The sequence below is a fragment of the Indicator indicator genome, chromosome 26 (genome assembly GCF_027791375.1).
Source record: "Indicator indicator isolate 239-I01 chromosome 26, UM_Iind_1.1, whole genome shotgun sequence".
NCBI classification, from domain to species: Eukaryota; Metazoa; Chordata; class Aves; order Piciformes; family Indicatoridae; genus Indicator; species Indicator indicator.
In genome coordinates this window covers 8,384,653-8,526,856 of record NC_072035.1, presented here as the reverse complement: position 1 = coordinate 8,526,856, position 142,204 = coordinate 8,384,653, and the positions used below count along the sequence as shown (strand labels likewise).

The 142,204-nt window shown below is 45.7% G+C and overlaps 6 protein-coding genes across 12 annotated transcripts in view; 3 read left to right on the top strand and 3 right to left on the bottom strand.

Moving 5' to 3' along the window:
* Positions 1 to 94, top strand: part of HIP1R (huntingtin interacting protein 1 related) — a 19,110-nt gene extending 19,016 nt beyond the window's left edge. Inside the window, exon 32 of the mRNA XM_054392912.1 lies at positions 47 to 94. Within this exon, the coding sequence (XP_054248887.1) occupies positions 47 to 94 (48 nt within the window). The remainder of the gene's footprint in view (positions 1 to 46) is intronic.
* A 9,886-nt stretch (positions 95 to 9,980) lies between these two features.
* Positions 9,981 to 21,561, bottom strand: VPS37B (VPS37B subunit of ESCRT-I). The gene is made up of 4 exons (XM_054392832.1): positions 21,457 to 21,561; positions 12,308 to 12,479; positions 11,563 to 11,645; positions 9,981 to 10,481 (listed from the first exon to the last, which is right to left on the bottom strand). Exons 1-4 carry the CDS (start codon positions 21,559 to 21,561, stop codon positions 9,981 to 9,983), a joined length of 861 nt encoding a protein of 286 aa, XP_054248807.1.
* A 7,591-nt stretch (positions 21,562 to 29,152) lies between these two features.
* Positions 29,153 to 42,853, bottom strand: ABCB9 (ATP binding cassette subfamily B member 9). The gene is made up of 11 exons (XM_054392525.1): positions 42,241 to 42,853; positions 41,815 to 41,929; positions 41,187 to 41,317; positions 39,759 to 39,964; positions 38,629 to 38,826; positions 36,391 to 36,519; positions 34,871 to 35,059; positions 34,134 to 34,307; positions 32,098 to 32,257; positions 31,108 to 31,244; positions 29,153 to 29,491 (listed from the first exon to the last, which is right to left on the bottom strand). Exons 1-11 carry the CDS (start codon positions 42,851 to 42,853, stop codon positions 29,153 to 29,155), a joined length of 2,391 nt encoding a protein of 796 aa, XP_054248500.1.
* A 10,133-nt stretch (positions 42,854 to 52,986) lies between these two features.
* On the top strand, positions 52,987 to 59,622 carry OGFOD2 (2-oxoglutarate and iron dependent oxygenase domain containing 2). Its single transcript, XM_054392779.1, has 7 exons — positions 52,987 to 53,109; positions 53,188 to 53,244; positions 55,250 to 55,360; positions 56,398 to 56,497; positions 57,594 to 57,718; positions 58,163 to 58,420; positions 59,057 to 59,622. Exons 1-7 carry the CDS (start codon positions 52,987 to 52,989, stop codon positions 59,330 to 59,332), a joined length of 1,050 nt encoding a protein of 349 aa, XP_054248754.1. The 3' UTR covers positions 59,333 to 59,622.
* Positions 59,623 to 62,672: 3,050 nt separating this feature from the next.
* On the top strand, positions 62,673 to 65,503 carry ARL6IP4 (ADP ribosylation factor like GTPase 6 interacting protein 4). Of its 3 annotated transcripts, none has more exons than XM_054392810.1 (5): positions 62,673 to 62,777; positions 63,203 to 63,548; positions 63,997 to 64,114; positions 65,118 to 65,187; positions 65,410 to 65,503. In XM_054392810.1, exons 1-5 carry the CDS (start codon positions 62,673 to 62,675, stop codon positions 65,464 to 65,466), a joined length of 696 nt encoding a protein of 231 aa, XP_054248785.1. In that variant the 3' UTR covers positions 65,467 to 65,503. The 3 variants fall into 3 exon arrangements, with proteins under 3 accessions (XP_054248785.1, XP_054248784.1, XP_054248783.1); XM_054392809.1 differs by having other exon boundaries at positions 63,167 to 63,548; XM_054392808.1 differs by having other exon boundaries at positions 62,673 to 62,862; positions 63,213 to 63,548.
* A 1,034-nt stretch (positions 65,504 to 66,537) lies between these two features.
* PITPNM2 (phosphatidylinositol transfer protein membrane associated 2) lies at positions 66,538 to 137,472 on the bottom strand. 5 transcript variants are annotated; one of them, XM_054392717.1, is made up of 25 exons: positions 137,395 to 137,472; positions 120,238 to 120,452; positions 118,422 to 118,543; positions 116,398 to 116,631; positions 109,630 to 109,953; positions 106,570 to 106,665; positions 102,471 to 102,575; positions 101,479 to 101,549; positions 97,907 to 98,151; positions 97,198 to 97,387; positions 96,018 to 96,137; positions 95,421 to 95,632; positions 90,280 to 90,455; positions 89,689 to 89,859; positions 86,917 to 87,066; positions 81,489 to 81,653; positions 79,483 to 79,686; positions 77,522 to 77,670; positions 75,175 to 75,291; positions 74,278 to 74,394; positions 73,792 to 73,940; positions 72,966 to 73,115; positions 72,704 to 72,887; positions 71,345 to 71,473; positions 66,538 to 71,070 (listed from the first exon to the last, which is right to left on the bottom strand). In XM_054392717.1, the coding sequence occupies exons 1-25, from the start codon at positions 137,470 to 137,472 to the stop codon at positions 70,726 to 70,728; spliced, it is 4,218 nt and encodes a 1,405-aa protein (XP_054248692.1). In that variant the 3' UTR covers positions 66,538 to 70,725. The 5 variants fall into 5 exon arrangements, with proteins under 5 accessions (XP_054248692.1, XP_054248693.1, XP_054248694.1 ...); XM_054392718.1 differs by lacking the exon at positions 79,483 to 79,686; XM_054392719.1 differs by lacking the exons at positions 79,483 to 79,686; positions 86,917 to 87,066.
* Positions 137,473 to 142,204: the final 4,732 nt, after the last annotated feature.

Sequence of the window (142,204 nt, the reverse complement as noted above, 5' to 3'; positions counted from 1 at the left end):
CAGCACGAGTAACTGATCGTTTGTTTTATCCCCCATCTCGTTTCAGCCTGAGCAAGACGCTGGCACATACCCACCTCACAGGGTCAACTTCTAGCAGGGGCTGGTTGGCTTTCCAGCAGCTGACGTTGCCTTGGCACTGGTGTGCCTTCATGTGCGGGGGGTCTCCCCGCCACCTCACCTGCAAAACTGGATGTTGGGGGTTTTTGTTTTGTTTTCGGTTTTGTGGGTTTTTTTTTAATATATTTTATTTTTATTTTATTTTCTTTACTTGATTCTTTTCTGTAGGGCAGAGGGCTCCTGCTTGTTCCCTAAACAGAACAGAATGCCCTTCTCCCTCTCCTTTTCTTTCTCTTCCTTCTCCTCCCAGCCTGCCACTCACCTCTCCTGATTTAAATTAATTTGGGGTTCATTTGGGTTGAATTTTTTTTTTTTTTTAACTTTCTCAGCACTAGAAGTTTTCAGTAAATGTAGCTCTCTACTGTACTGCTCAGATTTTCAAAGAACTGTGAACTGTTTTTAAAGTAGGAAACTGCTGGGCTTTTCTTGCAACCTTTTTTTAATTCCCCTTTTCCAGCCTGAGGACTAATTTGACTTTGGGCAATGGAGTAGCCCAGAGGGTGGAGAGAGACCTTCACCTTAACCGGCACAAGGATTGTGCCAAGGGAGATTTAAGTTGGAGATTAGGAAAAATACCTTTCCTGAAAGAGTGGTCAGGCATTGGAACAGGCTGCTCAGGGAGGTGGTGGACTCACCACCCCTGGGGTGTTTAAAAAATTGTGCAGAGATGGCTCTTTGTGACATGGTTTAGTTGGCCTGGTGGTGTTGGATTGATGGTTGGGCTTGATGATCTTAGAGGTCTTTTCCAACCTTAATGAGTCTATGAAAAAGCAGTTCCTGGCATACACACTGGCAATAAGGATACAAACATTATTTTATTGTTTTTTTTCCTTTTCTATTTTTTATGACTACTGCAACATCAAGGGATCAGTTGCATTATGTTTTATATTTAAGATAATTAGCAGAATTAAATCTACTCCTGGCTTTACAGGAGCTAGGGGATGGAGAATTCTGCAGCAATAAGGAATTACTGATGTGGAGAGACACAACTAGGGAGAACAAGCCTGTCAGCTGTACCTGCCCTTGGAGCTGCTGCCATGATGCAGATTATTAAAGAAGCAATATTTAAAACAAGTGTTGTGGTACTTGGTCAGCTTGTTGGTGGGGAGGGGACCAGGGACAAGACCATGGTGTGGTGCTCTGCTGGGGGAGAAGCAAAGTGGCCTTAAATGGCACGGTAGTGGGTGGCAATAAAGTGGCTCAACAATCATTAGCTAAAGCACCGTGGTGATGATGTGTGTGGGACAGCAGTGTGACATGACCCTATGCCCCTGAGGGGTGGGTGTGAAAGGAGGGAGTCTGCAAGTGATGTTGCATCTATATAAATAAGCAGATAGATTGAAAGGTAGATAGATTGTATAGGAATAGAAATCTAGATACATACAGAGCTGAGGAAGAGAAGGCTCCCAGGAGATCTTATATCTGAAGGCTACCTTCAGGAAGGCTGGAGAGGGACTGTTTAGAAGGGCATATAGCAATAAGACAAGGGGCCATGGTTTAAAACCTCAGGAGCAGGGTAGACAGAAGGAGAAAGTTCTTTACAATGAGAGTGGTAAAATACTAGAACAGGTTGCCCATGGATGTGGTCAAGGTCCCATAGCTGGAGACATTCATGATGATTAGATTCAATGTGGCCCTACACAGCCTGATCAAGTTGGAGGTGTCCCTGATCGCTGCAGGGGTTGGACAAGATGAAGTTTCAGTGTCACCTTCCAACCCAAATCTGTGAGGTGTTCAAGAAATGTTGACATGGCACTTTGGGACATGGTTTAATGTTATGGTGGTCTTGGTTGACAGCTGGACTCAATGATCTTAGAGGTCATTTCCAAGTAAAACAAATCTGTGATTTATATATAGATATGTAGGTAGCTATGCAGTTGTCTGGTGGTGGGGCTGTGTCCCTGGGGCAAGACCAGTCCAGCACGAGCAGCTCACCAGAGCCAAGTAGCACACTAATTCCTGCTCCCCACAAGGCTCTCACTGGCAGCAGCCTGACTGACAGCCTGAGGGAACGTAAATAAAAAGCACTCCAGCCGCATGGTGTGGGTGGGGGCCCCACCAGCTTCCATCCAGGGCAGCCCTTACCTGTAGCCTCTGAGCTGCTCCTCAGGACCAACCCTGCAAGAAATGTCAGTTTTGGTTATTCTCTGACTAACCATGAATATCCACAGGGCTGAGTGTCACTGCCTCCCTTGGTGCAAGTTGGATGCACCCGTGACAGGGTAAGACTGAAGCATTTGGTGCTCAGCAGAAGGTCCCTGAGGGTTAACATAGCACCCTTGTAGTTAGGAGATTTGTGAAGCCTTTTGAAAAAGTTTAGGAGCAACATTTTTATCCAGTTCTCACTACCCACCCTACACAAATTACAATCACATTTCATAGAAGCCATAAAACCCACAACTTCTCTTTCCTATGCTTAACAATAGGCTATAAAGCAGTTAACTAGAATTAGCAGTTCTGTATGAAGAAAACACATTTTAAGGCATTTATCGTTTTAGTTATATGGCAGTCTCATGCCAACTTTAGAGTTCCAAGGTTACACATCACTAAGCAGACTACAGTTTTATGAGCAACTACTACGGGCAGCAGAGCAAACAACCCTTCTCATTGCCCAGCCAACTGTATGCCTGAAGCACCTTCCACACTAAAAGGCTTTGGTGGTAATACTGGTGTTACTGGGCAAGGCAGGCAGTTGGTCTGATCCTGCAAGTTACATCAAGAGCGCCTCCAACCAAAGCTTTGCATCCTTCTCAGCTTTTCCACTAAGTTACAGGGAATCTTTTACCTATTGCAGCAGTGGAGGAGAGCTGGGAGAGGGTTACCAAGCTGTGGCCTTTAGGTGACTGTTGTTACATCGAGTGACAAAGGCTATTGAGATAAGGTGACTGTGGCCAGCTCTATACTCAGTTTCGTTTCTTTCAGAAAGCTTTTCTCTTGCTAGAAGGAAATGCGTTCCACGGTAGCTCTATTTATAGCTGGTGATAAAGATATAGTTGCTGGGAGCCTGACATCATCCCAACCACTCACACCATTACATTTCATAATGGAAATACTGATTAATCACGAATGTTAACTTCTAAAAGCTCACTACTGTGAATCTAGCCACAGCTGTAATTCAAAAATGAAGTAAAATGTGGCTTTCAGAATGATGCTGTGGCTAAATGTGACTCGTTTCCCACCACTGCTGCTTCACTGTGATTTCAATGGATACAGAGGCTGCAGGTAGGACAACCCAGACCAACATCTACAGAGTCTCAAAAATTTTCAGTACAAATAAAATTAAGCTCTGAAGGCCGTTTAAAGTATAGCCTATGTGCTAAAGTAGGTTTTTTTATACCAAAATTACTGCCTAGTCTACAGCTGCCTTAACTCATGCTTTTTTGCAGCAGAGGAAACAAATTACAAATCAGGACTGCAAACTATGTATGCAAAGGTTTATTCTGAGATTCCATCAAGACATCCTGCTGTACAGGATCCAATTTGCTAATGACTTTTAAATATCATTAGTGCATCTGTGAAAAGAGGAGGATGTGCTCCCGAGAACAAATTTTACTCAGTACCTGTAGCAAAAGCAATGGAAAATAACCAAGGGAAAGCTATGAAATATTACATTCTGCCCCTTCCACTGAGGTTAGGACGATACGATTTACTTTTCATGAAGTAGCTTTCAAACAGCCTGCTATCAAAACCTTCCTCTCCCCACCCTTTGGCTCCCTCAGCAGCCAAATCTTCAGTAAGCACAAATTAGTTTGAACAGGAGTGCACAAAGCAGCCGAAGTGTAGGAACAGCAATGCTACAGAGAGCAAAGTTCACAAAACACGAGTGTCTCAGATCAGCTGGGGAAAAAAAGCCCATTAAATCAAGCAGATGAACAGAGAACACTGCTGGTACATGCTCTAGGAAGTTAAAAAAAAATATTCTGTAAAAGTATGTCTTGAAGAGCCCTTAAAGCTGGGAGTAGCAGCCACTCACTTGCAAGGCAGGTTATTTCCCTTCAGAGCCTGACCTGCCTGCAGCAGTGACTAAGGCACCCGGTATGTACATCTGGGCAGCACTATTTTTAGTGACAGCATTTCCTGAACAGCCCCATCAGAAAAGCAATTTGAGAAATACAGAAATATTGGTTAATACAATCATGTTAGAAAGGCCTCATAGGTGTGTGTGCAAGCTTAGCTCAAAAATACCAAGGTGGTCTGTAGTCCTTACTAGCCATCTACCACAAGGCAACCATGAGAAAACGACACACCTCAGCCCAAAGGTCATTATTGCATTTCCACATTTCTCCACAATCAGCCTTTTCTACTCAACCAGGAGCTCTTGTTCCAGTGCTGAGAACTGCACTTTGTCACCTCCCATCCTCTATGCTGGCTTCTTTCAAGACTAATGACATTAATCACTCAGAAATTAGCCCACCTTGAGTAGTGATTGCTAAACTAATGTGCAACTTTTAGGACATGTAACAAGGTCTGCAATTAGTTTATGCAGTGAAAGGAAATATTTAGCTTTGAAGGAAAAATAATTCCTACTCCTCATCTACAAGAACACAAAAAAAAAAGCACCCTAAACAGGTTGGAGGTAGGTAGCACTAAAAGTCTTTGGCTTACAGCAGGATCCAAGGTTCAAGTTATGCACTGCCTAGTCCTCCAGCCTCACCAGTCTGTGATTTGTTCTGTGGGTAAGCAAGAAAAAAGGGGAGATTCCACTGCAGGTGAGGTTGAAGTCATGAAGGGCTACCCAGAGAGAGCCTGCTTTAGGAACAAGATGCCACCTGGAGCAACACAGTTTCAACAAGGCTTCTCTGAAGCTTCAGTTTAGACCAAAAAAAAAAATCTCATTTCTAGCAACAGTGTCTGAGAGAGGTGGGAAGACATCTATAATAGCCTCATATCAGGGCTGATTAATATACAACCAGAAGAGGACTCAAATTACAGCACCAAGGGCTACTGAAGCATCTATGTAGGCTTCCAAAGGGACATGTTAAGACCATCTGCAGTTCTGCCACTCACTGGCACACCACTCACCATTTCTGTTCCTTTGCTTGTTTGTTAGCCATTACACAACTGACATGTGAGTCCCCCACCTGGCAAGGTCTGTACTGGCTTACCTCTCCTTTGCACAAGGAATGATCTTCTGGTGCATGTGAGCCACAAGGAAGGGCCATCCAAACCTATTCCAGAATAGGCACTTCTTAAAAGTCTTGCAAGCACCTTCTTCAGGCTGCAAAACAGAGGCATTGCTGCCAGTTCTTAGAGGAGGCCAAGTAAAAGAAGTGCATCTTTTATGTAACACCATCCCCTGCCCTCACCCACCTGCACTGAGTCAGCACAGCAAGTTTTCCTCATCTGTAGTTCCCTATTTGTGCATGAGCAGGTTACCAAATCTCTGTAGCCACCACAAACAGAATGGATCAAGAAACAATTAAAAAAGGGATTTTCTTCCAGAGATGATCAGTAGTTCTGCAGCAGGGCTGCTATTTCACACTGCTAGTTCACTCTATTAATAAAGAGACAGATTATCACAGAAAATTACATCAGGTCTTTTCTGCCCTCTGACTCATATTCCTAAATAACTCTGGCTGACTCATTTCTCCTGACTTGTCTTGGATGAAATCTAAGTTTCTCCTCTTTTAACAAACAAGTGGTTTTCCCTCTTTCTTCATCTTTTCCAGATGGAGATTATGAACACTTCCACTATTCCAGCTAATTGTAGGAAAGTCAAACAGAAGCCAAGGGATTCTACCTGGCAGGCTAGGCCACCTTGCTCCTTGCCACGACTACAACATGCAGAATCTACTCCAAGCATACTTAGCCTGTATCAGCCTCATACAAAATGGACTCACTATTTCCAGGCACTAAAAACATGGCCAGCAGATTTACTGTGAATAATTCAAGTTATCTTCTTGCAATGATGTTCTGCATTCACCTACCACTGGATGTTGCTACACAAAAAAGCACCATTAGTATTGAAAAACGTGGTAATGCCACCACGATTAAATGAAGCCACAACGTGACACCAAGAGAGATATGCTATTTTATTTAAAATCAGACCACAGTAGATTACAGAAAGACTTATTATGCAAACAAATCCACTGTACGTTTCACAACTTGCTAGGCATAGAAAATTGCCCCTTGATTAGACTGTCCATGATGACACAGAGGAACTGTTTAGGTGCAGGATGACTCTTAACTCCTCTGAACTCAATGTTTGCCCTTGTTTTATTCAGGCTAAAAGAACCGTCGATTTGAGCTCTGTGTCTAAGTCATTATTCCAGTTTGAGAGGGCAGAGGAGTCCCAAAAGAGGTTGAAACTGAGGTTGTGGAAGTTGGGGCACTAAATGTAACCGTTACCGACTGTGCCCAGGGCTCTGCCTCCTGGCATCACATGAAAGCTTATATTCTACAGTCCCTCCAGGGCCACCAGTACAATGGTGACCTGTATGGACCAGCTGTGCTAGAACAACTGACTCTGCTTCCTCTAGGAGACAGCACTGAAGTGCAGTGAAACTCATCCTTGAGTTGGAGCCATTCGGTGCTGATCCCCAGTCCAAAACCCTAACCACATAAACTGAGTTAGTCATAACTTACGAAACTGCATACAAAAACTGGCAGAAGCACTGCCACCCAAAGAGAGTATTTTCAATGTTACCACTGCTCTAAAGCCGTGTTACACATCAGATTTGAAAGATTTTTCTCCACTCCAATTGCTTTGGGGAAGTATATGCTATTTGCAGCAGACATTAAAAATCCTCAGGACAACATTATAATATATATATATATTTTTTTTTGGCAAGCTTACTGAGCCACCCCATCTCAACTCTCAGCTTGCCTATGGCATTTTAATCTCACTATCTTATAAACAGTGCAAATTAGTACAAGTCTAAACATCCTAGCCATAGCAGAATTTATTTCCTATAACAGAACTGGAGAAGCTGTTGAAGGGCAACAGATCAAAAAGCACCTACACATCTCTTGCCCAACTTGTTCAGGTTAGTGTTTTGCAATTTTTGTTTCTGAAAGGACTTAAAACAGCTCTCCACAGGCATCTTTGCCTTTCAACACCACCAGCAGTCAAGTATATTTACAGTTTGTGCGCACACACACACACAATTAATGGCAAAATGTTTTCCATGAGCAGCTGGATTTCAGTTATGAGATAGCTCTAACTGAAGCATCACATTAGTGACATCATCTACTTTCAAACTCATCCATCAGTGAAGGCAACTGTAAGCTTACAAATAGCAGATACAGCTTTTGTTTTCTGTGAAGTACAAGGGTGAGTTGTTTTTTTTTGTAGAAGAAAGTGCTCTTGGAGAGCCCTTAGAGTTGAGCAATGGCCACTTAAATGATAAAAATGCTAATATCCTAGTATTACAATCACAAGTAGTGATCCTAAGGCACATCAGCCACATGCATATGCAATAATGCATTGTTTTGCTTTGAGACAGAAAAAAATTGCATTAGCTTTGTCTTGTATTTAGGTTGCACAAGAGTTTGTTTCTAGATAAAGTATCCCTGAAAGGTCATGTTATCACAAAAGTTACCAAAAGACAGAAAATTTAACAAGTAGTAAAAATATTTTTTTTGGAACTACTAATACCAATAAAGTTAGATACATAAAACACAGTGCAAATTCACCATACACTTATCTCTCACCTCCATAATTTCTGAGGATTTACAACTCTCCTTAAAAAAAAAAAAAGTTGGCACTTGATAAGTGTAAAATATACCTGGTTGTTTTTATCAAATGTTAGCAAAAAACTAATTTGAGAGTGATTTAGAGTTTTTGTGTAGCAGGCTCAAAGTACAAATCTCTGTACTCAGTCACCACCCTGGTAGCCCCCATACACTTTAATTCCTTCTAGGGCACGAATCATTTCTACAGCAGACTTAAGTTTAGCATTCAGATACAACAGCTGCCATCCAAATACCAGCACTAATAGCACAGCAAAATTACTTTGAAACGAGTCATAATTATCCATGCTTATATGCAGCTTCAGTGAGAAAAGAATACCAAGAAAAGATATTACACTAGGTTAAAAAAAAAACAACAAAACAAACACATCCTGTACCAGCACTAGATTACACAAAAAGCACACTTTGCAAACAAATCCAATGCACATTGCTTCACAAAATCCTCCCCTCTATAGAAACTTTCCAGACTTACAGTGGAGAATTGGTTCAGATGCCAGTAACACTGACAAACCTGCCTTTTGTCTTCAGAAGGCGAACCAAGCCAAAGAGCTGCATTTTCAGAATAGAGAGCTTCCTGTTATGAGCTTAATTTCAGATTAGTATTTGCTAGCAACCACCACACTCCAGAGGAAATGATTAAGGGACAGTCAAGGGCCTTACATAAAGAAAAAAAAAAAAAAAAAGAGAGACTCTGTTTTGACTGATGCTGTTTGTAGTAGATTCCAAACAATGCAGCTTATTCCAGGACAACGGTATGAAAATGTTCTGAAATAACACAGGGGCTGTGTCAGACTCTGGATTACTGTGAGTTTCTTAAATTACATTGAATTAGTTGAAAGTTGTTTCTGGATGTGAGAAATTGATAATGGATTTACAGACACATTCTGCTCAAGTCACAAGTGTCAAGACTTGCCTCCCACAGTGCTGGATTAAAGTACCAGCATATGTCTGCACGAGCCACGTTGAAAGTGAAATCTAAGCTCCCCTAAAAAGCCTTCCCATTTCCAGTAGCAAGTAAAGAATGGATTATGTAAGATCCAAACAACCACCATGGACCACCACCTAAAAACCTTTTCTGCTTTGCCTGCTTACAGAGAAACTGTAACTGCAAATTCCAGATAGACAGGCAAACCAAATGCTGCAGAACTGAAGGAAATGGGAAAGTTAAATATAGTCCTGCCAAGTGAGAGACAAGAGCTTGAGGGATAAAATGAAATTGTGTAATTTCAAGTGGGCAATTGCATGATGTGAAAAACCCAGTATTTGATTAAGAAAATACCCTGCCTAGATTCCTGGAATCAGACGGTATCAAAAGCTAAGCACCTGTGTAAAAAAATCATTTCTGTATCCAAGGTGTGGGAAAGGAAAAAACAAACACAAAACTACTTAAGAAAGAGTCTTAACAGGTGAGGGAATAAAAATGCCCAGTAGGGTTTCTATAAAACTCTAAACTAGTTCTACAAACAGTTTAGTTTCATTTCAAGAGATCAGGACTTTCAGGTTACCAAGCTATTCAGGAGTGGGAGGACTGTGTACTTTTATCAAAAAAAGTCTAAGGTAACAACTGAAATGCAGAAATGAAACTCTTGTTGAGTTTTACTGTCTAAAAACAATACAACATTTTCTGACAAGAGTTTCAGCTCAGCGAGCTCTGAAAATGTCATGCACCTGACCACAATGTCCTTGCCTGGTCACACTGCAAGGGAAGCCAACAGGGTCCATTGAAACTCTCTGCCCAGTATTCAGATGTGGGTGTTACCATCCAAACACTGGCACTAATACTTTAAAGAGACAAATATCTCCCCATTTGCCACATGTACATCCAGCTGCGATGGGAATACATCAGAAGAGAGAGGATGCTGATTTACCACCACTACAAGAATTCAGAGTGTGATTTGATTTGTAACATCAGGAAATCCACTTGGACGTAGTTTCAGGATCTGATGGATTTACAAAATTTAGACCCTATCACCTTCCTAGAAAAAACCTTGGTGTCACTGAAAACAAAAATCATCACATTTAGCAAACGCAATTGCAGACCTCTGTGCCACAGCTCGGATTTTGTATTCCATTGTGCAAAAAACAGAGGCTTTCATTGCCTAGTTTAAGTCTCTGAAGGGGAGAAAAAGGAAATATAAGCACCAATACAGAAGTTAGGTGCACCAAAATATTCACTGGAGGATAAAGCCAGGATGTGGTGGAAGGCGAGGTGGTCTTTGGGGAAGAGCTGGAGGATACTGTGGTACAAACTGAGATGGGTATCCTGGCTGTGGCATTTGACTCGCAGGCTGAACTCCTGGTCGAGGTGGGAGAGGAGGATACGGAGCACCTGGATAAGAAAGAGCTGGTCCTGAACTCATGGCTGCAGTAAAGGGAGTAGGAAAGCGTCCTGCTGGGACTGAGGAAGGTGGAGGGGGTGGTATTCGTCGGGGCACCACTGAAGGAGGAGTATTTGCATCTGAAGGGTAGGGATCTTGAGGTGCTGGTGTTGTCTCGGGCGCTCTGGGCTGAGCCTGCGGCTGAGCCTGTGGAAGTCTCTGTCCCTTCAGCACCATTTCTTGCAGCTTCTCGATTTTCACACGGCGCAGGTGAGCCAGTTTGCGCTTGCTCTGGTACTCATCGATGAAGGAATCCAGTGGTATTTCACCATCGAGAAATCTTTCTGCCATGTTCTGTCAAAAACGGAACAACAGCGTACTGCAAGAGAATCTAAATGGCTTAGACCCTAAAAATAGCACAATTTTGCCTGTGATTTTCCAGCTTGCATATGGAAGATGACTGGCACACTAAGAATTCTGAGTGGAATTTTGAGTTAGTTATTACTCAGAAGTTAAATATCATTTCTGCTTAAATTTATACTGAAGCAACAGCAGTAAGAACATCTGAATTTAGCTCTGATCATCAGAGATGGGAATAAATCAAGCTCATTGGCTTTCCAGATTGCCAGCTAAGCTGAATTACAGCTCAGTGCTGCTTGCAAGGCCAACAGAAATACTGAGAACTCTGGGAGACTTAGTACAGACAAGCAGATTATTGCTATACAGGTGTAAAACTCATGCTTACTTGTGGCTTTGGGTAAATTATGTTTAATAATTAAGAGGTGACCATACCATCACAAAATTCAACTTGTCCTGGGAATGTGTTTTCGTGGTCAAAGCCAATAAACAATTTCTTTTCCCCTGATATAGTTATAGAAAATTTCCTACAGGCAAATGAGCAAACAAATCCAAACACCTCCACTATTCTGAAAATAGAGCATCCTTCAGGCATCTGTATCACAGTGAGTGGTGACCACTGGCACCTAGACAGATATGTGGATATCATGAAGGAATATTTCACCAGAAATATTGAGGAGAAAAAACAGTGCAGGCACTGGTTTTCATTAGGCTACTAATTGACATCTCTAATGGATTGATACATATACCAGGCAAACACCATTAGAAAGGAAAATTCCACATTTACAGGCTATGAGTTTGAAGGCAATGCCAAGAAATCAAGAGGTTTTGGCTTTCTTTTCTGAAAAGGAATGTTTTCTCTCTTAAATTTCAAAGATGTTAAGAGTAAAATATTACCCAGATACAAAAAAATTCTCACTGAAACCAAACGTCTGCTCACTGAAATTCGAAGCAAAGACCAGACCATATGCTTAAATATATCCTTTTAGTCTGTCACACATTCAGTACTGCACTGCAGCTATGTACACTTGGAAGTCTTTGCTAACAGGTTTAAGTGGCTTCAGTCTGCAGTCATTACCTCTGTGTCTTCCTCAATCTTAGCCCCTTCTGTCTGAAGCAGCGCTAGCAGCGTCTCCAGAGAAGCATTACTGGATTGTCTGTCTGTAATGACACAAAAAGAACAGTAAATGACAGCTGGCTCCAAGCCACTTCTAACTGAAGCTATCAGCTTGCCTCAGCAACCATCAAAATGTCTAAGGCACATACATACTACTAGCATATTCCACTGTGTTCTGGACAGAATAATGTACAGTAAGAAAATATATTAATTACTTTAGGAATATTGTCAGAGGGCTAAAAGCTGAAATTCAATGACAATGATATACTTCTAATATTGAAAGACAAAGCCCTTCAGCAAGTGCCGTATCTGGCATGCAATATTTCATCATTCAGTATGAAGAATGTTAAATGCAATATTCATTTGATTTATCATTAAACCCTGAAAATTCAAATTACGTTTTGCCTTTTAACAAGGTAAACAGATTTGATCAGTTAGAGAAGAGTAGCTCTACAACAGGTAGGTAAGTACACAGTAATAGAAAGACTCCTCTGTTTTTGCTACCAGGTGCAACAGGTACTTAATAAATCATCAGAAGCATGAGCTCTTTCAGAACTACACAAAAATGACACTTCATTTTGTACCCTAAATTCACACAGCTAAAAATGAGATACCAAAACATAAAGGAAAAAAAAAAAAAAAGACAGGCAACAGATTCACACTCACTTAGAAAACAGCAAATCATAATTGCAACTGGAAACGTTACCTAGTTTTGTCTTCTTTATCTGGTATGCTTCAAAAAGAACTTGCAGCTCTTGATATTTTTCAGTCAAATTGGATTTCAAAGACTCCAACTTTGGCTGGTACAAAAGATTGCCTTCTGCCAGGCTGCGGTTGCTGGCAAGAGTCATGTCCTTGCTGTGCTGAACATTTTGGGCCTGGAAACAAACAAAACAAAACAAAAAAAAACCACAACCAAAAGTGTGTGAAATGACAGTGAAAATATTAAGCAAGACTAATGGTTATTTAGGCAACACGAGAATTTCAAAACTTCTAAATAAACCACAAAAGTAAACTCAGTAAAAATCAGTACTGTGGTACTGGATCTTCAACTATTACCAATACTTGGGGAATTTTTAGAAACAGTAGGAATGTCTAATGCTTTGCTGGGTACAATCAGCTTCAGCTGTCATGGTCCTCTCCCATGATCTCTTTTTTCTGCTGTGCAAAATCATTTCTCACAAACTTTATTTGCACTGCTCTACTAGAATACTACATGTTGAAATCATCTAAAATGACAACAGACTGTGAGGCTCATGGGGCAAAGACCTGCAGAGGAACTGTCCTGAGAAATAAGGATCTCTTCTTTCAGGCATGAGCACCTGTGAATCACTTTCTGAACATGAATGAATCCCATCTGAAGTCACTTTCCTGCACATTTTTTCCCCACATGCAGCACAGAGCTCATTAAACAGTCGTCTTCTCCAAGATGGAAATAATAATAATTACTCAAAGCATTTGTGGTATGGGGAAGGACTCGAAGTAGCCCTCTCCTTTCAGCAGGGGTAGAGCAGCCCATGAATGCTCCAGCAGGCAGAATGGTATTGCCCGTTCCAAACAGGAACTGGGTTCTGGCTCTGCTGAACTGGGTTTCAGTGGCACAGTAGCAGTTCCTGGGTAGAAATCAGTCTCTGAGTGCTTGCTTAGACATCTTTGCTAAGTGGCAGAGGAATGCAGCTAGTCGCTTGATTTTCTTCTCATTCTAATCACACACTCATGTGAGGTCTGACCTGTCACAGCTCTGTCAGATCAGATTTTCACTTCATGCTCTGCTGCCTGAAGGTGCCTTGTATGAATTTTAACTCATTATTTAACATAGGTAACACCTCACATACCACCCTTACTATTCCCCCATGATGAATGCTGACAGATAAATCAACTGTTGCTCTTAGAAAGAAAAAAACCTCTGCATGCCAGCAGCAAGATGCAATAAGACTGCAGAAGAATGTCATCCCATATCTTGTTAGAATGCAAAAACCAAGGACTGCACCATTACTGCTCCTTCTCCAGAATATTCTTCCCCAACCATATTATTAAATCAATCCCAGACTAATGGCAAAAGCTTGGTTTTCAGTTTAATCCTTCTGCTTAACATATCCTAGCCTGAAGACATTATTCCTAAAGAAGTAATGATGATTCTCACAAAACCGTGATTCAGCAAGATCATGAGTTTGCTCACAGACACGCATGCACACGACTTTATCAAGCCAGTCTTCATGAGCTTTGGAAAAGCTGAGTGTTTGGGGAAGCCTGCCCTGGATGTCACATTAGATTCATTAAAATATTCAGACATCAAAAGGGGAAAAAACCCAAACAATCAAGGGTTCTGATTTCAGCTTTTCATACTGAACCAACAAGCAGGATAGTTTTCCCATGGCACAACAGCCTGATTCCAATAAGCTGCCTTCAAAATCAACAAAACATTTGGTACACCTTTTGTCATCTCCTACACTGATACGCCTCTTCCATCCCACAGCATCCCTGTTTAGCTAGAACAGATCTTCTTTACGGACAGCTGCACTGAATTCAGTACAAACACAAAGAGTAAAGTGCTTTCCTCCTTTCACACTCAGGGGTGGATACAGTAGAGGCACACCTCAGAAATAGAAAAGAGGAAACCCAGATGAGCTATTTAAAAGCCCCAGAAAAGGGCAGGATCAGAATTCAGGTGCTCTGAGCAGTCTGAGCACAAAACTGGAGGCATCAAGTAAAAATATTTTCCAAGCAGTGTCTCTGAAAGCAATTACTTCCTTTTGAAATATTTATATGCTATTTCAATCTGCTAAATTAAAAATTGGCTCCATGTTACTTAAACATCTTTTCCCCCAGATACTGCTCTTCAAATACCAAAGTTTTACTCTTTTACCCTACTCTTGCTAAACCACTTAAAAACCCCAAAATCCAGTCAAGGATAATGCTGAGTCCTAAATTCTACAATCGGAACGAAATTCTGTTCCAAATTATGAAAATCAGAGAGACTGTACTTGTGATACTGTTTTGTCTTCTCTAATCAAGCCTAAACAACCTTCCACCTCTATGCTTGTGCTCACCTTGAATCTTTTCCAATAAAAAGAAAATCCTCTCTCTCACTTTTGAATCCAACGCAAAATAATTAAACTGGTTGCTTCCCTTTGTTTCTTCTCCTATGATCCAATGCTGTTAAGATTGTTGCTTTTGGAAAGCCTAAGTCCCCCTATTTTGCATTTTTTCCTAACAGTTATGAAGGGAACTAAAACACACACAATTTAACAGCTTAATTACTGGCATACAGCTTCTTACCAAATCACCTCCTGTGACACAAGCTTTGTTAACTAGCTGTCTTCTGAACTGCCAGCCAAAGAAGATTGCATGCAAAAAGATTCCTGGTTCCTGGTGACTCTCCTCTTTCCCCATTTTAATGAGCAAACTACTTCCTTCAAGTTATTTCAATTTGATCTGGTGACTGTATTTTCACTGCTTGTAAGGCTGACAATCTTATTGCAAAGCAGTTGTGCAGTCAATCTGGGAAGACCAGTTTTATAAGTGAACTTTGATCTGCAGGATGAAGAACATACATGTTTCCTCTAGACAGAAAAAACACCAGTGGACACAACCCTATAAACCCTCCAAGAGCATAAACCTCAGGAAAAGTAACCCTTTACTGAAACCACAGATAATAAAGAGGAGAAGGAAGAGCTCTGGGTAGAGAGAATAAAAGAAAAACCTTCCTTAAGCTTTTCTGGTGTTTTTAAACATTAGTTTTAAATAACTCTCCTGTCTCAAGTATCATGATGTCTCTCAACAGGACTAGGGAGGGGAAAGAAGAAGTAAATGCCTCACTTTCTACAACGATTTTCTGAGTATCTTTACTTCAAAATCATTTCAGATATGTAAAGACATAAATATCAGCATGACATGATGTAACTGACTTGTAAAAATAAGATAAAAATCAGTATTATGACCTACATCTAACACAGCAACATCTGTTCCTGTCCTTAGCACCTGATATGCAGCAATTAAAGACCAGTCTAAACTTAAACCAAGCATTAAGACTTTCACTTAAAACTGAGAAAAGTTTAGGTATTCATAATGACATTTTAAGTTACAGTGCTTAAAATTACACAAGACTTAATGACTCAACTTTTTCCACACTACAGCACCTCTAAGAAGGGCACATTTTTTTCTATAGAAGTTGAACAAATAACATGATTGACATTTAATGATTGATTCAAGTGTCACTCGAAGTCTTCCTTGCCAGCATTAGTCTGTGCCAAATTTCTTTTGAAAATGTCCACTTCAAGAGAGGAGAAACTCAAACTGAATCTTATTCAAAACTATAAGAAGAACCTGTTCCTCAAATAAAAGGTAAATTTAGGAATGATGTTTAATGAAACTTAAGGAGGACCTGGTGATGACCCATCCACCTGTTCAGGACATTTAAATGCTTCCTGTCACTGAGAAAAGTTTGAAGTCTGTGGAATGAGTGAATTCTATCTCACAGCAAGCAGAACATACACAATACCAAAGCAACACCACTTGAATACAGTCAGGATTTTACAAACCAGACTAATCTCTGGCATTAATGTTAAGGTCCATGTAATAAAAACTTTTCTGCAACTGTTCCACCACATTTAGAAGTTAATTCAAGGAATCCAAGAAGCAAGCGTTGTGAAGTTCGTTTAAAAAGCCCTATTGAAAAACTTTCAAAAACCACTGACAAAACAAAACAAAAAAGACAGAGTTGCAAAATCATCCAAGGGTCAAAGACACAGTACAGCATGACCAGTGTATTAAGATTATCAAGGCAGCACAAAGCATGCTTTCAGCATCCATTCACAGCTCTCCACAAGCCCAAGGCAAGACAATAAACAAGTAAGGAACAAATCCAATAGAAGCTATTTTGTTGTCAAGATGTGCTGTGCGATAAAAACGTGTGTTAGGAGGGAGCCACTACTGCATCAGGTGTTCACCTGCCTGCTGGAAGTGCAGTGAAAAAGTTATTAAGAGAAATAAGCAAACAGAATTGCTACCAAGGCTACTGAGCTCATGAGCACTTCAACAGGCAGGAAACATTAATCTGAAAACAGATGAGAAATACCAGTCAGAATCACGAGACATGAGACAGGGCAATAGTAAAGAGAACATATGCTTTCCTTTTTGCTTTTTTTTAATTGCTAAGCTCTCTCTCTGAATTCTGAATGGGACAAGCAGGGTAATGATACTGAGCTGCTTATAAAAGAATTTTAATGGCAGAAGGATTGTTCATCACTGAGCAGACCACTCAAAACAAATTCTGTGAGCTGCAAAAGAATGAAGCTGTCGACACACAGAGGTTATTAAATTTGAAAAAAATAAATAAAAGGTTTATCCAGCACTCCAAAACTTAAAACACTTAAAAAGTGAGCTTCTTTAACAGAAATAATTTGAATAATTTTACTCAACGAGTTATTTAATAAGCAATTCCAAGATCAGGCAGCAGCAACTGCTTTAGGAATTGAGATTCTATTGCTCTCAACTACTGCAGCTTCATTTCATCCCACTTTTAAGTAATGAAGAAAAATGCTGGATACAATTAAACAGAAGGCAGTAATCGCTCAGCAATATTTTTACTCAAATCATTTACTCAAAAAATAATGGTATGCAGCAAGTTATTTGTGCAAAATGTCTCTGAGAGGAATCAAGTAATCATAGAATTGCCTGGTTGGAAAAGACCTTAAGATAAATCCAACCATAACATAACACTTCCCTGTACACTACTCTTAGACCATGTCCCTCAGCTCCTCATCCAAATGACTTTTAAACACCTCCAGGGATGGTGATTCCACTACTTCCCTGAGCAGCCTGTTCCAGTGCCTGATGACCCTTTCAGTGAAGAATTTTTTCCTAAAATCTAATCTAAATCTCCCTTGGTGCAACTTTAGGCCATTAAGTTGAGTCGCTCCTGTTCACCCATCCAAAAGCATGTTCCCAGAAGAAAAGTTCCAGACCGTACGTCTCCTGAGGTGCAGTCTGAGGGGCTGAAAACTACCCATAAAGTCCATCAAGTGCTGCTATAATTACAAGCTTGCTTTGGCAAGCACCATGGCAAGTAGCCTCTCAGTACTTTCGAGAAAATGTCTCTTAAGGAGCTATAAATAAAAAGTTTTCTGTGGCATCATTTTAATTGCTTTACACACAGAGCCACATTTGGTTTAGGTTTCTTGAGTCTTGCTCCAGCCTTTATCATTCCCACATTCTCTCTTTCACTTACAGATACTTGTAAATGAGGACTAAAATATGCAGTCACACTGCGGAAGTCTAACGACGCACATTTGGAGCGTCAAATTATTACCCCTGAAACAGGAGCTGACAGGTGCAGAGCAGGAGAAGAGATACTTCTTTTACAGAAGATTTAAGAGTGCTTTTCATCAAGTACTGGTAAATGATAACACACTCTAACAACATCTGTTCAGTAATAAATATTAATGCATATTCCAAAGCAATTAGATTTACTAAACTTAGCTCTTCTGATTATGTAAGTGCTAGCTTTAAAAATGACAATATAAAGGTTAGAAGGCAAGTTGCAATTCCTACACATTGACTGTAGAGGAAAGAGACACCCAGAACTGCCATTCACACTCACACACAGGCAGGTTACTCATTTTGGTGCTAAGTTGGAAGAGAAAAATCTATGATTGCAACCAAGCCTAATTTCTAACTTCAAAACTAAATTTCATGTCTGGTAAACAAGAACATAACCACTTGCACAATGTGGTTTTAGGACAGGAGTGGGAATCCAAGAAATCTGGGCATGCATTCACATTGTTTTAATCTGAACTTTCTGCACTGCCCGATCTTTTCAAATAGATTTTGAGAAAAGAACTACACTCAAAACCCCTCTTCAGTGCTTGCCAGTGTATTCTGAAATCCTGGAATAAAAGGAAGGCAATACATTTCTGACTTCTTCGTTTCATATAAATAAGGTATTGAACAAATAATTTTTGGCAGTAGAACCTTGGTGGTCAGAAACACAATGTCACACTGTAACTAAAGTGATGTTCTGGTAGATAAAAAGAAACTCATTTTCACAGGAGAAATTCATCAAGCTACCAGCGTCAGGTCACAAATTCTCTCATCTATGCCTTTTAGAATTATCATGGTGAGACTGACTTCATAAACAATGCACTTCTATTTCATGAAGATGAGTATTGTAGATGTACTTCAGAGATTAACCTCAAAGGATTATGAAAAAAAACACAACACAACAGCCCTCCTTGATTTTAAAAGACTAGGAGTACCAGACAATTGGCTTCCTTCCTCTTTCTATCAGACAAGATGTTCGTTGTTCAAGCTCTAAAAGCCCAGAGGTTTCAAAAACTACCTTACAGACAGAAAACCCAGCAGCTTAGCTCTCTGATTCTACATTTGCACATACCTGAGGACACAGTGTGAAGGACACCGTGTGTGCATATTCCTCCAGTGAAATATGAGCGTGCATGTGAGCACACACAGATATAGATATATACAGACACACAACGACATATACAAATCCAGCTCAAACACTGCACAGAAATACATTCCCTTCAAGGCTGGAAGGTGCCTATTTTTAGCTATCACCAAGAAAGCCAAGTGATTTTCCAAATCCTCCTCTTTGTGAATCATACATTGGGTTCTGAGCTGGGTTTCCCCTGCAACAAGGAGAACAAAGGTTTTTTCAATTACAGAATAATCAGCTTTAGCCAACTTTGCCACTGAAAATACAAGTGACCTCAGAGAAGTGACTCGAGAATCATGATTTAATTGGCATATCACAATAAAATCATGAATCTGAAGACTTTGGGATAAGCCCACAAGCTAGATACATATGGACTGACAACTGAATACCTACACAACCACCAGTGAAGTCACCATGGTTCCCTCTTCATGTTCAGGATTCCTCTTTCTCCTTCCTGCTACATACTTCATAGTGAAAACTCAGGACCCAGTAGTACAAACTCAATCAGTAAAAACTTCAGTGGAGGCAAAACCAAAACGAGGAACAAGTATTGAAGTATGGCCAATCCCTTCCAAGGTGAGTAAATGCATCTCTCGTTAAACAGAGTCTAGTAAAAGCCTCCAGAGAGAATAAAAGAGGATTATACCAGACAGCAGCACAGCCATATTTCCACAGAGCCTGAGTACCTTCAAACCTAGCCACACTTTCCAAACACCACAAAATATTCCCCGAGGCCTGGAGAACCCTACTCTACAATTTGAAAGCCTTCTATTGCCAACAAAAGCGAACTGGAGGGTCAGACTGAGAACACAGCCTAGTTTTGCAGTGAGAGAGGATCTTTTCTAATAAGAGGTCATGAGGTTTTCTGTCACTCCTGACCTACAGTCTTATGCATGTATTGACAAATAAATAATAAAAAAGGAGCCCACTGAGCCACACCTTCTGTTCATGTTCCTAGCCAGAGGTCAGGCTGAAACCAGCCATACTGCACCCATTTATATCTTTACAAAGTTAATCCTGTTACAAGCTGCTGACTTTCCTTAAATATTTAGGGGTTTATACAGAAGGCTACTCCTGCTCTCCAGCAAACCACCGAGCCTCTGAGATCTCTGCACCATTTACTTATCCCAGCAATATCCATTTCTTCAGCAGTTTAAGTTCTCAAAATATAAGCCCATATGAAAGGCTACTAAGCCTGCTCCCCTCTGCAAACCTATTTACACCACGTTCAAAATGCAAATTGCTGCATAATGCAGTGACCAAATTCCCAGAGACACCTTTTGATCCACCTCCAGTGGGCTTCTTCACCTGTAACACTTGAACAATTTGGTTTGAGGTGATTCAGAACAATTTCCTTTAAAGTACCAAAAGAGCAGGAATCTTAGTTTAAGGGTACACAACTATAATTGATTTTACTTAATAAATTATGCTTCTTTCTCAAGAATATAATATCAACTTTATTTTCCTGGGGCTTTTTTCCTCTAATTAAAATAAAACCCCCAAACCAACAAATACAAGACACAGAGAAGTACAACACGGTTTTTTTCTTTGAAAGTTTTTATATAAATGGCTTCATCTTATTAGTTGTTTGCTGACTACACAGAGTCTTTCAGGAACATCTGCAGTCAAACTCGGAATAGTCTCATATTAGCACTGTAACATACAGTGTCCACTCACATATAGAAAATCCAGTAAAAGACAACCACTGCAGCAGGAAGAAAACAAGCTTCTATTTTGTTTTAATAAGCAGATTCAGAAGCACGGCTCGGAATCTGATACACTGACAAAGACATTTCAAACAGGCAAAACAAGCACCAGAATCCTGACAGCCTGCCCTGCGCCCAGCATACCAACTGGGGCACACAGAAATCTCTTTCATATTATTTTGAATTAAAGTTAGGCCGAGATCGAGACCACAAATAGGACCGACTTCACCCTGACAAAATCCTTCATCGAGGCCAAGGCACAAAACAAGGCTTGTATTAATGGAAAAACTGATCCCATCTCCGGTCCGTCAACGTCTCCGAATTTAGTACAAACCGAGCATTTACAGCGCGGGGAGCCCTCAGACCCCCTCCTCCGGCACCCAGTGTTCGGCAGAAGTACCGGGGTACAGACCCCCCTCCCGTTACCGACGGCCAGCAAACAAAAGGCCGGGAGGAAGAGGGGGAGGGAGAGGGGCAGGCAGCGTTTCCCGCAGCACAGGGGCTCCTTATTCACCGACCACTCCATGGCGGAGCCGTGACCGCCGAGTAGGGCAAGGAGAAGGGAGTCACCTACGCCGGGGGTCGGGGGGAAGCGGCGGGACAGCAGGTCCCGAGGCCCGGCGGGCTGAGGGGGTTGGGGGGAGCGTAGCTGCCCGAGGCGAAGCCGCGGCCCGGGGCTGCGCGGACGCCCCTCACCTCTTCCATCTCGCGGGCCATGTCCTGTAGCTGCTCCTCATCTTCCAGCAGCGCGCTGAGCTCGTGCAGACTCAGCGCCTCCAGGCGCCGCACGTCCAACGCCATCCCGGGGCGGCCCGCCTCGACTCCCGCCGGCCCCAGCCCCGCACCCGCTCCCCACTCCCGCCGCCGCCAACCGGAAGTGCCGCCGCGGTGTCGCCCCGGCGCGGGGTGGACACCGCCCCTCGGCGCCCCCTGCTGGGAGGGCGGGGCGGCGGCGCGCGGGGAGGGGCGTACCAAGGGGGGCTGAGGGGTGGGGAACGTGGTGGAGGACGGTACCAAAGGGGGTTAAGGGCGGAGGGGGGAGCTTGGATTCTGAGGGCAGGAGGTTGTCAATGGGGGCGGTGGGCAGCTCCCGGCGGATGAAGCCGGGGAGGCCTTGGGGGGATCCGGAGGTGGCCGGGATGAGCTGGGCTGGGGGAAGAGGGGGAGGCTGGAGGGACTATAGGAAAGGCCGTGTGAGGGGCTCTGTGTTGGATAAAGCCCATGGGGTCACAGCACTCCAGGCCTTCAGCCCGTGAGCCGAGCTGGAGCAGCGGGGCAGGAGAAGGGTTCCAGGGTGGTGATCCCTGGCCCAGGGAAGATGCCCTCTGAGAGAAGCTATGTGGCGTTTTCTCAAGACACTATGCCTCAATGTTGTCCCACAGAGCCCCTCACAGAGCGTGCTTTGTCTGCCTCGCTCATGTGATGCTGCCTGGTGCTTGGGGCCCTCGATGTCCCCGGGCATGATGGCTGCTGGAGTAGCCCAGAGGTCAAATGGTTCACTGGAAGACAGGAGCTCCGAGGAACGGACTCTGTCCTATGACCTGCAGGATTTGGAGGGCTGAGCTCTTTGCTGTCACATGTCACATGTTACTTTGCAATGTGATGTACCAGGCATATTGGTGTTGGGTTGACAGCTGGGCTTGATCTTAGAGGTCTTTGCTAACCTTAATGATTCTGCATCAGTACCAGGTTGAACCACTGCTCCTGCTTGAGAGTACCGCAGGCACTTGTTCTCCTTTTGTTACGGCATAGCTTTAAATTAGGAAGGAAAGTTGGTAAAATTCCTTAACTCATGCTTTCTTACCAGGTTGGGACTTGGCTGCAGTAAATCTCAACAGTGACTGCATTACTGTTCCCAAGCCTAGGCTGAATACCTACTTAGGTTAAAAATAGCAAAGAATCACATCTTGCCAGGCTTTGGTGCCAAGGTTTTTTGTCCATCTTTAGCACTTTATTCTTCGAGAGCAAAGGTGAAGAGATGATCTGTCAAGATGTATTTTCTGGTGAATTTAAATGCTTTTGAAATGCAATGTAGCAGAAGCTCTGCATCAATTACAACATCATAACTACATTTTGTACTTCTGATTTGTATCTGTTAAGTCACCTACCCTTTACTAGGCACTCGTAGTACTTTGGAGCAGTAACTCTCCAATTACTAGTGATGTTAGCATAGTTGATAAAGACAATTATGTCTGGAAAAAATTAATTGTGGTAACATAGCCTAAGTTGCATGTATTGCTAGGCATGCATCACCTTCCTGGCCTGCTTTTCTAGCTAAGGCATGTGTGTGCTGGTTTCTGTGTGTGTAATGCCAGAGAGAACCAGAATGACCACGTGGAACAGGGTAGGAAATTGCCACTTGGTCATTGTCCTTTGATATTTTTTATCTAACTGGAAAAGAAAATCAATATAGTGAACTGACTCAATCTCTGAGGTTGTGCCATTAAAATGTAGTAATGTACCAGTCACATTCAGGAAGTGATGCAGTATTTCCCAGCACAGCTGAGTGAAGACATCATAGCTATATGTTTGTTCTTTGATCCAATAACTAAACTCAGCTCTCCATGTCTCACACACCCACCCTCCCACCCCCCTGCCCTCAAATACTCCCCTTGTCATTTTTATCCACAGGTAATAAAGCCCAACAAAGTGTCCCTGCTAGAGAAAGGTTTCCTGACCTGCCTGCTTAGTGTAGAGCTGCTGTACAACCATGATGTAAACTGAGTGTATTCAGAGGTAGTAAGAGCAAGATGTTTGTGCAGCAGGAAGCTGAGCTAAGCTTGCTAAAGGTGGAGAGAAGGTGATTAGTGATATGGGTATGTGTCCACTCACCCACATCAATGCACCTGCCTGTTGCTGAGGTGTGTAGCGAACTCCTCCTTGTGTGAGGTGCTTGGAGCACAGAGGAGTGAGCAGCTGTACCCCTCAGCAGTGACATGGGTTTGTATGGCCACTACAACTGGACCTTGTTATTTCAAAAGAGTAGATAGTTGCCACAATTATATACCATGTGCTTATCAACAAGACAGTTCCAGCCTTGTGTTAAACCAGGTTGTGAAACTGCGCATGCAAACATACACACAGACACACACATATATATACACACACAAACAGAGGAATTAGTTGAGGGATTGAATGAAGCCCTTTCTTCCCAAGAATGTTACTGATTTTAACTTCATAGCACAGCTAAATAATTGTTATGGAAGGAATGTGGTTTAGAAGAGTCTGACTCAGCTTCACGTTTTAAGTCTAGTTTTACCACTGCCTTTCTTTGGGGAGCCTGAGCAGAGCTCTCAGCTTCCCTCAAACATAGCACCTTTTGCTTAAAAAGAGGAATAATGATAAGTGCTCAGTCCCAGGTGAGTGTAGAAAAGTTCACACTGAATAACACTTGTAGAGGTGTCTCTGGTGAGCGTCTCTGGTGAAGGGCACTATGCTCTGATAATTATATTGTCAATATGCTGTCAGGGAAGATGGTTTACAGTGACTTAAGAAGCTTTTCCGTAGCTAGCTAATTTTTGTTTATGTTGCTTGGGGTTGATGGAAGTTCACTGCTCTAGAATCCAAGGAACGGACTATTTGTCAGTGGTGATCTGTATTGAAGTTAGAAGCTGCATAATGCAGAACAGTGAAGTCCTCACAAAATGCACACAGGCAGTGTAACTCATTGAAAACACCAATTCTCCCTATATAGATATATTTGGATTCTGGTGGTGATGGAGGCAAGTGTCTGTGTGAAACCTCTTGTCAGCTTTCGAGTACTGTGATCAGCATCTGCATGTGATTGAGTTTTCAGGTTGCCCAAAAAAAGCATCTGAAGTTGAGAGACAAGATAGGAGTCAGCTGCTTTTGTACAATTATATATTCTATTTGGATAGGTGGGAAAGCGTCTTTCCACTCAGCACTCTTCATGGAAAATAAAGGTTTTGTGGCAGCACATCAGTTGGACAAAACATGAAGAATTGCAGATAAACCAGGATTATAGGCTACAAGGATTATCAAATACTGTGGTGCTGCAGGCTGAGATTTATCAGCTACCCATTCCTATTTGCCTTTCCTGAAATCCTTTTGAAGGGTGACAGCATTCATGAACATTAAAAGTGTAAGCAGACAAAGGACAGAAGTCAGGATTTCTTATTACAGGAAAAATTGAACAAAAAATTGGGAAGATTACAGCAGAAACCATGTCATGGTGAATAAGGAGTCAGGCTTCATTCTGGGGGAGAACTGGCATCCAGCCTAGTTTAAATTAGATGTTAGATTTTTTTTTTCTTTTTAAACTTGATCTTGGATTTCCTTCTGCCACCTCATATCCTTTTACGGTCAGTAACACTGCATCCATGCATATTTATTAGATTTAGACATATTTTGCAAGTCACCTTCACAACAACTTCTTTTCTTTTCCTGGAAAAACTGGTTGGTTACACAGAGACTGAATTTGCAAGTCTAATCTTTGGCGTTTATTAACCCTTATTAGTCTGGTTGCTCAATAATGGACAGATAAGTTTCCAGGCTTATTTGCAATTTAATTCCCTTCTATATATTAATCATAGTCCATATTTCTGTTTACATTTCATAATCCAGATTCTTTCACACATGGAAATGACCTGCATATTCAGCATCCTGGGAGAGAAAGAGTGGTCCTGTTTGAGAGAGAATAGTGGTCCTGCTGTCTGAGAGATAGCAAGAATTGTTAATACTACACTTCCCCCGTTTCAGGGAGTCACAGGCATGACAAGAGGAGCAGCTTTCTATACCTGCAAATACTTTGCCTTAAAGCTCACAGTGAAGCTAGAGTAGAAAAGTCATATCCTAACTTCCCCCCTGCCTCCCCTGACTAAGATGCACCTCTGAACCTGAGCTAGAAACACTCTATTTGCTTGTGGTAATTCCAGACCTGTTGAAACCCTAGAAAGTGCAGCCACTGCAACAGACACAGTTGCTTATTGAGGCAGAGGTTGGTGCACCAGCAGACAAGTTGTTGGAATAAACACAGCTGTGTTTCCTCCATTACAGTGCTCTCATTTACTGGGACAGTCAGCCACATACCTTTGTCTATGCAAAGGTGCAGGGTAAATACCTGTCCTTAGAGAACTGCCAGGACTTCAGCATCTACTGTTGAACTTTGTCTTGGATAGGGTTCTCAAGTGTTTAAATCAAATAAAGCTGTGGTTATACCTATTACAGGAAATGGTTAGAGCTGCTTTAATAGTGAGGAACAACAACCTGCCATGGATTCTACAGACAACCTTTGTAATCAATTGTGCTTTCAAATGCCTAATTCCTTCCAATTCTGCCATGACAAATTTCAAGCCCTGTTCCCTGAGTTAAGGTTTCAGACAAACCCCTCTGAGTTACCAGAAGAGAGGCCTCTTTCTCTTTCCTCTGAGAAGGAGAAACTTTTTATTGGTATCACTTTAACTGAGAAGCTCCTGAACAGCTTTTGTTGGCATTCCCATGTAATCATCAACTCTGGGCAAATCCACAGCCACAAAATAGCACAGTTCAGGGTTTCAGAGGGAACAGTGGCCTTGTTTCAGAACAGCCTGAAACAGAGAGACTGTCCACAGGCAGCAAGGCCCCAGAGATGGGGCAGCTCCAAGCAGCTGCTCATGTCCCAGCACTGGAACAATTCCCACTGCTACAGCAGATTAAGCTCATCTTTACTGCTGTGTTTAAGTTGGCTAGTAGGCACCTCTGACCCTGAGTTTCACTTCAAAAAGAAGTCAGAGTTGGAATGGTTTTGAAAAGCAGGAGTTTCTGTAACTACTGGGACAGCAGAAATGCCTGCATTAGATTAGATTCCCAGTGGTGTGTGGAGGTCCCACCAGGCTTCCAGACTATGATAAAACCTGCTTTAACATGCATGCAGATCCATTTGTCATATGCTAACAGCACAATAAAAGGACTGGTCCAAGCCACAAGATGTAAGGCTCAGTGGAAAAGTAGCCTTGAGTTATCTAGATGCAAAAGAGAATTCAGCACCTGTGGCAATGAACAAAGCTATCATCTTGGACTGGTGCCACCAGGAGAGACAACCAGCTGCTTCCAATGTGCCATTTCAGTTGAAGCTGTTTGGACTTAACCTGGGAGTACAATGATGGGATTATCATCCCAACAGGCTGGGGAAACAGAGTTCCCTCCCTGAAACTCACTGTAGTCTTTGCAGTAAAACCAATCCAGTTGTATCCTGCAGTCATTTTTGCAGCACTGCCTGGGAGGGACACACACGATACCATCAGATTCTCTTTTCTGGCATCTGCTGTACTAATGAGCACTTCCCAGGGTGAGTCAGCTTCCCTAGTTCCTAGGTAACCCCATTTATTCCCTCCCCCCCTAGTTTTTCAATTAAGCAGAAATTAATTCCAATTCTATGAGCTGCTGGCCACGTTCTGCTTTCAGGTACTGATAATAATGCAAAATTAATCACTTGCCTGCTAGCACTGGGTGGAACCCCCAACCTCTTCATAACCACAGTGCAAATGATCATCAAGCAGGAATGCAGGGCCACTTACTGGGGTGAACTAGGGAGTTCAGAGTGTGACAAGTTTCCTAAGCAGAGCAAGGTAAGACAGAAAGAGCTCTTTCGTTCTTCCAAGACACAGATTTTTATCATATCACAAAACCAAGCAGCTGTAAAGATTGCTGTCATGAAGCACTGTGCTTTGAGAATGGGTTAGGCTGCCTGCCCTTTCATGCAAGGCCGGCTACAGGATCAGATCCGGGATGAAAACAAGTTCTTAAACAGGTTATACCTATCTGCTATGGCTCACAGCTATTATCAGATGCTGAAGTCTTTTACATACCTAATTCTTTGTGGGTTCCTCTTGTCATTCCCTGTAAGAGAGCCAGAACATGTGCAGTGTGCAGCTGCATTCAGATTGCATCATTTCAGACGAACATTACCTGGAAAACCCTGAATGCAAAACCCACCCCTACACTGGCTCGATGTTGAGTGGTAGAGGTAGTATTTTATTTTTTGAGCATCCCTCCTCAAGGACACTAAAGAGTTTGTAAAACATCACTAAATGAAAACAAAACAAAATGCAAACCTGCCAAAAAGTAGAACACAGCAGCATTCGAATATCTGAAAACACAAGAGCTAAAGTGCTTGAGATTATTCCTTAACTACGTACAGTCTGAAGTCAACCTTCCCCACATAAATGCTGTTTTTCAACAGCACCTGCCTGGCTGCATAGGTTTTTTTTCACCAAGCTATGGCAGGATATGACACTACTAAGCCAGAGCCATTACCCAAAAGGGCTAAGAGCAAAATATTCATGTCCATCCCTCATACTAAAAGCAAGTTAATAAATAATATTCAAAAAACCACATTTTTAAAGTTCAGGCAGCTGAAGCTGGACTTCAAGGAAAGTGACTGTATGGATTTCCCATGCAGTGAAGTTGCCAGCACAGCCTGAAATTGAACCAAGCTTTGGTGGGATTTATAAAGTGCTGTTTTTTAGTATTTTATGCCTGTCTGTTGTAGTGTTGTTTTGGGTTTTTTTCTTTTTTTTTTTTCTCCAAACCAGCACCAGAGTTTTGAGTTAAAAAAGACCAATTTTCAGGGGATGCTGGAGTGTGACAGACATTGCACAGTGCACACAAATATATTGGAAAAAAAAAAAAAAGAAAAACAAACCCAAACAAAAAAAACCCCAAACCCCAACCCAATTACAGTAAAACTTGTCATCCTTAAAAACAAACACCCACCAAGCACCAAGAGCAAACCTAAACATGACATCTTGCCTCCTGGTCCCCTGGCTGGTTCCAGCAAGAATGGTTACTACATGATACAAGCCCAGCAGCAATGGTTGTGAGCCTGAGCCTGCAGGCACTCAGTGCAAAACTCTCCTGGTGTTCAGACCCATGGGACTGATCCAGTTTCCACGGAAGCCAAAAGGAGCTCCCCTACAGACTTCAACATGTTAGACTGGCCCCATAGACTGACAGCAGGAGAAGACCTGGTTTTACAGTCACCACTTTTCTATAGAGCCACGAAAGCCACCCCCTGAAATCCCTGAAGGGGTTTTCAATCTTCCCCTCCATGCATGCATTTAACATCCATTACAGTTAGTAGCAGTTACACATGCATATCAATGGGAGAAAAGTCCCAGTCGAGAGGAGTCACAGTAGTAACAAAAGAAGCCCAGCAGAAACGCTGGGAATTGCTAAAGACCCAACTCCTTGAGCAAATCCGTTTCCCTGTGTACCCAGCTGGCATTGGCCCGCCAGCCTGCAATGCAGGAAGCTCTGCAGTGTGTGTGGTGTGTGCAGGGGTGTGTGACGTGAGGTGAGCATACGGGCAGCGCCCTGCAGCGCCAGCCGGTCGGCAAGCTGCCTCCTGTCCCAGCGTCCCAGCAAGTGTCTCGAGTGCCGGCTGCCGCTGCGCTCACTTGTGAGCCACGCTGTTGTAATCGTCCTGTGGCGCGGCCGGCAGGGAATGGTCTATCCTGAACTCTTCCTCCAACCCGCCAGGTGCCTTTGCTGAATCCCCCCGGGCTGCAGGTTGGTGACTGTCCGCAGCGCTTCTCTCTAGCCCCAGGATCTGTCTCTGCACCAGCTTGGAATAAAGGCCTCCTTCTTCCATCAGCTCCTTGTGCGAGCCCTGCTGCACCACGCGGCCCTTGTCCAGCACGATGATGTTGTGTGCCTTCTCGACGGTGCTCAGCCTGTGAGCTATGACGAGCACCGTGTGGTTCTCCAAGTCGCCATAAATCGCCTGCTGAATCTGCACGGGAGGACAAGATGTTAGTGCCTGAGCCACGCTGGCTCCATGTTGGAAGAATCACAGACATTTGGAAAAGACCTTTAAGATCACAGTATCACAGTACATTAGAGGTTGGAAGGCACCTCAAGAGATCATCAGGTCCAACCCCCTGCCAAAGCAGGATCACTTTGGGTAGTCCGCACGGGAACGCATCCAGGTGGGTTTTGAAAGTCTCCAGAGAAGGAGACTCCATAACCTCTCTGGGCAGCCTGTTCCAGTGCTCTGTAACCCTCACTGTAAAGGGGTTTCTCCTCATGTTGAGGTGAAATATTCTATCGTGTCCGACCATTATCTAACTCTCCAAAGAGAAAACAGAAGTTTTGTGGTTTGTGTTAAGCAACTTCTGGACAGGTTTGCTCTCTTCTGGCTACACAGAAGACACAAGTCTCCCTGCAGCACTACCAGCACCAGCACGTCCATCCCAGTTCCCACCTTTTGCTGTGCAACCCAAAAGACCATCTCAGTCCAGCTAGCCTGCAGGTGTGGTATGCACACAGGTCTGATCCTGCAAGCTGGGTTCTTGTTAGAGCTGGGCCCCAAATTTGGAGGCTGCACGGTGTTGGCATGGACTGTAGGAAGATGATACCTGGGAAACGTATTACAGGTTGCCCAGAGAAGTTGTGGATGCCCCCATCTTGGAGGTGTTCAAGGCCAGGTTGGATGGGGCTTTGAGTAACCTGGTCTAGTGGAAGGTATCTCTGCCCATGGCAGGGGGGTTGGAACTAGGTGATCTTTAAAGTCGCTTCCAGCCTAAACCATTCTATGATGTTATGAAATGCAGCTGCTCATAAAAGTGGGGCTATATCCTGGATGTATCAAGGCAAAACAAGACAGAGTTGTTTTCCAGCCAGGAAACAGACAATAGCACTAAAGGCAAGCAGATGGTCACCAGACACATGTCACATTGACAACCCTTGCAAGCCAAAATCAGCCCTTGGCTGGCATCAGATACCATGCACATGGCTGAGGACCTATGAGCCAACAAGCTGTTCCAAGGGCAGATGCTTGTGCTGCCCCACACCATGGACCAGCAGTGCTCAGCCTCCAGGACTGGGAGACACATCCTCACACTTCAACCTTCAACTAATTTTTCCTCATGTCATTAAACCCATGAGGCCAAGCTGCTACTGATTGTCACATCCCAGTCAGATAAACCAATTCAGTTCACAGGAAGCTCAGGATAGCCTCTTTGGTGCTTCAGCTGGGATTTCAGCTCAGGCAGTCCTACTCTTGCAGCTGCAGCACCATTTCTTAGGGTCTGCCTTGTATCCCATACTCAAAGGCTGCACAGAGCTGCTGTATGGCAGTCAATGCTGTCCACATTGACAAAATGGGCAGAGATCCTCACCTCATCAGGGCTGTCAGGTGCTGGCTGCTGTGAACACAGGATTATCCCCTTCTCGGTGGCCAAAGCAGTGTTGGAAGCAAATTCCTGGCGCAGGAATTAGCATCTTACCCAAACCTCTGACTGCACCATGTCAAGACTAAGCTTGTCCACAGGCTGGAAACTGAAGCTACAGTCTTTCCTCTAACCCCAGACTGTTTCTTTGGCCCACACACCCAAGTCACCTACTCACCGCATGTTCACTCTCTGCATCCAGTGCACTTGTGGCTTCATCCAGGATTAGGATTGGGGGGGCTCGGATCAAGGCCCTGGCAATTGCCACTCTCTGCTTCTGGCCACCTGACAGCTGGGCTCCCTTTTCACCTGCCTCTGTTGGGTCAAGGGAGAGAGGAAGAAGTCAAAATAAAAATCATAAGTGCCATCAAGTTCAGCTCCCATCCACAGCATCAGAAGGGTACCATGCTTTGAAGCAAAGACCAGGTAAATGCTTCTGCTCACTTGGCAGAGCAATTTAGAGGAGTTCAACACTCCCAAGGCTGCAGTCCTTCTCTCCAGCAGTAAGTTCACCACTGCTGTCCTAGGATTTGAGAGACTGATGCTTGTGGAGACAATCCAGAGATGTTCCTGAGGCTGGGAGATCATTCAACCCCATGCCCCTGCTTCTGGCCCATGCAGCTGCATCGCTGCCATCTCTCCCTGCAAGTCAGGCTCTGGAGGTTGTGCAACTGAGGCAGCACTGAGAGGAAAGCAGGACCTCTCTGCTGGCTCTCATAAACATGAAGCATCATCAGTCTGACCTGTCTCCTCACAAAGTCCCAAACACAGCAGCTTTTATTATTGTGGCTTTATCCCAGGTTTGTTTTCTTCCTCTGCAGGTGAGGTGCCCGCAGCTAACCACCTGGGTTCTCGGCTTTCCTCCTGATCATTGCACTGAGAAACAGTGAGACTACCTGTGCCACATTTCTGTAACACTGCCAGGCACCAGCAGCCAGACTGCTTCAGGTGAGATGTGGAACGCTCACTCTGCTGCTGCTCTCCTGGGACAGGCTGAAAAGTTCTGCGACAGCACAGTCACCCAAAAAGCACTCAGAGATGCCTCTACACTGCCACCAAGCTGTCACAGACTTGTGTCTGTCACTACCTGCCTGACTTTCCACCCAAGGGGAGAGTCTCTGCCTTCCCTAGGCAATGCTTTCAAGTGCAAAAGGAGGGATTTTGGTACCTGTGTGGTAGCCATCCTGTAACTCGGTGATGAAGGCATGCGCATTGGCCTTCTGGGCAGCCCGAACAACTGACTCGAAGGAGGCTGAAGCTAAGCCATAAGAAATGTTATCTGCAATAGAGCGGGCAAACAGCACCGGCTCTTGGCTCACCAGGGAGATCTGCAGGAAAGAAGGGAAGAGCAGGGGGTCAGAAGCAGAAAATACCAGCTGGTGTCTTGGATCATCAGCATTTGTTCCTGCTGGGTAAGGACTCCAGTGGGCAGAGCCCAACCATTAAACCAACATAGAGAAGTGTTTCAGAGTGAGCTTCCAGGGGCTCTGAGCTACCTGATCTAGTTAAAGATGCCCCCTCTCAGTGTAGGGGGTATCAGACTAGATGACCTTTAAAGGTGCCTTCCAACCCAAATCATTCTATGATGGGGTACCTGGCAGCAGCCCCAGTCTAGTTTGCATTGTCTGCTGGAAAGTCATTTTGCAGAAAAGAGACCTGATACAATGCTGGTATGTTGGCATTTGGGATGGGTGACCCCCTCCAAGACCCTGTGCTTTTGCTCCAGACCTGAGAGAGTTGGGGCTATTCACTCTGGAGAAGAGAAGACTCCGAGGAGACCTTATTATTGTGGCCTTCCAGTATCTTAAGGGGGGCCTACTAGAAAGCTGCGGAGGTACTTTTTAGGGTGTCAGGTAGTGATAGGACTAGGGGAAATGGAACAAAAATAGAAATGGGTAGATTCAGATTGGATGTTAGGAAGAAATTCTTCACCATGAGGGTGGTGAGACACTGGAACAGGTTGCCCAGGGAGGTGGTAGAAGCCTCATCCCTGGAGGTTTTTAAGGCCAGGCTGGATGTGGCTCTGAGCAACGTGATCTAGTGAGGCGTCCCTGCCCATGGCAGGTGGGTTGGAACTAGATGATCCTTGAGGTCCTGTCCAACCCTAACAATTCTATGATTCCACGATTTACATCACTGTGTGCTCTTCCCAGAATGGGGAAACTAGTTGCTGGGACAAGGCAGGCTGGAGAGACCCTCTCTCAGGCTCTTGCTGATTTGCTGTGCAAGGCCAGTAATCACACTTGAGCCATGTGAATTGAGCCCTCCTGGATCTTTTAATCCTAAATTAGCAAGTTAGAGACATAGCTGCTGCAATTCTTTAATTGCTTAGCAACAGCCTCACTGTCCTACCTTACACCCTTCCTGCTCACTCTCACATTCATCCTGCTTTGTCAGACCCTCAATATGGAAATAAATTGAACCCTCCAAATCATTGCTCAGAACTGAGCATGAAGAGAGCCAGTGGGACATGGTCATATTTTAATTGACTTCTCCTCATATTCCTAACATCAAACCAGGCTTTCTAAACTCAAAGACTAGCTTGTCTTTTAATTTTTGCTCAGTACAGGCAGGGAATGTCAATTAGCCACACTGACTTTGGCTTTCCAGCCTGTCTCTGATCAATTGTTTTCAGGTTTTCATGCTGACTGGTGAAGCCATTCGCTCTGGGGGCAAACAAAGGAGGCAGTTACTTGCAGAGATGAAGGCTGATCTGTGCTGACAAACAGAGGAGAGCCAAGGGGCCCAGACCCCTTTCCTAAGTAAGCTACCCAGACCCTCTGGTGCTCCAGCTGGTGCCAGGATCCTGAGAGGTTTAACTCCCCACTAGCTGGAAGAATTACTTTAAGATCTTAAGGTAGAAAGTACTGAAGGAATGCAAAACTCTTTTTCCAAATCCAATTTAGATAATTGAACCAACAAGCAACAACATATTTCTACTGCATTGCCCAAAAACCACAAAACCCAACATGTTTTTTGTTCTGTTTTCTGAAGGCTTCCCCCTCTCCATGAAACTACTCACCATCCCTTTCCTTTCCACCCCCACAAATTATCTGAATTAATTTCTTGGACCACCTCCAGCCTCCAGCTTTCTGGACATCTCAGAAGTTGCCAGCTCAAATCCAAAGCAACATGCAGCACTACCATCCATCCCCTCTGATCACAGCAGGCAGTAGCTAGAATACACTTATCAGTCGCTCGTACCACTGAGTGCAGGTACTTGTGATCGTACATGTTAATGGGACGCCCATCCAGGAGCACCTGCCCGTCTTGAAGAGGGTAAAAGTTCTCCAGGATGTTGACACAGGAGCTCTTTCCACTCCCTGATGGACCCACCAGTGCTGTCACTTTGCCAGGGTGCAGGGTGAAGGACACATTCTGCAACATGGATGGAAGAGCATGGTCAGGTCCCAGCTTTTCCTGGGGCAGCAGCTCAGGCACTGTGCAAGAAAGGTAGCTGAAATTTGGCTCTGCTGACTCTCACCTTGGTGACATGCCACATCAGCCATCTTTCCTGGCTCGGAGGAAGCAAGAAGCCTCCAAAATTGCATTAAGTTTGCCTGCTGATGTAGCAGGACCTCTGAAAACCGCAAAGCAAACCAAAGCTCTTTGGCTGCCTCCCCCTGCCCCATGACCCCAGTCCTCTCCCACGGAAATGGTCCGAGGCAGCTTGGCACAGAGCCCTGTGCCATGCTGACATGTTTAATGCCTGAGTGGTGACCAAGAGGTTTATTAATAAAGTTCATTCCTTCCAAGGAAGGCCAGCTCTAAATACCCGCTGTTGCCTATGATCTGTGTTCCAGTGTGCCATTGAGCCTGCCCTTAGTCATCTCCAGAAGGGCAGCTGACATTCCCTGTGGGCTGGGACTGGTTACTGCCGCAATGGAGAAGCGGCACCTGGTGCCTCGTGGCAGGGAGCGCTCTGTGCCCGTGGGGCTCACCTGCAGGACCTGTGTTGAAGACCGAGTGCGGTAGGAAAAGGTCACATTTCTGAACTCCACCTTCCCATCCACGTGGTCTGGGGCCAGGGAGCCATCGCTCACCATCGTTGGCTTGCGGTCGATGAACTCAAACACCTTCTCAGCAGCTCCCACTCCTTGCATCAGGCCACTGTAGACAGAGCCAACAGACTGGAAGGGAAGAAGCAATGGTGAGACCCTCCCATGAAAAAGAAAAGTCAGTCAGTGCTACTCATAAGGAGAAGGATTGAAACATTCCCAAGTCTTCTATCACCTGACATTAACTACAATCATCAGACACAGGAAAAGAAAGCTCTTCCCCTCTGCAGGGTATGGAGGGGCTATATGGATTACCCAGGCAAAGGGTGTCTAAGGAAGTTTTGTGCATGATTAGACTCATAAGGGAATAGAAGAAAGAAACACATGGATTGGGAAGAGAAGAGGTGCACCAGGATATAGATGACCCAAACTTCCAGCAAAATCATTCACTCAACTTGGCCCAAACCCAGCAGCTCCTCAACCCAATGGTGGAGAAGAGTCCATGCAGGGTAGCACATGGCACCAGCCTGACAGCAGGAGGTTCATTCCCTAGCACACATCTCAACTGCAGAGCAGCTCCAGGCTGGACCCTCTAGACAACTGCCTGGCACCTGATACTGTTCCCTGCCCCGATTTGGTCCTAGTGGATTTACCACTGTGCTCCAACTACAATGGCTGCACGCTGACACCAGCTTCCCTGGAAGAAACCCCTGTCATGTTGGGTCTTCTCTACAGTAAACCCAGAGTTGCAGAACAGCTTATACTGCAACTGCCCGTCCCATCAGGAGGGAAGAAAAGCCTCCAAACCAAATACACACTGAAACCACAGCCTGGAAACACTACCAGAGCCTTCAGTCATCTGAACAGATTAGTGAGAGCTGAGCAAGCTGCCTCCAGCTCCGCACTGCTGGTGAAGTACCACTGAAGCCACACTTTGCTGTGAGGAAACCTCAGCTTGATAATTTCTGCCTCAACTAGCCAAGCTTATGGCTTTGCAAGGGGAAGGCAGCCCTGGGTGGGCTCTGCCATCCCACCCACAATCTCATTTTGCTAACGCGCTGCCAACGCAGCAGCTTGCAGTCTATTCCAGGGAAAGGGGGAAAAAATGTCATATAATATTTTTTTTTTTTTTTTTTACAAAGCCAGGCAGCTTTGTTATCCTTGCATCCTTCATGTCAGGAAATGTACTTGGGAGGCAGCCAGGAGTCTGCTCTTCAGCAGGGGCAGCCTGACCCCAATGGTCCTGGTTGTCCTTTTAGGGGACAAGCTGCTTTGGGTGTGTTCAGGTTGCGAAGACAAAGCAGAAGGGGAGAACCAGCTCACTGGTGGGCAAAGCCACAGTGCCAAGGAAACATGTTGGAGGAAAGTCAACACTAGATCTGGCCCTAACACTACCCTGAGACCTTCTAGAAGATAAATGTTCCCCTGATAGGGGGTAGCACAGAGGGGTAAACCAGACTCACCTCCATGCAGTCTCCTAAGACAAACTCATAAATGATGAATGAAATCAGGTTTCCACTTGTCATTTGCCCTGAGATCACAAGGTGCCCACCATAGTAAAGGATGCTGACCTGGACCACTAGTAGAGTGATCTGAAAGCAAGAAGACACCCCAAAATTAGCATGGACAACTGATAGTTTTGTAATTACTCACACAATAGCCCACAATAAAAGGCATTTATTCTTTGAGCCCTGACCTAAGCACCCCTGACAGTGTGCAGCTGACAAGCCTAACATGGATATGAGAAGGGAAAAAAACCCTCAAAAACATGGGATGATTTAAGAGCTGGGTTGGCATCTTTTAACAAAATAGAAGTCCAGAGGGACAACTGCCAAGGAGAAAGAATTTATCTGAAATAACAGAGCGTCTCATGAATGTCTCTCTTGAACTAACATCCTCAAGCATAATAACTGACGCTCAAATTATCCAATGCATGCAGTCACCTCACAACTAAAATGAGCTTTCTGATCTAGGACTGTGACACATTTTAATTTAGAACACAAAATCAAGCCAAGAGTTAATGCAAAAAATCCCCCTTGCATGTACAAAGCCCTGAAGCACAACCTAAACTCTTCCTTGAAATCAGTGTGTGGGGTACCACCTACTCTAGACAAGAGACAGATCAGTTCTGGTATGACAAATACCAGCCCCTGCTTTTATTCTGCTGGTTTTGTTCCATGCTGCCCAGGTACTCAGAAAAGCAGTGATGCCCTGGTGCTCTGTGTGACATTTGTGGGACAGGCTATAAATTCACACAGCAAAAAATACTGGGAGAAAAAATTCCTTCTCTACTTCTCTGCGATGACCTGATCTCAAGATCCTGCATTCCCTCTGAGGAAGGCTCTACCAGGGCTGTGCTAAATCCATTGGCTTCTTCATATGTGAGCCCTGCAGGAGCAGTTTTTGAGGGGCTTTGCCTTCTTTGTGGACTCTGTGTTGACCTAGTTCATGTTCCAGCTTCACATGGGAGCCAGGAACAATGCTAAAAATGCTCCAGGTTTTGCTCACAGACTTGGGAAGCCATTAAGACTCCCACAGCTGCATGAGGGCAGTATAACTCACAAACCTTTCACCAGAGGCTGCTCAGATCCTTGAAGGTGCAAGAGCTTATCTCTGCAGCCTCATGCAAGGGTGTTGAAACCACAGAATCATAGAATTGCCTGGTTACAAAAGACCTTAAAATGATTGAGTCCAACCATAACCTGTACACAACTGTTAGATCATGGCCCTCAGCACCTCCACCAAATGTCTTTTAAACATCTCCAGGGATGATGATTCTACCACTTCCCTAGGCAGCCTGTTCAAATGCCTAAATAACCCTTTTGGTAAAGAAACTGATCCCAATAACCAACCTGAGGCCATTTCCTCGTTTCATCACTTGTTACCTGGGAGACAAGACAGACAACCACCTGGTTCCAACCTCCTTTAGCCTCTGAGAGCAAGAAGGTCTCTCCTCATCCTCCTCTTCCCCAGACTGAAAAAAACCTTTTTCCTCAGCTGCTGCTTACAGGACTTGTGTTCAAGACCTGTCACCAGCCTCATTGCCCTTCTCTGGACCTGCTCCAGCACCTCAATGTCCTTCTCGTAGTGATGGGCCCAAAACTGAACCCAGTACTCAAGGTGCAATGTCTCACCAGTGCCAAGTACAGGGCTAAACAGTAAAACCATCTGGTCTTAAACAATGAAAAAGTATTTTGAAAAAGAAAAAAAGAAAACGAAAAAAAGAAAAAAGGCAAGAACAAAAAAAAAGCCCTCCAAACCCCGGCAGCCTCCCCCTGCCACCACACCCACAGAGAAAATCTCCATTTCTGAACAGAAGCTCAACCAATGCCATGGCTGTTTCCCAGCCGGAGCCCCAGAGATGAGCTGGCACAGGCACGCAATGCAGCAGAGGAGCACGGGGTTTTCCACGACCTTGAGCAGTTATCAATTATATTCTGATTTGCAAGAGAAAACAGACTGCTCAGCGGCACCACGCAGCGCTGCCCCGGGGCGGAACAGAGCGTGGTTTGTCACGAGTGAAGAAATACTAATAACCAAGAGACAGACGATTACTGGCAGCAGACATCAAGGCTGGGCTTGCCCTGCAAAGCTCCCTGGAAGCAGAGGAAAAGCATGTGCACCGTGCCACATGTATTCTGGATGAAGATACATGCCCAGCCCCAGCCCCACGCAGGGAAGCCCTGGTGCTGGTCACCTACCCCGCTGGACCAGACATAGTAGGTGTAAGCCAAGGCTTCCCGCTTGTTGAGTTTGTAAACCTGCTGCAGCTTCTGCCAGTAGACGTTGGCCTCCACCTCTTCATTGGCAAAGCTGCGGACGGTCTTCATGGCAGAGATGGTCTCCTCGGCGGTGTTGTTGGCCTTGGCCAGGGCACTCTGCACATCCTTGGAGAGCTTCTGCGGGGAGCAGGAGGAGGCAGAGGTGGCTCAGCGGGTGCCAGGCTGCCCATGGCACATTTCCCTGCACACCCCCAGCTCTGCTGGGCTCAGGAAAAGAAGGCATGGTGACATTTTCTAAGGCTATAGCTGACACAGCTGAGCACTGGAATATATCCCACACCTTGAGTCAGCCTGGGATGCTGTGCCAGGAGAACAGATTTGTTGTGCTGTCTCCCAGGAGAGACCTGTAGGAGGTGAAGTACCATGTCTGGGGCCACCTGGGAATCCTGCAGCAATGCTGCTGCTCCCAGCGTCCTTATGGGACAGGATGAGCCTGATTCAGGAGCCCTGCCAGGAGCTTCCATGTCAGGGACAAGTCTGGAGACCAAGGGCAGCTCCACTCCTCCAGTGAGAGCCTGACTTGGAGGAGCTATGACTGCGTATCCAAGGACCCCACTTTGGCAGCACTTGTTCACATGGTGTCCTTGGAAGAGCGGAAAGCACTGAGAACTGGTGTGGGGAGCAGCACTGCAGAACTCACATGGTCCACAGGATGAGGCATTAGCCATGGGGGACAGCCGTTGGCCCGTATTAGCCCCAGCCAGATGGAGGGAGTTTGGCATTCAGTTTAACCCCCACCATGTCACTCCAAAGGCAGAGAAGACTGCAAAAAGACAGGCAGTTGCATATGGACATCTCATGGCCAAGCTACCTCTTTTGCCAGACCTGAGATGCTTTCACTCCTGAGCATGAAGCAAGGTAAGAGCTGAGGCCACACTTATCTGCCCATACAGGTTTAATGCTGCCTTCCTGCCCCCACCGCCAGAAACAAAGCACTCAAGTATCAGTCCCGCCAGATCCAAGGCCATCCACAACCTCCACGATGGCTTCCCAAGGGCAACAACCCAGTGTTACAGTGAGCTGTGGCCATGCCATCTGCTTCTGCCTACCTTGTAGTACTTCCCATAGACATCAGACACCAGCATGATGATGGGAAAGCCCATGAAGGTGACAAGCGAGAGCTTCCAGGAGAGACTGAACATGAAGAAGATCACCCCTGTGGCCTTCACCACGTTGCGTAGGAAGATGTTGATGTTCTGGGAGACCAGGTCGCTCACAATGGTTGTGTCCGATGTCAGGCGGGAGATGACGTCCCCTGCAGCAATGAGGGATTGGGGAAGGGGAGACAGGGACATGTCACCACAGCAGGACACTGCCCAGCTGTGCCCCATGTCCTGTGCCAGGGGTCAGATGGAGCTTTCCATTCAACCCAGCCCCTTGCTTAGGGGTTTGAGGGGTGCCATGGAAGGGGAGCAACTCCCCACTGCTGTAGACGCAAAGCAAAATAGAGGAGCTTGAATTGCTGCATGCATAAGGGACATGAAATGCATCTGAGGGCACAAGTTACATCCCTGGGCCACCAAGGATGGCTGCAGGACAGTAAAGGTGACTTTGGCAGCACCCTGCACTGAAGGGCACTCTGTGAGCAAGTGGATGGGCAGCAGGTGTATGAGTGGAGTGTTTGCTGGGCTGCTGAATGCACCTACAGAGCTGTCAACTCAACTGCAAGTTCATTTCTAAATGAACTCCAGGAGCTCACCAGGGACTGCTGGCTGATGCAAGTGACTCTGAGGTCATGGGTCCACCTACTAAGGGATAAAGTTCCTGTAGTGCCCTTTGGTAGAGCTGAACACTACAGGCAGCAAACATCATCCTGAATTCCTAAATACTTGTTCCATGTTTGAATCCAGCTGAATTCCCATGTTTTTGAACAAGTCCAGGGTTACCTGAATCCCACTTACAATAACATCTCTAGTGTCCTCAGCTACCAGGGCACTGTGCAGTGACTGCTAAATATGGTGACAGCCTCAAAACTAAAAATATCACCAAGATGAAATTAAACGTGTGAGAAGTTCCAGTCGGCTGGGACCACACCAGAGCAGCAGGGACCAGGACAGGACTGAATCACAAGAAGGGACACCAACAAGTGTGCCCAACAAACTTCACACATCCAGAGTTTCTGCTGCCCAGAGCTGAGCTGGAGGACAGATGACCAGCACGCATGGATGGGAAGTATGGGAGGAGGAAAGCGGGTGTTTTGGGGATGACTGGAGATGAGCACATCAGCCCTGAGTCTGCTGAATGTCATGCTCATGGGTGGCAATGGGGCATCCTCAGGATGCTCAGAAATCCTGTCCTACCCCCCAACAGGAGGAAACCAAAAGGGAAAAGCTTTCTGCTGCTAATTCTAAACACAAGCACTTGGGTGCTGTCACTGGCTGCCCCCAGTTTGCTGTGTGCTGGTGGGGTAAGCCCAGGGGAAAAATACCAGGATGGACTAGAGGGGTTAGAGCAAATCCAGAGAAAGAGGAACCAACCTGTGCGATTCTCATCAAAGAAACTCATCTCCTGAGACACCAACGACCTGAAGAGGCAGTTGCGAAGACGAATGTTCAGCCTTGCAAATATGAGCGTAAAAACGCCGCCCCGGATACCTGCGGCAAATGAGCTAATTGCAGATAAGAGAAGTTACAGACCAATGGACACGAAACCCTCTCCTCAGCAACACAAACACCCCAACACCAGGCCAAGGCCTCGGGCAATGCTCTACCACTACCACTTTCCACTCTGGGAACTGATGGCTAAACGAGCTCACACCTCTTCTGGGTGCTACCAGCACAGGGATGGCTGGTCCTGACCCCGGTGGTGACAAGCTTTGGGAGGCGATACAGTGCTGACGGGGCAGTGTTCCCTGTGGAGCCCATTCCCTGTATTCACTTCTGGTTCCCCACTGCCAGCAGATGGACATGGAGGGCTACATGACAGACTGGTGACTGCCACCATGGCCTCTCTGTGCCATGACAGCACAGAAAAATCAAAGCGCATCCCAAGGGTCTGGCAGGACCTGGCAGAGCAGCTGCAGGTGAGCCAACCCACGCCCATCACCACCTGTGGGAAAACCCCAAATCCCTCCTGCTCAGGGCCAGAACCAGACCCTGCGATTACCTTCCTATGGCAAGCAGCGACATAACCAGCACTGCCGTGGAGAAGCGGTCCATGCTCTTCTGCACCACAATGCCATCGATGGCCAGCCCTGTGTAGTAGGGCAGGAAGGTCTCTCCTGCCAGACAAGCAACAGACAGAGTTTCAGCCCCACCATGTGGGATCATCATAGTATTTCCAACTGCAATGGCCCCTGGACAACCCCATTCCCCACCATGGGGATACTTGGCCATCATGCAAGATGTTTCATGAGCTGTATTTTGTCCACTATTACATATTTTTTGCTCCACTGCATTTTTTATGTAGCCCATGAAGGATGTGCCACCCAGCACACCTGAAAAAGCAATCTTGCCAAGCCCCCCACCATGGCTCCTTCCCTCCCAGTGAGAATGGGAGCACACCATGGCCTGCCCTGGGCCCTTTGCTCACCCAGTGCAGCCACAAGGAGGAAGAAGGAGGCAATGCCCAAGAAGAAGGCATCTGGCTTGGTGTAGGACAGCAGTTTATGGATGGTGGGACCTGCTGCCTCTTCCCGCTTGTCCCTCAGGGCAGCACCGTCACAGGTCTCCTCCGCCTCAGCACGGGACTCGGAGCCAGTCCCCAGAGCCTCGCGGGAGGAGGTGACACAGGCCAGAAGCTGCCATTGCCCAAAAGTGGCCACCAGCGCCACGTAGGTCCAGGCAAAGAGCCCCCAGAACCAGGGGTCCTTGATGGTCCTCCGCACCTCTGAGTAGAGCAGCAGCTTCACCATCATGTAGATGCCCATGAGGAGGCAGACAACGGCGATGAAGGTCCGCGATGCCCTGAGGCGCCGGGGGCCATAGGCTGTATTGGTGGCCACCCCAATGGCAGCCCCCAGCAGCACACAGCTACGGTAGAGGCAACCCCCCCAGATGTCCAGCAGAGAGTTGAAGATGTTGAAGTGCCTCAGGTCCTGCAGGACATCCCGGCTGCCCCGGCCATGGGTGTAGAGCAGTGTGGTGACCACCACGTCAGCGCCGCTGAGTGCCAGTGTGCTGGCCAATGCCTTCCAAGCGCGCATCCTCACAGCTGGTCTTGGCAGGGGGTCACTGAGGTGGTTGAGGCAGCCCTAGCACAGAATGGATGTGGTCATGCTGGCCTCTGCTGTAGGGCAAGAAGAGGGGAACAGGGTTGTTATCTGCCCTCAAGAGGTGGCGGCAAAAGGGAAGCAGGATGGGGAGACAATCATACCAGGTCCCCACCAACCTGTCCTGACCCCAGACACCACTATCTCCTTCATCTCCTCCCTTGCTGCTTACACTCCAAGATAGTTCATAACAGGAGAAGCACAAATAATGATAAAAATTCCCTCCCAAATGCCTCCACCCATCCTGACTCCCAAAGCAGAAATCTGCACATCTTGGTGGGAATCTTCGTCACTGCTTGCTGTGGTAGCTGCAGGGTGAGTGGGGAGGTCCCCAGCAGCTGGGAGGTGCTGGGATATCTGTGCAGCCCATGTGTCCTGTGTTACAGAGCCATGTAGGCAATAAACCCAGACATTTGTGACCTGAGAGTCCCTCCTCACCTTTCCAGGACAAAGCTGAACTGGAGCACTCAATCAAATCTGTAGCAAAACAGAAGGGAGCAGCTTGGCTTTGTAACACCCCCCTTATCCTAACTAGAAAAAATCCCAGGTCCAGCTGCCTGTCACACCTTGCTGTCCCTGGCTCTCTTGGATATTAATTTGGGACAACTCACTAAACCTGTGTTGCAATTCAGTGATACAACAAAAATAGCAGGAAGAAATCGGGATTGGAAATCCACAGCTGTGTCCCATGGGAGAGGGAGGGAGGCTGCAGGGCAGGACGCTACTGCCACTGTCACCCGTGGATCTGACTTGCTGGCAGCAATGGTGGGGCTGGATCCAAAATGACACAGAAAAGGGGAAAAAAACCTTGACTTGCTTTAAGTGGAGCGAGCTGCTCACTTGCTTCTGCGCCATGCCCAGAGGTGCTGTGTGCTGGCACAAAGGAGGTGCCTAATCCTTGGATTGATGCTGGCCAAGCAGTGACGGTGCAGGGTATGGAAGCACAGCACAAAGGTCACCCCCATCGGCCACTCTCCGGCCTGGGTGACCGCAGCCACCCAAAAGTGAACCCGGGAGATAAGAGTAGCCCTCGACACCAGCCAGGCTGCCCCCTTGGCCGAAAGCTTCTTGGTGTGTGGGATAAAAACCTAGGAAGTGGAGAAAAACGGGGCAGAGGCTGCAACGTGGGGAAGAATGAGGAGTTGATGTGGTGGAGAAGGATGGAGGCAAAACAGTGCAGCAGTGTCAGGGAGGAGCAGGACATGCTTCCCAGGGTGCTCACTGCTGCCATCCGCTGCAAAGCTGCGTGGATCCGACTCGGTGGAGAAGACGGAGGAGGAGGAGAAGGAGGAGGAAAAGGAGGAGGAGGAGAAGTAGGCAGCCACCGCAGCTCCCCTCCACCCGCAAAGGTGTCCCCAACTACAAACCTAGCGTCCCCAACCTCCTTCTTTCTTCCTCCCGGTACAACGTGCTCCTCCCGAGGGTGTTGAGGTGCTGATACCCGGGAACTGCCCTGCTCGCCATACAAGCAAGGCGAGGGGACAAGGACACACAATTCCCCACTTTGCAGCCCAAGGCAGTGCAATGCCTACCCGCCCGGACGCAGTCTTACCGGCAGCGGTTACAACAGCCGCAGCAGCAGCAGCAACAACAACAGCAGCAGCAGGAACACGAATCAGCCCAAGCCTATCCGGCCTGAACCAGAAGCGGCGGCGTGCGTCCCGGGAACAAGGTCGGCGTGGGGCGGGGTTTACCAACCCACACCCCTTCGCTGCGGCGCGCTCCCGGCTCCGCCCGCGGCTTAACGGGGCAAGGCAGTCGGGTACCCCCGGAGTACCCTATGCCCCCTCACGTCCTGCCTGGACGGAGCAAGAACAGCCCCAAGGGTTTTCTCTGAGGCTGATTGAATGAAATTGTGCAAGGTCAAGTGCTAGGTCCTGCACTCCAAGCACATTGAGGTGCTAGAATATGTCCAGAGAAGGGCAATGAAGCTGGTCTGGAGGTCTTATGAGGAGCGGCTGAGGGAACTGGAGTCGTTTAGCCTGGAGAAAAAGCGGCTGAGGGGAGACCTTGCTCTCTACAACTCCGGAAAGGAGGTTGGAATGAGGTGGGTGTTGGTCTCTTTTCCCCTAGTACCAACTGACAGGACAAGAGGAAATGGCCTCAAATTACACGAGGAGAGGTTTAAGTTGTGTATCAGAAAAAAATTCTTCACTGAAAGGGTTCTCAAGCACTGGAACAGGCTCCTCAGGGAGCTGGTTGAATCCCCATCCCTAGAGGTGTTTAAAAGACAGAGATGTGTTACTGAGGGACATGGTTTAGCACCACCCTTGGTAGAGTTAGATCATGGTTGGACTCAATAATCTTGAAGGTCTTTTTCAACTGAAACAATTCTGTGATTTGTGACCTTAGAAAGTGTTTTATTTAGCCAATTTGTTCTCTCATTTTTACATTATTTTACCAGTTTTATTAGATTTTCATCAGCAGAGGAGGGAAATACAACACACAAGTTGGCTTTAAAAACAACCAGGACAAAGAACTCAACATAAATTAAGCCCTAAACAGGGGCTTGACAGGGGGTTAAATAAATTCCTAATGTAGAAAGGGATCCAGTTTCAAGAAATCCAGATTATAAATTATGTTCAAGTGCCCCCACCAGCTTTGGAGGGATGGCAGTGCTCAGTGTCTTCCCTGGGTGGCACCTCTGCACCCAACTGGGCTATACAGGTGACAAAGAGGGTGGTTGTTGTCATTAACCCAAAGTTTCCCTGATTTTGCGGCTTAAAACCACCAATAAAGCCCTTGTGTGAAACCAGGACACCGTGGCAGCATAGGAACATGATACAAGATTCCTGGAGTTCTGTTTTCTGGAGAGAACAAAATGGTGATGTTACAACAGGAAAATTCATTTCTCTTTGCCTGGCTAACCAAAATAAAAAAAAATCGTGTTCTGTTGTCAATTTTATTTTTGATAATTAGTGCTTAAAACTGAAAAAAAGCTCAGTTCATACCATTCCCACATCTACCAGGATTTGCAGTCAGACCTGGCATGACCCTTCACTGTTCAGGCTGACAGGAGGTGGGCAGGGTCTCCTCTCCTCATGTGGGGAGGACAGCCTTATGCTGTAGGAAACACTGCAATTTGGTTACGCTGGGTCTAGCTCCTGGTTCTCTTCTCACCTGCACCCAGATCACTCCCCATGCTTTCATGCAATTACTCCCAAAGGGACAATTTCCACACTGAGGACAAGGTGGAACTTCTTGGCAAAACCAAGCCTCCCTCTGCCAAAGCATAAATGAGGATGGTGCCACTTCCTTTGGTTGGATGGGAGATGGTCCATGGGCAGATCTGGACCTGGAAGGGACTGAACAGACACCCTTCTCTGAACCTTCCTTCCTCCCCAGGATGGAGCAGGCACATCTGCACCCTGGACTCCCATGCAGCTGGGCCACAAACCTCTGGGCCAGTTCGTGTGACTGGACCCTCAGCAAAGCCCCAGAGGCTAAGTGGCTTTCTTCACACCAGACATACTCTGATCGGGTGGCAGGACTGTCTCGATCTGAAATGACATAAACTCGCCCTTCTTCAGCTTCTTCAGGGAGCTGGCAGCATTGCTCCCAAACACATTGTCTTCCACTTTGAAGGCAAGAGAGGGCAGGCCGCGACTCTTCCTTTTCACAATCTTCTGCTCCTGCTTGTAGGCTGTGGTCATGTTGGCGATCACCTGTGAAGCAAATTACTTGGGTGGGGTCTTGAGATGCCACTTGAAAGTCAGCTTGACTGCATCTCAAACAAGCTGAGAGCTAGAGCTGCAGTGTGCAGAGCTTGGTCTGGCAGGTCAAGGCTGTGCCAGCAAGTGCCAACACAGCTGCTCATACCCAGGGCAAGGGAAAGGCTCAGCAAGGTCTTTCCAGCCTTATTCTAACCAACTCCAAATAAGCAGGAGACCTTAAGTAAAAACTTGGGATTTTAGGGCTGGGCTCAGTGAAGTTAGTTCTCCATCAGTAGAGGGCAGAAGGGGATCTAGGCTGGAGCCAAAGACAGCTTATAATAATCTCTTAGTAATTACATCCCCAACCCTGGCCTGTCTGCAGGCAAGTGTCAGCAACCTAGACACTAGGAATGCCCCTACGGACAAGACAGGATGCTTTGGTGTCACCCAGACAGAGCTCTCACTGCCTTGTGCCACAATGTGCATCTCTGTGAAAGGAGACCTGAGCTAGTGAGCCTGAGCTGCAAAGGGATGAGCTGGGAACAGATTACCCATGTTCAGCTCCCAGGCCTCCTCCCTCCTGTTCTGTTTTACTACTGCTGTTCCCTGGCAGGAAGAATCACAGTCCAAGTGGGACCACATACCCCTATCTGAGTGTAAGAAATGACTGAGCAAACAAAGGTCTTGAGCCTTGTCCATTATTTTTTTGGCACACAGATCACCAAGCACTGTACAGGGAATGAGATGAGGTAATTTTTCAAGTAAAAAAAAAAAAAACAAGGAAGAGACACAATGAGTTGCCCAAAACAGTCAGGAACTGAATGCTGGCCTTGCTCCCCAAACCCAGGTCTCTGCCCACTGAGCCTCTAGTCTTCATGGTAGCCCCAACCCTCCCAGTTTCTCTCCTCCCATTTTGGGTTAAGGTTACTTTCAACCTTCTTAATTGCACAGCATGTCCCATGCACAGCTTTTTGTCTCTGCCTAAGGATGGACTCCCTTGGGTAATTTGAGATGCAAATTACAAGGAAGAGTGCTGGGCAGGCTGGGACATAGCTCTCATTAGCCTTGGTGGAATCAGCCACATCCTCATACTTTATCATCCAGATGTGAGCAGCAACACCACCAGTGCAACCAAACAGTGCCAGCTCAGTGTCTGGCTCTGCTTCTGCTGCCCTTGGCAAGCATTGAGATGCCATCACCTCTTCTCTCAGGCAGTGCTGAACCAGCTTCTGCCTTGCTCCTTCCCAGCTGGATGCATGGCCTCCCTGCCATGACAGGAGAGAGAACAGATGAACCACCAGAGAGCTGTAGGCAAAGGACTCCTGTGAGACAGCATTTCTGGACATACAGGGGCTCTCTGAGCACCCAAGCAGGTGCACACTGTAGGATGATCCTTGTATGTGCAAATTCCTTCTTACATAGCCTGTTTAAAGGGACCCTGTGATGGCCCAGCTGCAAAATGATTTCAAGACACTGCCAGACTTACAATTTCTTTGACCGCGTTCTGCTGCTCCTGAACAGTGGCTGTGAATGGTGGGAGGCTGTCTGCTTTACCAGAGCTATCCCCCTGCTCCTTAGAGTCCTTCACAAAATCCACCTGCAAGGTACAGATATTTGGGTGTTACTCTGTAGCTGCACCAGAGGCCAACTTCCTAGGAGACTACTTTGTCAAGAAGTTACCTTGGAGGACAGGCACACGTATCTGTTGAACATGAGGAAGAAGGGGGTGTACTTCGTGACCGAGTTGACTGAGGTGCGGAAATTGAAGAGCACGGGGTCCAGGTGGGTGTCCCATTCACTGGGCTTCTCTTTCACCACACTGCAGATGGAGGATTTGAGCACCTCAGCACTGTGGTCATCCAGGCCTGAGCAGTCTGCAGGGGCTGCGGGGGTGAGGATCTGTGAGATGTTCCAGTGCTCACATAAATGCTGGCTGACCTGCAAAGGTGGGTGTCATGCCCACAGGAAAACAAGGCAGGTTTGCACCACAGCAGCTAGCAGCCTCCACAGCACGGTCCTCATGCCAGGAGATGGTGCTCAGCTCCCCAGAAAGGTTAGAGCTTGAGAAAACATTTTGCAACAACTGTTCCTGTGCTTAAGGCTTTCCACAGAACTGAGAAGCTGGGTTAATCACAGAGTAAGGCAGGAATCTCATGGACATGATCTCACAGGACCTTTTCTTCTGAGCACAGAGGAGGTGCTGCAGTTCCTCCCTCTGGCTGGAGGAACTGCACCACAGAACCGCAACTTTAAATCCTCCCAGGGGGAAAGCACTGACAAATCATCTATCACTTGCAACAGGGCTGGGGCAGGGAGAAGGCAGCATCAGCTCCTTGTCCCCTCTACATGGCACACTGCAACTCTGCATTCAGGATCTGCTGCTCAGAAAAACCTGCTGAAGGTCGTGCTGCCTTCCCCTGAACCACCCAGTACCTGACCTACCTCTTCACAGAAGTCCCAGCTCTGACTGGCATAAATGTTCTTGGATGCTCCAAACCTGAATAAGAAGACAAACAGCTGGGTTTACTCCATCAGCTGCCAGGCAGAGCCAAAGGAATTCAATCTTCATGGGTGACAGCAGGATACAAAAGAGCTTCACTGGAGACCCTTCACTGGAGCTGCTGCTAAAAAGGCTGGCATGATCTCACCTCCCTAAGAGCAGAGAGAGGTCTGCTGGTTGCATCTGTTCCAGCACAGCCAAGCCTGTTCGCTTTTGAGTGATAAGGAAGCAGGAGAAACAAGGAAAACTTCGTGCTCTGAATACAAATCTCTACTGGCCACGTGCATTTTTCACAAGGACAATGTCACATGGTGACATGTACCACATGAGTGCAAAATAAACACCTTCCAGGATGAATCAGGGAATGGTTTTAAAACTTCTGCAAAGAGCTGGTGCACCAGTTCTCTTGGCCTTAGAGCTACCTGGAGAATCAGTTTTGCCCCTTTCTCCCCTCCTCTGACAGTGCAAGTACTTTGTAGAAAGCAACTGAGAGGCACTGCATGATGCCTCCTGTAGAAGGACAAGATCCTGTTCTCAGGGGGGAACCACCTTGTGGACACTGAGTATTTTTGCAACATGTCCCAGTGTGCCCCATCTCACTGCAGAGGTTCAATGTAACCAACAACAGAGGAGCCCACCTGTAAAAAACTGTAGCTAGGGCTTTAGCTACTGATAAGGGATCTTTCTTCTGCAGAGGAACGGCCTCAACCCACTTAGTGAAGTAGTCGGTCAGAAGGAGGACATGTGTATTGCTCTGGCTTGTCTCAGGAAAAGGTCCTGCATTAACAAGCATCAAGAAAAATCAATGTGATGCCGTAATATCACCCAAATGAGGAAAGTTAAAAACCCAGCCCAGCAAAACAAACACTGCAAAAAACACCACAACTCTCTTCTGCAATGCCATTTAGCCAGCACACTTCTATGACCTTTGTCAGCAAAAATACACCCATCACAACCTCCACTCTGGGAAGTAACCACACACCCACAACTCCCATTGTGTGTGGAGAGGGAGTGGAGCCAGTCACAGGGATGGAGTGGAGCCAGTCATGAGGATCAGGTTGCACCCTGGTAGGCTGCTGTAGCCTCCTTGGCACCTCCTCACACAGAGGCAGGCAGCAGCCAGCAGGTCTGCCACGCGCCCCAGCAGCTGGCGTTGCAGCCTTGAGAAGCCTGTCTGTCAGTCACAGGCACTCACCCTGAATGTCTAATCCCAGCACTTCCCAGGGTGATTCCACTCTGACGGGCCTTGCTTTCCGCGACACGTTCTTGTTGTGCTCTGCGTTCTGGCACGTTTCACATGTTTTGATCTGGAAAGGCAAAAGACATGTCCAAGGACTTTAAAAAATGCTGATGAATTCTGTCATATTCATGCTGGATAGGTTGTGAAGGGAAGAGAGGGCCAGCAGCTCAGAGCAGCTTCCTCCTACCTAGTCAAAACAATGAGGTGCAAGAGGACAAAACACACCATGCCAACAGAACTCACTTTTCACCCAACCTACCTGACAGCTTTCTCTGACACAATACCCAATTGTCTCAATGTGGCCTATAGCTAAGACATTTCTCAACCTGGTTTTAGACAAATACTTATGTTGTATTTTAAAACTTCGGCTACTGGCTAGAAAAATCATCAGCCCCAGGATGCTGCAGGAGCACAGGCTATTCATGCAACACAACTACACATCTTCAAAGCACACTGCTGCAGAGCCCTGCTGCAGGGAACTTCCAGCAATAAGAGGTGAGGCAAAGCAGCTGAGCTCCTCCTGTACCACGTTTAGGGAACTGGGCAACTCTGGTAGGAATCCAAACTATTCAAAACTGAATTCAGGATCGTGTGTCTGAAACAATCCCACATTCCCGTGGTGGCCAAACCTGCCCTGTATGAGGAGGCCTACCTGTGCATGTTTCCTGATGCTCGGGGGAAAGTCATCCAAGCTATCCAGCTGCCTCAGGATGTTCCACCTGCGGAGTTACTTAGTGCGTGGCTTCAAAACAACAAGCACTAGAAACGACATCATCCCTGCATCGGGGCTCTTCTAGCTGCTCACTTGGGACTGCTGCCTGAATGTCCTGGGAAATATTGGTGTCGCTGACACGGTCAGTGCTCTCAACTTACCCAGTCCACAACATCCTTCACAATCCCCAGCCAGTAGTACCGGCTCTGAATCCGGTGCACTGTCTTTTTCTGTCCCAGGTGGTTCCCAATCTCAGTGAAATGGCTTTCCAGAAAGACCTGCCGCCTCCGTTCAGGATCCACAATCACCTCGCGCTTCTCTTCCTTCTTGGGTCCCACATAGTAAAGGCAGCCACCTGCAGACACAAGAGGTTTATGTAGAACCACACACTCTTACAGCCAGCTGCTCAGTCCCAGCAAAAGGGTCCTTTTCTACAGAGGGAAAAAAGAGGTGAGACATGACAAAAGGCTACTGTTGCCTTGGGAGCTTCTGTGGAAGCTGCTAAACTGCAGTCACACCCATATAAACCCAGTGACCTCTTTTCTGCACCCAGGACTGAGTGAAATCCTCTGCTATGATAAAGCTGCCTTGGTTTCCAGAGGCCAGCTGTGGAACACTGGTGCTACCCGAGGTTGCCACAATTCCCACTCTCCCTGCCAAAAGTGATGCCAAGGCACGGATGTGGTACAAGAGCCATGGTGCATCTCACGGCTCCCTCTCTGCAGCGGGTCAAGAAGCCACATATCCTCCCTGTGCTGTGAGGAAGGTATAGCTGTCATCATGACCCTCATGAGGGGAGGTTTAGGTTGAACGTTAGGAAAAATTTCTTCCCTGAAAGGGAGTCCCCATTTCTTGGAGGGATTTGAAAGCAGTGTAGATGTGGTGCTGAGGGACACGTTTCAGTGGTGATCTGGCAGTGCTGGGTTAACCGTTGGACCGGACCATCTTCCAACCAAAACCATTCTCCGAGTCTACATCTGTGGCGGCTGCTACGACTTTCCTCCCTGCCAATGGGTCACTACCCTCACAACCCCCTGCAATCTCCCTGCGCCCTCCCCACCTGCTCGGGCCCTTCACCCGGCGTGGGGCTGCGCCAAGTGCAAGGCAGGCGCTGCCTCCGTTTCCCCCTCTCCATTCCCCTCCAAGCCCCGTCCTGCGGTGTCACCCACGTCCCCACCATCAACGACGAACTTCTGGGCGTAGCGCTTGAGGTTCTTCCTCTTGATGGAGCAGAAGCTGGGCGGGAAGCAGCCCTCAGCCAGGAGCCGGTAAATGTCCTCATACTTGCTGCTGGGGCCACACGACTCGGCTGCCACCACCTCCTCCTCGGCTACCTGCAGCGCCGAGTCCATGGCCAGCATGGGCCGAGCGGAGCCGGGCTGGCCCAGGTCGCCCGGGGCCGGGCTGCCCACGCCGGGCGCGTCCCCTATCCGCGTCCCCTAACCGCGCGTGCACGACGGGCGCGGCCCCGTAGGGGGCGGGGCGCAGCGGTGGCTCTTAGGGACTGTCTACAAATAACCCATCGGATAATATTGCCTTTCCGGCCTCGCTGCTCGGTACTCTCCTGTCATGTGAAGACAGTGGAGATCTCGCCCGTGCCAGCGCCGTCCCCTGTGGTGTCAGCGCCGGTCCCGAGCCCTCTTTGCCCACGTCGGCATGCGGAGCAGACACGAGGCAGATGAGCGTTCTGGACCTTGCCAAGGGTTAGGGCGGTGGGGGCTGTAGGAAAGCGGCATCGCTCCAGGCCTCGGCCTTGGTAACGCTACGGAAATTAGTGGACAATAAAAAGCATAAATCTGGAGAATCCGCAAGTTTCGCTTCCCCTCGTTTTTCTCCCCGTTAAGAAATGACCGACGCTTCCTCTCTCGCACCGGCCCGGCCGGAAGGGCGCTCCCTGCTGCGCGGCGGAACCATTTGGTGGTGGACCCCGCGCCCGGCGTCGCCCCTGTGCCGGCGGGAAACATGTCCGCGGGCCGCCCGTTCCTGGCCTGCGCCTGCTTCTTCTCGGATAACATCTTCGTGGGACGCTACGGGCTGCACGTCCGGTACCAGGACGAGGGGCAGCTCCGCCGCGATCACGGACGGGTAACGGTGGGGTGGTGGGCACCCTTCCCTTAGCTGGTCGCGGCGTCGGTGGTGGGTGACAGGCCGCGTGTGTTGCAGGCGCTGCGGGAGAGGGGCTGCCGAAGCGAGGAGGATTTCAGCGTCGTGCTGCGGGAGGTGAGCACGTCAATTCCTTCAGACTAGTCTGTGGCTTCGGCTTCCTAAGGGAGGGGACCTCGTCCACCCGAAGACCTCACAGTGGGGGGGACCTGGGGAATCCTGCTCCGCCATGGGGAGGAGACACCGCACCCCGGCTCCGATCCCCTCTTTACATGGGGCGTTTTCGCACACACGGTCTAGCCGGGGACCGGCGGTCGACACGGGGAGCTGGGGAGCTGTGCTGAAACCACAAGCCCTGGCACACCTGAGGCACAACTTCCCGGCGCCTTGTCCCAATCAAACGTAGTGCTGGGCAGGCACCGAAGGGAAAAATTCCCGGCTGGCGCCTTGATCCGGCTCTGGATGCTGTCAGTGGTGTGTTTATTACTGGCAACACCCTGGAAGTAAATAATGTAAATTCAACAGGTTATTAAAATGGCCTTCTGTGCTGCTCCCTAATTGGTTTTGGCTAGCAGGCTCCCACTGCCCTTCTAGTTTGTCTTTCTTCGATCCTTCTTTTGTCAATTAGAGTGCCATGAGATGGGGTCAGGGGGTCTACAGAATTCGTGTAAGGTCTGACAAAGAAGGATATCAAAAGATTTAAAAAAAAAATTTAAAAGTGCTCCAGGTCCCTCTTCAGGGAGGGATCTGTGTTTCTTTCCAGGACAGGGACAGAGATCTGTCACATAAGCAGCTCCAATTTCACCTAAAGAGAGGGAGAGGTTCTTTTAGAGATCCTTGGCAGAATGACAGCTGTAAATTGTAGTTACAATTAAAGCCTTACCTTGTTAACTGATTGCTATGATTAGTACAGCACATAATTTGTGACTTTAGTAAGACAGGATTTTCTACAAGCAGAATCAAATAAGTAGTGTCATACAGAATTTGCATACAAGTTAACAGGATGTCTACATCCTAACTTAACTTTCTAATCATCTGGGCCCTCTGCAGGTTGTGTCAGACCTTAACACATGGTTTGCATGTCAATGTAACCATCATAATTTGGACTAAAAAAAAAAAGAATATGAGCTGGTCACCCAGTCCTTGGAGGAAGAAAATGATGGCAGAAGCTTCCTTGCCCAGGGTGGGTCACTGCTCCCACTGTCCAGCAGCAGTTCCTGTCCAAGTTCCTCACTGAGGACTTGTAACTGCTTGATTTTATAGCCAGTTCTGTGGGTGTTCTTATGCTTGACAACACCTGCCTGGCCAGAGGGCTGGGGCCTTCAGGGCCAGCAAGGAAGGGAGTACTTGGCCTGAAGCCCAGGAACCTTGAGTCTGATAGGGAGGGGAAGAAGAAATCACTTTGGTTTGATCTAATTGGTTCACAGAACCTTGAGGGCCTGATAAGGAGGAAAAGGGAATGAATACTTGATCCACTTGGTCACAGAGAATGGCTGCTTGCCTTATAAAATGACATTAGTTATGCTACCCACATTACCAGGAGCTGGGAGCAGGGGGTACCAGTCACACCCTACTTCCTTTTTTGCTGAGGAATGTTATAAATTAATCTCCTGGGGGCTTATTAAATAGGAAGAGCTGCATGAACCAGCTGCTACTACAGCTGTTTCCTCTGAAAATACAGACCAGCCTTTTCCTACAACACTTAGCAGTAATCCCTTCATGACAAGTCCTGTCTCTCTTCTAACAAATGTCTTTATTTTGGACAATGTTTAGATTGTCAGAACATAATCCAGACTCTTAGAGTGTACACTGGTGCTTCATGGGGCATCAGAATGCCTGAAAGGGCTGAAACCCTGCAGCTCCACTTGACACATCCATAGAAAGCCTTCAGTTAGTTTTTAAGCCATCCACAATGAGAACACATCTCAAATCCTTCTTAGGCATTTGGCTTTACAAATTTTATTTTGACTTGTCTTGACTACAGAAAAGCAAAGACATACACTTCATCTGCCAGAGGTGCCCAGAACAAAAATAACTGGTTTCAAACAACGAGCAAAATCCTAGAACTGTTTTAATTACCCCTCTTGATTTTCTAACAATGTGCTCTATTGTTTACTTGTAGATTGAGGCAGAAGTGCAGCGAAGAAAACAGTTAATTCATCAGTCAGTGGAACGCAAAGCCATCATCTCTAAGTGCTACAGGCAAAAGCACCCAGAAGTGTATGTTCTGCAGGTAGACAATATGTTTGGAATCTGTTTTGCATCCAAGGAATTGCTTGAGAGCTTACTTATGCAGTAGGAAACCCTCTTCTCCTCAGGATTGTGCACAGTGCTAGAGTGGACTGAATTAAAAGTAAATTGTAGCATATTAAAACTGAATGTAGAACTTTGACAGCATAGCATCTTCTCCAGGCAAGATTCCAGATAAGGGTCATTCTGTATTGAAGCTGCACCAGCATCTGGTATTGGACTCAGAATACCATTAATAATTAAACATAAAGCATCATTGCAGCAAACAGGGTCAGTGAGGTCTAATGAACAGCCACAGTAATCAGCCTTTATGGGCTTAACACAGACAAGGTCCTAGTAACTGTCAGCTGAAGGTGGGCAGCAGGCTGCCCTTATCTGTACACCCCACTGCAAACACAGAGTAGTCCTTCTTGTGGGCTACTCTGCTTTGAATTTCATGGTGTTTGCCAGATCCAAGACTTTCCAGCTGGATAATTATCACAGATCAGCAGTCTCCATTCGAGGACCTTCTTGTTGGTGCCACCATCTGCTTCTTGGCCACAAGATTGCACAGATTCAGAGCTCTGTGATACTTCAGTAACAACTTCTGCCATTGTCTGTTCTGCTGCTGTCTGTCATGATCTGTGTGGGGAAGTGCTTCAAGCAGAGCACAATCACTTTGTGTGCTGAGGCCATGGCAAGATGCTAAATCCTCTAGAAAAGATTTTGCAGTTACCTGTTAGGACTCCATGATGTGAGCCAAGCTCCTTCCCGTCACACTAAGGATAAATCTGGCCAGTTATACTTAGAAACCTGTGAACTAGAGCAAGCAGCATCTTACCTAAACCCCCAAGTAAAACATCAGCAACATTCTGCAGTTCCTGTCACAGAAGTAACTCAAATGTGACTATCAACCTTGCTCCCCAGACACTACATATTTTTCTGTGGCTGCCTGGAAGTCCGCTTTCCTCCTGGGCCATAAAAGACTGCACAGGCTAATTGTGTTTCTGTATATTTTTATCATCTTTCCCTTGACCCCAGGATTCATTCCTAGCCCCAGAGTTTCTGGAAATTGTGAGGTACTGCACATCACCAGATGCTCATCTCCACGGCCTCCTGCGCTACATTGAGTCCTTCTCAGGTAAAGAAAACAACACATCAGCCACAAAGATCTCCCTCTGCAACTTCAGTACTGACAGCTGTTTTCAAGCCCTGTCTTTAACAGCTCAGATTTGATACACAGCTGAGGCAAACAGGATGTTATTTTCTGCTTGATGAGAGTCTCCGGAGAGGCAGCATTGTGCAGCAGTTATGCTCTGCGTGAGACCTGCTTTCTGCTTTTACAGTCCCAGTCTGCTGATGTCTCATCAGAGGCTGTAGCTGCAGCAAGGTTGGGGTTTCGGTTGTACACAACCTCAAGGGAGAGCCTGCTGAAGGAACACAGTTAGCCCAGGGAATTTATTTTCTCTCTCCCCGAGTACTTTACCATTTCAGACAATCCCCGTTGGTTTGTCTGGGCTGAAATAGTTTCAGTCTAGATTTCAGTCTTTTAAAGAAATCTGGGTTTTAAGATTCCCTGGAGGCAGCTGTGTGGCTTGCTCTCCACCACAACTGCTGCTAAAATGTACAGAGGAAGCTGAAAAGTTTCTCAAGACTAAAGGAAAGACACAAATGTTTATGTGCAGGGCTCCTGGATTTGTCAAAGGCATGATTTCCAGGCACAGCCTTCTCACACTGTCTTTGTCTCAGCTTCCATAGCCTTTATATTGAGCTCCCCTGCACAAACCTTTAGGGCTTTACTCTGACAGGCAGCCTTGAAGGCCTGGTCTTCCTGCAGGGTTTGCACTGGATGAGTGAATCCCACATTGCCTAAATGACCTGGAGCCTCCTTCTTCCAGGAGGCTGTATCTGGACTTGTTGTGATAAGCTGTTGATTCACCACCCTACTCTAGACTCTTTCAAAACATTTCCTTGGCACCCACATTTAAATCAGTGCCAGATCTCCTGACTGGATGGGGAAGCCTGGAGATGAGGAGCCAACTTGAAAAACAACAAATACATCCCGGAGCCAGTCCCAGGGAACGGTTCCAGCCCTTTGAACAGGCTGTGCACAAAGTGAAGCACATAGGTCCTTCCTTCTCACTGATACCAACACAGCACACCTAGGCAGTGCAACAGCCTCGAACACTGTTACTTCTTATTTTCCCCAGCAAATAGTATCTGCTTTCTCTTGACAGATAAGAGGATCTATCGACTCCCAGTGTTCACACAGGAGTTCTGCCTAGCCTTTGTGGATGAGCTGGAGAACTTTGAGCAGTCCGATATGCCTAAAGGCAGGCCTAACACCATGAATAACTATGGGGTAGGACTATTTCTTGGGCTTCCTCAGGAGAAAATGTTCACAAGCAAACTACACACTCCTTTAGCTTCCAAAATGTCTGTAATTTGAGCACAATGCAGCGTGAGTACAGCCCCCTGAAGTTAAAGGGTTCAAGGAACGTGTATGACAGAGACAAAAGGGCAGGGGAATGCAGGGAAAGGGGCAGAGCACCCTGTACTTAAGCAGTACACATTTAAATCAGGAAGTTAAGAAAAAAGATACTCAACTTTTGATTTTACTCTGTCTTTTCCCCATCATTTTCCACTTTGATCCTCCTTCTTTTGCCTATAGCTGGAGCCTTTGCCTTAAAATTCCTGAGCTAGCAGGAAGGGTCAGGAGAGCACAAGATGGTTCAGCTGGGCAGAAGCTCTGATGAAGCAGCAGGTGTAGCTGATCAGCTGTTCCCATCTCCTCTCTTTGAGACAGGTTTTGTTAAATGAGCTTGGGATGGATGAAGCTTTCATCACACCCCTGCGTGAGCAGTACCTGCAGCCCATAACAGCTCTGCTTTACCCTGACTTGGGAGGTGCTTGTCTGGACAGCCACAAAGCGTTTGTGGTCAAGTACTCACTACACGAAGATCTGGATTTGAGCTCTCACTATGACAATGCAGAAGTCACCTTAAATGTTTCACTGGGAAAAGACTTCACAGAAGGCAACTTGTACTTTGGGGATTTCAATCAGGTACTGAGCATGTTCCTAATCTGGTGCCCAATTTGATTCCCTTCTGACAGTCAAATCTGCTCTGCCCCTTCCCTTTTTTTTACAATGTCTTGGTTACCCAGGATTCTTTTCTGCTACAAGCACATTACCAATATTCAAGCTTCAGAGAGAGGACAGAGACAGCTATCATGGGTGAAACTGGAGTGGAACAACTCAGCCCATCTTTCCATGACTAAAAAGTGAGCAGGGAAGTGCTGAGGGAGAGAGAAGAAATTCATTTTAGATGAGACTTAAACCTAAGCCTGTAGCCTCTCTTTTTGGGGGACTCCTCACAAGAAGAGGGTAAATTTTGCAGTTCATACTGCAGTTCATACTGCAATCCCATACACTGATGACATAGTGTTTTAAATTGAATGTTTGTCTTTAAATTCCCTCTGGACCTGGCACTGGGAATTTCATCCGGGAAAACAGTTGTGCTAAACTTTTGCCAAGCCACCATGGAAGTGGCTGTATTTCAGGGGTGCAGTGAGGGCTCTCCATGTTGCTCACTGAATGCTGTGGGTGAGGAGGTGACAAATAGAAATTTCAACTCTTTGAGCATTTTTTTAGGCTAGGGACTTTGTGGTGTAATGCTGTATCCACCTCCCTTTGTTCCAGGATCCTACTCCTGTGCCAAAGTACATGGAGATTGAACATGTGGGAGCCCAGGGGCTGTTACACCGAGGAGGGCAGATCCATGGAGCACTTCCTATTGCCTCTGGGGAACGGTGGAACCTCATTATTTGGATGAGATCCTCACCCATCCGCAACCAGCTCTGCCCTATGTGCAACAAGAAACCTGAGCTGGTGGAAGCAGAGGGCTTTGGAGATGGGTTCACAGAAAGCCTTGAAGACGATGCCCCTGAGACTGTGAATTTCTGTACCATGTGGTAGCAGACCACAGAGAACCTGATTTCTCCAGAACAAGTGGCCTAAAACTCCTTTCTGACCTCTCAGACTGCACTAACAGATTCTGACAGATACACAAGTCATGTAATTAGTAGTGAGCTCCTTGCAAAGTGATGCAAAACCAGTTGTGCTGGGGTTAGGGAAGCAAGCTTAGACAGTGAAAGAGCTGGTACCCAGCTTGCCAGGGCTCACACTTGGGCTGGGGGACTGCTTGGAAGACATAGGAAGCCTTAACACTTGCTTACTGCAAAGGCCCTGTAAATATTTTCAGTTGTGGGGGGAAAACCCAAAGTTGCTTGACCTTTGTGAAGACCTGCCAGCAGCAGCAAGACAAGTCTTGCTGTACATGTAAAAAAACAGTACAATAAAGCCCTGCTCTGCTGTTTACAGGAACTCCTCTTCCAGGGGAAGGGGAAAACCTTTTTTTTTTTTTTTTTGCTAAGTGACAGTGAAGAACCTGCCCAAAGCGAGATGCAGATGATTCACAACAGGCTGCTGGGAATGGCATGGAATTACTGTCACCAGAGGTTTACTTAACCCAGGCTCAGAAAAATCCATCAGCAGCAATACAGGGAGAGATGATCCCACAGGGTGGCTGAGAGGATCCCTCCACAAGCTCTTCTGAGCCAAAAATTTTCCTTTCAAAGTTACCAGGAATGTTTTAACCAAGCAGAAACGTGCTTTAGAAACAAAGCTCTGGGAGCCCCCTGCAACGTAATAAAACTTTCCATGCAAGAGCATACATTTAACTCCCTTCCTTTGGTTATGTCAACAAGTGAAAATACAAAATAACCATCTAACCCTGGGTGTAGCAACCAGGCCGGGGGCTTCCTGGTTTGGCACCAACATGCCCTCATAGCTGAGGCATTCAGAGGGTCAGGTGCTTATCCAATCCTACCACTGGCCAGCTGAAATGATGGACTCTCCCATCTACAAAACGAGTTAAGCCAAATATCTTTTGATTTGTTGTCTGCATTTGGCTCTGGGGAGATTTGATATGCATACACACCACTGCATTTACAAAGGGGCTTTTAAAAGTCATTTATTCAATTGCAATAATTACAATGTGTGGACTTTGCATCCTTGCTGACTGTGAAATGCTGAATGTGAGCTGGTACAGCTAGCACAGGGGTGACGAGTTAAGCATTCCTAACAGATCCATTGAGGTTTTGGTCAGGAGTACTGTTAGGAGACAGCACTCTTTAGCTTTTCATGAGCAAAACCCATTAAAATTGCATCTCAGGAAGGAAACCGGCCGTGGTATCTGTGCATGGAGCCAAAGGGCTATCAAGAAAATTAGTCGTCAAGTCATCATTTCATTCAGCGCTTCCTATCTGCCCCGAATTAGGCCCCAGAAATCGAACTAGTGATGGGACCTGCCCGGGCCCGGTGGATCCCGGAACCAATAGCGCAGCGCAGCTGCCGCGCGGCCTTGCGCACGGCGGCCGGAAGTCGGGGGGAAGAGGCTGGGAGGACGCGGCTGGGGGGATGCGGCAGCGGCTGCCCCGCTCGGTACCGGCGGTGCAGGGCCCGGTTCGGCTCTGGTGGGTGAGTCCCTCCTTCCTCCTCTTACCTGCGGCGGGATCGGGACCGGCCTGGAGCGGCCCCGGCGGAGGGCACCGACCGGGGGCGGGCGGAGGGGCAGACGCCTGCGCGCTGCGGTGGCAGCTGGCGGCTGGGGTAGGCTGTTCAAGTACCTGACACACAGGGCCGCGCTCTTAAAGGGACCGCGCCCTTAAAGGGACCGCGCCATACGCCAGGCTCTTCAAGGGACAGTGCACCTAGTACTGGGCTCTTAAAGGGCCAGCGCACCTTGCGTACGTTCTTAAAGTGCCAGTAATCCTAGTGCTGAGCTCTTAAACGGCCAGAACACCTTTTACTGAGCTCCTCAAGGGCCGGTGTGCTTCGAGCTGAGCTCTTAAAAGGTCATCATGCTGCAAGCTCCCAGCAGTGCCAGACTCCAGCTGCAGCAGAGCAGTTAGGTGAAACTGGGTGGGCTGGAGGAGCTGCCCTAATGTGGCCAGGAATCTGGTGGCAGATTTGAAGTGAGATCTCCCAGTTTTGGGGTATGACCAGCCTGGGATGCTGCTGTGATGGATTTAGGGCTTGTCCCCTTCTTGTGGCATCACCATGTACTCAAGGGGATGCTCCTATTTGTGCCCAACTCCGTATATGTTGATGCTGTTGCTGCAGTTGCATTAAAAGCGGGTCCTGGAGTCTGATGGGGCAGACCCAAGACCCAGACACCATGTGAGCGAGGCCTGGTGTGAGGGATAGCTGCTGGGTGTGTGTTGATGAAGGACTCCCATCCACAGAAGCTTCCTTGCGTGTCCATAATTGCTTGGGTTTTTTTATCTGATTGAAATTTCTGTTTGGACTTCACTCAAAGGTCTGATTCGCTTGGGAGCAAATGGCTGCTTGGGAACACCAAGGTGGCAAACATGCAATTAATTAAACGCAGTAGTTGGAAGGTGGCTGTGAGAAAGCATTTCCCAGATACTGCTCTGCCGATGGTGCCAGTTTGTTTTTTAAATTAATGAGAGCATCTATCATGTCATCTCTGGCCTCTAGCTGCTGGCAGCTGGTTGGGCTGATGGACGGGGATGCCAGCTCAGTGCATAATCTGTTTTCTAAAAGCAAATTGGAGTATTAAAAATTCATTCCTCCCCTTGGCTCGTGCCTGCTCTCGGTGTTTTAAATAATGGGGTGATTGACTCCGTGTTCAGCTTGGGGAGGATGTTTCATTTTGCTGACTGTCACTGCAGCATCAATCATACCTTGCTGGTGTCTGTCTGCAGCTGCAGCGTTCTCGTGATGGCTCCCAGTGCTGTGCAGTAACCCATAACTGCCAGGGATTGTCCCTGGGGCCATGGGGCACCACGTTGCCTGCAAACCCCAACCATGGTGGGGGTCAGCATGGTTCACTCTCAGTCATCATATCTAGGGACAAACATGAGGAGCACAGGGAAAGGCTGGTGGAGGTTTCACCGGGAACCTGTTTGGGAGTGGTTGTCTCAAGGTGTGGTACGGCTGCCTGGGGATGACAGTGCTGTCCCTGCAGAGCCCCAATTCCCCTGTAGGGGTTGGTGAAATGCATCTTGGCTGTGGCTGAGTGCTGGGTAGCCCTGACCTACCCCTGCACAACGGGAGCTCAGCAAGAGCAGGTGTGAGCAGAGGAGTCGTCTAGCAGGAACAGGTCTTCGAGGACTGATTGGCTCAGAATTAGAGTTAAGGTTTTTGGGGCTGCTGGACACGTTGTTGCTGAGCAGGTGTGGTCTGCTCCCCAGCCCTGATGTGACCCATTCCCCCCAGGAGCTAATGCACGATGGCCCACAGCCAGTCTCGGAAGCGGTCACGAAGCAGGAGCAAAAGCAATTCTCGGAGCAGACAGGAGAGGAAGGAGAAGAAAAGGAGGAAAAGCAGCAAGGACTCACACCGGGGCAACAGCTCTCCTCCACGGAAGCGGACCTCTGAGTGTCACAAACACAAGTCAAGCTCAACAGCAGCTGGGGGAGGTAGGGGAAAGGCCTGTGACCCTGTGCTTTCACCACATTGTCCTGGGGCAGGTGCACAGAGGGGGCTCAGGTGGGAGAAGAGGATCCCTGCTTTTAGTTAAATCAGTCTGTCACCTTGCTGCGCACATTTTAGTCTCATTCTGATGCAGGTGGAGCCCTGCAGCCCCTCTGCCTGCCAGTCTGGCAGGGTGACACTGTGTCAGAGGTGTCAGCACAAAGGGGTCTTTTCTGCATTTTCTGGGGAGCTTTGCTGCTTGGGCAAGAAGAAATCAGGCTGGGAGGGGGACACTGGCATCCCTGCTGATGCAAGGCCAGAGCTGCTCTCCTCAACCTCCTCTTATGTATTGCAGAAAAGAAGAAGGAAAGAAAGGACAAAAAGAAGAGGAAGGCAAGTACTTCTTCCTCTGAGACAGCATCTTCATCCACCAGCTCCTCCTCATCTTCCTCTTCCTCCAGCTTCTCTTCTGATGACTCCAGTGACAGTGACTCCAAAATGAAGAAGAGTAAACATGGCAAAAAAAAGCGAGTGAAACAGAAAGACAAAAAGAAGAAGAAAAAGAGGATAAAGAAGAAAGCAAAAAAGAAGGTAAAGGAGGGAGCTAAGGAGGAGAAAGCCAAGGGAGAAGCAGTACCTGGCCCGTCACTGGAGCAGTGGCATAAGGAACCCATGGTGGACACTGGACCAGGTAGTGATGGTGTTTCCCCTCCTGCTAAAGCCAGGGCACAAAAGCCCCCGTTGCCCTTCCTGTGACCCACACAAAGTGTCTGAGAGAAGCAGGAGGAGCTCCAGGCTCTCCTCCCTCCTACATACCGTGGCCACCTTTGATCCACACCATGTAAACATAAGGAGCCACATTCAGAGGTTCATTTGTGAAGTGTTTAGGCAGTTTGTAGAGGTAAGCTGGGAACAAAGATGTTAGATGGAAGGACATGGTCAGCAGTAACACACTGGCAAAGCTGTTAGTGGCTTTGGGACATGAAGCAGCTCTTCCCTTGTGTGGTTCAGCACTGAGCCCCGAGTACCCCTGGGAAACTGGTGTGGCATGTGTGTCTGTTGATGTCAAGTGTGGTGCTGTGCCCCTCAGCCAGGAGCCAGCCCCACAAGCATGGCTCTCATGAACTGATGCATTCCAGTTTTGACAGATGAACAAAAATCCCGAATTCAGGCCATGAAGCCAATGACAAAGGAAGAATGGGATGCAAGGCAGAGCGTCATACGGAGAGTTGTGGATCCTGAGACAGGGAGAACCAGGTATGATCCCTGGGGAAAAGGGAGGTGGGTTGTTCAACACTATCCATGTTGTGTGGGTCGGAGTCCTGGAGATTACACACTCATGGCACTACAGTACCACTGTGGATCCAGGTTCCCTTCAGCAGCAAAGGCCTGAGCTGATCCCTTGCAGATCCCCTGCTGTCAGACCTGGGGTAACTTACCCAGAAAACAGCATGTTTGACCCAAATTATGGAATTGTGTTGGGGCTCCATGCATGGGACATGGGACTGTGTCCCAGCTGGAAGCTCTGGGATTCAGACACTACAGCACTCTGCTAGTGGAGGCAGAAGGTCTGTTCTTTGTGCTGTGAAGAGTTCAGCTTGCCCCGTTAAATGTGGCTCAGCAGCTGGGGGTAAAATAGGAATCAGAAGGATGACTGCCACCTCCTTGCCCCACTGCTTCACCCACTTGCCTTTCAGCGCCAGTTAGCAGCCAGGTACAAGTGAGGAGGGATCATGTGCCCCTTGGGGTTACTGACAACACTCAAACCAAAGTTCCTTTAGCTGCAAAAAAGGAGTGACCAAGTTTTTAATAAACTCCGTCTTCTCAGCAAGCAGAAAACATCATGCTGAAGAGAATTGGGTGTGACAAGTCCAGTCTTAAAATAGAAGTCAGCCTGCAGGGCTCAGGGAGGTGTGGAACAAAGGTCGGTTCCCTGTAAGGCACATAATGAAGACAATTAAATTTTTGTTCGTGTTTGGAGGTGTGAGCCGCCTCCAACACTGCTTGGAATTTGCTCAGCAAGATTCTCCCTGGTCTGGTTGCTTTTCAAGGCCCAAACTGGCTCCTTTTTTGGAATGGCTCTGCGGTTTCCTGGGACAGCCAGGACCAGACGTGAACTCTGTGTGGTAAAAGAAAAAGGTTTTGCAGGAGCTGGGGGCCACTGCTGTTGGCAGCAAAGCCTGCAGATGGTGGGGTGGCAAGGAGATGGTTTTGTTTGCCAGTAGCCCTTATGGTTCATGTGTCTATGCTTGTTTTCCAGGCTTATTAAGGGAGATGGAGAAGTATTAGAAGAGATTGTCAGCAAGGAGAGACACAAGGAGATTAATAAGGTAGTGGGGAACTTGCTACCAGCATGAGCTACTGGGTGGGTGGGTACAGGTGGGGAACTGCTGCACCCAGAGGTGTTGTCTTACCTCTCTGAGGACCCCACTGACGTCCACCAGGGCAAACCGAGCTCTGGCAGCTCCATGGTAGCCCCCACAGGTGGGTGCTGCTGGTCCTTGGTCCTTGGGCAGGAGGTGCTGTGAGCACCTGTGTCTCTCCCTCTGCAGCAAGCCACCCGGGGGGATGGGCTGGCCTTCCAAGTGAGGACAGGGATGCTGCAGTGAGTGCATGAGTGTCAGCCATGCCAGGAGCCTGTCCTGCTGCCAGTGCCAGCCCAGGTGTGAGCTTCTGTTTTCCGGACCATGCAGAAAGCACCGTGTCAAGATGCCTCCCCAGGGGCAATTTCCAGCCGTCTGTAAGTTACTGACTGAGAAGGAGAACAACTTTAATGGTTCATCTCCCAGTAAACAGCTTCTCCCCTCCCTCTTGTCTGGGGCCAGCATGGCTATAATGCACTTAGACCTGCTTGCCTTGATGCCTCTCTGAGACTGGAGGAGCTCAGCAGCACCCAGGGGACAGGCTTGCTGGTGCTGAGCACCTTAAAGGTGCTGCTGCCCCTCTGCTCTGGGCTTTGTCAGGCAGTAACAAACACTGCAGCCAGGACAGGGTTTGCTGGGGCTCCATATATGCAGCCGGCTGCCACCTCTTCCCTTCAAGGGCTGCTCTTTGGTCCTTGCTTGCTGGATCTGTGTGCCCCATGCTTACCCCATGCTGCAGACTCATGGGCCCTGTGCACTCACCACCCTGCTTAATGTGGCTGTGCTGCTGCATGGCTTTGCTCAGGCTGCAGATCTCTGCCAAGTGCCATCCTCCACTGTACCCTGGGGGCTTTACTTGGTCTTTCTGCAGCTTTATCTCATTGGGTGGCACTGGGGAAGCACAGATCTGGCACCCCACACTGGTATGAACAGGTGTGCTTTGTGGAGAGGTGGCTTTTCCTTGCTTTTCCTGCATGCAACTTGTGTCCCTTCTCCACAGCGCAGGCCCTGGGCAGTGCTGGGGCTCTGGGCTTCTCAGGCCTGTGCCCATAGCTGCTGTGAAGCCAACAGTTGGCCTTTCCCCCACTACAAAGTCCATAAACCTACAAGCTATAAAAACCAGAAGGGACAAATAGGTTAAAGGATAAATGGGTTAAAGGACAAATGGGTCTTACAGGACTTACTGTTCAGAGGGTTCCAACATTCTGTTCATCCCTGTAACCCCATTAAACTGGCACCTTGCTCACCTCTTGGGTTTTGTGACTCGTCTCGTTTCTAGAGTCTCCCCAAAAAAGCAGACAGAGAAGAGCCTTCCCATTTCTTTAATCTCTGTAACTCACAATGATACTGTACACAAAGCACACCCATTGGAACGATGCACTAACAGTGAGGAGGAGAAGGAAGTTGTACAGAAGGTTTGTCACACACAAGCGAGTCATCGGCATGGTACTGTACGCACAGGGGTGTCCCCAGCATGGCTGCTGGCACCCTCGGGCACGCCCCTCTGGTGATTCCCCATGCCTCTGTTACCCCTAAAGCAATTTTTTATAAATAAAATAGGTAACTAACATCCTTGGAATATAAAATTGACAGTCGAGGGTACCAACAGGCAGAGGAGGACGGGGAGGGGACTGTAAGGCTTCTAGAACTAATAGGAAATGCAGCAAAACGGTGGTGATACCTGAAGAAGGGGCTGCTACAGCAAGCACGGCGGCTGCTGGGCGGAGTGGGAGTTCGTTAGTAACCCTTTGGCTAGTTACTGCTCTTGGCTCGCGTGTCGGACACTGTAAACGTTTTTGGTATTAAGAATTTCACCTCATCTGACCGAGTGACCTTGCAAACCCAGGAAAAATGACTCAGAGGGAATGCTTGGGCACCTCTTTTTGTTTTGTAAAAGACTGCGTAAAGGGACAGCATCAGGTAGAAAGTGTGGCCTAATGGCGCAAGGAATACAAAAAGCTGCTTTTTATACAAAATTTGAGCTCCACAGAAGAGTTTGATTCCCATGGAAACAATTAAAAAAAAAAAAAGAGAAGGAAAAAAAACCAAAACGACAAGACTGAGGCAGCCTGCGCAGTGCGGGCTGGGTTGTGCTCGCGAGAACAGGACGTGGGCTGCAGCAGAAGCAGTGCAACTGTCGCTGGCCACACCGATGGCTGCCCAGACAACTGTGACAGGGAGGGGTAAAAGAAACTTCAGATCCTTTCATTTTGGTGCAAACAAGGTTATTTGTAAGAAAGCTAAGTTAGGTCTGTAACCTGAGAGTGCCCCTTTAGACAGGATGGAATATACATTCATCTTTTCCCTCACCGTATCCAAACGGATTCTCTTCCATAGATGTGGAAAGGCAGCGGGTCACATGCATTGCTCTCCAAAACAGCTTGGAACAAACAGGTTATAAACACAGAGTTAAACTATTGCTATTGTTCTTGGAGTGAGTAGCACGTTGATATTTTCTTCAGATAGATGAGTGCCAGATGGTAGTGGCTGAGGAGAGATTGACGTAGAGTACGATGGACTGAATGAGTGGAGGGAAAAAAAACCAACCTAAAACCACCACCTTATTGGCATATTTCCTGGTAACTACACCCACCTCATCCGGTATTATTGCAGCAGTAAAGGTCCTGCTCTACAAGTGCTTCTTCATGTTGGATCCGTACAATGGCAACAAGATGGGGGGGGCCAGGGAAAAGGACCCAGGCAAGTTGCACGAAGCTGAACAAACGATGAGGGCAGAGGTGCTATGATTGTCAGTCTAACTGGTTAGTAGCCATTTCAAATGTGAAGTGATGGAGAGGTGAGTATAATATTGCACTTCCGCATCCATTGACTGTTACATTAAACTTGGTCCATAAAATAATTGCTTTGTACATAATGCCTGAAACAAAAAGCTACATTTTTAAAATATTAATAAACCCTGGAGGTTCCAGTCCCTCCAGACATTATTTATTTTTTTCCCTCTACATAAATAAATAACTTTCAATTTTATATATCCACTTTTTATGTTGAACATTTACATTCGCCTCTGTTTTACACTATCTACACATAAGAAAACGTGAACAGCTGGTAAGCATCAGAAAATGTACAGATCATGCTGTGGTGGTGGACTTGGAGGAAAGGTGAATTTTGCAAAGGCCATATCCAAATTTGCAGAAATTATTTTTGTGATGGGGTTTGGTGACTTCACAGGATGGATTGTGGCTTGGATTCCTGCTCAGATGGCATCTGATAGAACATTTGACTAGTGAAAAGCTGGGACAAGTCACAATGGTTTCAAACCCAGTAAGCTCTGGATGAACATTCAGAGAGATCTAAGCTGAGCTGGCAGAAAGGGAAGTCAGTTTTCGGTAACAAAAGTCATCAGATACATTCTGTAATTGAGTAATTATCAAAGAGAAGTGGTTAAACATTTTGCAGTCAGGCTGCAAGACACAGGAGATGCACTGGGCGGCAGGCAGGCAGCTGGGTTTGAGCGCTCCAGTGGCTCGGGTGCCCTCAGCAGCTCAGCACTATCCCTCCTCTGCCTCTGCTTCCAGCCTCCAGTGCCACAGACATGTTAGATCTGCCTTGTATGTCTGAGGAGTTCAGATTTGGCTAGCGTGGCCCAGAGCCAATTAGCAGAGCAGCGGTCACAGTGCTGTGTATCTGAGTGCGGCTGTCTGCACTTCATATTGAAACAGGTAACAAAATGAAGCAGCCAGTCTAAAAAATTCTGTGTTATAAATAAGATCCTCAGAAGTAGAAAGTGATATAAAGACAGGAAGGTGTGGTGGTGGGAAAGCAGGGTTACACATAGTCAGGGAGCTTGATAGGACTAGAAAATCTCCACAAGAGGCGGCCAGCTGGAGTCTGTAGATGGGCACCCTGGATGCCCTGGGATAGATATCCCTCCAGCCCAGGGGTGTGTGCAAGGGTGAACCAGGCCTGTCACTAGGGCCAGCTGACCCAAGAGGGACAGGGCTAAGGGGCTTTTTGACAAGCCCTCATTCTAGGCACTGTTCTCTTCTGCTGCTACAGTGACGTGCTCCTGTTCCTGTACTGTGCACCGTGCACATCTCAGTGTCACCAGGGTGCCAGCCAGCAGCAATCGCTTCACCCTGTGCCCTGGCAGCTCCCCTCTGCCACACCCCCAGCCCCGGCTCACTCCAGCAGCATACAAACCAGCTTAGGCACATCCACTGAGAAACACACCAGGAAAATTAAGATATGGCCTTTTCTTAAGATTGCCTGACATTTTTGGCACACTTCCTTACAAGTCTCCTTACTGCTGGATAAACTTCTGCACAGCTCGTTCTATTTAAGTATATACATCTAGATTCATGTGTGTGCATGTGCATATGCACATCTGTATAGATAGCCACACACCCCCTCACTTAGCAATATTTCATTGTCATGCACTACAAACAGGTGTAGCTACATGAGATGGTAACAGGTTTCCATTCTAAAAATCATCAGTGCAAGAAACAATGAGGTTTTACAGTTCAGTAACTACAGGTAAAAGAAGTGAGTCTAGTTCCCATGAAAGCTGCTACTGAACTTAGAGAGAACCTGGGAAGAAGAAAATGTCTTGGAGGTGGGTGTTGAGAGAGTCAGACCCTGCATTTGGATGAGAACTGCAACATGGTCTAGTTGCTGAGTGCCTTCAGCTGCTTCCAAATATATGGTGGTTACTTTTGGAAATAATATCTAGGAAGAGTAGTTGGAGACTGTAACAGCAAATTAAGTGTCTGAGGTTTGTAACAGCTCAAACAAACTAGCTTGTATTCCTCTTTTAATAGGTCAATGCATTCAATTCCATTGGCTTCTAAAAGGTCTCTTTAAAAAATAACAGTAATAACGACTCCACTTTTTTGGGCATGGATCTGCCAATACTCTGCCTCTACCAACAGCATTAGAACATCTTTAAGCTTCACCACTGCATGTGCTCCTTGAGAACATGGCTGCACTTGAAGGTTTTGTACAGGCAAAGCTCTCGGTTGTTCTGCCTGGCACAGCCCACAAAAAATTCTTCGCTTGGGGCTGTCTGTGCCAGGGAAACAGCATGCTCACTGAACCCCAAACCCACCCTGTGATGGCAGAGCACCTCAGTCTGACTCCTGGGACAACCAAGGACAAGTTCCCCCAGCCTCATGCCCTGTTCTGTGGCTCTGAGGACAGCGCTCGGTCCTGTGGATCGGAGCGATGGCTAACTAGGCGAGGAGGCACGTATTTACAGTCACTGACCCTGGATAAGAGAAGGAGGCAGGAGAGTGCACTGTCTTCACCTGGAGACTTTTCTCTCCCAGTTTCCAGCTGTTCCTTGTGCTCATGCTGCACAAACCTGATGCTCCCGCTGCAAGGCCTGCACGTTCTGTGTGGGAAACAACCCATCTCTTCCCAGAACACCATGATGTTATTAGAGTAGCACCATATTTACCCTTCCAGCCTGTAATGCCGGCCTCATCCCTCTTCCCTTTTGTTTTCTCCTCTGATGGCTGCAGCTGACAGTTGGTGGTTCTGGCCTGGCTACTTCTGCCCCAAGAAGCCAGAGTCCATCCGGGACGCTGCGCTCCGGCCCCAGCACCCCGTGGCGATGCTCATGCTTCTTTGGCTACGTTCCCTGTCCCTTTCCTTGTCACTGTCGGACTGGCTTTGGGTGCGCTCGGGGCGGTGGCTGGTGCTGCCACTGCTGGCTGAAGGCTGAGAGGAGATGGTCCGCAGCAGGTGGTTCCTCTTGCGCAGGAACTCGGTCTGGCTGGGCAGCCCGAAGCTGCCTTTCCGCAGCGCCATGCGTGTGGTGTTCTTGGCAGGCCGTGCGCGGTGGTTGTACTCCAGCTGGGCCAGGTGGGCTGCATACCCCTCTGTGATGAACTAGAAGACAAGAGGGATGAGGGCAGGTGTTAGAAGGATGTGTTCCTGGTAGTCACTGGCAGCCAAACACGTTGCCTGTGACAGGTTGTCTGAGGTGATTGGTAAGACCTGGACCCACTTCGACAGATGTGATGGGTCATGATATGCGGCACAGTTTCTGTCCTCCTCTTGGCAAACACTAGCGCAGTCACCAGCCAAGACAACCAAATTCCCATCACCCTCCCACTAGAGGCCCTTGGCAGCATCTGCAGGGCTCAGAGAAATTGGCTCATACCTGACACTGGCTCTGCAGCTTCTTGGTGGGCCGGCCAACAATGTAGATGTGCGTGGGTGGGAGGCTGATAGAGCTGTACACAGAGATGTCCTTAGTAGATCCATATGCTGCATGGATCCTCATGTGGAGCTGCAGGGAGAAAAAGCAATACAAGTCAGAACACATGGGTGCTCTGTGCTGCTCAACAGGCAGGGCTGGGGTGTTCTAAATAGAGTTTGTGGGAATCTCGGGTCAATAACTTCTGTTAAGTCCCCAGATGGACGAGACACTGCTGTGCTACGTGCTAATTAACAGGGCTGGGGGTGCTGACAGGCCAGGATCAGTGAGGCAGTAGCAGATCTCTGCTTGCTGATCCACAGCCTTGCCTTGAGGTCTGCAGGGGGGAGGGACACCCCATACTTCATTGCTGACTCATCACTGGGGGAGAAGAACAGTTTGCAACCCCCCTATGCAGTGATGGTTAGTGGGGAGCGTCCCCCTCCACCATACAATGCTGTTGCTTAGCTCTGCCAGACAGAGGGAAGAGGGACAGGCAGCAAAACACGCTGCTTTTCAGGGAATCAGCTGCCTCTGCTCAGAGCACAGAGCACCTCCTAGCCCATGGTTTCCTTAGTGGGCCAAAGCAGGGGCTGGCAAGGGAGGTGTGGGCACTGGTGCCACCAGACTGGCTGGCTTTGCCCCTGGAGCTGCAGGTAGGCCAGGGAGATGGAAAGGAAATCTCTGCCCCTGGTCATAATTTTTTTCTTCTGGAGAACAAGGGAGAGTGGGCAGCAAGATTGGGCCAGCTCCTCTCACCACTGAGGCCAAAAGAGAGTTGACAAGGGGCTTTCCTGGCTACTCAAGGCAAGGCACAAGTACTCAGGACACTGGCAGTTCCCTCACTTGCCAGAGAAAACCTTGTTGTATCTGGAGCTTTTCTACTGGGCTGAGGATATTAAGCTCTCCCTGGGATCAAACATTTGGAAAGATGCTCCCATCAAGGCTGCACAGTGCAAGGCCATTTCTGCAGCAGCTCCATGCCCTCTCAGACCAGGTGGTTACCCCACAGGCAGCTGGAAAGCCACCAAACAGGAGAAAAAAGTGTATGTATGGAGAAAGGGAGGCACTGCTGCCTCTGTTCCATAAGGGATTTGATTCCGGAAGGCCCAGTGATGAAATGGAGCAGTGCAGAGCAGAGATGATGCAATTTAACAGCATAGACACTTTGGCAGAGCAGTAAAAAGGATGAAAATAAAATGAATAGATTAATCTTCCACTGCGGGTCACATCGCTGCCAAGAGACTGGTGCTGACGGGGGAAATTGGGAGAAGAGCAATCTCAACCTGTGCTATGGTCAGATTTCAGCAGACCCAGGCTTACGTCTGTGATGAGGGACTTCAGGAAGTTGGCCTTGTGCCGCAGTGGGTCGTGGACCAGCCCATCGCAGAAGGAGACGATGCCATGGGGGAAGTTGTGCTGTGCTAACCATGCTACCACCCTCTGCTTCTGCATGTCAGGGCGGCCTGTGACATAGATAATGAGGTAGCCAAGGTCTTGCCAGTGCCTAGAAGGGAAGGCGCATATCAGTGGACTGCAGACCTAGAGCAAAATCAAACCAACTGCTCCAGCTCCTGCTGCTGACCTTACGACGTCGACCGCCCCGGCACGGACTTTGGGGTCACTGCCCATGATGGACACGCTGGCTGCGAAGGAGCCATCGATGCTGAACACCACGAACTCCGTCCCCTTCGGCAGGACCGTGATGTAGCTGTCTGCGTACGTGTGGTCACCCCTGAGAGGAATGAAGGTACTTAGAGGTTCTTTTGGGAGGTATCATCAAGTCCTCAGTGCACCAAAAGCCCAAAGCAGCACCCAAATCTGGCCCAAAGGCTCCAACCAGCAATTCCGCCCCCAGTCCCACCAGTGATGGACACTGCATGAGAGCCTCTGTTAGAATGGGGATGTAAATGGAATCATAGAATGGTAGGGGTAGTACTCTGGGGCCTTGGCATCACAAAAATACACCCAGAAAAACATTGCTGTGTTCACCACTGGGAAGATGGTCCTACCCTCTACCTTCCAGAGCTCAATGCCACCTCAATGAACTGGAGCCCATGGGCTGTGAATTATCATGAATACAAAGTTCTGTCCCTTGAGGACAAATCTGTGGTCCCTAAAATATGCTCCGTTGGCCAGTTTTGCAGATGACTGCAAGGACCATGCATCTGTGGTGCAGAGGGCCTCCTCTTGCAGTGGGAGGTCCATTACCACGCTGTTGATGATGCAGAATGATGATGATTCCTCTTACAGCTGTAGACTACAAATGGCTTTGTTCTTGTTGCTGGCAAGCCAGGCTCTGAACCTACCCAATAAGCAAAGCTGCCCTACAAGGAGGGACCATATTCTATGGTCATCAAATGCCTCTTGTTCCTTTGCAAGCTAAGCCTCCACATCCCAAGGGACCTCACCTGACCACCATCTTGACAGGGTACACGCCGATGCCCAGGCGCCGGTTCTCAGGGATGACGTAAGAGATCCTGCCACTGCTGTTGCTGATCTCTGTGTCAAAGTAAACCCACTCCCCTGATGGAGGCTGGGTCATGATGTGAATGTCCACCTGGGAAAATACCAAGGCTGTGTCAAACACAGCATTAAAGACACAGGCAGGTGTCTGTGAACAGGCCAAGCACAGGACCTTCCACCCAAACCCCTTTGGATGGCAACTGAGAAGCACCCAAATATCAGGACACTGGAATGAGACGTGGCCTCAGTGGTGAACATCTGCATCTGGATGCTGTTCCTGGTAGGAAGCACCACACAAGTCTGAGCAAGAGAACCTATCAAGATGCAAAGGTAGCAAACCCCATCAGGGACCAAGAGAGCACCAACTAGCACCACTTCTGTAACCCAACTTTTCACCCTTTGGTGCACAATCCCCATAGCAGACATGGTACCTTTTCTCCAGTGAGCGTGACCATATCTAATGGACCATACATAAACCTTCCAGTTAAGGTCTGGGGCCCATCTTCATTAGCAATGGTGTCGTTTATCCTGTGGTTGGCTGTGACGTTCTACACAAGTCAAGAGCAAAAGGAGACCAAAAAAAAAAAAAAAACCGAAAGAGAAAAGAAAAAGAGAGAAAAAAAGTTGGCAGTGATGGACAGGCTCACAGGGAGATGCCAAATCTAACTGGACAGACTGGAGCGTGGGCTTCTCTGTGCCATCCTCCCCATTCCACTCCACCCACAGCTTTCAGTTTTAGAAAAGAATTTGACCTGAGGCAGAGGTGGGACTCTGTGCTCTGCACCCATGGGGAAGATTCCGGTGCAGGTGGCTGAAGATCCCATTTCAGCGGCAGTTTGTATGTGCAGTTCTGATCCTGTCTGTTAACTCTCACACTCTGGATTTCAGAAGCAATGCAGACAGCTGCCAGAGAAATCTCCTGACATTATTTCAGCTCTGTGAGAAAATCGCCCTCTTGCAGGAACTAGAGATGTTCACTGGGAGTGAAGGGCATTTACCAAGCAGAGAATTTGCATTACATAGACTTGGAGAGATGCATGGAGCATTGGTCAGAGACCCTGACCCACAGCCAATGCTCCCTGCATTTTTCCATAGATTCAAGGCCAAGAGGAGATCTTGCTGGTACAGATTTTTGGGCTGTTCTTTCACAACTACATGGGTAGTGATGTATGCCAGCAGTGTAATGTGCTTCTCTGTCTGTGCCATGGACAGACACAGCTGTGCCTGCACTGGCCACTTTCAGTGCCATTCTTGAAGCCCAAATCTAAACCCCTCTACAAGCCAACACTTCCTCCTGCCCTGGTGGCAGCCCCCTCAAACACCCTCACCCGCAGCTTCACATGTGTCCTCTTGCGGAGCCACTTCTCACGAGGCTTAGAGGGAGTGAAGACAGACACCTCCTTCCCATCCAGCTCCAAAACACTCGAGTTCTCGTGTCTCATCACCTGCAGGAGGACAGATGCCACTGAGATGTGTTCTACTCCTGAGCCAGCCATGAGCAAGGGCAGTACCTGGACAGAGGTGGTTTGAGTTTGCTTGCTGGGCATTTGGCATGTCAGCTTGTAGGTTCTATGGGCTGCTACCTTAACTGCAGGGACAAGTGGTATCTCCTGAATTAGCAAACCCTGTGGCCAGCACTGATTTAATCCTAGCTGGGACCAAGTTATTCAGATTGTCAGGAGGTAAAAAAATGACTGAGACACAGTAGAACAAGTTCTGCACATAGATATCTGCCCTTCCTTCACTCCAGGCCTCCATCCGTCCCTTCCCATGGTCTGTGAGGGGACTAAAGGTGAGGGTACATCTCAGAGATTGCTCTAAGACTAGGAGGTGACCCTGCACAGAGGGCTCTGAAATCAGCAGTAGTCCTTAGTGACCTCTACTCTACCAAAAAAACTAAGGCGGCTCTTTGATGTGGGCATTTTTACAAGGCCTTTTGTGAGGTCAGCAGCTCTCCAGCTAACCTGGGCTGTTGTGGTCTGACACAGGCCAGCTTGCTTTGCAGAGCTGAAGCTGTTTTTCTTCCAGGAGCGTGGAAAAAGGACCCCAGGGAGGATGAGCTTACTGGAGGGGGAGTTCATGGAAATTCAAAGCAACCAAAATAACAAGTTCTACTGACAATTATTTAAATCAGGAATCTATTTTGAGTACTGTTTGGGCTTGTTTTAACAAGATTGAATCTTTGGAGGCTGAAACTATTCAACAGCTTACTTTTACATTTTGTCCAGAGATGACTCTCAAAGGCAATTAGAAACAAGTCCTTATTAGGGGAAAAAGTGGTGTGGTGCTTTGGAAGGACAGCAGGAAGAAGGGGGATGAGAAAAAGCCTGGTCTGAAGGCACTGAGGAAGGGAATAGGGTGTCAGACCACCCAGGGAGCTACCAGCAGGCTTTGAATGGATGCAGAGTTACCTCAGGCTTCAAGATATGAAGCACCATGCTGTGCTACAGACCCAGGTTTGGGCTGAATCCTAAGTAACTGGTTATTTCTTGAGTAAAGCATTTTGTGTATGGGACTGTCGTGACTGTTCCCACTCATGCACAATTATGGTTCTCTCCACTGAGCCCCACTAGGCTGAGTTCAGTGCAGGGCTGGGGTTTCACAGCAGCTGATCCAGCCAGGTGTGTGCAAGCACAGAGATGTCTCACTGGGCTAGATACAGCCTGGGAAGAAAGGGTCTCACTGGATTGTTGCTACCACTCAGCTGCCACCAGCACAGACATCTCTGTTGTTTATGGTTCCCATGCTATTTGGAAGATAGCACTGAAAGAAAGTTTGCCAACAGAATCATAAATGAGAGCTGCAGTCAAGGAGGTTGGAAGAAAGTAGGGACAGCTGAACAGCTGTGAGCTAACACAAAGCAAACCCAAGCACCAAAGTGGGCAACACAATCCACAGAGTTACTTTGAGTTTTGGTTTGGTTTGGTTTTTCTCTAGTTCCATGCTCTAAGCATCATGGCTGGGGGGCTTCACACTTTGTAAGGCAAATAACTCCCCCTCATCCCTAAGGAACTGGAGGAAAAATATTTATTTTAGGAAAAGCACATTTTTAACAGTAAATTTACATTTCAGGCCATGTGTAGGTTGACAAAATCTGAGGTGCCAGATTCCAGACACCAGAAATTCCTATTTACCTAGCCCTAGGAGAACTGCTTTGAACTGCAGGAATGAGGACAGATGATGTTCTGAGTCCCCAGAGGAGACCACAATAATTTAGAAAGCCAATGAGTACCTGAACTCTGTTTTTCAGTTCAACTCAAATTCATACAAAACTCATCCTTTGCTTTTATTGTATTTGGTGCTATTTTTATTTGTACATCAAGGAGCTTCCTTTAACTTTCAGACTTGAGATACCAACATGAACACACAGAGAACAGCTCTCTTCAAGAAACAAGTGCCACCAACTTCTGCAATTGTGATTTGACAGGAAATAGCCCTGGGCTCAAGCCACGGATCACCTGAAACCTGCTCTGATAACAAAACCCAGACTCAAGCTTACCAGATATGAGAGCACAAGTCTTTAGCTCTGCTAACAACACGATGGGGAAGAAAACGGACCTGCAGCAGCAGAGGGCATTTTTCATCTCTACGTGTCAAGAATTATGGGAAGTGCAAAAAACAAAGAGCTCAAAATATTTTTCAGCCCAATGGAGATTGAGAGGAAGACAACTGTACCTGTCTGAGCAGGAAGGAGACAACGTCTGTGGACTCCCAGTAGCTGGCATGGAAGAGATGTGGCAAAGCGACCGTTGGGAAAGCTGTCAGAGCATCGGGACAGTAGAGAGCGTAGTCAATCCTTTTGGTTCCCCACCATTTGGCAGCAACTGGAAGCAAAATACTTGTTCAGACAAAGGGGGTTCACATGCATGTGCAGCCTCCGTCACAAACAGTACTTCAAGGCTCGAGATCCTCACTCCAGGTACATCAGGAGGTTGCTCCCTGTCTGGTCGCGCTGCTAAGAGGGAATGACCAACCCAGGGCTCAGTGTTTGCTCAAACCAAGGGAGGAACACACAGGAACACCAGCACTTGAGCTCCCCTTTATTTAAGCAAACATGAAGGCACTAGAGGACAGGTATTAACTGGCTGTTAGTCCAGACCCTGTGAAATAGGTACATGGCTCATGGGCAATGAGCCAGAGATTCCATGCCGAAACGGAAGACAGAAAGGCAGAAACACATCTCCCTGGAGCTGTGGGAGGAAGGATGCGTGTGCTCTGCCCACCACATCTCCAGCCCTGCTTCCAACTCCTTTAGCTTTCACCAAGGAACAGCATACACATATTGGCCACATTGAAGAGGACTTGAATACTGGAAGCCTATATGAGATGCTGAAGGCACCTCAAGGCAGGGTATATGGCACAAGCTGCTGGGACTGGCATTGCCCAATAAGTCCTTGTTGCCCTCCTGGGCTACCACGTTGCACACAACCGAGACATCCAGCCCAACCTCCCCCAGAGCACAGCCTCTGCAGCAACCAACAAGAGAAGTATCTGGGAGTGCCAGGACTTTACTGTATGGAGGACTGAAAAACATACCAAGATTTTGGGTGGGCAAGGTTACAGGCAATGTAGAAGAGCTTCTCTCAGGGAGCCAACAACCCACACACAAGTGTCCAACAGCCACCAATCATCCCTGGAACATCCTCAGACTCCAACACTTCCTTGACCTCTGCCCACACACACATCCCTTCTGACTCCCTAGCAATGAGCACGCCTCAGCCCAAAGCCTCAGATCACAAAGATGTGAGCTGCTTCCCCAGCAGGGAGGGGTCCTCAGCTGTCACGCGCTCCGGTCTGGAAAAGCAGCCATGGAAAGAGAAGATAGATCAGATCAAGTGAGCGGTAACAGGAGCTGTGTTTGCATGCAGGTTGCAAGCAGGGGCTTTTACAAGGGCTTTCTCAAGCTTGGCTTTTCTGTGTGACAATGTTTCCTTTTTATGGACTTCCAGGAAAGCTGCCAGGTGTAAGGTATGATCCAACAAACACCTCTTGTTAAGGGAAACCTAGCTGCTGATGAGCATAGGTGCTTAACCTGAAAGAAAATAAATGGACACTACTTCATTCCAGAGGCCTGCACAAAGCTCCCACCACAGCAACCTGCAGAAGGTTATGACATCAGCACATTGCCATGGTCCAGCCCTGGCAGTGCTGCATGTCCAGGCCACCCTCATCCTAATGGCTCTTGCTTTTCTGAAGAGCAGAAGGGAAGGAGGAGGGTGTTGATGGATCAACATGACTTTTCCAGAGCTCACAGGCACCTCCTCGCAGCCACTTCTGACTCCCTGTCTTCCAAACTGGCAGTTCCTGGTCATGTCCCAACTTCTACTTTCTCATGAAAGTCCCCAGCTTGGGTAATTTCAGATTCTTTGTAGGGAGCAGGCAGGTTTTACTCTTCCATGCTCAAAAGAGTGGCAGGAGGCAGAAGCATTGTCCCCACAGCTCTGCCCAGAAGAAGTCTTGCTCTTGCCAAGTTGTTAGCCATGTTACGATTGATCTTCAGAGCGAAGTGACAGAAATGCTTGTTAAAATGCAATCAGAAATTGTAAGTGCCTCAGTGACAGTGCATAGATCTCTTGTGAGTTCTGTGACTATTGAATGAGAGAGGAGGTCAGCTGGAGTGGATCTTTCCAGAATACCTGTCTTGATGTCCAGGTCGGGTATCCGAAGAGCACAGTCTGCAGCCTGACTCCAGGACCCTTTGAGCTTTCTTCCCTTCGAAGGGATTTCATGTTTATCCTGCCTACGTCTCTTGGAGGAGGTTTGGGTAGGGGATTTGTGAGGGAGGGCAAGTTGGGACAGAAGGCTAAACCCTCTACAATGATTAAGATGGTGTTTGGTTTCTAAAAAGGAAAAATAAAATAAATTTAAAAAGAAAAAGGCAGAAATCACACATTATTATGGCACACACGTGCCACAGGCAGCACCTGTTTCACCCTCCAGAAATCCACAGTGCAAGGGAAGCTGCAGCCTGAGGAGGGCTCCTGGGAGGCAGCCATGGTTTCGTGGTGCCCCTTCGGAGTTCCTTGGGATCTTCCTGTGGGATAAGCACGGATCAAGTCCAACCCCCAACACTGCTTTGTGTTACCACCATGCTAATAAGGGCGAATGCAAGAGCTGCAAAGCCAGGGCCAGGGTTCAGAGGATGATGAAGGAGATGAAAGAAGGGGCTGTGACAGCCCTTGGGGCAGGCTGCACATGGGGTCAAGTCAGGCTGGGGCTGGACTCTTCCTCTCCAATCTCAGAAATAGGTTTTGATGGCTGTGAAGTGCCTGAAGGAATAAATTACACAAACCAGAAGCTAAATAATCCGGGAGAGCGCAGGGAAAGCAGAGAGTGGCAAGCGTGGTGCAGGCCTGATCCTGCTGTTGGCTCACAGAAGCAGGATCCCTCTGTCACATCACCCTGGTGTAAACACCTCACAACGAATAACCACCGCCCCCCGCTTCCCGTCCTGGCTGGCCGAGCTCTGCAGCTCTCCGTGGGTGTGAAAGCAGCACAAAACAAACACCTTCTCCCCCAGGAACCCTCTTCCCAAGCAGATTAATATTTAGCAAGTGCCTGGCAAGATGTCTTACCAGGACACGGATAAGAACACACATGGGGAGCGAGGCATCAGCCTCGTTTGTCACAGCACAGGTAGTTTATTCCTGCTGCTGAGTGCTGCCTCAAGCAGGGCAAGAAGTTACAGCCGCCCCTGAGCAGCACCCACAGACCTTCAGCAACTAACTGCTGCCTTGGGAAGCATTATTAACCTCAGTAATTAATTAGTGAGCTGTTCAGAGTCCTGTAGACTAATGTGCCAGGAATGGAGTATCTCTAAATTTTTGCCACCTTCTGGGACAAGAATTAGGGTTGAAGCTTTTTGTGCTATTTTTTGGTTGGTTTGGTTTTTCTTTTTAAAAATTTATTTAGTTTTCAGCTTTGTTTTTTGGTCTGAGTTATCAGAGATCCCTCAGGACTCTATATCTCACACCTCAGCTGAACTGAAGAAGGGGCTGAAGTCGTGGCACAGGCTGTTTTCCTCTACTGTATTAGTTGAGAAGTTATACAGGTCTCAGGAAAAATAAATAATTAAAAATCCTTTTTATACCTCATTTGGCTCTGGTATATTAGTGACTGGCTGACCCTGAGCTGCCCTGCGGGCTACAGAAGAGCTGAATTTTTAATGCAAAGTAAGAAATACGCAACCCCAACCTGTTCCTCCCTTCCAGCATTACAGAGAGGCTTACTTGTGCCTAGTTTTGTGGACCATATTTAAGTGATCTGCATCAAGCCACATCCTGCATTATGACCCTGCCAGTGCTGATCCCTACCAGTTCTGCATGACTTACCAACACAAACACCCCTCTGGAGTGACCCTCACCACACACAACAGCCCCTAGTGCTCAGTATGTTTGTGTGAAGAACTGATCAACGTGTGTAACCAAGTATATCATCTGTTTCTCCATGGGATATGATAACAAGGGACACTGACTATGGCAAAACCAGGCAGAGATGGAGTAATTCCAGCTTTTTGTCACGAGTGGAAAGTGTAACCCCAGACAGACAGACAGACAGAAGCTGCGTGGCTCTGGCCTGGTGCGTGGTGCTGCGAGAGCGGTGTGGCAGCAAGCGGTAGTCTCGGAGGGGGTGAAACACTTACTGTTGGCTATGTTGGAAGCAGTGTAACTGTCTGCCATTCCTGAGACCTGGCTGGCAATGCTGATCTCACTGGCTCTCCGGAAGCCCCTGAACTGAGGGGCTGAAATGGGGGTGGACAGGGACGAGTTTTCCATGAAGACGGCACCATGAGACTGAACAACATCTGCTACAAAGTTGAAACAGGGAAATCAAAATATTAGACCAACAGACAGAGGCTGGGCAAGATGAACTGAGGGGAGAAAGGAGGCAAACAAGGTTGGTAGATGCAAAAACCTTTCGGAATTGATTGGAATTAAAAAAAAAAAAAAGAAACACATTTCATCAGAGCTCTGGTTTGAAAAGAAAGCAAACACCACAGCAGGCAAAGAGACATGTGGCTGAAGGCGCAGTCTTTGATTGAGAGAAGCAAAATAAGTAGCTCAAAAAGCAAATCCAAAACCCCAAAGAAAAATCCAGGCAGACTTTATTCAAGCAGCAATAACAGAAGCATGTGTCATACATACAGATGTGAATACACATAACTTCAATATTCACATCCAGACAAAATAACCAAAGTAAGGAGAGCAACAACAAAAAAATCCCTTAGATAGGGGTTATTTGTTTTCTTGAAACATTTAGACCTAAACACCTCCAAGATAGAAGCTTTAATGCATTGAAAAAAAAATTGAAGAAAACATTTTCATGCCTGGCAAGGACTACATTTGAGCTTGTATTTTATTGCTAATGGATACAGCCAACGCTTGTTAAACTAAAGGACTGCTGAAAGGAGGGAGTCTGGTGCTGCACACTTACATCTCCATTCGGTGTTGGCTGGTCGGGGAGTGCTCTGTCTCTGTGAAAACAGAGCTTGCTTTGTACAAGGTGCAAGTCTGGATTTTAAGAATCCCAACCTGAGGTTTACCAAGTGTGGCCTAACCTTTTAGTACATAAATACAGAAAAGGAGGGTTTAAAGTCATGCTCACAACAGACTTTATACATGTGGTGGAGGGAAAGGGACCTAAAAGGTTCAGGGTTGGCAAACAGATGTTAAAGTCAGGACACAATCTGTGCAGGTCTGTTTTATCCCTGTAACAGTGGTAACAGCATCCACCCCTCTGTGGAATCTACAAGGCTGAATTAAGTGTCTCTGGACCATCCCAAGATCCTGCACTGCAGAGGGGTTTATGATGCCAATTCCAAGTCCTTCACAGCAGGCAGCACCAGTATAACAGTAACATGCAAAAGCAAATCTACCTATTATTGGCTTAATGTTGCCCATCTCTGCTGTACCTGAAGGGCAGCACCTCAACTTTATTTCCAGGTATCAGACAGGGCACAACTTTGTGCCCAGCCAGGCAGCAGATGCCAGAGGGAATGTGAGTATGTTGCTCCCACACATCAACATCCTCCACCTATTTTAGCCCATTTTAGATATCCTTGCATTTCATCCCAGTCTGGGGCTGACACGGGGAGTTGTTTTGGCAGCTGGGTTATTTTAATAGTGATCTTTTTTGCCTGGGGCTACTAATTTGCCTCCTCGCATCTCTCAGTTTGCAGCACCAATGTTGGTGCCCACACAAATCCTGCTGCAGTAGAGGGAAAGGGAATGTCTGATGCAGAAAACATGTAGCTGAGTGCCACAAAAGAATTTTGTTCTCTGCAGGGAAAATCAGGCCACAAGCTGTTCTGTGTAAAAGCTTTGTGGACTGCAAGATCTGAGCCTTTGTGGGAGCTTGACCTGATGATGAGCTGCACACACTGCCCACGTTGTGCCTGAAAGGCCATTATCAGCATCACTTTCTCAGCACTTTCCTCCTCTTTTCACCTTGTCTTGAGTTACTGGCTGTCAAGGCTGCTACCAGCAGCTGCAACCCAGCCAGCCCTACTGGGCCAGTACAGCTTTCTTACTGCAGAAAGCATCAGCACAAGCAAGAGGGAACAATTCAAGCGGAGGCTGTACTCAGACAGGAACCAAGCCAGGAGCTGCATTCATTCCACAAAGGGTAAAAGGTCCCATTCCAGCACAACCTGAGACAACCCTCTCATCACTTCCCCAGTTACCCCTTCTCCTCCTGTCTCTTTACTTGGTCGGATTCAAGGAGAGGTTTGGCCCGGTCTGTGCTAAGTAAATGCCAGGTTTAGGTTTAACTAACACCTGCAAGTGGAGCCTGAACATCTTCTCTCTGTTAAATATGTCCTCAATGGCTTGAATTAGAAAGCAGCTGGAAGACATGCTGAAGAGTGCTGCAGCAATGCTACCCAGGAGACGAGGCTGAGCCAAATGAGGTGCTGCCTGGGTTGACCATGTCTCTGGCTCCATTGACCTGTCTTCCCTCAGCTCTCCTTGAATTTTATCTCCTTTTTTGAGTACCCAGAAAGTGGAAAGTGAATAAACAATGGTATCTGGGGCCTGCTCTTTTTAGTCACTCTCCCTTTCATGGGCCCAGCTGGGGATTTTTAAATACCATGAGGTTTGAAGCAAACGACCCAAACTCAACAGACCTTCCAACAGAACCCTAGCTAGTGTCACCGGAGGAGCAATCTTCATTACTATAAAAGCCCTAAACTGTTTTAGCCTTACTGAACAACAGTTTAGTGTTGCCAAAGTTAGTGGCAGGAGCCTGCTCTGCAGGGGACAAAGTGCTGGACTGACTGCTGCACTCCTGTACTCCAGCCCACTCCAGTTGCTTTTGTGATTCTCCCTTTTCATAAAATTCTAGAATGTTTTGGGCTGCAAAGGACCTTTCCAGGTCATCTAGTCCAGCCTCCCTGCAAAGAGCAGGGACATATCCAACTAGATCAGGGTGCTCAGAGCCTCATCCAACTTGAGCTTGAATGTTTCCAGGGGTGGGGTATCTACCAACTTTCTGGGCAACCCAGGCCAGTGTCTCACCACCATCAGTGTGAAAAATTTCTTCCTTATCTCTAGTCTAAATCTCTTTTAATTTAAAACCATTACTCCTTGTCCTGTCGCAACAGGACTTGCTAAAAAAATCTGTCCCCATCTTTCATACAGGCCCTTTTTAAACACTCAAAGGACACTGTAAGATCTCCCCAGTGCCTTCAACAGCCCCAACCCCACTTTTCCCAAATGACACACCATCTGCCCCTGAAAAGGTCACTTTCTAAGAAAAACAAGGGCCAGGAAAAGGCAGGGCAGGAAGTACGGACAGAAACTCCATTTCATGCCCCTTAGCCAAACTTCCTCAACCCCAAAGCTGCAGCAACAGTGACTTCCAGATGAAACCCCAGGACCTTACTTGCAGAAAAACCCCATCCTAACAAATTATTTCCTCAAATCTATGTGTTCTTTGCACCAAATCCAATGTGCAGCATCACTCTTGCAATTTGAAACCACAGGAGCTTTCCTGGGGAGTGTGATCAGGGTGGGATCTCACAGATGGTGCCACAGCACCCCAGCACTTGCAACCACTCCTGCTCCTAAAAGGAACAGTCCAAAGTTCTCTGCATTGCAGAGGTGGCATCCCCACCCACAGCTTGGGTCCTGACAGCTGTGGGGAGGTTTTCTGGGCAAGCACTTTGTGCCTAGGGTGAAGTCAGATGGCTGGACCAGGCCCAGCAGTAGCAAGATTTTCATCAAGACTCTAGTTGTTCCTTTATGTCACTAGGTAAGAACAGAAGTGCCCCCCATTTACTGCACTGGCTGAAATGTACTTTGTACTTTGAGGGCACAGTTTATCTGAAAAAGAAAGCTTCAGGAAAAGGAGACTTGGCTTGAGTCGTGCCCTGAGCACCTACTCTCCCAGCAAAGGACCTGCAGCTGCACCAACTGCAGCGTGTGCACATCAGGCCAGTGCAATAACAGACTTAACTCAAAGAGAGGTGACATAAGAAGCAAAATCACTTTCTTTCTGCCTACCTATGGATCTTTAATACACATTTAGTGCTGTGCCTTCTCATTTATAGACTCATTTGTCATTGTTCTTACTAATTGTTTCCTACTAAGTCAACCGCACTGGACCATCACCTTTATGTACTGCTGGCACTGCATTCAATCCTTGGGCTATCTGTGGCAGATTTCACTACGTGCTGTTTGGAGGCTGAGCTGTGGCACCAAAGCAGAAAATACTGAAAGCAATCAAAAATTCAAGTTCAATAAATATAAAAAAAACCTAAAACAAAACAGAAAAGCCAGCCAGCTGCTCAGCACAGGCCAGACCCTGCTTGTGCTGGAATCACTGGTCAGCGCTGGGCACTCTGCAGTTGCTACTCTGGGATCAAGAGCAACATAGATTTATTTTGTCCTGAAGTTTTTATAATTCTGGACATTTCCTGCAGTCCCATGGCTGAACAGGGATTCAGCACTTGGTACAGTCAAGCCAAGCACTGCTTGGCCACACTGTGCTCTTGATGCACTGGTAAAGAGCAGAGAAGCTTCTAAAAGCTCTGACCTTACTGAAGGAAATACCAGCTGACAGCTAAATGGCATTTCATTACTGATCTCCAAAGTGATTAATTAATAGTGCCAGATCCTTCCTCTCTGCTTTGTTACAGAACATCACAGCACAAGCAACATGGCAACTGCATACCTGAAAATCATCTACATCTTCAAAAGACAAAGGCAGAGACTGTCTGGAATAGTCAGCACTGTTGCCATCCTGTATGACCACATAACACACTGGACTGCTCATAAACAGCAAGGGTCAGCTTGTTAAAGACAACCAGGCAGCAGAACCAAAGCTCTCAATGCACAACACTGAAAAAAGGGGTAAGAAGGGGCAAGTAAGACACACAGGGAAGAAAAAAACTCAAACAAAGTCAAATCGCATTAAAATTGCAGATGTAGCACCAGCCACAACCAGAATAAATGAGGCCATGCAGCATTTAGGATGGAAAATAAGGCAAAACCAAATGCATCAAAATTTGCTTTTAAGGCAGAATTGAGAAATTAATTTTCAAAAGCCACCATGTATAGCCACCGTGGGGGCTGAAAGCCTCAGTCACTGTATTCAGCAGAGCCACAAGGACTGTCCAGGCACGAAATACTCAAGTGGACAGAATCTGGTCTGACACAGACATTAATTAAACTTCTGGCCATCGTGCAGCATGGGTGACTGCTGGGAGCTGCACACTGCAGACAACCAACCCTTTCCCTGGGGTTCCTGCGTATGAGCAGGGCCACCCAGGGACTCTGTCTTTCTGTGCCAAAGGCTCTTTCCAGCGGCACAGCCACCACGGAAGGACAACAGTGAGCACATGGCTGCAATCTTCCCTTCTGGACTCAACAGCAGAATGGGGCCGAGTTTGTAACCTCAACTTTTTTTTTTTTTCATGATGGGTCTCCCAGACCCATCCCAAGTGGTTATTTCATGTGGCACACCCTGAGATACAGCATGAAGGTTTCAACTCCAGGAGCCAACAGTAGGATCTCCAAAAAGCACCCCAAGTACCCAACACCATAGACAATACAAAAGTGTAGATTACACACACTCAGCAAAACCAGCACTTTTATTGGAAACATCTTGCCAATTCAGTACAGGAACGGGGATACTTGTTTCCATGAAGCTGTCCTGGTGCTGGAGAGCACCCAGAGGGCTACTTTCCATGAGGAGGATAGGATTGTTCTGGATTGTCTCAACTAGAAGCAGATGGGGAAAAAAAACAAAACAGAAGGACAAAGAACAACAGACATGCGGCCACAAAGTGTTAACATACAAACAGTTAAAACTGAGCACTTCAACTATGAGTCTTCAATGAAAAGACAACCTTCAAATAGAATAAAAGAAACAAAACACAGGTGGCTTTCCAAATAGACCCACATCAAAGAGATTAACTGGTAGAAGAGGAAAGCACAACAATGGCATTTCAACAACAAAAGGGAGTCCCCTCTTAACCAGTGAGCCAAATCTTTAAATGCCCAGCAGATCCACAGAATGAGGGGAAAAGAGTATGCTGTAAGGGGAAATTTACTTGAATCAGACTCAGCCTACACAGTGCAAAGCAGGGATGTGAATCCGATTTCACTCTGCACATTGGTGGTAATGAAACAGGACCCAATGTTTAGTACAGATGGGAAAACTAAAACAAACCTAAAGGTTTAAGAAACTTTCTGAATCATGGACCTTATTGAAAAAAAAAAAAAGCCAGCTATCTGCATGAAGAAATATGTATGAGCAGTATTACAGGCTTTGTACATAACTAATTAGAACTTGAGCACCTGAGTTTTCTGTGATCATCAAATCACATAGTGTAATCAGAGCAGCAATTAACTTTTCTGGAGCATCTTACAGTGAACACTAACTAGTAGCAGTTTTGCAAGTCATAGTCAGAACAGGCCTTCTGTGTAAATCAGCACTCTGAAACCATGATTCTAATGGAAAGGGAGAGCCTACTACTTCATGATAAGGAAATGAAAAGGTTTTGTCTTACAGAAGAATTTAAAGCTGCTTTTTTGTCAGTTTTGTTCATCAAGACAGAGCAGCATCTCTTAAAGTAACTAGGCTCAAAGCTGGAGAGGGTTTCGAAATCACTCTGCCCTTCTCACAGTTGAGCTGATTGCTGTTTAACTCCTCTCCATCACATAGCAAGCCTCTCTCTAAACACAGCCAACTCAAAGGTCTAGGGAGGCACAGCAAACTAATAAGATCTCTGCTGCGGTACGGAATGACAACCAGAATGCAGATTGCTCAGTGTCAATGGGCTTCTATCTCTGACTTCAGCGAGAGCAGGGGATTTGAAATGTATTTTAGAGGAAGATGGTAAAATATTTGGGATTTAATTTTTTTTTTTAAGATGCCACTTGCAGCTGATACCTAGAATAATACACGCAAAAAGCAAACTGCTTTTCAAGTTGCTATAGATTCCCTGAGCTGGGGGACTGGGTACAAATGTAATTGTGGGTGGACACATTTTTAAAAAGTGTTGCAGCAAGATCTCTGCTAAATTTGACAAGTGAGTGGGGCCTGCTGAAAGTATTTTTTTCACTTTATTAAACAAGGGGTTTAGTTTATGCCCATTTATCAAATCAGACCTCCATTCAGTAATGGCAATACAATCTTTAAAGACACCCATATAGGAGATGGCTGCTTTGGATTTTCAATTTAAAAATGATGTAGAGTATTATCAGAATTATTCAGCTCTAAATACATCTTTCTCTTCATTTAGTCCTGTATGATTCATGTATTAAACAAATGGAAAACTACCAGAGCTTTGGGAAAAAAAACCCAACCAAATCCCAATGTCCTTTTAGCTGGTGGCTTTGCTATTCTATTCTGGTTTGCCAGCATGATTTCTTGTGTGCTTTTAAGTCTAGTTTTCTACCAGTGACTTTTGGTTGCAATGCTGACTTCAAGTAGCTACTGACTAACAACCTCCAGCAAGGGGAAAATTATACTGCAGTTGTTCTTCCTGCACCAAAGCCCTGACCCTACAGGGAACCAAAACTACGTGAAGCAGAAAGGTCAAATTTAGTTTTGCACAGTGCTGACTTTCCCTTCTCCTTGCAAAATAAGAGTCTGCACTGAGATGGCAACAGACCATGAGAGTCTAGGCAAAGAAGTGATGTGAAGATGGTAGGAAATATATAATTTCTCTTATTATGTCAACTGCAAGAGCACTGATGTAATGGGAGCAGAGGCAGGGCATGGTCAGGACACAGCTGTTTCAAATACAGCCCAGTAAGACAAAAGGGCATCATGCACCCAGCCATTTTAGACTCTGTTACAACTACAAGTGGGGTAAAGCAAGTGCAGAGGCCACTGATGGCAGAGGAATTCTAGGTATCCTAGGAAGACAAAGTATCTCACTGACAAGGGGGCAAGGACAAGGCACTGTCACTAGCCCGTCATCTGCAGGAGCCTGTCCCATGAAAAAGCATAGGAAGCAATCAAGTAAATCAGCTCATTATCTCATCTTGACTCTGCTCTTTCCAGTCCTCTCTGGCCCTCCAAACATCGAAGTCCTAAACTCTGCCAAGTTAATCATGTTTCATTCAGTCCCTATCACAAACACTAGCTTAGGTGTAAACAGGGAGTGTCACAGAGGGGTCATCACAGCATGACTCTCAGCAGCTGATGGTCTTTGTGTGACAAATGAAGGCTGTATGGGTCACAGGGCACTAATTTAGTTGGCAGAAAACTACTTTTCTAGTAAATTGAGAATAAGGCTAGTTTTACAGGGCCAATTCTCTTTCTTGTCATTCCCAACTGCTTTGAGAATTTGATGTAAAATGTAGTTGTACTGTGGACCCAAAGTGACTTACCCAGCACAGCAGAATTGCCATCACCCAGCGGGAACCTCTGGTAACGGGGAATACTAAAGGGGGGCAAAAGGTAGAACTTCCTTTCCAAAAGAGGTTCAAGGCGTGATGCAGATGGGTCTGCAGGGTGGAACAGGTTATAGACCTGCTGACAAGCTGGTCTGAGCTGAAAGACTAAGAAGAAGGAGAAAAAAAACAAAACAAAACAAAAACAAACTCACTCAAATATCAAAAGATTATTTCTTAGAATAATGTAAATATTTGTTTGTAAAAAAGGACAACTGTTGGGTTAAAAAGAAAGTGCTGAGGAATTATCATGTCCCTCATCATCCAGTTCAGTCAAACAAAATTTATCCCAATATTTATAGACTCCAGAACTGCTCAGTGTTCTTAATGTTTGGAAGTACATTGCAAATAATTTGTATAATCAGCACTGGCTAGAGCACACACAGTGATCTACTTCCTTATGGTGCAATAAATATTATATGTAACATTTGGGTTTTCTCAGTTTGTCTCATCAAATTACTGCATTTTGTAGCAGGAGGTGGTGACATCATCCTCTAAGCGAGCTCAGCAGTTTACATAGGGACTTACTGTCAAGAGCAGGAATGACAGTTTTCCGCAGTGCAAGAACCAGACCCAAGGGAGAACCAAAGAGGAAGAAGTCAGTGATCTCAAATTCAAACTTTCCAATATTTCCTCCATCCAACATGGTAGAGCTGCTAGATCGCCTGGATCCTGGGTCGTTTCTCAGAACACTAGAATGTAAACTGGGACAAGAACAGAAAACAGAGTCAAAATATCAACCCACCATGCCTCAGTGATGTAGTTTTATTATCCAGCAAAACATCCCCCCAGACAATCACCCTGTTACATTGGCATATTTACACTGAACAAATCCAAACTTCAAGTGGGTTCATTTACACACTCCTACCTCCTCAACAGTTTTTTTTTTTTTTTGCTTTGAGGAATCAGAATCTTGGTTGCTGCTAGTAGGATAGTCATTTGCAAGATAAAATAACCAGCAAGCCAAAATGACTAGAGTAGCAGGCAAAGAGCAGTTTTACAGTGCTTCACTCCAGGACACGTTACTGATATGCTTTCTGGCTGTCAACATTTGAGTTCCTTCCATCACCTTGTTCTCAAATGCTACAGAGAGCTGTGCTTACCCATTTCTTCTTCATGGTAGTAGTTGGATAAATGTTACAGGATTGAAAAGGAAAAAAGAATGGGAGGGGAAAGAGAAAAAGAATGATCAGCATCTGCAGGAGGGTTTCTGATATCTTTGTGCACCAAGCTGGCACTAACTTCCATGCAAGTGTATGGCATTCACTGGGAATGGGATTTGGGGGTAATTAACTCCATGGCCATGTGGCACATTCTATTTGCCATGCACCCGGTACTCTCCCACTTCTGCCCATGAGGTCACATCTGTCGAGTTATTATCAAACTACCTTTCAACCTCAAACAACTCCAGGTGACTGTACTTAAAAGGAATAATGATCTAAACCATGTCTCGCTTTCCCCTCCTCCTTCAGGTATCAAATCTTTGCAAAACTGAACCTCTGTGCAGCACAGCCTGGGGCATACACAGGTTTAACACAGATTTAAATTCACATATCCCACTGAAGAAGAAGCAGCAGGAACTCTTAGATGAAAATCCCAGGAGTCCACTCCCATGTTAGGATGATATGCAGATCTTTGCAGTCTAGATCTGGGATTAGACAGGGATATGACAGATGTGTAACACTAATAACCCGGTTCACAACAGGGCTTCAGAGATACTTCTGTTACCACCCAAAAGCAGTAAGCTGCAATTTCTTTTGCCTTCAAGGTTTTACAGATTCAGACAGCAGCCCTAGAGTAAGGGATGATGCAAATGCAACATTTTTGTGCCAGCTCTGTGGCCCCAAGTCAAAATCCCAGGTGGTCACCAGCACTTGCAGTGTCTCCATGTGCAATAGCACTTGCTCATCAAGGCCACTTCTGAAGGCAGCGTGCTGACTGCCTGGCTGGGCAGTGACATCCCAGCACTGCTGTGCTCATGGAAATAGGACTGCTCACTCCCCACCATCTGTAGCACTGGAGCAGTCGCTCCTCCTCTGGGACAGCTGTTCAGTAACAGCAGCTGCAAATACTCAGATCATAGAATCTTAGAATGCACTGGGTTGGAAGGGACCTTTGAAAGGTCATCTAGTCCAACCACCCTGCAGTAAGCAGTGAGATCCTCAATTAGGGCCCCTCCTCCTTGGAAGCATTCAAGGCCAGGTTGGACAAGGCCTTCAGCAATCTGCTCTAGTGGAAGGTGTTCCTGCCCATGGGCAGGCAGGGGTTGGAACTAGATGATCTTTAAGGTTCTTTCTAACCCAAACCATTCTATGATATGATAAACCAGGCTGCTCAGAGCACTGTCAAGCCTGACCTTGAATGTCTCCAAGGATGGGGCCTCCACCACTTCCCTGGGCAAGCTGTTCCAGTGTTCCACCACCCACATAGTAAAGAACTTCTTCCTCACATCCAATATGTGATGAGACATTATGATATTTGAGAAGAAAAGCAGGTTTCACTTGGACTTCATTTTTCTGCTTTGGCAAACAACACATTATCCCAGAGACAGCATCTCTGCCGAATGCCACTCCCAGAGGATGCTGTAACTCCCTTCTCCTGCCTCAGTCATGTATCCTCTCGAGGTACGCACACACGCACGGCACTCTTCTTCCAGTTACCGACTGCAGGGAAATGACAAGCTTACTTATGCCAGACATACATATCAGGGGAAGTCAAAACAGTGATGTCAAAAGCCAGAGGAACAGGAGGTTGCAGCAGTGACAGCTATAGTGAGCACGCTCCGGTTGCTGTGAAGGAGCTTCCCTGAGATCAGAGGCTGCCGTGACGCACGGCGCTGAAGCACATTTAAGAACGAGCCACCTTCAGGGAAGCCACAATTAGGTGAGCTGACAGGACTGCAACGCATTAAGTTCACTGCGTGTGAGGAATACAGAGTTACTCAGAACATAGAATCAACCAGGTTGGAAAAGACCTCCAAGATCATCAGTTTTGCTGAAGACAGGGTGACAGCCACGTGAATCAAACAAGGGCTCGAAAGACTGTCCTGATGGCAGAGGTGTTATGAGAGGACGGGTGCAAGGGGGTTTTGGTGTATTCCCCCCATCTTCCTACAGCATCTCTTGGTGGTGAATGGAAGAGAGAGAGCACTCATACCACTAAGCAATTTGAACAGCTTCTCTCCTTTTACTGCAAGTTTGATAGCCTTTTTAGCAATCAAAAGAAATGAGAGCCAAGGGGAACTCGGAATCTGTCATGCTCCAAGCAACCTACAGTGCCCTGTTCTCCCTTTAAAAAGCAGCAGATGTACTGTGTGCATTAATTAAACAAGAGCTTATGGATTTCAGAAGCAAATCAACTCATTTACAATAATACTAGTACAGCACAGCCAGAAATAATGTAGTTGTGCAGAAGGACTGAATTTAAAAATAAATGTGTGATTGTAATCTCCAGATGCTGCTCTGGCTTGCTGGGTATTATCCCAGAGAAGCGGGTAGGTCTGATACATGAATAAAAATGAGTGTCTTTGGCACAAGCTGAAACCCGCAATCAGTATGGACAGAAAAGCCCCCGTATGCCAGGCTGCCCGTCTGCCCAGTCCATTAGGAAAACTTGGCTCTGTTCTGCCAATCTCCTGCATGAAGCCACGTCACATCAGGGCTCGGGTTTCATATGGGAAAATCATTATTTTGTGACAGAGGCCGAAGGGGCATTCTGCTGATGACTGTCTGCTCCGTAATGAGGGCTGTAAGCACAAGGTCCGGGGCTGGCAGTGACACCCTCCAGTCATGCAGGAGGGGAAGAGGTGATTCATTGCACCCCAGCCTCCCTGCACCAGGGAACAGAGCAGGAGAGGTGTAGAGAGCTGATACAGCAGCTTCAATCCGCTCCTTTCCCTGAGAGAATCCTGCTCTTGAGCTGTGGGAAGAGACTTAATTTTTGACCCGAGGTTTAAAAGTAGATTTAAAAAGGTATAAAACTCTAAAAGAAGACACACCAATCCATCAGTGCACCAAATACCGACAGCCCTTGCCAGGAACTCCCAAGTGCTTTGTGTTGAGAGCAGGAACAATTGGTTGGAGATGGAGCAGGAAGGACCAGGACAAAGCTATTTGAAATGACAAACTGTGCAATCCATTATCCACAGCAGGCCCAGTGCTTATTCTCAACCTGATGTAAAACTACATCAAGATGCCAGCCTGCTTTCCTTAGCTGAGTCCGTGCCCCTGAGGTCAATAACAAGGAGGAGAAAGAGCACATTTTTGCATGACTCATATATTCTCCTGCAATACAGGAGGCTGTTTTGATAAGGTAAGAACAAGAGACTGATTGCCTTTTATTAACCTGCTGGAAATAGCTGAGCATCTTATTGTGGTTTTTGTAAATGTAACTGTGTTTCTGAATGTAGGATCTCTGTGTGTTCACTGTGAGACTTTCTCCTAGGAATCTTTGATAAAAGGGCTCCTGACATGGCAGGACACATGAGTCCCTGTGCTGGAGCAACAATTACAAGTAGTGAAGGAGGGGAGAAGCACAAGACAAGCTTCAGCTTGACACAGAGCAAAAGGAACAGCCTTGGACATAGCTGCAATGCAGATACTGGCTTGCTGGTGTGAAGACCTTGCTCCCCAGTACCTGGGACACAGGCAAAAGAGGGATTAAGAGGATGTTGCAGTTCCTCCAGAATTGCAGGAGGAAAAGGTATGGGCTGTCCAGTTCCATAGGCTGAAGAAGATGATTCAGACATCAAAAAGCCTCCAGACTTACAGAAGGAATTCTTGACTGATCAGCAGCAATGGAGAGACTGCTATAAAAATTTCATTGGTTAATGGATACGTTTTGGAAAGTCCATTTGAAGAAGCTTCGTAATGTGATACTGGGGGCTTTGACAGTGAGTAACAAATCTGAAACATGACCTTAGTATAACTGAGAAGCCCTAGCAGGGGACAGAATACTATCCCCCTGGCCCTGCTCCATACAGGGAATTTGGGTGGCTTTGTCAAAAAGCCACAAAGACAAAACAATCCTCATGTGCAGTTGAAGGCTGTCCCATGAGCCAGCCAGGATTCAGGATGTCTCATCCAGAGCACTATGCCACCAGAGTGATTCTGCTGCTGTGACAGGGAAAGGGCAGCACAACTCAATCTCACACAAACTGGGCCAAAATGACAGGATACTTGTCTCATGCCTACCTTTCCCAAGAACAGGCCAGCCAACTCCAAATCTGCTTTCAGAGCTGCTCTGGCATTAATACAGCACTGAATTCCCAGTTCTGCTTTATGTTCCTCACTTGCATGAATCTGCTTTCTAACCTCCAGCCTGCACTACAGCACAGCAAACCAGCAGTCATCTGCCTGCCTCAGCCATCAAGCAACAGGATGAAGGGCTTCTTGCCACTGTAATATAGATGTAGTGGAGCAGGTGGATTCTCTCACTGCAACTCAGCAAGAGAAATCTATACCTCTTTAATCTAAACAAAACACTTCCCTCCACTTTGCTTATCACAGGATGACAAAGCAGCATTTGGGTTTCACGGATGCACCAATATCAGCTCTACACCGCTGCTGGTTCCGTTCCTTCAAGATCTTACCTTGAAAGAAAGGCCTGATGCTGCCTTATCATGTCCAGTTCGTAGGTTGATGAATGGTTCCATTCCTTCAAGATCTTACCTTGAAAGAAAGGCCTGATGCTGCTTTATCGTGTCCAGTTCATAGGTTGATGAATCACTCCTTTTCCGTGGCAGCTGCTTCTTTGGATCTTCTCCGTTACTACGGGGAATATCAATGTTGCTCCTGCTAAGTTGTTTGCTGGCTTCCAGATTAGAGCCACTGGAACAATAGCTGTTGTTCACTGTTATTCCAGGAGACAGGAGGTCGGTATCCTGGGATTTGAAATGTATGGATTTAGCACTCATCTGAATCAGGAATACACCTAAATTATAACCTTCTCCATCCTCTCCCCATCTACTTCAGGATCTAGTTGAAGGCAATACAGTATCTCAGATCAAACTACCCTAAGTTTGATACCCAGCCATCCTAAGGCTGTGGGATGAAGCAGATGTGGGTGATGTTTTGCACCAGAGGGTGAAGCATCCCTGTTGAGAGCCAACGCTCCCAAATTGAGACAGATATGCACTTTAAGATACATTTGCCACTGACAAGGAATAAAGTTTTTGTTGTTTCATGAAAAGATCCTTACTGAAAACAGGGGCTACGGAGGTGTGGTGGGCAGACCTGTTCCCAGGAGACACTGGGAGCCATCATTACCTGGACACTCACAACGCTTCCTCGTCGACTACTGTTCTGGCTCTCAGAAACAGTCTGATTGCTGTAGCATAAGGCATCAAATCCCAGGATTCCTCCAACACAGTCACCTACCAAGCAGACCTGAGAAAGGCAACAGGAGCAGGGGAGGAGGAAAACAAAGGCTTTTGACTTCAGCTCAGAGCAGACATTTAATATGCTGGATTATACCTAGGAAAACTGCAGTAACAGGATGCCCAGTGCTTTCATCAGTAAAAATGTTCAGTCAATAAACATCTACTCATCCCCTGCAGACTCAAGTTAGCTAACACAGCTAATGTGTCCTGGCTGTCCCCACCAGCTGACTGTTGTGAAACAAAAGCAACACAGAGCTCTGATCATAGACTCAGAAAACCAAGCTTGATTCCTTCCTTGCCTGCTATCTGTGCTACCCTCAGGCAAGCTGCCCTGTGCTTCTGCCTTCTGTTTGTACCCTGAGGAGATAACACTGTCCTGCCTCCAAGGCTGTTGAGCAGACAGACACAATACAGAATTAACAGGGTAGGAGAGGGCTGTTTGTGAAGAACCTCAGGGTGGGTAACTCATACTCAGCAGTGCAATGTGACAGCTAGTTCAATAGCTCAAACCTCATGGGGCTAGAGAGCCACTTTGCTCATAGAGGTGTGAGGCTCAGTCATAGTCTCTTACAGGGTGCAGCAGCTCCAGAATCTCAAAAAACAAAACAAACAAACAAACAAACAAAAAAAACAACAACAAAAACCAAACCACAAAATCCACTTCTGTGGCAACTCCAGCACAAGCTGCTGAAGGTCTTTTAAAGACGGGAATGCTTAAACAACTTTGGCGTACAATGGGAGAAGAGATCATGTTTAGTAACACAAAGTAGCATTCCTGCTTTGGAAAGGTGTGTCATGCTGAAATTTGATTAACTTCACAGCTTTGTAACCTCATTTCTGAACACAAGCTCAGACTTTGCTTTGAATCCTGAAGGTTCAAGACAGAACATATGCAATAATCTCTCTCTCTCGGAAAGAAAGAAATGGAAGCACAACACTTTCTTATTGCGGCTTAACACTGTCATGTTTCCAACCCTCCTGAGAGATTAATGGAAAAGAGAGCTTCAGAAGGAAATTGCTTCACTCCCTCTTCCTTTCTCTGCATCTATAACCAGCTGCTGGCTCACCTGGCCATTGAATGACATGCCCTCCTGGGATCTGATGAACTCACTGTAGGCCTGGTTGGCTCTGATGATGACTGTAGCTACTGCTTCTTGGTACTGGGGTGATGAGGTTGCTAGCAGAGGGAGTGCAGCAAGGGGAATGTGATCCTGACTGTTGGATAGGCAGCCTTCGTCATAACTGTAGGGGCTGAGGCTGGACAAGGCAGGAGACATTGGAATTATTTAGGAGAAGAGACATTGGAATTATTCAGCCTAACAAAGAGAGTAGGGAAAACCATTTGCAGACAGTACAGTCAGTATTGCGGATCATTAAAAACAGCCTCAAGATAGAAAGGTCATTTATTTCTCTGTGAATGGGTGAGAGCTTAATAAATCTTTTCCTCCCATCAAACGTAAATCTTCAAGGACAACATACTTACATTGACAGAACAACCCTCAGACAAGGAATCAAAGCCTTAATATTTATTGGATTAATTAGAATAAATCAATCCTGGGACTCTTGCTGCATGATTACTGTATTCACTGCAAAGTATGAAATCGAGATTGAATGCCTCACTGGTATATTAGTAAGTGCATCCTCAAAGCATGGTCAGAGCTTTCAATATTACACGCAGAATATTTCAGGAAAGCAAATAAAAAAAAAAAGAACACAAACAAACCCAAGAGTGAAATTTTACATATGTCTCTCTGTGACAAAGTAGCATCAACTTACCTGGACACCAGTGAAAATGCTTCGGAGCAGATGGCTGGGCAAGGGACTAGCCTGATGGCAATGTGTCCAAGAGCAGCTGGGTAATGGACCCTCATCACTGTGTCAAACACGGTTGTGATGGTGTTGACATCCCCTTGCTTAGAGCTCTGGTCACCACTTCCTGAGTCCAGGATGTTCCCTCCATGGAGTACCAAGAGGAGGACATGGATTTTACTTGGCTGCATTAATGGCTGCACTGATTCATCCTAGGTGGGAATGAAAGAGATCACAGTAGAAAAGCTTATTTTGCAAAGAGGTTTTATTTGGTCCAAATGCATTTTACACAAATTTGATCACCTTTTCTTCTTTAAATGCACACATGGTGCATACAATAAATGCAATACCCATATCAAGTCTGGTCAGGGATGAGGCAAACAACAACCTGTGAAGCAAAGTATTTCCAGCAGAAACAGTATTAGCCATGGTACAAGGCCTTGGCAAGCCCCCATCTAGAAGGGAGAAGAGTCCAGTTTGGGCCATCCACACACAAAAACAACTGCAATGTTAGAAGGACCACAGAAGAACAAGAAACATGGAGACTTTCTGAGCGAGAACAAAAGAGTTCAGCTTGATTTTCTTCACAAAGTTATCTGAGGATGAAATGCCTGTTCTCCAATATAGTGGGGATGAGTAAGGCAAGCTAGAGAGGGAAGAGAGGCTCTTTAACTCAAAGGACAGAGCAGGTGCAAGCACAAGAGTCTAAACTGATCCTGAGTAAATGTAGACTGGAAACCCTGAAACACAGGAGAGATGAGAACCTGACTATTCCTTCCAGGTCTCTCATCCTACACATGTGCAGGCACAGATGCACACACACAGCCTCAGCAGAACTGACTGTCCTAAGCAAAAGGAATGCTGAAAGTAAGGAAAAAAATTGCATAAAACTGTAACCAGGTAAAATATGGCAGCAGTAAAGACATCACTGGTGTGCATTAGGGTGGAAAAACGAAGAAATAAGAGATGGGGTTTGCTTTCTGCTGGGGTGCTGAGCTCAGCTGCAGCAGTTGACAGTACAACATGTTCAGCAAAATTAACAAAGAGAGATCACATAGGTCAGCAAGGGACAAGTTTCTGGGGAAAGAAGTAGGAAGAGATCAGTCATTGCATCTTGTACGCCTAAGACAGAAGTTATGACTTGAGATGTTTCTACTATTGCAAAAGAGGAGCTGAAAAGAAAGAACTTCAAGACCCCTTGACCCAAGGCACGGCAAACATCTGGCTGAGAGACTGTTGCATCAGCACAGTAGATGTTTTTATTTTGGCTGTGCAGGTTGGGTTTTATTATGTCAAATTAATTTCATGTCTAAATAGAGAGGTTGTAGGTTAGGCGAAGGAGAGAATGGTATCTGATCTCTAGAGTGGGTTATCATTAAGTTCCCTGCCAGAACAGCTTTAAGCCCAATCTTGATGCCCCAGAAATGGGTACAAGAGCATCCATTTGTACTGGGCACATATTAGAGCACTTTTAATATCTATTCACTACCAGGGCTTTCAGTGTTTACAGCTCCCATATGGACTTAAGCCCCCCCAGCCCAACACCCACCACATATGAAAGCAGGTACTGATCCTCCCTTCTGTGCTTTACCACTAGCAGAGACAATGTTTGAGAACATCCTGGGTTCTCAATTCCCTGTTGAGGCAGAGAAATAACCATTAGCAGGGGGTGTGAAGGGCAGCAGTATTTTCCATTTGGCTAATTCTTCTAATTTTAGCATCTTTAGTCACCTGTTGTCCTTTGAGCAGCAAGTGAGTCCCTGACAAACCTGCTGGTGGGAGGAAAGCATGCCCTGGCACACATTAGCAACCTAACAACTAGCTTACCAGGTAATGTTAAAGTATGTCTTAATACACAGCCCACCAGAAGTATTAAAATTAACATCCAAATCTGTAATAAAGGTCTTCCAGACCTCCTGCATAAGAATGGCCTTTAATTATTGAGCACCATCACACTGTATTAATGCTTGCTCTTTAAACCTTCTCCGATTCCGGTTTACAGTGCCTGAAAAGTGAACTTTTGCTTGGCTAAAGGATGGGAGGAGCACTCTCAGCACCCCAGCTCTGCTTCTGCTTTCAACTGAAGAACAATGAGTCACCAAGCTCAGGTCATTCAGAAGTTTATCAGCAATCATTTGGAGGCACCTTTCCCTTTCAGCTCATTAACCTCTGCTCTTGGAGGAAGTGGGGAACAAGCAAACAACTGCTAATCAGTTTAAGGGTGGAGGTGGCTATTTACATGTTTCTTTTAAGATCTGGAGTCTCTTAAGATATCTGGTTCCTGAACCACCTTTTTGTGATGATTTTTTGGGTTGATTTCACTTGAACTTAAGGAGAAACTTCTTTACTTTGAAGGTGATGGAGCACTGGAACAGGCTGCCTAGAGAGGTTGTGGAATCATCTTCTCTAGAGACTTTCAAAACACACCTGGACACATTCCTGTGCAACCTGATCTAGGTGAACCTTCATCAGCAGGGGGGGCAGACTAGATGATCTCCAGAGGTCCCTTTCAACCCCTGCCATTCTATGATGGGGGCTCTTAACCTGAAAATGACAACAACGGTGGCTGGAAATCCTGTACTATTTTAGTTGACTGCAAACAACTCCAAACAACTGTCTTTTTCATCTTACTTTGAAGTCTATTCTTCTTCTGAAATGAAGGCAGAAACAGGAGGGCGTTGAGTTTGTACAACTCAAGAAGATGACAAGTTCTCCACACTGCCTTGAGCTCTGAGAGATACCCTAGGGCTATGACGTGCTTATCTTGAGGTGGCTGAAGAAGTTCCTGTCCCCAGCCATCTGCTCTCCCCATGGCCCTTGAGTTCTCAGTCTATTACAAAACAGCCAAACCACCATGAACTTACAGCCTAGCACACAGAGTAATGCCAAAAGCATGCTTATGGTCTTGGATCGACTGTGACATGACTTAGGCACTCTGCAAGCAGCGACGTCATCTCTGCAGCAAAGTAGATGCTTCAAGGGTAAGACAAGCACAGCCATTCCGAGATGCACTGTCCCACTGAAGTGCAAAAGCAAGTACATGAGTCTAGAAAGCCAGAAGGTGTCTGTGTTACTTTTATTTTATCCAGAGTACTGACACAGGCTATGCTATAACCTGTTGCCAAACAAGACCCTGAGCAGCTCCAAAGGGTGGGCTACAGCCAAGCTATGTCACTTGTACCACTGCAGCTTGCACCTTTGTGCTGCTGTAAAGTGGCTGTCGTGCTCCCACGTCCACATCATCTTGTTCAGCATTAGCAAGACAGCTCGACCCAGCAGCTATCAGGCTGCAGTTATCCCCAGAGGATTAGTATTTTTTTGCCAGCTGAATACCTGACACTGCCTGCAAACCACAGATCATTTTCTATGTGATATTCACAAGACAGATGAAGTAATCCTGTACACGTAGCCATGAAATACACAGCATGCTGGTGTGGCTCAGAACAATGAGACATTGCTCACAGCCCTTTACCCCATTTACCCTACATGGACATACTCCAGCAACCAAGGATTTAATGAGAAGAAACCAAAGCACTTACTTCAATGATGCTGAGCCTCTCCACACTAGAGCCAACATGGTACTCTGCTGATGTCTCATGATACAAGTCACCTAGAAGCACAGAGGTTTAAACTGTCAGAGCTGCAAGATTCTGTTTGGCAAAGACACTCTTCCATAAAGACACTGTTTGCACCAATGCCTCACAGCCTCTTCTGCCTCACATCTCCATAATTATTTCATCAAATTGCCCTCTCCATCCCTCCTGCCTCCCTCCACCTCAAAAGCCTGGGCAGTGCTGGGTCACTTATTTCCCAGCAGTTTATCCTACCCTTGGCAAGCAGTGAGGACATTAGTGAGCTCTTCTCTCATTACAGTGATCCAGTATCATTGCTTTATTAAGGATGGCGTTAATGGGAAAGCCCTGCACAATTGTCAGAAATGATTGGTTTGTGGGAAAATAAAAGGAATTGCTTGAACTATGCTGAGGGAGCAGAGATGTGATGCGTTCATACATCTGTGCCTACACAGACCGACTTTGTACCAGAAAGCCTAAGTGTCATCTTCCCCCATGCTGCTACATGAATCGATCTGGCTGAGGAGCCAGCTTCCTTTCAAAACTTCCTAACGATGAGCAGAAAATAAAACCAAGGCAGATACAGGCAAGAACAAAAAGGATGGAGAGAGAGAGAGAGAGAGAGAGAGAGAGCAAAGAAGCAGGAGAAATTCGAGTCATTCAAGACGGAGCTGGAATATTTCCTCATTATACAAGAGAATCCTGGCTGTGGCACAAAGGAATCTAACCAACTGGGAAAATCAAAGAGAATCAAGAGCTGCCCCAGCTCCCACTGGGTGATTCTTTCTCAGCAGCACTGGGCAGTCATTTTTATGCTCTGTCTCCGCTTCTCCTATTGTGAGATGAGGATAACAAGTTTTACCTTTCTCAGAATGTGGCTGTAACAGTTGCCTGGCAATAACGTAAAACGTCCCACGCAGTTTTTACTTTTAAATAAATAAATTAAAAAAAAAAATTACCCTGGACATCATCGCATTCGGGGCTTTCAATTTTATCCATCAGATCATTGGAACTCCACTTGGTTATTTCTTTCGTGAACATTTCCTCATTGTCAGACAAGTCCTCTTTAAAGACCAGATTTTTGGAGAGTCACAAACACACAAATATGTAAACAGACAAGAGCAGAGAACAGAATTTTGAATACAAGTAAGGGTTCATAACTCTGTGTAATCTTACAAACATTCAGAGGGCTTACATCGTAATAAAACATGATACTTCACCAGCTTTTGTTATACAGAAACCAAAGTACCTTTTGAAAAGTAAACAAAATGATCTAGTTGCATGATTTTAAGAAACAAAACTCCTTAAGTGTGGAAAAAATGTCAATGGTCGCATTAAAAATCCAAGTTCTTTTTCTCGCCATACTTTCTGATGATGCTAAAGAAGCCAGAATGCTCCAGTACAGGAGAGGATAAATCACTGTTTGCTGCTGGGATCCTCCTAGACCTGTTTGAAAGCTGTGGGATGTCTTTGGGGGAAGTGGTGACAAAGGTCACCATTGTTAACAGGACAAAACACCTAAAAAGACATGAGTAATAAGGGAAATGTGAACTTCCTAAGTTATCTTTAGCCTGATTTCCTTGGGAGAGGAAAATTGTTTGATCACACTGAATGCATATGTCTACCATTTCCCTCCTGCCTCAGGACCTTCTGAATCCTCCAGTTTAGTTCAACTAGTTGATAAAGAATAAGTGTCCCTAAAACAGTATGTTCCTAGAGGTGTAATTAAAAGGAAGAGATATACAGAGGACAGACCCCATAAAACACCTCATAGTAGTATTCAAACATAAGAAAGATTAATAGCCTTGCTCTGGAGCAGACATCAGAGGAATTACGCCAGATAAGGGGAGAAAGGAGGACTGTCTGGTGGGCAACGCTGGAAGGGATGCTTTGCGCCCACACCACATGTTGCTGGGCTGCAGAGCCCTAAATTCACTGCAGTGAGAGCATGGCATGGGCAGAGTCCAGCCTTGTCTATCCATGCTGCTGTACACCCATAAGAAAACAAGCAGCTGAGCCCTGTGGAGGCATCACTAAATAGGCCATTTAGGAGCCATAGCACTGGAAGAAGTCATGCCAGTGTTCCCACTGGACATCCCACACACTGACCACCCATACCTGCTGGCCTGGGCTAGGTTACCCAACACATGTAGACTTTCCTCATGAGAGGCTGAGCTCACTCTCAGCCCAAGCCTGAACACCCAGTAACCAGTCTGGAGCTGAGAAGGGGCTTCCAAAAAATCTTTAGGTCAAACCAAAGGTCCTCTAGACAGAAGCAGCCTGATGGCTCCTTTACTGGGTGAGCACATGGACCCAACGCAAGCCAGGCAATTCCACACTTGTTTGGTTTCCTGTATGTTCAAGTAGAAAGGGCTCCGGCTTGAACCCATGGGAAAGCAAACAACAGTAATGCAAGTCTTGCAAAGAAGTTATTTGTATGGGTTACTGGTTCCTTTTTTCCCCACCTCCTTTCTCTTTACTTTTTTTTTTTGTTGTTGTTGTTACATTGAGGATGTATCTTTTACTATTAGAGAGGTTAAGTGCTTCCTAATTTATTTCTTATTCTGCACTTAGTATTTCTTTCCTGAAAATTTTGGGCTTGTAAATTTAATAAAGAGTTATAAATGTAATAATAACAGCAGTAATTACAGATGTCTCGAAGATCTAAAAGCTGTAATCTTCAGAGTCCTAGACTAGGATTCCTTGTTGCTGTACAGTTACTGAGAAAATAATTAGTTGGAATAATTCTCAGATGGGGAACAAAAAAATTATGAAATATAATTCATCCTTTCAGCCAATCTGAGCAATAGCTTAAAAAAATCTATACATGTGTGAAGGGGATTAAATGCAGAGGCAAGCAAAGAACAATTATTTTTAGGAGTTTCTATTTACAGTTTGACCAGAAAAAAGAGAGCAACCTGGAAACTTCACATCAGCATGCCTTTTCTTTTTCAGCTATGGGCAAAATCTGAGTAAATCCCCATTTCCCTGCACAAGGGAGTGTGGAGGTACCTGTTCAGAGCAAGTGGAAAGCAGAGGCATGCAACACACATGCTGGCAGAGAATTAAGAGGAAGATTGCACTCAAAGCTCCTCCAGCAACTTAATCTAAATATTAAACTTATTTCCTTGAGAGGTTTAATTATAGCCCTTATTGCTCCTCAAGTGATCTACGAATGGGATATTACTCTCATTATTAGCATTTATTACAGGATAGATATTAGATATTACTGTATTTGTCACTATCTTTATCAGAGTATGCCAGTGAATGAGGATGAGTGGGAAGCCAGCAACAAGAAATCTTCTCAGGCTCAGGTTACGCCCACTGCACGGTGAGGAAATGTGTGTGTAGATATGGGAAGCACTTCTGAGGAACTCTGCTTGGTGTTGACTCACATCCTGATCTGTGCCAGTTCCCATGGTACCGACCCCACGGGCCTCCCCGGCAGGATGAGCTGCAAGTGGTGCTTCATCCCTGCTCACAGACCTGGAGCTGGGATGTGTCATCTGCAGGCCAAGGGGCAACAAGAGGTCCCTCCTGAAGAGAGGGCTCTGTTGAACAGCACACACATCAAGGCTTCAACTCATAAGCCAAAATCCCATCATACTTTTCAAAGCAAACTGTGTGGATTGCAGAGGACATTATGTATGTACATGAAGACACACTGTGCTAGAGCAGGAGAGGAGCTGCTTTTGCTGTGAGCAAGCTCCTAGATGTATTGCAGCAGAGGTGCTGATACCAACTGTGGCACAAGGCTCATTTTTGTTAATTCTCCTTCCTGGGTCTGTTAGGATCATGTCAGGGATTCCCTGAAGCCTGGATCCCAAGCAAAGCTGTCTCCATCTCAGTTTTATCACTGAGTAATTAAAAAGGCAAAAAAGAGGATGGATAGCAATGATGCCATTAGGATGACTCACTCCTCTTTACTTGTATGTATATTGCTACAATAAATCCCTTACATAGCTTTTGTAGATGGTACACAAGTTAATAAATGGAGACATTTAAACTAAGTTGGCCCTTCTCCTTACAGGCAAGGGACACATTCCTCCCTTTGGACACATCCTGGCCATTTGAACTGCTATTGTGCAAGTCACTGCTCTACAACAGCATCCCAATTTCTACCCCAGAACTTGAGATGCATGTCTAAATATCTGATGCAAGAACTCTTCTGGAACATGATACTATCAGGTTTTTTTAGATTGAACTTTAGCTGAATGTCGGTGATATCTAGCTGAACATCAGTGAAATGCTGCTTTACAGAACTGGGGTGTCATCTTCTAACAACTGCATTTCACAGAAAGGTCACCAACTTCATCAGCACATGTTGTGCATCTAACTTAGATTAGCATTCTGAGCTGAGAGAAGAGTCCATCTGTTGTCAGTAGAGACAGAGTCCTTCAGGCTTAAATACACATTAAGTACCACATATAAAATGAGTGCAGTGAAACAAGGTTTCTTCACATACACACACCGAGGGAAAAAAACAAACCAACAACTCAGCTTTCTGCTAATAAATAAAAGTCAAAATTACTTGGAGAATTCTGGAATCAACACTGATTAATTTTGGTACCTTGTTGCATTCATTATTGCATTTCTTGGAATGGGAGAATAAGGAGTTAATAAAGGAAAACTTGGGTCTCTTCAGGCCCAGACAGGAGAACTAATCATACCTCTTACCATTTAAAAATAAATTAGAAAAAGAATCAGTCACATTGAATCAGAATGATTGTGACACACCCACTGTCCGGTCAGTATTGCTGAATTGTACCCACATTCATGTGCCCCAAATAAAACACAGCTCCAAAGGTTAAAACTGTTCAAGATCCCTTCAAACAGATCACGCTGAATCTGAAATGCTGCGTTAAATCTAAGTGTCTGCCGGGCGATGCTGGGATGCTTGCAGAAGCTGCACTGACGCTGCACATACCTTGCTTAGAAAGGCTTCAAACAAAGCACAAAAGTCTCGCTTCCTTCCCCACTCACCCCCCACCCTCCTGCCCTCCTCTCTCTTACCCCACCATTTCAGAAACAAACGATGGTGATTTAGGCTCCACGTACCATGTGCATCAAAGAATTCATCATCGGAGCTGTCATCCGAATCCCTGGCAATGCTCTGCATCCTCCACTCGGAGATACTATGGCGTGAGGGGCTTGCTGGAAAACACAAAACAGCCGTATGCGACACGCTACCCCGACATGACAGAGAGTTCCCAACATGATCTTTGCTGGAGGAAGAGCCCTGTGTTCTCTATGAAAATTCCCTGCTGCAATATTAAAAAACACAAAACCCCGATGATGCTGGTGTGATGTCAGTGTGCTGCTTTACAGATCCTGTTTGTTTACTGTTGGTAGGACCTGCCAGCGAGATGCTACATTAAAGCAAGCTGCTTGTATCACCCTCATGCTATTTTGAATGGCATCTATTTATAATTGTTAGTAGGACGTGCAAAAATCAGCTGGGTTTTAAAGTTTGCAATTAGGAAGGAAGCAGGCTGAGTGGAAGCTTTCTTCATGCCTCTAATCAGCACACAAACCATGCCTCTGCTTTGCTAACTTTCGGGTAGGTAGCTAAGCAGAGCAGCCTGGACAGAAATAATCTGTTTTCTGGAAGGAAATTGCTTCCACACAAATTGGATTAGAAATCTATTTAAACTTTAAACTTGAATGATTTAAGCAACATGCTATCCAACTACTTCATAGGGAGCTGTCAGATTGGCTGTTCTGACGGAGAGAGGAGAAAACCCAACGGCCCTTTTGATTCCTGTTTGCTCTCCTGTTCTCACACCTACCTGCTCCCTCTCATTTTCCCCTCTGGAGTTCCCTGTGCTAAATATAAACATATTATGGTTTTTTCTTTCATTTTTCCTGATATAATTTAGCAGTGATCCAGCCAGAAGTCTTCTTGGCTGCACTTGTTACAGAGCAGCCAGCTGCTGCAGGGAGCACTGTCCAGACCACAATGAGAGAGAGGGTTTCTCCACTCTCTCAGATGGCTCTTGCATGTCACACAGCACATACAAAGTACTTACAGCAGCCACCTCACCTCACACAGCAAAAACCTAAGGCGACTGACAAATTCTCATTTAGCACACATACAGAGGATGAAAGGCTCTGGCTACTGTGACAGCTGCATGAGCCCTTTCATGCTATTGATGGAACAGTGTTAAATATGTAAGTAAAATTCTTCTACTTCTGCTACTCGGTTGTCAAGAGGAAAAGAGGATGGAGACCCTGTGCAGAGTCATCTAACTGCAGCTCAGCATCAGCTCTGCAACCCCCAACTACTCTACCACCCACCCCTCAGGGAGCAGCAAGCAAGGGGCTGGCAGAGCAGAGCTAATTCACGCTGGAGTGACGTCAAGGCACTCACATAATAGTTGCTAAAAATAGAGCATCTAATAACATATGGGACGGTGACAAGGGTCCTGCTGTCACCAGAGGTCTTGCTCAGATGGTATAGAAAAGACTGAGATCTTCTGGAGAAAAGGCGTTGCCTTTTTCAGCTGGAGCTAGCGGTAAGTGGAGACAGCCCTCTTCGTTTCCATATGTTACTATGCTGCCAGCATGAAGAAGGATTAAAATATCTGCATGACGTACTTCCCAGCACACCAGAATTCATTTCTTTCATTACTTTTTCTTGTAAGAGCTCAGACATTCCACAGTTTAATAGAAATTCATCCTTTGCCTTCAAGTGAAATTCTAGGAGGTCTGAAAACTACAGCTTCCAGAGAACGCTGGGGGAAGAAGGGGCTCATAACAAAGAGCAGAATGAGAGATGGGCACATCAGTATAAAATCCTGGTGCAAAGTCGCCAGCATTTTCATCTTTATGCAATGATTTACGAAGCATCTGGTAGGTTCTTCCCTGGGGCTTGCTCCAGTGAGTCATCGCAAGGTAAAACTACCACTCATCTCTCATTCACCCCATGACGAAATCAGTGATGGAGTGGCAAATAAAAATGGAGACTCAACTCACAATATTTAGTGCATATCAGAGATGGAGAAGTTTCATTCACCCAGATGTCCCCTTCCACTGTCACTGGTAGAAATGCTACCCTTTGGGGTTTTCAGAAAACTCAAGATGCTCTTGCTGTCAGAGCTATTATCCCACCATGAGCTGTGCCTGACTAAAAGGAGAAGCAATTGCTGAGGGTTCAAGCTTTCTGTCTGTGCCTTGCTAGGGATTCACCCCTTGGTACAGAACAGCCTGAGGAAGGGAAGAGTTAACACAGCAAAGGAAAAAAAAAAAAAAAAAAAGGGTGACTGCCAAAGGGAGAGTGAATGAGGGAGAATGAGGGAATTCAGGACTCAAAGCTGAGTCTTTACAGTATACCCACAGCAGGAGCTTTAACAGCAAAATCCTGAAAGCTCCCTGAGTGGTATTTAGGAGGGAATATAAACTTGATCAATAGTCCCACCTAATCCCAGGCTGTGAGGTCTGGTCTCCAAACAGCTACCACACATCACCACCAGTGGAAGGCAGCAGCCCTCACCTACATTTCTGGGGTATCTGCTTTAACCTGATGCTTGGGGTGCTCTACTGTGCGAGCTATATTGCAGCACCCATGGAGCCAAATACTCTTTAGAAATGAATGTAGCAGTGTATAGCCCTGGCCACAGAGCATGGGATGCCTGCTGTAGGTGCCTCCTGGCACCTGACAGTTAGCAGTGACCCACAGCTTGGTTGGTTCTGTGACACAGCAGACAAGCAGATATCCAGAAAGGGAACGCTTCTCAAGGACCAGGCCCTTCAAAAGCCACCAGTGTCTCTTGGGTAACAAGCACTAACTTTAGGCCACAGTTTGTCTTCTGATACTCAGCACTGTTAGCCAGCTGCTGCTTACTCCTCTACTGTTTTGTCATAACTCTCTGCTTTTGAGATTGGCAAGGATTCTGCCGTGTGCCACTGAGTCACAGTTATGGGACGACTAGAAACGTTCCCAAACCCCTATCAGGTTACCTGAGAGGACTGAGCCTGCAGTAGAGAAGGTCTTAGGATTAAAAGAGGTCACAGGAGCAATATGCACAATCCAGAAGGTGCCCCATACATGGGGACATGGTCCTACCTCCCAACAGCCCAACCTCCATGCAGTTCATAAGAGCATCATCCGCATCTTACCTCCTCTCTTTGAAGATCGTGAGGACTTGGAAGAGGTGGACCACTGCTTGGTGAGTGATCTCCCAGAGGCTGCTTCGCTGTTACCTGTGGCACCCTCTGTGTCAACAGGTGAAACTGTATTGGCTTCAACATCCTTCTCACCAGGAGCATCTTTGACTCCATGCTGCTCAGAATCATTTTCACTGCAGAACTGAGCCATCTTCTGAGCCAGCATCAACTGTGCCTCCTTCTCCAGCTGCCGGATATCCTCAATGGTGAGCCCATACCATTCATCCTGCCAACACCATGCCTGCCGATGGGCACGGACCATGACCTTCCGCAAGCCTGCAAAGTCAAAACGTCCCTGTCACCAGTGCCACCAACTGCAGCAATTGATCTGCCCTGTTCTCCAAAGCCTCAAGGCCTTATAGCAAGGATATTACAGTGGCAGCAAAATCACAACGTTCTAAGCTGCAGTAAAGGACCTTCATATAGCAAGCATCAGGATGGCAAATTGGTCACTTCATGCACTTTGTCTCTACAGTTCTTGATAAGAAACCACACACTCAAAAATTAGCCAGTCTTCTATGACTGTTTTTAACTTGGGAAGGGATTTCCTAACTCTGGATGGAGGACTTTGATTTGACTGCCTGCTCCATCAAAGAGGAGCTACACACAGATCACAACTACAACTTGCATAAGGTTCTAGGAAGTTGTAGCTTCTGGATCCAGCCTTTGCAGCGAAGCATGTCCCAGAAGAGGAAAGAAAAGAAAAGGATAAAGCCAATATATAAAAAACTAAAACACATCCCCCCCCCAGAAAAAAACAAAACAAAAAAAAAAGTTTTTTTGAATTCAGGAGAGTTGCAAGTGCTTCTTCATGAACACTACACAGCCCACCTCAATTGACAGAAGCACATCCTACAGCAGCAGTGCTAAGACTAAAGTCTCTCCCTTTCCTTGGAAACCTGGTTTCTGTACTTCGTTTCTATATATCAGGGAAACAGCATCACAAATACAAGCTTCTGAGATAATGGCATGCAAAGCAAAGTAAGGGAGGGAATAAAAATGCCTCATTTTGCAGATACCATCTGTCTTCTGCTGCATGAGAAAAATGAAGTGGGTAAAGCCAATTTAAAATATTTCAATGTATCACGTATCTGAAAGGAAGAACTGTCTCCATATCAACACAGAATGCTCCTAACCAGGCAACAGAAACTTTCCTCCCAGACTTTGGCTTGTTGGCTAACATCATCATACCAAGTGACTTTTAAAACAGTCACTCAGGATTTTCAACCATTGTTATTATTATTTAAAAACTCATGACAGGTCAAAGCTCCAAACTTCCATTTATTACCAATGGGAGCACACAGCAGTAATGGTGCTTTTAAAAGCTTCTATAAATACTGACAAACTAATCCTTGGGGGCTCTTCTGAAGGAAAAAAAAAGGGGGAGGGAGGAATCAATTAATATTGTCCCCCCTTTAATTATTGGGAAACTGAGGTAGAGATCATAGCATCACAGACTCATTAAGGTTGGAAAAGACATTTAAAATCACCAAGTCCAACCATTATCTAATTCTACCAAGGCTGCTGCTAAACCATTTTCCTCAGCATAATATCTGTATGTCATTTAAACACCTCGAGGAATCGAGATTCAACCACCTCCCTGGGCAGCTTGTTCAAATGTTTAAGAACCCTTTCAGTGAAGAAGTTTCTTCTAATATCCAACCTAAACCTCCCCTGGTGCAACTTGAGACCATTTCTTCTTGTCCTATCACTTGGTACTAGGAAGAAGAGACATGTCAAAAGCAGCAATGAAAATTGTTACCAGTGGGATTATGGATCCACAATTGTGCATTGCTAAGCCTGGAGCAGCAACACACTGTGCCAAGAATCTGGCACATAGGGGAGCTGTCCTCTTACTCTAATCAGGACCCTGGCCCAGGCCACACCACCAGCACTGCTATTACAAGACAGAGAGCAATCAATAGGCTACATTAAAATAATTCAGGTTTTAGGAGCTGCAGATAGAGCTGTTTAAGCACCACCAACAGGAAAGATGCCCCTTGCAAGCCACCCTCCATTTCCAGGAGCATGGGGTTTCTAAGGTGTTACCAGCAACATGTACAGAAAATCTTGGATCTCACTACTATCACAGTTTCTATGAAGTTCAGCCTAAACACCCCTTTTGTTTTCAGTCATTATGTTTTTTGTTTCTAAACATCAAAAAGCTTAGTTGTGTATATTTCCTTCCAGGTCTGGACACCTTGTCTGCTCTGCTTTTTGGTTAGCTTTTCAGGCTACCAGCTATCACAAGTGAACCTATCAGGAGGAAATAGCCATTGAGATCAGCAGCTAATGCAATGGACCAGCTCAACCTGAACTTCATTTGCACAGTAAGATTAAATCTATCAATATTTCATGCATTTCTCTGCCTGACTTTCAGAAGGAAGAAGCACACAAGGAGAGGCAAACTTGAGCCAGCAGACTGTGACCTTCTGGGGGCAGAACAAGGGGCCTTGGCAATTTAATTCCTTTTGACCTTCGTCAAGATTCAGAGTTATTTCCCCCATCAGATTACTTTTTGCAGAACTACAGAATGTTTTAGCCTCTTCATCTCCTGTTATGATTCACAACCAGCAGAGTTTAAAGATGGAGATTAAAATTCCAACACAGCCACACTGATAGCCACAAAAATATTTCCCTTGCATAATTCAGAATTGTGCCAACACGACCATCCTTTCCCCATCCACAATATCCACTTCTACCTTGCCTGAAACATCATGAAAACAGAACTGTGAGCAGAGACAGAAATGAATGCCCCCATGCTCTCATCCCAAGGTTTCCCCTGTTCCAGGGCTCAGCAGCCTCCACTCATGCTCCTGGATCCAGCCTTGATGTAAAATGCACCAACTCTTCAGAAATTCTCTGTAAAAGCACAGATGCCACTGACCACATATCTTTGTTTTACTGGAATAACATCATAGAGAAAATGAAAACCACTTGGGGGTAAAAAACAGTTTCCTGAGGTTCCCCTCTGCCTTCTTTCACTTCATCTCTTAGATCACAAAAATCGCTTGTAGTGCTTCCTTCCCATCCCACAGACCTCCCCATCTGCACTACTCACATCTCTTCGATTAGACAACCCAAAAGACCCTTCCTCAAAGCCTTGTTCTTTCAAAAACAGGATGGCATGGCATCATAGCTCTCGTGTTTCTATCCTTCCAGATTAGTTACAAAGTCAAAAAGACTGAGATGATTTTCCTAGCCTCTGGCCTTCATGTGGGATGTGTCAGCAATGCTGTATTATCAGAGGATAACCCAACAGCCTCAGCAGGCAAGTGACACACTGACGTCGATCAGAAATAATGTGAACAGTTTTTTTATAAGGATGCAGGTATCAGCTGATTCCAGTAATATCAGCAATGATCAGACTGCTATTTCTCTAGAGCATGCAATGCTTTGCTTTAACAAAGCCCAAGAAGAGCACACGTGCACGAATGTGCACACGCAAAGCCAGCTGAGAGGTGTTTGTCATTGTTGCATTGGTTTAATAACATTTCCCACTGTGCTGTGCAGCCAGATCATCTATTAAGAGTCTAGCAGGGTGCCAACATTCAAATCACTTGCCTTTCAACTCCCCACCTCAGCAACTCAGAGTCTGGCTGAATCCATAAGGTGCTGACTCTTGTAAATGATTTGTCTGCAGATTGTGGTGATCAACTTGATCTTACAAAAGGAATTGTAAATGACCATGAGGAGACTCTTCAGCTGAATTTGAAGTGCTTTTGTCTGTAGTTCTGGGTTTCTTTTTCAAATTTAACAAATTCAATGCAAAAATGCAAAACAAATCAAAAAACCCTCCACCTAAGCCTGCCCCAAACCCCCTCAACTACCCATATAAAGGAACTGTTCACACACGCATCAACTATGTACCAAATGGCAGTGTCCCAAAACCTTTCATAAAGCACTCAGCAGACAGAGGATGTCTCATTTTCCCTGTACATTATTTCCTCAACAGTCAAAACAGATCCCATGACCTTGCCCAGTACAGTTCTATTTGTCTGTGTGCATCTGATCAAAGGCCACCTGCAGGTGTATCTGCTTGCTTCCCTACCCTCCCTTGCTCAGCCCACTCACAAAGAAAAGCCTGTGGTCACATCTGCATCATGCTAACTGCATCCTGCCCACCCTTGGAAAGACAAATCTCTACCTGCAGGCCTCAATAGGCAGTGCTCTTCCAGATGAGAAGCACTCATGTGAATGCTTTAGTAAATCGAGAGTTCTGCAAACCAGCTTTTAAACTCACTTCCACTTCATTACTGGCCAACAATTTGAGTATATTTTGCCCAAGATGCAGTGGCTTTGACAGAGCTCCTGTTACTGGGATGGGAACACACTCTGCCATAGTATATAATCAATAACCCATATACAGTCAACACACTTGTTTAACAACAAAAGAATCACAGCCCACGAGCACCATTAGGAAGCAAGTGGGAGCAGAACATTATGCAGCGCCAGTCCAATTAAACTTAAATTCTATGAGAAAGGAGTAAAAAAGCATGCAAATATTAGAGCCAAGTAGACTAATAGCCCACAATTTTAGTCTGTGTCTCAGGCTGTCAAAGCACTGAGTAACTGTCCAATTAGTCATCAGTAAAAATGGCTGTTGCACTCAGTAAGAATGAGAATGTTTCAACAGCATCCCCCAGAGTTACTCCCTCTGTGCTCAGTAGCCTTTCCATGCATCACAATCCATCCATCACTAAATTCCAATGTGTTCTTCTTTCAACCCAATCTCTAATTTTAGTTTCCACCACTAAGTACTGCTCCTTGCCTCAGGCAAGGGTTGGATCCCACTCTTCAGCCACCTTTTTCTTGCCGGTTTGGTGATCCTGCACTGAGGTCGCTCGTGCCCCGAGAAACAAATTTGCAGGAACTGGGAACAAAGGAACCAGGAGAAAAATTGCCATTGAGAGACTGGTCCACAGGAACATCTCTGGCACATGACAGCTCGGTCCACCATCGACTGCACAATGCACTAATGCACCTTCTGGCACAACACACCTTCTGCTTTCAGTCACCAGTTGAACCCCCAAAACCGGTATCAGCGAATCAGCCTGACCAGTTATGTTGTAGCCCACATCTTTCCAACTTAAACATCCTCATACCTTGCTGTGTCTGGTACACCTGCTATGGCATTTGTCCCACTCCCTAATAGCTTCCCCATCACTGCAGGGGAAGGTCAGACATCTTCTGTAGATATGCAAAGCTTCTGCTTTCACTTCTCACTCATTCAACTTTGTCTTGTCTTACAGACTTTTCTGATTTTATGCATCTTAACCACTCTGAAACACAGTATTTGCCATCATTATAACAGAGTGGAAAGGCTTTTGAAAGGCAGACAATGAGCTAGCTGGCTCTGGAAAAGCCTCAATCAAGAGGAAAATGGAAGGCAATCTTTCATGAATAAGAAAAGAAACATTTCTAAGGGACCACAGTTTAATCTATGCCAAACACCTCTGAACAACTGGAAGAGTCACATGCTTCTTTCTCATTTAAGGGACACAATGGAGTTGTTATTCTGCCCCCATGTTTTGGAGTACACTAAATTAACCCATGTCACCCAAACTCGAGGGAGTTCATTGCAGAGAGCCATTTGCAATACAGCCTGTAATAGGTAAAAGCTTCCATCTATGGGTAAAGGAAAACCAAAGGAGCTTGAAGAAAGCACCCTGTGATTACTCAGTGGTGCACTGCTGCTCTATCAGCGTTAGCCCCTGGGAACATGGCATGACTAAAAAGAGCTATAAAGCTATTTGTATCAGCACCAGGCACTTCCAGTAAGTTTTGCATATAGAAAGGACAGCTGTAGAAGTCACACAAGAGGATTTACTGCGTACAAAGAACAGGCAGAATCCTTTACACAGCCTTTCTTTGGCCATTTCTTTGCCAGAGTAGAGACATAGCTCTTTATGACTTTTTTGTTGTTGTTGTTTTTTAGATGGGAATACTTCTTCAAAATATTCTTTAGGTTTTCTACATGCCCATAGATCCTGCCTCTTGTGGCAAGGCTCAGAAACGGTATCAGCTGTGTTACAGACTTTCTGCGAAGAACAAATTACTGCCAGCACTGCTACTACCTGCACTTAGTTACTCCTGGGACACAAACAATACCTCCTTAGAAGCAGTGACCCAAGAATGATGGCTCAAAGCTACACATTTACTCACTCATGGAAGCTGTCAACGACCCATGGTGGGTCACAACACAGCAAAGCAGGGGGCCGTGATCGCTGCAGCTTTGGGGACAGAGATGTATGGTTACACAGACATCCACCAGCCCTGTCACAAGGCAGGCAGAAACCAGGGACACCTCAGGTCGTGGTTTTCTAGAACCACTTTGGACTCATAAGTGAAGCATATTTCATTGGGCAGCCCTTCAGAATTTTGTTCACCCTAAAGAAAACTGGCAGACGTTTAGAACTATCTGGCAAAGTTTAACAGACAAATCCTTATCTAAAAATAAAACAGAGAATACAGCATCTTGTCTACACAGGACATGAAAACCTATCAGTGGCTACATGTGGTTTGGACTCATATGAGTGATAAATAACATGATTTTGTCTGAACTGACCCACAGCTCTACAAGAGAGTAATCAGATCTGAGAATGTCTTCACTCAGCTGTCTTGGGATATGATACATTGCACCTATCTCACCTTTGTGTTTCAATTCAGAAATAACATTAAGGAGCTGACAGTGAACTCTGCAAGACTATAAATGCTCACCAACATCGTGGATAAATCGCTCGATCTTTGACTGCATCCCCCAGTATCTGAACTCGACTTTACACAGTTTATATGCACACATGATGGGGTATTTTCCAGGATTGTTCTTGTACTCTTGAATCCAGTCTTCTGAGAGGGGACCTCTTTTAGTTTTCACTGATTTATACAGTTTTGGATCCTCTTCAGCTTTGTATTCATGTGGAGGGATTGGGTCTTTGACAATATCAATAGGATCTACAGAAAGAGAATAGAAGCAGTTAAAGATTTGCCTGAATAAAAGAAGAAAACATAATTTTTCAGAGTTATTTCTGTTTTACTAAATACCAGAAGCATTATAGTGATTTAGTTGCTTTTAACTTAAACAACTGATATTTAAATTGTTTATACATTGCTGCTGGGCAGTAATCAGCTCTGCCAGAGGAACTAGTACACGCAGTTCCAGCAAACAGAGGCTTCGCTCCAAAGAGATGTTTTTTGCCCACCATAACTGCAGATCCACGGCATTCTGGCAGACCTGCACACTCCATGTCCAAAAAAAACCTTTTGCACACCCCATCTTTCAGCTTTTCTAACACCACTCACAATGCTACAAAGCTCCGTCTACTGTGAGACAGTTAAATACACCTGACCTGCCCTTTCTTAGCTGTGTTATGGAAGAGGCACTACCCACTGAACATCTTATCATTGGTGCCCATCAAGAGAGGTTACTGGTAACTCCTTACATGCTATTGTTAGACTAGATGTACTGTGGAAAGCAGAAAGTTTAAGTCCTAATTAACACTTCAACAATAGAGAAGTGGAAACCAAAATGGGAGCAGAGTGATTTGAGTGTATTTTAAAGGTGCTCCAGCCCAGACCTCAGCAGAAGCATCTGAAGGGCAGGATCCCACTTCCCAAGAAACCAAAGCTCTTCTGACACTTCTCAGTGAGGCAGTGTGACTCAAGCCTACCTGTTCAGCACTGAAAGCCCAATTAGACAGGTTGAGGAATGAGGAGAGTCAAAGTGAAGTCCAAATCAAAGGGATTTAAATCACATAACACTCAAGTAAAATTGAACAGGGTTGCTGCTGTATCCTGCACATCTACAGCACTCAAGAAGCCAGAGCAGCCACTAGATGTCCCTCCCCAGAACTCCTGCTGCGGCCAGAAGTCCCCAGCTTAACACTTCTCCAGTCTCAGCACCTTCAGAGCAAGGGACGGTTCAGTCCTGCGTGGCTGTACCGCCAGCGCTCCCTGCAACGCAGGCAGGGCTGTGGCGATGCCAAGGGCACAGACCATGGTGGGCAGTGAGGCAGAGGAACGGCTACGACACTTGTCATTCTCTGCCTTTTTATAGGATGTTCCCTTTTCTGCCCATGGCAGGGGGGTTGGAACTAGACGATCCTTGAGATCCCTTCCAACCCTAACAATTCTATGATTCTTTTTCTCCTCCATTCCTCACTTATATAAGGCTCGTTAACCTGATCTTCCAAAGACCGCTGTGAGGCTGAAGTGTTAACCTGGATGAGGGCAAAACTAAAAGAGGAAGCAAAACTGAAGCACACTGTCTTGTTTCAGAAGCACAGACAGGAAAAATTTTCAGATTCACAAAGAAACTACACAAATGTTGTTAGCTACACAACTGGGGCTGCACTAGACGACCTTTGAAGGTCCCTTACAACCCAACACACTTTGTGATTTTATGACTATACAGCAATATTTTCCTCTTCTATGACTGTTTCTACCTATCAGCCCCAAAATTGTTAGATATCTTATACCTCTCAGGAGCTGCACAAATAAGAAAAAGCATCAGTTTTGATTTACAGATAGGGGGGATTCAAATTATTTCCATGTGATTTACATCAAGCATAGAAGAGAACTCAGTGTCCTCACTTTAATTGATGTAATCCTACCCTGCAGCCTGACACCAATGCCAGTGCAGGTGTGTGTTGGAGAGGGGGATGAACAGGCAGATAGGACATACCAAAGGGAAAAAAAAAAAAAAGGCAGAAACAAGGGAACAGTAAACCAAGAAGACTATTCACCTAGAATGGTTTGTCTTTTTTCTGCAGGAGAAAGGTTGAACACGTTGGCTTGCTCTCCTGGATCAGTTTTGTAGTATGTCTCAATATCAATAGAGAACTTCTCCACAAAAGGACATGTATACCTGCAAGTGAGAACAATACAGCTTACAGTAAATCCTGCAAATCTTGGCAAGAGGAGAAAATGCTTTTCTAGAATGTACAAAATCAGCCTCAGATCCAAGCCAGCCCTCATGAACTTTTTAGTTTGGATATGCTTAAAATACCAACTGTACAAATAAAGGAGATTTTCTTTACTAACCTAAGACATGAGCTTACCTCAGACACATGGCTGGAATAGCTGAGATTTGCTAAAATTCCAACCCCACTGTGAAGGATTGTGCTCCTCACAAGGTGTTACACGGATTACATGTGAGAAGATACGAGGGCACCCCACAGTTACTAGAGGCTGAGCACCCAGACTGGCCAAGAAACAACTTCCCAGATGGCAACTAGCAAGTGGAAAACTCAAGGGGACCACCAAGTCATCTCACTTTGCAGAGACACTGCAATCTAATTTGGCAATGTCTGCTCCAGGATACGATTATCACCACAGATTGTTTTTAAAGCAGTTTTCAGAAAGGAGGTAACTTTTAGGCCCGCTAACCTAACAAGTTATGTTATGACACAGACACTGGTACAAGCACACCCTGGAAATGCAGCTCTACCAGGAGAAAAGCAAAGCTCTTGCCTGGAATCTATGGCAGAGTAAAAGACAGACTGGTTTTGTGCAGCGCCAGGTTTCCTGGCCAACCAATTGACTCATGGCCATTTCAAGAGAACAGATAAAACCAGACTGGAAGTTGACTTTAATCACTTGAAAGTCAGACAGCTCCATTACATTTAGTCATGAGCCTGTACGCAGACAGTGACTGTGGGCACCTTTCCCCAGACTAATGTTACTTGTAGGGATCAGCTAACACAGAACTATGACACTTTTCAGATTTTTTTATAAAAATCAAATATCCATTAAAGCCTTTTTATTATGAAAGATGGCAGCAGAACCAGACTTCTAAACCTGGAATAGGAGTAATGCTGGAAACCAGAGTAACTGGCTTAAAGGCTATTTATTCCAGGGGATCTGAAGTCCTCCCAGACAAAATTCAGCTGAGAGGAGGAGGTCCCAAGAGGGCTCCACAGAGCCTCTGGCACTCTTCCCATCTCAGGGTGAAAACCACAGTCTGTAGGTTAGTTGTTTTCTAGCTAAATGACAGTAAGACAGTTCCCAGAAGGAACCAGCACAATTATTTATTTATTGATTAAGATTTTTCTCTCCCCACATTTTTCCCCCTAGAACAAACGAATCCTGTCTTACTTGACAGTGTTCGATATGACAACTGTCCCATCACTGGGTACATTTACAACTTCCCTGAGCCAGCAGAGATCTGCAATGTTAAGTGGAACATGCAGTGCAGGATGCAAGAACTAAATAAAAACTATTCAAGATTTCCCACGCTTTGATGGACAAAACAGCTCACATTTTAGAGCAAGCAGCCACAGATTCTCAAGTATGTATGCAGGCAGCCCAGGCAACACTCACACTCCTGAGATTAAGCACTGTGTAAAGAGTATTAGGACTTGTCCCCAGTTTCTCTAAAGGATATTAATGATTATTTATTAATGGATATTTAATGTTTGGACTTGATCCTAACGGTCTTTTTCCAACCAAAATTATTCTGTTTCTATTACTAGAGATGGAAGAGATGTCATTGCCACACAGTGACATCAACCCCTCTCTCTAAAGCAGAGAAACAGCTCTAGGTGTTTTGCCAAGTTCTACCTTGTCCTTGTGTAAGGATATGCATTCCATGATTCCTCTTCCACTCTCAGGGCTGCCTTGGGCAATATTGACCGAAACCAGCTGGGTATGTGCATACCAATGTGGTACACTTTGTGAGTATACTGCCCGTTGCCACCTGGTCCATCCATGTATGGCCTGTTCTCCAGGATCTCTACTCCACTGCCTTCCCCACATGTCTCTTCTCTGCTCTTTTTCTGAAAGGGAAAATACATCACAGTCAGTCCTTCCAGTGCATTGTACATAGCAAGGTCTATGAACATTGGGGAAGATTCCTTTGGAGCAGAGCTTCATACAGACAGCAGAACTGTAGCAGCACCTGGCAGGAAGATTAGCAAATCTAGAGATTATAAAGGAAAGAGTTAGAGGCTCATCTGGCCAACACAGGAACAAAGACATGATTTATTACAGATCTTACAAAACTCTGCATTTGGACACTAAGAGACAGATGGAATGGAGAACTTTTGGAGCTTAGACAGTATGAATGAAGACACCTCAATCCCTGCTCCTCTAACAGGTCACCTATCACTCCTTCTGAGAGGACAACTAAACCTTGGCTCCAGCTGTGAATCTCTCAACAGCACAAATGTCTTTTGCATCAGCAGATGACACAGTGAAGGGGAGTTTGTCTGCCTTGGTGCATTCTTGTGGTGTTGTATCAGTGTGAAGAATCATACACATGCTAGGTGCAATCTCACAGTACTAAAGCCCATTTTATGACCTAAAACCACAGGATTCGGGGGCTTGTTGCTTGTGGTCTGGCATGGCAGCAACTCTCCAAGAACAGCTTGGAGATTTTGCTTTGCTAATTAAGACATTTAGAAGAAACAACCCAAGTTTGCCAGAATGCACACAGCACCCCCTGGCAGCCTCCATATTTTGGCTTATTTGTACTATTGTCCCTCTTTGAGAAAGCTGGCAAAAATTCCTTCAATTAAAAAAAAATACTAATTTCAGTGCTTCTAAGAAGAGCTAGACGCAAAGCAAATATTTATTCATTTCTAACACATTTCAGCAGATTGGATGATGTATAACCTTCATCATTTCCAAACAACAGATTCATATTGTTAGTATTTGGAGTTTATTGTTTGTATTTGAGAGCGCAGTACTTTGGAAATTAAGGAAAAAAGAACTGGAATTTTAACCAAGAAGAAACTGTGAAATGTAACACAATAACAACTTCTCATTTTCAGCATATGAACAATTTAAAGGATAACATGGTTTAACAGAAAATGATTAATAAGATGCAAGAGTTCAGCTTTTTATCTTTTAAGGACAGGATGATAAGCCAACACCACTATTCAGAAGTAAACAGCCCTCTTTTTAAAAGAGCTCTCAAGCAATTTTGCATTTAAACAGCTGTAACCAACAGAACTAAACAACTGACAATCTAAACAGTCATTTTTTCCCACCCCACAAACTACAATACTCCTGCAAAAGAAAACCACTTTTTTACAGTTTATTCCTAACATTCAGCTGGCAGTTCATTAAAATACACATCCTTTTAAAACAAATTACTGTCTTTCAGCTCTTATGTAAGCACTGACCAAGCCCTGTACAAATATTTATGACAATAACATTAAATAATCTTGATGACCCAAAAATCTGGGTAATTTAAAGGTCTTGGAGAAGGCAGTAACCCAGGCAGGCATAGAAGATGTGTCAGACAGAATAACAGCGCAGCATCTGCTCTAAACTGTTGATACAATTATGGAGATCTAGAGTTTTATTATATGCCAGAAGCAGATGAAAATCATAAGCAGAGGAAAGATGGATTCTCATCTTGCTAAGTTATCACAATGTAGAAAGGTTCACCAGCTGGACTTAAAGCTCAATTCTAGATCACAAGACTACCAGCAATTACAGCTAAATCTGCAAGTCCTCATCTGGGACTAAGATATATTTTGGAGTTTTACAATTTCAAAAGAAATCCAAAGCACAGTGTGGACTCAGCACCTTCTAGGACTGAGCCAAGCAGGACCTACACAGAACTGGGTCTCCAGATTCACAAACAGTTGTACTGAGTCAGAACTAAAACACTGACAGTTTTAACAGCCATGGTTGATATGAAAATGGACAAAAAACATCCTCTAAGCTTTCTTTCTCAGAATTCAATTTCATACTCTTCCATTCAGAGCAACATCTGAGGCATGCCTTGCCTTCCTCCTACAGCTCTCCACCTCCTGAAGCTCTTCTGAGAGCCATGGAAAGGGCCAGCTGCTTCCATGACCGTAAGTTTGAAGGTTCAAGATCCTGTGTTGCTGATCCAGACTTCTGCTCCCATCAAACAGATCAGCAGCAGGCAAGGAGCTCTCCTGCAGGATGTGTTTCCATTTATTGAGGTCCCTGGCATCACCCTGCAATATCATGTCACCCTCACTCAAAACAGTTTCCCTAAACACTGTTTTCTTCTGTTGTGTTTCCTGAGGGATTTAAGATGGACCAAAGCAAGTTTTCTCCTCAACTTGATCCACTTGAGAAGGCTCAAGATGAGCACTCAAATCAAAGCCTGGCTCTGATGGTCTCATGAACTGCAAGTTCTCCATGAAAGGAAGATTCAAGCTGGCACAAAGAGAATACAGACACTTGTCTGTGACCTCAGCCCCCAAACAGCAGTGTTCTGATCCATGCACTGATCAGAATTACCCATCTTTGAAGACAGACCATCCTTAGCCTCCCTATAGGCTTGAGTAATTTTTTTGTTTGTTTGTTTCAACACAAGAAGAAATGGTTTACATACAAATCAGTTCAGAAAACAAACTTCAATACTTTCTTAACTATGAGGCCTGATCCATACTCAGGAGGACCTCTGCTTGAACCTTTCTCATTTGAAACCCAGAAGCTGTAACAGCCCAGACACATACATCTAACACTAACATTCTCCACTTCTCTTTCTTATATCTAGCCAGATTTGACAAAAATGTCTTCACAGGAAGATGAGCTCTGTGGTTCTCACCCTACAGCTAGAACCCTGGTGAACTTGCAACATTGGCCAACTTCTTTACATGAATACTTCCATAAGCAGCTCTTCCACATGACTTAGTAAAGCTAACACTCAGCTTCCCAGACAGAGCTGTCTGAATGTGGGAGATGTGATGGATGGCACAGTGTTAAGGTCCCAACACTTTGTCAGGGAAGAAGGGAAAAACCCAAATTAACTGAGACTCTTTGCAGAAGTCAGTTTGCATCCCACTTCTAATTTCTGGTTATTTAATTCACCTATATGCACCTGAAGAAAACCACGAACTCTATTCTGAGAGCAGGGTATGCTTCCTCCTTCAGCATTTCCAGGCGACAAACTCCAGCCTATAGCCTCTTTCACCCTGTTGCAGATTTTGGCCATACATATTTCTCCTGCTTGTCACTTACTGTCATAATATATGACAAGAGGAAGCAACAACGTTTTCTTAGATGAATGTGAAGTAAGAGCTTTACCTCTGCAGAATGAGGAAAAAAAAAACAAAAACAAAAAACGAACCTAGAGCTGCAAATTTTATATCCCAAACTATCTTTTGAGCCAGGACTCTTGAGTAAGGCTAATCTGTGCTCCAGACACAACATCACTTACCACTAGGAAGGACAGTACAATCAAACTCCCCACCATAAACTCACACAAAGTTGCTTCCCAGCCCTGCACACTCTCATCCTTAGCACTGAGGTCAAGAAGAAGTGAAAAAGTCAGATGGTGAAGGGTACAATTACCAACCAGTCACAAAGACAAAAAGAAGATAGGTTTCTCAGACAGTGAAAACAAAGACATCAGCCACAGGCACTTGAGATCAGGATGACACTCTGTGCTAAGCCCCACGGTGAAAGCACAGCACTTAGGGAAGTGAAGAGCAATTTGCTTCTCAACCATATAGCCTCTTCACGCTTATTGTGACTCTGCTACAGCAGGGAAAGGGCTTGTTACATGGAAGTGGTCTGTAAACAACAATTAAAAAATAACCATTGATTAGGAAAAGCATTTGGCTGGAGAAGTGTCTGGCAAACACTCTCCAAAGAATAGCTGTCTGCTGGGAGTGGCTGATGTGCAGGCATTTTAGTGTCAGTCGTGAAGGTTTCAGCCTCATAGAGCCATGCCTCCATGGGAAATAGAGACTTTATTTAGCCAGCTGCCTGTGTCATTCCTCCTTGCTCCTAACCAACATCTTCCTCAGAAACATCTGAGGAATGATCCCAAACAAAATCAAAGTGTGGCTCACAGCTCTGCTATGCAAGTTACCTAAGCCACCACCACAGTAAACCATCTTATATTGTATGACAACAGAAAATCCAGTCATCCCTCTAGAAGTCCCTCGCTTCTGCTGATGAAACTCCATGTTCTGCACAGCCCCATCCATAGCTTTCCAGGACAGATGGTGACACAGATCCCTTCCAGCTAAAGTAATAGCATTAAATTACTCATAACAGGGAACCCAGAGAAGCAGATGCACCATGATTAGCAAGAATGCCAGTTACTTAAAGGCTTCTATTAAAATAAATCTCTTGGCACAGCAGCATAGCATGGGACACAGCACATGACCTCACCATAATGATCATAGTTAAATAATTCCCATGAATGTCATCTAAACATTGGGCTCGCCCAACCCCATTTATCATCTGTCCTTCTCAACAGGAGATAAATGGCTATAAACAAGGCCTTCCACCAGCAAAGACAGGTTGATCAGTTCTCAGATCTTCTATCCCCCTTCCCAGTCAAACAGCTAACAACATGGAGCACATCTTGCAAAGTCTTAGTCCAGCAAATTTGTCCTGGCACAGATGAGTGGGACGAGGTGACTAAGTGCAATTCGTCTGTTTCTCTAGTGGGGTACAGCTGATGGCTGGAAGGGGGACCTCTGAGGATCATCTAGTCCAACCCGCCTGCTAAAGCAGGGTCACCCTGAGCAGGTTATACAGGATCATGTCCAGGCAGGTTTTGAAAATCTCCAGAGAAGGAGACTCCACAACCTCTCTGGGTAGCCTGTTCCAGTGATTCAGCACCCTCTAAGTCAAGAAGTTTTTCCTCATGTTTATGTGGAACTTCCTATGTTCTAGTTTTTGCTCACTGCCCACCTAGGTGCATATTGGCTCGTGTTCAGCCAGCTGTCAACCAGCACCTCCAGGTCCTTATCTACTGGGCAGATTTCCAGCCACTCTGCCCCAAGTCTGGTGTGTTGCAGGGGATTGTTGTGACCCAAGTGCAGGACTCAGCACTTGCTTCAGTTAAACCTCATACAGCTGACCTTGGCCCATCGATCCAGCCTGTCCAGATCCCTCTGCAGAACCTTCCTGCCTTCAAGCAGATCAACAATCCCACCCAATTTGGTGTCACCTGGTTTAGCCGTGGAGCCAAGCAGAGGCTGCACTGGGGCTCAGGCACATACACTGAGAGCCTCCACGAACAGCTCAGGGCTTTCGTTTCTCCTGAAGTTGTTTTGGGTTTGTTGTTGTTTCGTTTTCACTTGCTACTTTGAGCACTTCAATGGTACTGCAGAGAAGAGTAATGACTGGGTAGGTTGCACAGATCCAGACATTGTTCAAGCTTTTAAAAATAGATTATAGCTATAATCTTACCTTTTTTACCACTGATCATTGTTTATAGCACAACCCCTCAGTCTAAATAAGTTAGATAGTGATTACAAAAGGTTGATGTGTTTTAGGTTAACTATGAAGCTTCTTGGTGCTTTACAGCAATGTATTTACACACTTCCATGGCCTACTTTAATGACCCCAGGGAGTTTTGGTATGAAATTATTTGAATTATGAAGACTGACAGCACTATGCTTAGTAGACCTATTGTCCATGAATAATGAAGACACAAATCATTGTCTGGAAGCAATAACCAGAAGAAGTTTTGGGTTGGGTTTGGGTTTTTTGTTGTTTTGTTTTGTTTGCTTGTTGTTTTTTCTCCTCTAGCTCCCACTTGACAACTGGGTATTTCGATAGCTCAGACAATTCTTCTGGGATAATCCATTAAAATAACTCTGAAGTTTTGGGATTTTTTATGCCATTTAGACACAGAGATGGACACAAAAGGTTTACATCTAGCTGATGGTTTCAGTTAACAACAGTAAAGCCATCTGTGTAACCACTGAACAAAAACACGACAGCAAATATCCCCAGAGGATCCTGCTAACATACTTGCTCATACTGCTGTGGCAAGAGAGGCCAAGAAAACATCCTCTACAGCCTAGTACTATTTTTTCATTGGTTTGGATGCCAAGGCTACCACAAATGCCAATTAAGTCCCCAGAAACAGACTTGTCCTTTGGGAACCAGAGAAAACCAAAACTGCCTCCCCACAATCCACCAGACAACAAAAAAACGCCTGAAGCTGCTTAGGATGGATGACTCCTGCCCTCCTTGGGTAGCTTTTAAGATCTGGTTCCACTAATCAGCCCAATTTTTTTGTTGTTGTTTCTGTTCAGTTTTAGAAAGTAAGTACAAAGGCATCTAAGATGTAAAGGGCTAAGAAACAAAATTTAGGCTAGGAGAGGAATAAACTACTTGTTCTCAATCTCTTAAGGAAAAAAATGTTCCTAACTGTTTCCATTATTTAGGTTGATGGAGATTTCACTCTCAGAATAACAGAATTGTTTTGGTTGGAAAAGACTTTTAAAGTTAAGTCCAACCATTAACTCATCACTGACAAGGCTACCACTAAACCATGTCTCTCAGCACCACATCTCTGGGTCTCTGAAACCCCTCTCCAAGGATGGTCACTCCATCACTGTCCTGGGCATTCTGTTCCAGGGTTTAACAACCCTTTCAGGGTTATTTTTCCTCATGTCCAACCTAAACTTCCCCCAGTGCAATTTGAGGCCATTTTCTCTTGTTCTATTGTCATCTGTGAGAAGAAACTGATCACCACCTAACTCCAACCTCCTCTTAGGGAGCTGTAGAGGGCAAGAAGGTCTCCCCTCAGCCTCCTTTTCTTCAAGCTAAACAATCCCAGTTCTTTCAGCCATGCCTTATCAGACTTGTGCTCCAGACCTTTCACCAGCTTCATCGCTCTTCTTCAGACACATCAATGCCCTTCTCACAGTGAGGAACCCAAAACTGACCAGTACTTGTTTTGCAACCTCAACAGTGCCGAGTACAGGGGCACAATTACTTCCCTAGTCCTGCTGGCCACACTATCTCTGATTTCTTCCCATTGATTTTCCAGTGTTACCTTCTTCCCATCAACATCTACCTTCCTCTGTGTGTCCTAGGCAGCTGCCATCAGCAGTGCATACTGACACTGTGCAAGAGCAGGACCTGCGTGCACTGAGAAGGTGCCAGTTAGACCATGACTGGTGTGCTGCGTGTGACAGTAGGTGTAAGCCACACCTCCTGTTAGCCTCAGCCATGTATCTGGGCTTGTTGTGGTGACACCAGCATCCAACACCATAAATAAAACAGCATGACAGCAGCTGCTACAAGCACCTAAACAAGTCAACAACAGAGACACTGGAAAACACCAAAAGGTCCTGAAACCAATGTATGGTTTTATTCTCAACACATTTTCCCACCAGAAGACTTCTGTGGATGGGTAACATGGACACTGACCACATGCATCCATGGGGCCACCCACTCTGCCTTCAGCTGTCTCCCTGTGACTTAGCTCTGTGTTCTGTTAACCACTCCTTTCTGAGCATTTGAGCTGACATCTAATTCATTACGAGCAATCTGCTTTCACCACCAGCAACCTTCTGCCTGCTGATACAGATATCTGATAGACCAGGCACCATTCATGTTTGGTATTTACTGGAGGCAATCAAAAATCAGGTCTTTGGCTATGAAAACAAAATGCTGGTTTACCCTATAAGTATGGTAGAGTGATGCTTTCTCAAGCTGGTTTTGTTTTTTGTTGTTTGTTTTTTTTTTCTTTTCAAAATGTATCAAAGCCCTGAACACTCAGTTGAAATTATATTGTCCTAACAACCTAACAAGGGTGATACCTGAGCAAAAACACTTTTTTCCACTGTGAAAGAAGGGAGCACAGGAGATGCTACTATTCCGTCCTTACAGAAGCCAAGAAGAACTTCTGACCAAAACAATTGTACTGGTGTATAACATTTTCTAAGAGCAAAGAGAAAGTTATATGACTTAAAATTAAAATAACAGTAAAAATTACCCTTATTGTTATTATTGCAGTAGAACAGTCCACACAACTTCTTATCCAAGTGTTTTATGCCACAGACAAAAGAGCTGAGTCCTCTCAGGTTAAAGAGGATGGAATCAACAAGGCAGAGCCATTTTAAAGAGGGAAAACATAACCTGAAGACACAGAGCTGCTGACAGGGATACATCTAGTATCCAGATCTTTAAAGCCCCATTTCAACATCCTACCCATGATGTGGCAGCCTTCTTTGCTGGGCTTGCATAGGGACCTTTACAAAATAGAGCAAAACAGCCCTCAAACAGGAAAGACAGGAAAGCTTCTCCATTTGTGTTTTGCAGGAGTTGAGCACAGTCTTACTGGTTATATTGGGAAGACAATACTAAAGGTAGGCAGGAGCTAGGAATCCTCTTCCCCCAGGGATGGGTTTTACTAGTTCTTTTGAACCTGCACTTTATAAGGTACAAATGAGGAACAAGCCATGTCAGGTCGGACTAACAAACCTTGAACAACAAAATTGGTGGAGGACAGCAAGGACTTGAGCATTTTGTTCTTGTTACTCAAACGCAAGGCTTACTAAATTTCATTATGCACAGTTAAGTTGGCACTAGCTTAATGGGAAACCAGGCCCAACTGCAACAGGACTTCCCACTCTCTCCAGTAACACCATTCCTGCCCTGTTAGAAGTTGTGGACACCACAGGACCACAGCTTTGCTCACACCATGTGCACCACATGATGAATGCAGGCAACTTTAAACTGCAACATCTGTTTCCATGGCAATGGGACTGCATCAGCAATCCACTGGGTTTAGCTTAGGCCATCTTCACTTAGGCTTCAGTGCTGCACACAAATCATTACTGTTAACAGCAAACCAGCTGATGTCACTAGTAACCATGGTGCCCACAGCTGAGGTTTCTGTGTGCCCTTTGTGCTCTAACATGCATCCTTCACGCATGACAGTTATTTTAATCCAATTAGGGCTGTTAAAAAAAATAATAATGCAGGAAGGGTCAGTGACAATACTTATTTAAGCAAAGGAAGGTTAGTTTGAGTCAACAAGATAACAATCAGAACATGAAGCTTTATAATAGCACTTTGACTCTGAACCTCATTGCACTGTACACACAGGAATGACCTGAAACCTGGGGAAATGGGAAAGAAATCTGTTCCTCATCAATGACTCTATTAATAAAGGCAAAAGAGCAGCTGTTTTAAACATCCTCCATCTAGGTTTGATCAATGGCTGGGCAATGTGCAGTGCTTCACTCCATCCAGGCAACACCTCTTCCCCCAAACAGTGATGCCTCACCAGATGAGCATAAAACTTGGTCTTAAGTGCTCCTACCATCCAGTAAATAAATAAATAAATAAATGGTCCTAAAATGAGAGGGAGTTGTCAAGTGTATGTGAGTGTAGAGAAATCAGAAGATTACCCATCCTGGCAGAACCCTAGTCATAATGCTGCCCTATCAGAAAGCCAAAGAACAGCTCTATCAATACTGAAACACATCACAGAGACCTAAGACTTTGTTCACTGTGAGCAGTTTCCTCCAGATTCATTCACCTTACACATCAACAAACCTCCTTCGTGTCCCTGACCAGCACTGGGTTTAGAAACAAAGGATCCTCCTGGCAGATCAGCAATCACAGCAGTGACTCAAGTGAGGCTGCCCCACACACTCTGCAGCTGGAGGTTATGCTCAGAGCCATCAAGACAACCAAGTCCCTTTTGCCTTTCCTCCTCAAGATAGTCTGCTTTCATTGGGGATATCCAACACATTAGCTTATTATGGTTACTCTCAATCATCTACCTAAAGTAATTAGCATCTGTCTTCACAACCTAGTGCTGCACAGCTGCAATTTCCAGGAGGGTTCCCCTTTGGGTTCTTCCTAGCTCTCCAGGAAGCTGCCATCTGATCACCTCCCTGCCTGCAGCAGGATATATTATGGGGTTCTTCCCTCAAGTTTACCAAGCAGGAATTAATGCCCAGGAGACCCCAGATCTCTTCCTGACACCCCTCCATTCTCCTGAGACCTGTCTGGGGTGGGGGTCACAGCCCTTTGCACAGCACCCAAGCTGAAGGAACCTTCTCCCTCTGCATTTCCAGCCCCAAATCCTGCAAGATCCCCAGCCAGAAGTAGCAGAGTAAAGCTGAGCATGCAGGAGGCCCTGAAGAATGGACCACTCTCATCCAAGGAAGTGCAGGCTACCTGCCCTGCACCTGCAGCACTATCATTCTTGGCTGCTTTTCTTGTAATGCAAAAAACCCCACTCTTAATAAAAGGCCTACAGTTAAAGGCAGGAGAGGCTGTCAGCAGCAGACTCTCGCAAGACAGAGCAGGAATTGGTGCAGCATCAATCGGTACCAATGTGGCATGCACTGTGTTATCCAGGAAAAGGTCTAGATATTAATGAAGCTGTTTGTACAAACCCAGGATATTTTTGGGACAATCAATTCTGCAGGACTATAAATAATTCCCAGCATTAAGAGAACCATTCTCACAGCCACTCATTAATCATTTCACCTTACAAAGATGCCCAGTCATGCTCCTACGGAGCCATGTGCCAGAGGCACATGAATCAGGAATCACTTCATTATGGAGATAGCTCAACCTTGTTTATCCCACATGCTCCATCTTTCAAATGTTTACTCCTGTGTATTTCATCTTCAGAGTATTTCCTTCCCTCTCTTTAAATGGATTTTTCACTGTATCAGCTATTCCACAGACACTGTGTGAAAATTATTGTCCCCAGTTTAAAGAGAGGCAAAGCAAGTTGCCCATTATTACGAGTCAGAGATTAAATTTCAACTCAGGGTATTTTGGATCAATTTTGATCCTCTGACCACATCTCTTAGATTTTAGAAACTCAATGCAATTATTCACTAACAATAGACTGTATGATAAAATAGTGGAAGAATGGCTTGAAGAAATCCCCACAGTTTTCCTAAGACTTAATTCATTACTTGCCTTCAGGCATTTGAAAAAGTGAGAACTTAATCTGTGTCAGCAGTCAGGATTTTGTCCACATGACAGAAATCTTCTTTCATAAGAATAAAGAAACACAAAGAAAGAAAGAAGATTTTTGACAGCCACAAAACGCTCAGCAGGATTGTCCATGCTGTATCCTGTATTAAAACCAGCCCAAATTTGAAGTTTAAAATGTTTTAGGGTTTGGGTTTTGTTTTGTTTTATTTTGTTATTGCTTTGTTTGGTTTGGGGTTTTTTTGTGTTATAACCTTATCTGAGCCTTGTTCAAGTTTTGTCAGAAAAAAGAGCACAAGTGAAGGCAACATAGCTCAGCACTCTAAAATCAATCTTTTTTTGTTCTCCACTTGGTATGGAATAACAGTCAACTTAAGAACTGTTCCAGGATAACAACTACAAAACAAGGGAAAAATAAATTCAGAAGTGATGTTGGCTATTTCTATATCTTTTCTCAAAATAATAACCCATACAGGTTTCACTGTCACCTGTGCAAGTCTGGTAGCACTGAATAAGTACCTTTACCACCCTTGTTGCCAAAGTGAAGTAATTTGGAGTGTTTTACACTCATTTTTTAGGACACAAGCCCTCATGATCTCAAAGAAAAGGTTATGAAAATCAGAGGAAGAAGAGAGAATGTAGGAGCCACAGGTTTTTAATGCTATGGCACAGAAATTGGCAGAAAAGCTTCAGAGCAGGATTTTGCTTTTAGACTTGTGAATCTTCCAGGGTCTCTGGAGCTGTCAGCAGTGTCACCTGCTTTTAAATTTAAAGCATATATGTCTATCTGTCCAGATGGCCAACGTATCTGCAAACGAAACAAAAATAATCAGCCATCCAGTTCTTCAGTGTCCAGAGATGAAGGGTTAGTTTGTTTTCCCCCACTCAATCAATCTTTCACCATCTGCTGAGCCTGCTGGCAATTGCCAAGCATAACTAACAGTTTAAGGGCCACGGCTTTTGCACTGAGCTGTCAGGACATGACCTCAAGAATTACCACCACCAAGCACATTTAAATCTATTCTCTACCTGTGAGCTACACAAATGAGAGAAAACAGGACAGTGCAGAGGTCTGGACAGTGAGATGATGGACAAATCATGATCTTTTGGAAAGGAGAGAAGCAACTCAGGGTACTCCTTCAGCAGTCACACCAGGGGAGTACACTACAGATGCTTGGAAACATGCTCTGATTTTTCAGGAAAGGCAATCAATGCAAAGCTCTGAGGGACTGTAGAAGAGAAAAGACATGAAGAGGGCCCAATTCCCAGGATCCTGCTTGAGCTCAGCAGACAGTGCTGAGCAGACAGGTAATCTTCAACAGATTGCCTCCAACAGGATCCAGAGTCCTTCCCTAGTCGTGGACCCTCTAAGTGCTGAATGACAAAGTATTAATGCTATTAGCTTATAAGGATGATGCAGCATCTTAAATGAATCTCATCCTCAAGAGGCAATCACTAGGTCCAGAAGAATATTTTTAAAGTACACTGTCTTTGGAGGAAGGTCACAAGTACTGGAGAGAAAACTGTGTAGGGAAAATGAGGACTGGACTTATTTGCAGCAGGGAAAGCAAGCTATGCACACCAATATAAAAATGAGACCTAATAACAAGAGGAATTCTCTCATCTTATGAAAGGGTCAGAAGGGCAACGGTCTCTCAGAATCTCATGGCATACGGAGCCGCAGTAATGAATGGTATTAAGATGATAAATGGACTGACCTTTTTCTAATAACATACTGATCTTTGTGACAAACGCATTCAGATCTTGGAACACAAGCTTTTATGAGATAGAGACTTAACACTCAAGTGTGAGAGGGGGAGGCATACAGCAAGGCAGGTCCCCTAAGCATGCAAGAAAAGGAAGTGAGTGTTCTGTTCCAGGAAAGGCTAGCTGTTTGGACACAAATATGCAAGACACTTAGAACAGGAAGAATTAAGGAGCTCTTTAGTAAAATCTATCTGATGTATAAAAGCCCTTCTACCCCTTGTGCCTGCCAGGCTTCGAAGCCCTGGCAGAGACAGAAATATTGCACATGCCTTTGAGTTGATGTGCAGTCAGATGCTGAGGATAGAGTCCTTGGCTCAGCACTTCTGCAGGAGGAAAGAAATCCCTGCAGATGCTTACGAACAGTTTGTGCTTCATGAAATTCATTTTAGCACTCATCTCTAGCTGCTATCTGCTTACATTAGGATAGGAGCCTGCAGTTTCCCCAGATCAAAGAGCAGCTTTCCCAGTCCTATGGGCAACTTGCAAGGTTGAGCTTATCTAGAGATCACTCACCCCTGGATGCTGGCAGGCTTTTAAATGTGTGTACAGACATGAGGAAAAAGTCACACTACACATAACTCATCCAGAAAAGAGGGACAAAGAACTATTTCACTTTTTTGAAGTATTTTGCCTATTTTTTGCACACACACACACAAAAAAAAAAAAGAAAAAGAAAAAAAAAAAAGAAAAGGAAAAGAAAACAATACCCAACTAGGTCACATTAGGAAGGTTAAGATCACTGGTTCCAAGCTCAGATATAAAAATAATTATGTTTTACTTGGGATAGTAAGAAACAAAAACTCAACAATGATTCATACAACCCTCTTGTGCATATGGAAAAGCTAAGACCTAACTGCTCTGCAGCAAGGGCTCCCAACCTGAAGACAGTGACAACACTGAGTGAGAGGTTTCCCATGAAAATAGAGGTATCGATAGTCTGAAATTTAATAGAGAAAAACAATTCAGCTGAGATCTGCTGGGCTTCATGCAAGTCAAGGGTACATTAAGTCCTTTGCTGTAATGTAAAATTAACTTATTTATGGAAGACTTTAAGTGCTACTTAAAGTACTGAAAGCACTGTCTCTGTAGATAATATTTCAGAAGCTAGTAGAAAAACAACATTTAAGAGACTTCTTGCTCCCTTTCCCCCATCCTCAAATTAAAAAAAATAAAATTAACTCAGCTAAAAAGCAAAGCAGCAGGCCACTCACCTCAGCTTTCACAGCTTTATACACCAGCCTGGAGAACTTTAAGAGGAATTACAAAGCAACGTGGGCATGCATTCAATGATTTATTGCATGCCTCACCTGCCTAGTGGCGCAGAGAACCAACAGAGATGCTGGATTATATATGGCACGATTTTAATTCTCCTGTCCAGTAAACATAGGAAATATGAGAGTACAGCCTGTTCCAGTATAATGGAAGGATCCTTCACTACTTGGGCACAATGCTGCTTATATCAATCTGGTGGAAATTTTTGTTAAGACTTCTAAGAAGGAGGGACTGTTCTCTCATGAAAGGAACTTCCACTGCAAAGCAAAAACCTCCACGAAAACATCTGTGAAAAAAAGTTCACAGTACTGCAGCTTGGGTCTAAGCATCCCTGGCCCTTGGGGCTTTGAGGCACTGCTTCCCCAGAAAGGATTCCCAGAGCAGCTGCGTGGGCCAGTTGCTTCATCCCTCAGGCAAGAAGGTCCTTTTGGAAAACTTTATTTTTGGATGATGCTATAATCTAGGAAAACTATTTGATTGATCTTAAAAAAAAAAAAAAAAAGCAACTTTATACCAACTGCTTTAGAGTTTAATAGGGATCTTCCCTGGTGTTCTTGAGGTTAAATGAGTGATCAATTTCACGTACCTGCTTAAGGCTCTCTAAAACCCTTGAGGAGTAATTGTGCCATATCCTTTCTACTTTTGGAAAACTGCTTCTTGTGAGACCCGGCTGACTAGTGTCTGCAGCAATGACACTGAACCGTACGAAATAAACGTCTCTGAAACGAACCTTTTCCTTTTAAGAATTGCTCCTCTCCTCAGGAACTACTTCAAATCATTCTGCCCTACATTTCAACCAAAGATTTCTAAGAAATGCCTCTGCATTGCAGTTTTATACAGATATCTCAGCTTGTTCCCCTGAGAGGGTTCATCATACGGAACTTGCTTCTCCTGTGGCCTCTTTAGGCATTTCCAAGGAAAAAACAAGAAGACAGACATGAAACGGTTTCTCATGCTCTAAAACAGAAGTCATGCTCCCCATTGCCCTCTCCCCAGTGCCTGTCTCAAAGACAAAACCTCCACTTTTAAATCACACTGGGAAAAAAAGCACACTTGATACCACAGTCCAGGAAAAGCTTCCACTGAAGCCTGCAGGAATCTTTCCACCAGTTTTAGGAAGGGTTGAAGCAGATGACTACCAAGAAACAGAATATAAACTCCATGTTCCACCCTAAGTGGGATTTCTGGTTTTGTTATTTCTTTTTTTCCCAAACTTGAGCTGACAATAATATTTCCAATAAAGAGCACGGCAACTTTTCCTCTTCTACTACTTTCACACATCACATAGTGAAGTCACTTGCTTGTCATGCACTTCTTTAGCTCACCTGGCTCTTGGGCTACCTGCAGTGCTTCTAGCTTACCCCTGAGTAACTGGAGGGAGATCAGAAACCTGACTTGAAGCAGGCTATTGCACCTGATTCAGGAGGAAACTTTACTTTTCAAAATTAAAGCAGGTTGAAGCAGGGTTGGATGGCAATTAGGAGGGGTAGTTTCTAGAGTAGCTTCCTCAGCCAGTGAACTTCCCTTTGCATGAATGGCTTATTAGGTTTTAATAATGGCTTATCATGTCCTCTGACATTCAGATACTGCCAAAAATCACTGTCAAGTGACCAAAATGGAATCCAGTGTTCTGCATTAATGAAACAAAAGTCAGGATTTTAACTTCTGAAAATGAACAGCAAATTCATCCCCCTGACCAAGCGCTCCACACATTACAGGAGACCTCTCCAGACACTCCCCAGTTAATGATTCATCATCCATTAAATCACAAGGGCTCCTCCTCCTTAATCAGATCATTCTCCCATACACTCTGATGCTCACTGAGAATTCTGCATCACTAATACACTGCTTCCATCCACCTGCTCTTTATTCAAAACAGTTGAGCCACATTTGGGAGAAAAAGTTGTAATAAAATAAACACAGTAATATCCAAAGCAGCTATAGCACCAGGAAAAGATACACACAAATGAAGCCACCTAAGAAAAGGTGTTTACTCCTTTATGCTAAACATCTGAAAGACACAAAGATTACACATTTGTAGCAGAAAAAGGAATGTGACTGTTATTACTGGAAAGCACACACCATACACGGTTTTAACAGACAAGTTCAAGTCCCTAAGTCCTTGAAGGAACACAGTTGGATGGCTGAGGAGATATGGGGAAGCTGTGCTTTTACTTTACTTTTTGAGGTTTGGGTGGGCTGTTTTTTTTCTCTGAATTAATTTTAGGTTTTATGCCTAAGTAGATTTTTCTAGCATCGCTTCATCTGCAACAGAAAGCAGAGTTCTACTGAAAACTCAATATGAGATGTGTGTATTGCTGGATGAGCAAAATTAAATTTTATTTAAAGCGTGGGACAATGAAATAACACTTCAGATTCATTTCCTTTTAAAAATGTTCCTGGTTGGATTTCAAATACTGGGAGAATATGGGCACAGAGGATTTGAATTACAAAACCCCAACATTTTAATTAACTGCTTTATTGAAGACAGGGAATTCAACAAAAATTCCCATCAGTATTCAGAAGCCTATTAAAAATAATCTAAGTTTTATGCCTAAACTGATTATTATCTGTTCCATAGCAGTACATTAGGAAGGAAATATTACATCTACATCTCCCCCCCCCTCTAAATTCAAATTTATGCCTTTCGTTTACCCTCTCAAATAGAATAGATTCTTTCTTCCTGATAAACAAGCACAAGCCTTGCAGCTGGAACTGCCATGACTTGTAACCACAGGCAACCGAGAAGCAGCGGCTGCTTTAGCCCTGCAGCTTGGTCTTGCCCAAGTTGGTATCAACGTGCTTTGGCTCAGAGCTTCTTTCCATGGGAACAGCCTGTCCGCGAGCCAGGTAGGTCAAACAGAGGTTCTCTAACTTCAGGATAAGAGGAGGCAAATCATAAGCTGAAGTTGCATTGCTTTTTCCTCTCCTGCTCCGTTGTAAGTGCTCAACGAACCTCAAAATTAAGACATCCAATTCTGCAGCAATACCTGAACTCATCAGATGGGCTGAAATGTTACTGACCTGTATCATGTAGAGCTGTGCAATTCGATATTCTTCCACGCTCATGGGAAGAGGAATACGATATTCCTTTATGAGCATTTTGGAAAAAAAAAAAAAAAAAAAAAAAGCTTTTGTCCGCTCAGAAACACAATCCAGAAGCTTTTAGTAAAGACTCCTTAAACAATGGCAAGCAAAGGCATTGAAGATCCCTGAAAGAGAGAAAAGAGCAGAAGACAGAAGCAGTCATTTTCCATTCTTATTGCAGAACATCCTATTAGAAAACAAACCAAAACAAACCCAAAGCAACAGGCAAACATTAATTTTTGTAATAGCTATAAGCTTAACAACAGAGAGAAGAATCCCTGGAGTGCTCCCAGACCCTTGGTATCAGATTGAACAGAATCTTTTAGAAGAATTTTGATTTGCTTCAGAGGATACCATCAAAGCTATTACCCTCCTGACCTTTGCCACCGTATCAATCAGACTTTCATATGCCACAGCATCTCCGTGGATGAGCTGTGACAAAAGCTCTAACTAAATAGGCAAACCTGCTGCTGCCAGACAAAAAAAGCATCTCCCCAATGTCAGCAACACACCAGAGATGCATCCACTCAAAGGTACCAGGTTTTATCCTCTCACATTCATTCAGGCAACAAGAAAAGGCACTAATTAGACTTCCTCAGCCCTCAGTAACACCATGATGAAGAAAGTCATTTGGATTCTAACAATAAAGACAGCAGAAATGTACTTTTCTTCCCTGCTTCATTCTGAAATACTGTCTTGGTATGGTCTCTTCTCTTTCACCTCCAAAGCAGTCTACAGGCAAAATCCTCCTGCCACTGATGTTGATGCCAGACTCATTTTTACACTCCTGCTGCGTAAGAATACAGCCAAAGATCAAACTGCAACAGAAAAAAAATTACCCCATCATACTGTACCTCATGGCACTTTTAGACTTATTGCTTAAGAATACAGGGAATAAAGAATTTACTACACCAAGGTTTAAAGCAGTAACTACTCAAATATTCTTAAGACTCCCTGTAGACTGTGGATAAAGAATAAAATCATGTAAGTAGGGAGGGTGGGAAAGATAATTAGTGAAGAAGAAAGGACATGAAGCAAAGCTGTCTGCCATCAGGCCATGACCAGCACTTGTTTGGTTCCTTCTCACCACTAAAATCCACCTTTCTGCTCTGCCTGCTTATTGGAAGTCTTCAGGCACAGCTGCTGGAGCAACAACAGCCCCAAACCCTATGGCTGGAGAAAAAATAAATACAGAATAAACCCCACCAACTTATCTAGTGGATTAAACCACAGTCTGGGAACCAGGAAACCACAGAGCTATCAACAAGGCTCAGCACTGCTCGGTGTTTGCACAGCACTTCACCAACCTTTTACAAGGTTTAGAGAGGTTAACACACATGCCTATGGTCACAGAGCAACCAGGGACAAAATTCTGTATTTATAACCCAGGTCTACTGACTTGCAATCCATGCAGCACTCAAAGTCGAAGCAACATCTCCACCTCACAGATGAGCAACGTTTCTGCAGGGGCACGGCTCACCCCAGGTGAAGGGTTTGGCTGATCCAGGAGCAGCCCCCATGCCATGGTGCTGTTTGATTGCTTTCCTTTGATCATCTCATTTTTAATTTGGCAGTAAAGCCAATTCACCCCGGCCCGACTCTTCTGGAACAGCTATCTGGCTGGTGCTGCATCATCTAAACAATTTATTTTCAAATTCAATTCTCTGTTTCATTTTATTGCTGTCAGAACAATCTGTGTGTGTTGAGGGAGGGGAATATAAAAATCTTTGCCATGGCAAACCCTGGAGAGAATAACTGGGGGAAGACTGCACTGCTGTGCCTATCCACAGAAGTGTGTGCATCCACATCAGGATTTCCATCAAACTAATCTTCCAGAACAGGTGGAGACACTCTCTTTAGGTGGTTTTTAATTAGTGTCATGGCAAAGGGCAACTAACCACCACAGGATGGATCTCAAGGTCTGCATTGGTACAATGCTGGGATTCTAACTCTTGGAGATAATGGCAGTGGGACACTCAACTTGTGTTGAGCAGTTCGTTATGCTTTAGAGATCTTTGAAAATTAGATTTAAAAACTCCTCTCCTCCTTCCCCAAACGCTCTGAAAGTGATTCTGCTCCCACCATAAGGACATCAGTCACGTCTGCCTTTGCTGCTTGCTAAAAACAGGATATTTCTATCGACTGGGAGAGATTAATAAAACAAAAAAAAAATAGAACCTTCAAGCAATAAAGTGGCAGGAAACCTGGACTAAAATGGAAAAAATGTGTTTATAATGAAGTGCCAAGCAGGTAATAATTCATAACACCAAGACACAAGAGGGCTTATTGTATTACATGCTGAAAACCCAACCATTTCAGCCCCAAGCAGGCACAGCAGCAGCATCAAAGCAGCTGGCATGTGGAGCATGTCTGGCCACAGCAGTGGCTCCTGCTTGGCTTTTACCACAACTGAGGTTTTGTCGTAAACCTCTTCTACTTCCCTGCAGTCAATGTTTAAAAGCAGTGTTTTGGCACAAGCCTGCAGGTCTCCAGGCAGCAGCAGTTCCTGATCATGTGCCCTTTGGAAAGGCTAAACTCCTCTGGCAGTTGCCCACTCCAGCTACAGAACCAGTCCCTGCAAGTTGGGTTGAAAACAAGCCTGGAAACACACTGGGCCAAACACACTGAAGAAAACTGCAACCTCAAGCCATCAGGAAAAGGCACCTGCAATCAGCAGCCTAACCCTGAAGGAAGCACAAAGAGAACAAACCTGACTTGTTTACCTTATTTTTTTTTAAGCTATTGACTGCTTTAAAAAAAAAAAAAAATCATATATCAAGATAACTTTCAGCCTTTGAGCTGAAAATAACCTACCCTAACTTTTTAAGAGCAGGGAAGTCCAGGTGGCAAACCATGAAAAACAAACACGAAATTTCACCACATTCAAATCTTGGGCAACACCATTCCAGGTGGGACAGAGGTGACAAGATTGCACTTTAAGGTGAACCACTGAGGATGGCAGCATCCTCCCAAAGTCTTGAGACTTAATGAATCAAAGCTCATCAAGACCACTTATAGAATTGTTCAAACAAAGCAGAAGTTTGTTGGCAGACATGATGGCTGCTATGAATAGAGGAGAAAGCCCTTCTGGAAGCAAGTGAGCCATGACACAGATTTGGAAAAAGGGTGTCAAAACACCAACTGTGTCCCTGGCACCTACCCACATCCAGCCAGAGGTGTCTGAATGGAGATGCTCAATGTGCTGGGACTAGCAAGCAGCCAGCGTTTTGAGGGCAGGCTGGATTTTGGTTGTTCAGTCACGGGTCACCAAGATGGATTTTCTACAGCTTTGCCAAACCCTCATGGCTGCACAACTGGAACCAGTGGCAGCCCAAGGCTGTTTGCAAAACTCAGCTTGCAGCCAGCTTCTCTCAGCAAGTGATGAGGCAGGACATTTCCAGCCTGGCTGCTGTTTCTGCTGTAGCCAAGTGGCACATTTGTGCAGGCCGTTATTCAATTTATCCATGGAGCTGTAGTAACTGTGAAAGCCAGGCACATAATCTTATACCTCAATTATTTTAAAATCAGGCTCTCAAAGCAGCATAATTACGCTGCAGAGTCAATATCCTGCTGCGATGAGTCAGGTCCACCTCTGAGCCACTGCTTCAGGCTGTCTGCAGGCTAACACACAGTGTGCTGATTTTAACAGTTTCCCTCACAGCAACAACAACAAACTTTTGATGGAAGTGCCCTTTCTATAAAGCAGAGAGGACTATCAGGATCTGCAGAAGCTGAGCAGATCAAGAGACTGAACAAAATCTCTCCATTCAGTCCATGAACTTGGTGCTCGGCATTGTCACTTCAGGAGCTCCAGGGCCAGCCTCCCTCTTACTAAATGAAGTAGCAGAGGACCGATGACAGCTGACAGCTTGTAATTAAGGACTAAGAGTTAGTGTGTGGAGGGTGTTTAAGCTGTGCTACTGGAGTCCTGGAAGCCAAACCCCAGCCAGGCTTCACAGGCTGGCCCTGAAGGATATGGAAATTAGGTATTGCAGCAAAAATCAGTGCAAGAGAACCACTCATGGCAGTGGCTTCAGGCTACAAACAGGCTGTTCCCACTCTGTTCCCAGCTGTGCTGTTACAGCTCTCTTAGTGATCACCTCAACAACTCATTTCTGACCAGCTCATATTTTCCACGTCCAGGTTGCTGAGCACAGGCATTTTAGGGCTAGAAGGAGCTACACCATGACAGCAACAACCCACCATGTGCCATGGATGCTATTTCATGTTTTCAACAGGGAAGAAAAGGTCCCAGACAGAGAGCATCCGTAACGAGCTTTTTCTAGCCTCATGCAGGAGCTTCATTTTATACTACCATGGAATTAAAACACTCACCCTAGACTGAAAAATCCCTCATAAAGGGTCACAAAGCAGCGAGCAGCAGAGGCAGCCCCTGTTCTTAGGGGTTCTTAACAACCACTTAGGTTTGTGCTGCATTTTGAAGGTGAAAAAAAATCTCCTCTAGGAAAGGCCACACTCATGAGCTGAAGATCAATACCCTTGACTCAGCTTTTGAATGATTCTCCTTGCAATATTCTCACATAACCATGAAATGAAACATAACAAACAGAAACAACTCTAAGGAAACCAAGCCTAATACATAATAATGACAAAAGGATGAGCAAAGGCATTATGTGGAGACCTCACTTAACTCCCTAAAGACTTTCTTTAGGTTCTCTATAGCTCCCATATCCCCCAAGAAGATGACTCCTTGAAGAAAGGAGTAACAAAGAGATCTTAGCATAGG

Bases quoted from the DNA above. Each gene is read 5' to 3' on its own strand.
- PITPNM2 (XM_054392717.1), bottom strand. From the start codon at position 137,472: ATGCTCATAAAGGAATATCGTATTCCTCTTCCCATGAGCGTGGAAGAA. The intron at 118,544-120,237 runs GTAGAACTTGGC...TCTCACTTGCAG, and splicing joins TATCCTTACACAAGGACAAG to GTATACATGTCCTTTTGTGG. The intron at 72,888-72,965 runs GTCAGCAGCAGG...CTTCCCTTCTAG, and splicing joins GGGGCGGTCGACGTCGTAAG to GCACTGGCAAGACCTTGGCT.
- OGFOD2 (XM_054392779.1), top strand. From the start codon at position 52,987: ATGTCCGCGGGCCGCCCGTTCCTGGCCTGCGCCTGCTTCTTCTCGGAT. The intron at 53,110-53,187 runs GTAACGGTGGGG...CGTGTGTTGCAG, and splicing joins TCCGCCGCGATCACGGACGG to GCGCTGCGGGAGAGGGGCTG. The intron at 57,719-58,162 runs GTAGGACTATTT...TCTTTGAGACAG, and splicing joins ACACCATGAATAACTATGGG to GTTTTGTTAAATGAGCTTGG.
- ABCB9 (XM_054392525.1), bottom strand. From the start codon at position 42,853: ATGCGCGCTTGGAAGGCATTGGCCAGCACACTGGCACTCAGCGGCGCT. The intron at 36,520-38,628 runs GTAGGTGACCAG...TCTTGCTTTCAG, and splicing joins ACTATGTCTGGTCCAGCGGG to ATCACTCTACTAGTGGTCCA. The intron at 29,492-31,107 runs GTGAGTAGGTGA...CCTCCCGTGCAG, and splicing joins ATGCAGAGAGTGAACATGCG to ATTCAGCAGGCGATTTATGG.
- VPS37B (XM_054392832.1), bottom strand. From the start codon at position 21,561: ATGGCGTTGGACGTGCGGCGCCTGGAGGCGCTGAGTCTGCACGAGCTC. The intron at 12,480-21,456 runs GTGAGGGGCGTC...GTTTGTTTCCAG, and splicing joins TGGCCCGCGAGATGGAAGAG to GCCCAAAATGTTCAGCACAG. The intron at 10,482-11,562 runs GTAATGACTGCA...CGTTTTTGACAG, and splicing joins AGATTGAGGAAGACACAGAG to AACATGGCAGAAAGATTTCT.
- ARL6IP4 (XM_054392808.1), top strand. From the start codon at position 62,673: ATGGCCCACAGCCAGTCTCGGAAGCGGTCACGAAGCAGGAGCAAAAGC. The intron at 62,863-63,212 runs GTAGGGGAAAGG...TATGTATTGCAG, and splicing joins CTCAACAGCAGCTGGGGGAG to AAAAGAAGAAGGAAAGAAAG. The intron at 63,549-63,996 runs GTAGTGATGGTG...GATGCATTCCAG, and splicing joins CATGGTGGACACTGGACCAG to TTTTGACAGATGAACAAAAA.